Below are 128,119 nucleotides of genomic sequence, written 5' to 3' on the forward strand. Positions count from 1 at the left end.
ATTGGGTTACTTAGGTACGCTTTCTAAGTTTTGACAGTAGATAACAATTTATTTTATCCAAAAACTAATGAACAACTAGTTGCAAAGTAATAGCAAAATTAAAATAAAGATATTTTTCTAATTATTCTACATTCAAGTGGTTTATTGCCATATTCACAGTAAAAATACAGATGTTATCCCAACCCTACTTTGCCAACATCTGCTTTTTCTTTTTGCATATTATGAGAAGCAAGTAATGATTTATTAATTTTACACATTACTGTCTTTAGTATTGTGAAGCATCTTCACATCACGCCTTTGTCATCAGTCATGTTTTTACATTTTTATATTCACTGTGGTTAACTTATTTTTACACTTGTATGACAGTTGCGATTGTTAAAATGCTACTGAAAACACTGACTGAAGACTTTCATGACAGTTTGACCCCAGAACAGATTGTTTCTATTTAGATTATTTCTAATTGGGGGGGGGTAAAAAATTTGAAAGCTGAACAAGCCTGAGGTCGACTTGCGTGCTGGAACGCCTTGCGTTCAGCTTTAGAAGTTGCAGCGCTGCGCTTAATTAAGGGGTGTGCCTCAAGTAAGTCCATATATGTATGTGCCTCATGGTGGCAGCATGAACAGGCGCGTCCAACACAGCTGAAGGTCAAGGAGCACATCACACAGCCTACCCCAAAGCATGCCCCACCTGAACTCTTTCGTCTAAAATAACACAGACTGAAACCGGTTGGCAAGATATCAGCCACAGTTGCTCAAGCTTGGAAATTTTGTGTTTTACTCGTGCAGGAATTACAGTACGGCGGTTTGGAGAGGTGCCACATTGTACTGCTAATGTCTACTGCTTGGATTGCAGCCGCTGTTTTGGTGGGAGAAAACACAAACGCGGACACACAGATGAACTTTACCAGGAAATTCTTTTTTTATTGTCTGCTGACCACTTGATTATATATCTACACGCACACGAGGAGACAGCGCTGAAAAGCTGTGAGTATTTTAAGTTCAATCTGAATGCTGTGGAAATTGTGTCTTTTTCCCACCATTCTATCCTTTCGACCGTGTGGTTGAATTGAGTTTTTTGTGGTCCTTGAGTTATGCAGTTTGAATAGCTAAGTAGCCGTTTTAAGCTTGTTTGATGGTCTCCATACAATGATATACGATTCGTCCCTGCAATGGCTTCTCGACATGTTTCTTGTTAGAGCTCAGTTCATTGGAACAATTCGTTCCACTTTGAGGGATTTTTTTCAGTTTCAAAGTAACACTGATTGAAAATTTGTTGAAGATCTGGTGCATTTTGAATATCCGCCACAATCCGTGCCGGTGGCATGACCCAGCGAGAGAGTGTTCGTTTTCCAACCTAGAGGTTATGGCTTTGATGTTGAAATATACTGAACTCCCCGTTGGTCCTGATGGTGTGTCATCAGTAGGTAGATGACACATCAGTGCCAAGCACTTTGAGTGCCTTAATAGGTGGAAAAGCGCTATATAAGTACAAGGCAGTAAACGAAAATGGTGCAAATACGATATAAAGTAAAAAAAAATTTGTTATCAACTAGCATCCAAAAAAGATTGAATGACAGAGATGACTTCCGAGGAACATTGAATTTCAAACACTCTCCGATAGACATCACAATTCTGAGTATGCACAAAATAAAATTCTGAATTAAATAAAATTTAATTCAATTAAAAAGATAAATCTCAATTCAACGGTATACATTATCCATTTTTCAATCTGTTTATTTTGGTTGATTTTAGCCAACAAAGGTAGCACGGTGTAGAACAGGTTTCTGGCTTTCGGAACTACTTCTCACATCATTGTCCAAAACAAAACTGACGGATGAATGAATGAGGTGAATTGCAACTTGACTCATTTCCTCATGAGCAATAGGAAAAGCAGCGCAAAAGCATTTAGTCCTCGGATTGTCAGTTCCAAGCACTTTCTGAATTGACCCTCGACTTGCTCGCTGTTGGAGATTTATCTGCAGCTATGCTAAGTGTCGTACGGAATGCTAATGAGGTGCGAGCTGCTAAGTCAGAGCTCGAAGATGCAAGCTTGAAGTTCTGAGGATGTTTGGAGTTAAAAATAGACTACCCCGGCCTGAGGTTCATTAGTTCCATCATTTGGCTGGGATTAGCAGTTTCTAAGCACTCTGCTCCATTAAGGTTGCAACGTACGCACACACACAGAGGCACATTATTGTCACACATGCGGTCAGTGTCATGTGCAGAGTGGCAGGTTTACTTTGACGTATTGATCTCAAACGTCACGCAGTCTGAATAAAGATGAAGAAGGCATAAAGATGACAGGCCATGGGTAATATGATCGCACGCTGCTGCTGCTGCTGCTCATACTTTCTGAACCACAACTGCTATTAGGACTAACTGGGTAGGGGCAGGAGGAGAGCGCTCCGAGCTTCTGATATCTTTAAATGTATTCAAATTTAGCTGAGAAGCTTGAGGAACGTTTTGTCCTCTGTTTGATGACTGAAGGTAAACTTCAAAATGGACGTGTTTGGTGACACATTGGTCGTATTTCTTTGACTTAATGTAATTTTTTCCTACTTAGGTATAGTATATGCATAATCGTTACTTTTTATGTTCATTTTTTCGTTCTCTTGTCGCTGCGCCTTTATTTGGAATTGCATTAGTATTGCTGAAAATCCATTTTTTTATTCCTTTTTCAATCTGTCCTGAAATGATGGAAGCCAAGGAGGAGAGTCCTGTCAAATGTACTGCTTACAAACTTGACATGGCGATGTAAGATGGGAATGTGGTGAAATGGGACAAGGGCAATAAGGCCTTTATTGCGTCCGCTTGATTCAACAGCTTGTCTCCTCTGGCTAGCACAAACGCGGGCGCACACACGCCAAACGTCACTCTCCATTGTGACCGTCGCATATTTGCCATGTCACCCAGAAGAGTCAGTGCATTAGCAGAGGCCGGAGGAGGACCAGAGCAATAAGAGAACAACAAGAAAAAGCTATAGCAACAAAAACAACAAAACATGCAAGAGTTCAGGCTTTATTTCCTTTCCATCCCATTGGATATTGTTTTTTTTTTCTCCGTGTGTCAAAAGCTCCACAGCTAATGGGGGTACCAGATTATCAGTTCCATAGACTGTATGTTTTTATCGGTCTAATAAATCCAAATATCCAATTAACTGAACAACCACAAGCTTGCATTTAACTTGAAGCGGCAATCAACTCGAGAAAACATGACCACGATACTTTATGTCTCACATTCTTTTTACGCAGCGCCAAAGAGAAAAAGCCTGAAGAAATTGTTCTCTGAGCAGCTCAAACAATGATTGTCTTCAAAAAACGAACCTTTTCTGATGTTACGCATTTGGATTTTGGACGAAAGAAAGACTACGCAAAATATTTTTGTTGACGCAAACATTTCATTCATAGACCGTTCAGAATTGACCCATGCCTCTATCGGAACATATTTTATGATACTTTTAGATGAGCAACCTCTCTCATTCAAAAAGCAAATTACACAAGAACCGGCCCGACAAATCATTTTATGTGGTTGACAAAACAAAATCATCTGAGTCAGCTTCCATGATTCTTGCGATAAAATGTCTCGCAAAATTTCAAATTGTCATATGACCACCAATAACAATGTTGAGATATTAGAAGCACTTTTTTTTTCCAAAACCATTTTTACAATAATGTATTCATCATTTTGTTGCTTATAAATAATAATATGATTGAACATAGCCCTCTGAGGGAAACCTACGTGTTCATTGTGACCAGTTACAAAATAATATGTTGACACCTCTGGCCCTGGTAGGAGAGCCTGGTGTGAAAAACATCTTTGAGTATTTCGAAAAGTGCCATACAAATTATTATTATTATTACTACCCCAACAAATGGCTGTGCAAATATGAAAAAAAAAATTCCATTATGAAATGATATAATTAAACTTGAATGATTTATGTTGTACGTACTGCTTTTTAGTTGGAATGACTGGTCAAACATGTGCATTAACAAGCCTCTGTGTAGGTATGAGTGAAAAAAAAAAAAGTACCAGTGAGAAAAAAAAATATGTACCTACTTGGATTGGCTACAAGGTCTCTCCCGCCCTCTCTTTCCCTCCCTCTCTCGCTCTCACTCTCAGCTCTCCTCATGTTTGGCCACACTGTCACTTTCTGACCAGCTTAGCAGCCGCCATTCGACACACAGTCGCAGAAAGAGAGCTCGGGGAGGAAGATACATAAAGCATAGCGAGCCAGATCGTGTAAAAAAGAGAAATGAGTGACTGCATGAAGCTGAAGCTGAGGATTTGACGAAGGTTGTTGAAAGTTGTCACACGGCTCCCGGTCCCAGTTCTCAAGCTCGGACAGCTCAGAGCGCCTTGGTGCTATGAAGAGCGGGAATGGCAAAAGGAGGACAAAATGAGGGTAATGTGACAGTTTCTTCTTTGTTGTGCTCTTGATTGATTTTAGAATTACCTTCATGCTTCACTTTCGTGTTCTGAAATAGCGAGTTTAAAAAAAAAAATCATGTTTGATTCTTTGCAGCGATTCATCCTTTACTTCGATTTTTGGCAGCATTTGTGCAATATTGATGTTTTTTTTTTTTTTTCCAAATTCAGTCATTTATTAGTCCCGGAAGTAGGGCTGGGCTAATTCAATTACTCTTACGATTATCCCACTTAACAATTGCAAAATTGGCATAATCGTAAAAAATTATTATTATATACATTATAAATTATTATATTATATACTTAAAACATTGTTAAACTAGAAGTCATTTTAAAATGTCTATTACTATAGTTTACTTAAGTTCAAATTTTATCAATTGACACAGTTGTATCTCAATTATTTTTTTATACAATAAAACCATACTCAAATGTAAACATTTAAAGCTTTTTTTTTTTTTTTTTTTCTTTTTCAGATCAATTTGATTTGTCTTGAAATTATTTCAATCTACACATTGTTTTACCAAAGAAGTAATAATCGTTTGAATAATCATGATTTCAATTATTACTAAAATAACCATGATTAATATTTTTTTTCATAATCGAGCGGTCCTGCCCAGAAGGACACTCAACCTATCCACAATACAACAGTGCTATTTTAAAATTTACCATTTTCTGGAAAACCAGAAGAAAAAAATATGAATTAATATTTTACAGTGACATCTATGTTTTATGAATGTTTTAAAACAATAACAACCTCTTTAAAGCCTTTGTTCAGTAACAAAGCAAAGTGATTGCGGGATTATGAACATCAACACCATTCTCAATTTTAGCTATTCGCTCAACAGTAATACTATTATGTGTCTTGATAGTACTTTTTTTTCCCCTTGCAGTTTTCAGTTTGATGGCCACAGATGACAAAAGATAATTGAAATTGGATGCTGTCACTATTAAGCAATTAATTTCATGAATTGTACTTTATCTTTGTGTAACAGTTATCAGAATGTAACGATGAGCAAATGCCATCCTGCGCATCCAACAACACTGTGGCTCTGCTTACTGCAATCATTTATATGCATGCGGAATTTCACACTTGGCGTTGTGCTCAGTCACTCCAGAGACCCGACTATTTGCAATCCAAAAATTATTTTCCATAATGCGTTCACTTGAAGACAAATGCGCATTTTCCGACCACGGTATGTTTATCGCATCACTCAAATCTCTGTCTGTGCTCAGGCACGTATTGTAAACATCAGCCTGCACAATCAGATGCGGAAAATATCAACATCTGTCATATACATACACGCGCACATTGTAAATGTGAGGTTAGGCGAGGGTCAGTGGCATGGCCAACGTTGTGAAAATGCCCCTCATTTGGTGCGACAGCATTGTCTTCGTCCGTGTAGTTCAGCCAACTCTTTTATTTATAACGTCTTGACAAGCCGCCATTTGTGTTGCGACATGCATGAAGTTACCGCTAGACTGTTTTGACTCAAGGTGATGGTTTCACGTTGCTGAGCATTAGGCTGGATTTCACAAGCCTTCCCCGTTGCTGCTCAACCTCTTGGTATGTGAGTCACACTGACAAAATAATGATTGGCAGTCCCAAAACTGCGGTGCGAGTTTAATGACTAAACTAGCTTGTAACTCAATTAAATTATAAAGTAGAGTCAGTCAACTCACACTGTTTGCTGGTGACAGAGACTTGGCTGGCCCGTGAATAGCAAAAATCCCCGTATGTGATTTTGTTTCGACGCAAGTATGCGGGAGACCACTGCATATCAAATCCATATCCTTTGTCATAAAATTGAAATGTCATTAATTAGTGGTGTAATGAAAAAAAATGAATCGGAAAATTGGTTTTGATTTAAAAATGTGAGTGCGCCATCGGGACACAAACTAATGAATCCGTCTCAATATCGCTTGAACTGGCTGATGGCCTGATCAAAAACGTTATAAATCAGCATAAATCGGTTTTGTTGTCACTTTGAATTGAATTGAGCTGAATAATTTGGGCTTTGGAGCACTTTTACTTGGTGTTACATGTTAATAAACATGACAAACGCTACAAGTACACTTCTCCTCTTGTCTTTGCTGAATCTCTTTGAAGGAAATGCCACACGGGTCTTGGCTTCGTGAGGGTCTTCAGAAGCTTGGTCGTTTTCTCTTTGCATGAGCTTCTGGATGTGAGTTTTGTCTTATTGTTGCTCCCAGCAAGTGTTTTCATTTTGTATTTGTTTGACTGTCAACAGCTGACCTTCCATCCGCAACTGCGAAACTCGTTCTGAAATGTTGGCGCGTATTACAAATAAAAAAAGTCTAGTGATGGCTCCTCGGTACTACTGTACTTTTGTCCTTAAAGTGTACAACCAATTAAAAATGTGCGGGTGCTCCCTGACTGTGTGTTTTTCCTCCGTGTTGTCCCACCTTTTGGCTGCAGCGAGGGTGTGACCGGCTTGCACATAAGGCTGATTTGTTTGCCGCTGGCTCATTGGAATGATGTTATGCTGGAAAGTGAATTTTAAACTACCCGCCCAGCCTTTCTGTAGGTTTGACTTGGCGGGAACTTGTGTGTGAGTGTGTACATTTATGCACCAGCCTTGCCAACATCATCCACTATTGCGACTATTCCAGTTTTATGAGCGAGCGACCTCGGTGTTTGGGAATTAACTCCTGCGCTGATCAGGTCATACAAAGCATCTTTTTTTCTCTCTTCAGAAAGACTTTTTTTGTGTTTTATGCAACAGTCTGAGTTTTGTTTTGATCCCATGATGACGTCAAAGAGATTTTCTTTCACCCTGGTGTTTGACTGACAGGCATCATGCTTAGTCTTTGCCTCACTATGTTTCCCACCGCATTAGTGTTTCATATTTTGCCCAGGTACTCCGGTTTCCTCCCACATTCCAAAAACAAGCATGGTAGGTTTACTGAACACTCTAAATACAATTATTTGGTGGAATACAGAAATTCAGCCACTGTTGATTTCTGGCATCAAGGTAATTTTCCCTGTTCCCATGTTCGGTAATCAGATAGCCCTCAGTATGCGTGGAGTTTACGGAGTTTTTTTAGTGTCCTGGGAGAACCATTTGTGAATATGAAACATTTTAGTCTATTAAAAACAGTTTTGGGTCAAATATTGTCGTATTGTTTCTATTCAGTACGCCATTTCACTGTCCCTCTTCTTTAGAAATCTTAATGATGCTGTAAATGGCATGCAGTGTTCAATTATTAACACCAAAAAATTTTTGTTGCACAACAGAAAGAAATCATTAAAATTATATTTCTATTTTCAATTTCCAAAACAAACCGAACCACACAGAGAAGATTTAAGACTATAAAAAGGGTTGCTCACAAAAATGTTGAAAACTGAATATGATTTGGAGTAGAGATTCATCAAGTTTTTCCACCTTGAAATAATGTGCTTGTTGTTTGAGAGCTTCCTTGTCACTTGTAATCTGTTAACTGCGCAATTGAATTTTCCTCTGAAATAGTTGAGGTCCTCTGTCACTCTGGATTTTTTCCTGGTGAGGACAAGTGTTGTGAGTGCATGATGAATGAGAGAGATTCTTAAAAGCAGCTGAGTATCATCATGGTTTAGTCGTAACGTGAGTGAAGACTTGTTAGCATAGCATTAGCATAACTCTCCTCAGAGTGGACTGAAGAAAAAAAAAACCCTAACCCTTATTTTGATAACCTCTTTTTATTTTTCGATTTTTATCTATTTTTTTGCTGACTTTTTTTGATAACTTTTTTTGGGGTAACTTTATTATGCCTTTTTAAAAAAAAAATTGTTAACTTTTTTTTTTGGACAGTTTTTTTTTTTATCCTATCCCTAAACCCTAACGCGTCCCTAACCCTAACCCCCAACCCTTACCCTAAACCCTAATCCTAAACCCTAACCCCAACCCTATCTCTAACCCTAACCCTCACTAACCCTTACCCCAACCCTAGCCCTAACACCAACCCTAACCCTAACACTATCCCTAACTCTAACCCTAACCCTAGCCTTAACCCTACCCCTAACCCTACCCCGAAACCCTAACTCTAACCCTAACCCTAAACCTAACTTTTTGCAATCGAGGAGGGAATCTCCGTATATTGATTTGTTTGGTTTTACAAAGATAAAAAAAGACATACATAAACAGAGGAAACATTCATGTTTACATGTAGATGTCGTTGGTGTCTGAGTCTGAACTTTTAGCCGAATGCTTATTGTGATTTCTTTTTTGATTTCTCAGGGATTGCGTCACTTGAACTAAAGATTGTAGAGGATGTTTTATTACACTTAGCAGATTACTAAAAATCATATTCCATTCTCACAAGAACAAAAACGTACAGTAGCTTCACAGACTTTGAAAACTTTTTTCAAATGTTGTTATGGTACAGCCTTATTCTTGGAAGGAATTTTTTATTTTTTTTATGTAAAATTCTACACACAACACCCCATATTAGTAATGTGGGAAAATTTGGGGGGAAATTGAAACAAAAGCACTTGAATTCGTGTGGACGTTTTCTCTCCAAGCTGACCAGCTGTGCTTTACGGTCATTACATATGACTTTATTTTTGTGCTTTTTTTTAGTTTAAAGCAACCCCAAACCTTTGGCATCTTTTTTTCTTTTTGTGTAGTCCTCACTGGCGGCCACGTGTGTGTCTGTAACAAAAGTATGATTTTGAAATGATTCATTCTTTATAGTTTCAGGGCAGAACATTTTTTGTTAACCAATTTTTGTGTTCCACTTTGCCGATTTTTTTTTGCCAGCCCCAATTGTCACTCACTGACATTCCCAGAGTTGTCCCGAAGCCACTCCTTTAATGTTGTAGCTGTGTGCTTAGGTTGGTTTGTGCTGCTGCAAGATGAACCATCGCCCCAGTTTGTGTTAAAGAGCACTCTAGATTAGTTTTAAAACCCAAGATGTGTCTCTGTACATTGCTGCATTCTCCAATCCTGACTAGTGTTCCAGTTCCTGTCACTGAAAACCATCCCCGCAGTATGATCTTGCTTCGCTGTTGGCATGGTATGTTAGCCGGGTGATAAATGGTGTCTGGAATCTTTCAGACATGACATTTGGTATTCATGCCAAAGTATTCAGTCTTTGTCTGATCAGACCAGAGAATTTTCTTTTTGGGAAATACCGTGAACATTTGATTTCTTCACAGGAATTAATATTTTTTTCATAAATTACCATTATGGGGTATAGCGTGTGTGTAATTTTGAGGGGGAAGCAATTGAATCAATTTTTGAACAAGGCAGCGATGTAACAAAATGAAGCATTGTGAATACTTTTTGTTTCTGTATCAGACAAGAGCCAAAGCCATTCATAGGTAAACAAAACTAACAAATCTACGTCAGGAAAACCAATAATTACAGCTTGTGTAAATTGTGTAAAGTATGAAATATCCGATTTTTACATTCCTGTACAATTCTCCAAACTTCATACATCCTAGGATTAGAACGCAGCATCAGAAGTGTTCTGTTCCATTTCAGTAATGAACAAATCCAAAAAGTGATATTGATCAAATGTTCTGATCCAGATGGTCGCTTATTCCATTCATCTATAGGAGGTTATCAACAGATAATTGTTTTGCAGTTGTCGACAGGGACCACCATAAATTCCCAACTGTGCAAAGATTATTTTTGTCTCTTAGTGATAGCAGAAACAGATATTGAAACTGTCCTCATTTTCCACAGATGGTCATCTTATCCTCAGTAATGCAAGGGTGGCCATTTATTTCCGGGCGCTAGCTGTAAGCAAGCTACTCAGTATACTTGTTGAGCCATGTGAATTGGTAGAAATCGGAATGCTGTGACCTCCTTTCAGGCCGAAGCAAAAACATTTCAGTAGAAGTTGAAGGAGGGGGGTTTTCTGGGCACTCTCGACTAAAATCTCGCACCGGGTGCATTGGTGCGCCCAACTTTTCTTTCTCGGATGCAACGGCACAACTCTACCTGTGCAAAATCTAGCATAACAAATGAAAAGAAAACTCACAGTTAGACTGCGTTTCGTGTTAGTCTTGCGCTGGGAGGGAAATTAGGGCCCAATAACTTTTTTTTTTTCATTCCTCTGTCATACCTAACTCTTGAGCATGGTAGCCGTTGTTGTTGTCATTCCTTATTTCTGTTCCAAGTGCAATCCTCTTTCTCCCTGTCATCATGATGACCAGTGTTTTTTTGCCAGAGGGGTGTGGCAAGACTGAGTCACAGGGCTCTGTAAGACAGGCTGAGACTGTTTGTGGACAGTAGTCCCAGATGATAATACAAGGTAATGAGAAACATGCAATGGCAGATACAGAATAAACATCAACGTTAAAGAGACTCTACTGTATGGCTTATTACATAATCAAGTGATGATACGACTGCCTAGGAGGAGATGCCCGACAAAAAGCAATTGCTGAAGCAGATGTGAGTCAGCAACCGTCCCATTGTTGGATATATCAAAATGCATTATCCTGACTGATTATTCTGCGGAGTGGGCTGTGTTAAGATCATTTTTTCCCCTCCCCGACGTGCTCAGAAAACAGCCAGTCTGACAGTCATAAATGTTAGGTTAAACATGTTTTTTTTTTTAATATGTGCCATCGGAAAATTACAAACACCCGGTCTAACCTGGCTTCTCGCAGAGTCACGCAGAATTTCATGGCAAGACAGATTTGCTGTAGTCACCAAATTAGGGTCCTTAATCTCAAAACACCACGGTAACACATACTTCCTAAATTCAATCTTGTGAAAAAACATTAAAGTCATATCTAAGAAAAACAACTGACTCCGAAATTCACCCCATGTCTCAACATTTGCACATCACTCGTCCTGATGCCGTACACCTTCTCATCGAGCCCTGACATACATTCACCCTGACGTCGCGAGCAGGCTAAATTAAGTTGGGCCTAAATGTGTAAAAAAGTCAAACGGGTCAAAGGAAATGTGAAACCCGAAACCAGGACCTTGTTTACTGGGATTGTTTGGCGACATTTTTGACAGTGAGCACCAAATGTTTGAGCTTGCTGGGCTGTTTCCTCAACAGGTGGCCGACCTGCGCTATTTAACAACAGCATGAGGAATGTGACTGACTCCAGGCATCCTCACATTTGCTGCACTTGATAGTTTTTTTGTTCATACAAATGTGAGGTCTGAGATGACCAATCTCATTGTACTGACTGATTCTGTGAGCTTATTACAACGACCACCAGTCAGTAGTGCTTGACGCAAGTGTCATTTCTTGTCAATTAGTTTCCAATTAAAAATGCTGCCCCCCATATCCTAGCTGGGAAGTATGTTGGAAGGACCATCACGGTATGAGTATGTTTGGCTACTTCGGGGCCTGGACAGCTTGCCATCATCAATGAAAAAATTAATTCCCACGTTTCTCAAGACATTTTAGGTTAAAAGTGTGGGTTTTGGTTGCTTACAAATATTTTAAGGCTAACTAATTAATCATATTTTTGCCTCTGTCTCTCTCTCCTCGTTCATGTAGGACCTGTTGTCGGTGCTATAGTCATCCACGTTGACCTTGGATCACGTAACCCTAAAGTGACCCCTTGCTGTGAAGCAATCATCTGGCTTTGTGGTCTACAGCCTCCTGGAAGAGAAGGCTCTTTGAAAAAGAAGCGGTCAACTCGACCCAACTCGTCATATAATTGCATTTGCGTTATACTGCAAGGCAGGATGAGATCCGGGTACCATGTGAACCACAAGTTGTGTTTGACTTAGTGGGTTGGCCACAAAGTCTTTGCGGTAGCATGGCCTGTCCTCCCCATTCATATGCTCCATCACCTCCTCCCACGCCTCATGCTCATTTACCTGATAAGTCATCATCAAGCAGTTCCTTTGGTCCTTCTCTTTCAAAGCCAACGGCTACCAAACAGTATCGTGTAACGCAACAAACCTCATTTGTACCATCTTTTTCACATCCCCCTGCCTTCTCGCTTGAGACCAGAATATGTCCGGCCAAGCACGGCATTGCGGTGTCTCTCTGCCTTGTGGATACTAACACCGCTTCCTCATGCGGGCTTGCCAGAGACAAAGATACAGAGGCAGAGCCAAAGCCTGTTGGCTGGGTATCGCCTAATACATGGGACAGTCGCTTTAATGGGACGCAACCAAATAGAATGATAGACGTTTGCAACCCAACAACTTTGAGCAAAGTTGGAAATATGGCTGAAGTTGAAATGACAAAGCAAGTAAATCCGTTTTCAGAGCAGATAGCTACTGAGGCAGACTATATTGATATTCTGCAAGCAAATATGCTTTTTGGACGCACGGCATTAGCAACAAAGGAAGAGAAATCAGAGGTACAAATGCAACCAAGCGCACAAAATGAGTCATTTACGCAAACCCAAAACCAGCCAATGCCACGTAAAGAACAATTCCTCATGCATTTACCGAAGAAAACACAAGCAGACAGTTATAGTCGAAAAGACGCTGCGCCATCACAACATGCAAACGTGGCAGCTGAACTTTCATCGTCTCTCGACCATTCCCAATCCCGTCAGTCCTACCTTGTTTCTAGTGAACTTTTTCAGTGTGCGCGTACTGTCCAGTTCTCAGAGAAACCCTGCACTCCATGCATGGCCAGGAGGCAAGGGAAAATGGCTTCCCATACTCAGGAGTTGAAATGTCGCCATCGGGAATCCTATCGGGCCGCTCTCCGGAATCCTGTCACTGTTCAGCATGAGAAGACCAGAGAGAGGATGTTGGGTGTCGTGCAGGAGGACGGGGAAATCTCACATTGCGATGACAGAAGGAGACCAACAGAGACTGTGAGAGGTGCACCTCATTGTCATGACCAAAAAATGTGCTCCGAATCTGGGACGCAAAACCAACAACCTTCCATTGACAGCGGTACCATTTGTGAGGAGTCAGGAGAGAAAAACATTGCTTTATTTTGGAGACCAGGAGATACAAACCCAGTTCTCTGTATGCCTGACAATTACGGCGGACATGACGGAAGGCCAGAATTCCTAACTCGTAGGACCATTGTGCCTTTTCAGGAAAATTGCAACCAAGCTTTCATCGGTTTACAAAATGGGAGTGGAACGAAGGATGCAGGAGTGTTGGAGCTCACTAGTGACCTTCCAAAGGCATGTCTGATCTCCACCAAACACCACAGCTTACCATATCGGTGTTCCGAACATCCCAAATCTTGCGAAGGACCACTAAGTTCACCCTCTCCCACTGGACTGAGTCCAACTTTGTCTACGACTGTTTCACCACAGAAGAACAAACGGGAATCGGATGGAAGATGTTCCTCCCTCTCCACCGCCGTAGTAGACACCTCCGAGAAGTGCCAGTTGGTCCTCGTCGATGGTGCAAATGTCAGGAGGGACCGAAACGACGACACCTGTGAAGATGTGCCTCAGCTTCACGTGGTCAAGTGTAAAAAAAGCACCGCCTTTCGATTAGTTTCACACAAGATCAACAGAACGAAGATGGCCATTCCAGGTAAACACTCACCGACTTGTAATGAACCACCCATCCATAAATGTATCATGCGACTCGCTTCACGGGTATGCTGGATCCTAACCCAGCTGACTTCGGGCAGTAGGCGGGGTACACCGTGAATATAATAGAATTTAATTTAAAACACCACAATCTCTCCGTCCTTTTACAGATGAGGCAGAGAGCTCCTCATCCAACGCTTCAATTCCAGCAACAGAACTTCAGAGAAATCCTCAGCCAACATCTGCTCATCCCAATCGCAGACCGGACCACCTTCCTTTGGGGTCTCCAGACCCCAGAGCTCACCCTCTCTATCAAGGAGTAGCAGCGCTCACAGGCAGGTTCTAATATTCCTCCAATCATCTGTCCTGAAAGTTGCGATGTAGTCAGAGCATGTAAAGTAGGGTAACGTGGGCCGTACAATTTCACCTTAAGATGCTTGAAAATGGAGAGCATATCACCTCCTTCTTAATATCTGAAGGTAGGCTTATATTTTAGATGCACTTGTGACCTTTTGCAGGAGGCCGAGACAGGGCAGGTAGGGCGATCGCTGAGCTTTATGGAGACCACCGAGGATGGCGCTGTAAGGTGAGCAGCCAGGACCTCTTGGAGATGTTGCTCTACTTCCACTCTATCATCAGGTGAGGCCTAACAGAGCGCGTAGAGGAGAAAACTAAATTCATGACAATTATACGCATATTTGTGTACGGCATATGGCCCAATTAATAATAACCTGATAATTTGGTTCAAGCAGCTCTGCCCTTGCACCTCAATACAATTGAGCAACAGTTGAAAATAAGTAAATGAACGGGAATGTCCAATGTGATGTGTTTTTGGGTGTTTTCTTTCATAAGGAGAGAAATCAGAGAAGCAGGGATGACCATTATCTTTGATGCCAGGAAATCAAATCCGCTACCACAGCTGTACAAAGCCTTGATGACACTACAAGTAAGAAAAGTGCAAATTTGACCACTATAGTTCAATGAAAGAACAAATTACGCGCGTCTTGCTAGGGAGGAGTGAGTCTTTTTTCTGAAGCATGCACAAAAACCCAAATTAGACCCGTGGGTTACTCCTTTCCGAACCCGAATATTTGATCATATAAACGAGATGATACACAAGATTTTGCTCTTTGCCAACCATTTGCTTTTGGCTCATCTGAGAGACTTCCTCCTTGGGTGCCAACCACCGACATTTGACTTCATTTCAACCAATCAAATGAAATCAGGGTTTATTTATGTCGATTTGTGTGTGTTAAATGATATTTTACGGCTTCTTACAGATGAATATACAATTGCTCACAAAAATGTCAAGTGTTTGTCAAACATATTTTAATAAGCAATTAAATTTTGTATTTGTATTCAGGAGCAATCTCCCCAGGCAGTGAACAGTTTGGTGCTTCTAGTGGATAAAGGAAGCTGCGCCCGACCAGAGAGATGCCCCACCATCCAGGTTAGTCAATTTATGCATATATTAAGTTGTCATCACTGTTGTTTTGTTAATAATAAATTGCAAAAGTTACAAAGGCCTTTATTGGGGCAGGACACCAGCAAGACCGTTAACTATTGGGATGGATCTCAATAAATTTAGAAATACAGTTTTTCAGTTTGCTTTGCATTTTTTTTTTATTTTAAAACCCCTTCAGACTGTCCTCGTGCTAATTAACAATTTGATTACATCTTGGTGTTAATTTTTTTGGACCTCACAGACTGAAGTGGTGACATCGATGAAGGCCCTGATGAAGCTGGTGGAGGACAGCCAACGAACTTTCCGTCTTGATGGAACAATGTCCTACAACCATTGTGACTGGATGGAGCTTCATCAGGTGCGTAGGTGGGCACCCCCCACTGCCCCCCCGCCACCCAGTTGCTTGTGCTACCAGCCAGAAATGATTAGTAAGCGAGTTTTTCCTCTCAAAGAACCTGCAGAACATTGCACTGTTGCACTTGAGGACAAATGTTTGTGGGCCAATTGTATGAATCCTACCATACACTCATCATGCATTTTATGTGGCCCCCCCAAAAGACTAAGGTCTGGGGACGGGTCATTAGTCTGGTACCTGAAAAAACTTTGCGTCTGACTCTTGAATCATGTGGTGCAATGGCCACATTTGTCTTCTCTAGAAACTCTTTCCATTTGCGTTGGATCTTCATGACGCATCCAGTCTGCTGCTGAGGGCAATCACTCATTTAAAAGCTCCTCGGAGGACGAATTCTGTACAGGTACTGTATTGCCCATGTTTTGCTGCGCTCAAATGATGACTCTAATTTTAATCAACCAAAATTGCCACACTCCAAAATCACTCAAAAACATTGGTAACTATTTTAATTACTTTATTTTGTTGAAGTCGCTGTGTTTGCCAATACTTGTGCCCAAATATTGTATCATACGTAGTCAATGGTGAGCAGGTAAGTTATTAAATAAATTATTAAATCCTGGTCTCTCACGATGTGGTCTGAGAGTGTTACTGGACTTGGTTGTCCAGGCTGTGCAGCAGTGTATGAAGGACCAGAGGACTCTGATGCGGGATGTGCTGGAGGACAGGCGATTGGTCAGCCTACAGCGGGAGGGCGGGGCCATCCTGGTGAGGCTCAGGAAGGAAAGTGACCTCAGATATCCTCACTGTGAGGATCTCAGGTGGGTAACAAAATGTGTTTCATATTCTGCTTCTTTTCATTGCCGTTTTCAGCTTGTGACTAAACTGGACTTTTTCCCGCATGCAGTGATGCTGTGGATTCACTGACCAGCCTGTACAACCATGTGGAGGAGCAGGTCCATATCCTTGTACAGAGCTCCAACATGTCTCTGGAACATTTAGAGTACCTGCTGCAAGTCAGAGGAATGGAGGGACACTTCACACAAGTATGTCGCGCCACTTTTGAGATCTCGGACTTAACTGTAATTCACTTTTTAACGAGTTTTCTCTTTACACAGCTGCAACAGTGGTTTTATGTAGAGGGTGAGCGCCATCTGCAGGAGGCTGAATCGGTGGAGGACTCCGGAGACCAACTGGAGCAGATCCTCAACAGCTTCACTGCTTTTCTTATAGAGGCTAACGTGAGTCTTGTGATTGTCTGCTTGTGACATTTATGACGACCACAAGAGTCTGAACTTTAGGGGTGCTCAGCCTCCTAACAGCAAGTAATCGCAGGACTTTATGAAATCTAACTGCATGAGCTTTGTGAATGGTGTGTGAGTTGCCAGTCCTCCCTACAGTTTAGCACTGGCCGCTGTTTGAGTTAATACAAAACGTCTCTGCCTCCTCCCAGGATCGTAGACACCACGCCTTGTCGTTAGCACAAGAAGCCGAGCACCTCCAGCAGGCTGGGATGTCGTACCCAGAGACACAGGCCTTCAGTAGCCAGGTCTTCACATTCAAATCGGACTTGGATAGCTTCCTGTGTAGAGCGGAGGCGTGTGGCCGGGAACTGCAGATCATGGTCAATGTGTGTGATTTTTGCAAGCAGGTAAGTGTGCATTCAATACAGTATCATTGTGCAATTAGCATGTTTAAAGTGTTAAAACAAGAACCTGATTGGACACAGGCTTTTTTTTCAATCCGTCAATAAACTAACGTGGATTTATTCAGCATGGCAATGACCTGCTCGGAGCACCAGTTGATTACAGGAGTGACAACGACAACATTAAAAAAAATCATTCACAGCTTCTGATAATTCTCCGAAGGCATGTAAATGCGACAAGAGAGAATATAACTCGCAGGTCTAATCTTTTTTTCTCCTTTTCCTACAGGCTACATCTCTCGCTGTTGAATGTATCGACTATCTGAACCAGAATCAATCCAGAATCCTTCCAACCCAAGACTGTAGTCTAACTACAGCACTTGCCAATCAAACTCATCAAAACAAAGACCCTGGACCACGTGGCAGCCAGTGTGACGTCGATACAGCTCTCGTCTCTGTTCCTACCACCGACGCCGGGGCATTACCGTCCGGCGATGACAGCTCGGTCCTCCAGCTCTTCCAGGACAAGTTCCTTCAGTTCAGCCCAGAAAAATTTCAGGAGGTGAGGGCCCAGGCAAGTGCCCTGAGCGGCTCCAAGGGGATGAGGGTCTGGAACGCGGCATGGCTTCGGTGCCAGGAGGCCCGGCAGCTGCTCCAGGAGAGGATACAGGCTATCGCTGACAAGGTCGTCAGCAGTCAGCCACATTGTAGTCGGTGTTGCGGGCATCATTATGTGGATGTGGCCAGCACACAGACAGAACCACCTGGTAGTCTGGTGGTGCAGTCAATGCCAGGGCCACAACACCCAGAGTGGGAGAACATCGTGTCACGGACAGTGGATTTAGGGAAAAGAAGACCAATTCTGGCAACGAGCAACACAACCGGAGCTGAATGTAAAATGATCATCAAATCTGAAGACAAGAGTGATCATGGCAAGGTTAAACCAAAGTCATCTCACAGGTACAAATTCACTTGGTTAGAGGAAATAGATGAAAGAATAATGTAACGATGATGAAAGAAGCATACTTAAGCAGCATGGTGGTTAGCACGTCTGCTTATGAGTTTTATATGGTTCGCATTTCAGCACTGGTCTTCCCGTGTCGTGTTTAGTTGTTGTGAATGCACACCTATTGGCTATTTTAAATGAAATAATCTGTCAATTATTGATTCTAATGTTTTGAAATCAGTTAGAAATTGTATTAAAGTGTTGTGGGATATGTTTATGTTTTAAGCTATTAATCAAGGCATTTATCAACATTTATGGCGGTGCTGTAGGTCAGCAAGAAAAGTGGAACGTGAGACGAAGAGGAACAGGGCAAGAAGTGACCGTGACGCCGCCGCGCTCTCACAGTCTCACACCGTCGGCTGCCAGTGGTTCCCGTGGGGTCGAGGCCTACGAGCCAAGTCCCAAGATTCATCCTCGACGGTAGAAGTTGAGGGAGAGGCAACCGCGTCTCCCACGTCTCTAGTGGAGCCGGTTAGACCGCCGTCCTCCTGCTCCCACCACGGTCAACCATCTTGCCGAATCCTCCAAGAGGCTCAAAGGTTTCAGCTCTCCCGCCACGGAAGCTTCTGCTCCGAGGGCTCCTGCAATCGGGGGGCTGCAGAGGACAGCCGGGTTTATCTCTGCAAACACTCCAGCCTGCCCACTGGGAGGGGTGAAGGAACATTTTGTTTGGAAAGGCCACAAGGGGGCGCCAACGATGCTCTGTAAGTGGATGATGTTTTTGTTGGAGTGGAGTTTGTGAGGGATGAAAGAGCAATTCAGTTTGACTAAAATGAAATCTTTCTAATCTTCTTGGTCTCCTAGCTTACATTGACGTTCTACAGGTATTATTTCTTTGCTTTTCTTCTTCATCAATCATTTTTCTTGCCTTTGATATTCCCGATGAGATTCTAAAAGGACGATCTGCATCAAGGGCGCATTCTCAGAATAGTTTCGGCGCTCCTGACACTAAGCTAATGTGGGGCACTGTTGAATATTGATGGAACTCTTTGGAACTTGAAATCGAAAATAATTGATAATGGAAGTGGAAGTTTGGCAAAATGATTCCATTTAAACTGGTCTGTGAAAACAAGACATGAATGTGTTTCAATGAGCTGACTAAGGTTAAGGAATATTAATTCAAGACAAATCACAGAACAACATTTTTCTATTAGTGTAGCTGACCTACAAACTTAATAGACTGCATTTTTAAAGCACCGTTGTGCGGTTTGCCATGTTACTTTTGCACTTCCTGTATGTACATTTTCATTTCAAAAATACATCGGTTACTGTCTTGTCTCTTTAAATGCAGAGTTAAAATATTTTAAAACGCTCGTAAGATTTGAATGTTGCCACACTTTCAACTCTATATATTTTTTTATGAATACAGACCTAGTTCAACAGCTGCCTACAGTGTATAAGATGACATGAACTATTTCTTTTATCCATGTTCCCAGGCGGTTGCAGCGTGTCCTGGAGGAGCTGCTGTTCACCGAGCGAGAGTACGTCCGCTCGCTGAGCTACATCCTGACTCACTACATGCCCCTGCTGGACCGATTGGACATCCCCCAAGACCTCCGAGGCAAGCGTGCCATTATCTTCGGGAACCTGCAGAAGCTTCATGAGTTCCACAGCCACTACTTCCTGCCCGAGCTGGAGGCCTGCCATCGGGATCCTGCTATGGTGGCCCGTTGTTTTCTCACTAATGTACGACACTCTACATTATTATTATTATTGGATATATTGCAATTCTTGCTTTCAACCACTTCCCCCAAAAATACATGGAGATTCATTGAAGACTGCAAATTGCCCCTTTGGACTCAGTTGCTTCGCAACAGCATTTTTCACGAATCGATTCCACGCCTTTGATGATAGTGATATGTCTTCATCATTTTTCACTCTTTTATGATGATAATTATCCATCTGTATTGTTTTTAAAGCACATATAAAATCAGGATCTTGATGATAATGTAGCGACCGGTTCATTTGTTTCTCTCCACAGAGTAACAGTTTTGGCCTTTATGCTCTCTACAGCAAGAACAAACCTCAGTCAGACTCCCTGATACTGCATCGCCGGCATGACATCTTCAAGGTCATTTGATGTCTTCTCAAAACATGAGTTCTAGCCGTTTTGTTTTGTAAATGGTCAGGTTTCTTTAGTTCTGTGGTTGGAGCACATGAAGAGAAAGGCACAAAAAAAACATGAGAACCCAAATCATCTGATTAGTCAACCGTGGATGCGGAGCTCACCCGACCACAAAACTGGTGGCAATTTTTGGGAACTCACATCTCTTTTCTTTTTAGCTGACTTAAGGTTTTTGTAGAGAATTTGAGACTTTCAAAAAAAATATCACTCCTTCAAAGACAAATAGCCATTTTTGAAGCAATTCTGGTGACATTTAATTTCTGCCACAGTCCCTCCACATTTAAGTCTTCATCTATCTTCTCAGAGGAAGCAGCAGGAGCTTGGGGACAGGATGGATCTGTCCTCCTATCTGCTGAGGCCCATCCAGAGGATCAGCAAGTACAGCCTCCTGCTGCAGGACATGCTGGCTCTGACTGCCTCCGATTGGCCACAAGACCTAAATGATGACGCGGCGGCTGTCCACGATCCTGAGCTGAGCAGCAGAGCGAGGGACCGTGCTGACATCGGGGCTGCCGCTGACCTGGTTCGCTTTCAGATGCGTCACGGCAACGATTTGCTCACCATGGATGCTATCCAGGACTGTGATGTAAGACTCATGTCAAATGGAGAAACCATAAAGCCCCCATAATTGCAGGAGATACGTTACTGACTCACCCACTATAAATGGGCGCTATCGGGAGTGTGGATGAAAAAAAAAATCATTTTAAACATTGTTTTACCTCTCGGACATATTTTAGGAAGTCTTCTCCTCTTTGTGGACAGGTGAACTTAAAAGAACAAGGTCAGCTCATTCGGCAGGATGAGTTTACTGTTTTCTTTCGGAAGAAGAAATGCCTGCGCCGCATCTTCCTCTTTGAACATCTCATTCTCTTCAGCAAGACCAAGAAGACCGAAGTCGGAAATGAAGTTTATGTCTACAAACAGTCCTTTAAGGTTTGGACCACGTCTTAGTGCCTACTTGTTCTTCCAACTCGACTGTGAAGCTTTTGTTTCATTGGGTTGGACCAGAGATCATACCTGGCTGTGTCCCTTTGTATCGTTTCTCTCGCCCAGACCAGCGACATCGGGATGACACATGACGCTGGCGTGAGCGGCCTGTGCTTTGAAATCTGGTTTCGCAGGAGGAAGAGCGAGGACACCTACACGTTGAAGGCCAGCAGCATGGAGCTGAAGAAAGCCTGGACCGCCGACCTGGAGAAGATTCTCTGGGATCAGGCGACTCACAGTAGAGGTACCAACTCCATCAATCTTTGCGTACAGGTGTATTTCCTCTATCCTCGTTTGTCCGTCCCTCTGTCGATCGATCAGTGTGTTCGCTGTCTTTCCGGACTGTCACTCTATGACTTGACAACCTGATTTCAATTGCGTACTATGTTGTATGTTACAGAACTAAGGCTACAGGAGAGAGTGTTCATGGGACTGGGCCACAAAACATTTTTGGACATTCAACCCAGCGAGGCTGCCATCTGTGACCGGGACGTCAGCGGCATCCTGCCTGGCAGAGGTAAGAGCGGCGAACGTTCTGCATACACTACATTTATTGTGCTCACATCGGGCCAGTGTTGGCCATTCTCTGAACTGTCCATGACGTTGGTCCTAACGCAAATACTGCATCTGAAAATATCTATGGGAGGAATGGTTGAGGTATTTGGGACAAGAATTCAAGTAAGTCGCACGAAGCACTAATAGTACCTTAAAATAACTTGAAAAATGGAAAAGAAAAAAATACTCTTGTGAGCATATCCAAATCAAAAGTGCAACACACTGCCGTCGTTCATAGTTGTGGTCACTGAACTCCTTCATGAGTGATTGATGGCAACTCTGCCTGTGTGTTGTCAGTTCCTGTGGCGTGTTGTTCTCACAGGGCTCTAGAATACGCTCGCCCGCACTCCATCGGCTCCGCCTCCACTACCCTGAGCCAATCATCTTCGTCGTCGGGCCGCGGCTCGCTCTCGCCCGCTGGCTATCTTGGACACTCGACCGCCGGCCCCGCCCCCGACGGCGTCATGGACAATGAGGTCAACGCTCGTCACTATATCACTCATCAGGACTGTGAACGCTGGAAAACAAACCATCGTCCGCTGAGTATGTTTGACATGCACCACCTCAGAGCACGGCAGAGCCATTTAGGAAAATAAAACTGGTCAACAAATGTTTGACAAATTTTTAAATCAGAAATGCAAGTAAACTCTTGTTTAATTTTTTTTTTTTACGTTGATTCTGAATCTGCCCTTGTTTTTCTCTTAACACGTCAGGTTTTCATCATAATAATGGTCATAGCGTAGCAATATATTTAGTAATATTTATGAATTTAGAGTTACAGTTGGTTCAGCAACAGGTGGATTTTTTTATGAAACGTTATAGCTATAAATTACAACCTTCATATGGTACACAATAAAACCCCCCAAAAATCTTCAAAACCTCATGTGCTAGAAAAAAGTCCAAAAATGTTTTAAAATATATTACATATCGTCCCTGTCCTGTGATAAACACTCTATTTTTTCCGATTTTTTATTTTTAGATTACTAGGGTTTCTGCATCATAGACATCACGTTATCGTGAAAAAAAAAAATAATAATCCAAAATTGGACATACGTGTTTTTCACAGGACAGAAACGATATGTTATAATATTTGTATAATGAAAGAATCCTGAGAGAAAGAGACGGGGGCAAATTCAGAATCAGCTGAAAAAAATATCTCAAATTGTATACTTGCATCTCTGCTTAAAAATGTAGCACAACTATGTTGAGGAGTGTTATTTTTAAGTTGATTTTATGACTTGCTTTATCTTTCACACGTAGAAGACACGGCAGATTCATCCGAAGAGAGCGCCAACGTGTTCTTCAGCGACTCGGAGCGCGGTTGTCTGTCGGCCCTCGGTGGGGAAGTCGTCGACTCTTCCTCGTCACTGAGCTCCCACAGTCCCCGGGCCTGCACGTCGCTGCGTCACTTGAACAGCTCGCCGGCGGTCAACAGGACGAATGCGGCCGTTGACGCCAAGCCTCCACACCTGGATAATGCTCAGGTACAAGGAGACGGTGGACAGTGAACTGCCACGTATTTGTAGCTTTGTTTAGTCATTGAGTTTTTTCCGAATCCGTCGTTTGTGATTTGCTGCAAAAGTCTTACTTTGACAAACAATGAACAGATATTAATTTAAAGCAAGGTATACTATGAGTGACACAAAATTGTAGGGATGTTCCATTCTACTTTTCAGACCAGTACAAGTACTCAACTCTCGAGTCCTCATCAAAAGGCGGTGCAATACAGAAATAAAAGTCCATAAAATACACACGACGAACTCTGAATTTAGGGCTCATTTGTAAGACATTAATAAAAGTGCAAAACTCCCTGAGTTTTATTTCTTCAAAATAAAGTTTTTGCATTTGATTACAGGGTGCTATCCCAAAAGGAAAATCAACAGAGGTTTAACCCTGGTTCCTAGCACAAAGTAAGTCTGTTGTCTTCATTGTGGCTTGAAATTGCTATGTTAATATAAATGATATTTAGTGTCGGGAATACAATTGTACATTTTTTAAAAACATCAGTATTTCTTTGTTCAAAACACAGGCCCCAGTATTTGCACTGTTAATGCCCCTCCCTGTTCTTCTCCTCATACATTGGGACGACAAAAATAGAAACTCATTTATTTAATGAATAGTAAAGAAGATGTCCTGTCTAGAATGAAGTGCACTGACGTACAGTGCTGTGAAAAAGTATTTGCCTCTTTCCTGATTTCTGTGTTTTTTGCATATTTACCACTCACAAAGGTTTAATTTCATCAAACCAATTTTAGCATCACAACAGAAACCGTGCAGCCCACATCTGGCGTAAAGATGGCACAGCATCTGATAAAAGAAAAGAGCATGATGCCAACAGTAAAGCATGGCGGTGGCAGTGTGATGGTCTGGGGCTGCTTTGCTTCCTCAAGTCCAGGACAACTTGCTGTGATTGTCGGAAAAATTAATTCTGCTGTTTACCCGAAGGGGGGGCTACTTTTTCACAGCACTGTATGTTAAGTGTCTGTGCGGTTTTGAATGTGAGGATAGACATGAAAGTGCTAAAATACTCAGCCTCATTCCGAGCGGATGCCCCATGGGGATACATTGTGGTTTTGGCATTTGTAGTCATGTGGTGTGACCCGATATTTGATTTGTTTCTTCTCCTTTTTAGAGGCATCACTGGTGTCGTCTGGTCTTCATCGTTCGTCTGGTGTCTTTTGGTCCACCTCCTCATTCTCTTAGGATTATTTTCACTTTGTTGCCTTGTTTCCTTCCATGTAACCTATGAACTTAATATGGCCACGCACACGCGTGCACACACACGAGTCAGCATTTAGTGGCATGGTTGTTTATTTGAAGGTTCAATACAATAAAGCAGAAAATCGAGAAGCCGAAATATTTGAAATACTTGTTAACATTTGAAATGTGTGTTATGCTCTCTGTTTTATTATTACATTCAAGCTCAAATCAACTGACAAGTCACATCTGACACAATAACTTAATATTTTTTGTTGCAAGGGGGTCCTTGGTGCCAAGTGCCAATCGTACAGCGGCAACATAACTTGAATTTATACCTTTTGTAAGTTGACACCAAATGCTCGTCATGTCATAATTACAGTAAATATTTGCATGAACAACACTTCTAGGCCATGAATATGAAACAACAAAATGGAAAACAGCAATTAGTGTGGCAACTGGTTTTGTCTTTTCGTGGCATGTGATGTATGTATGAAAAAAAATATTTTTTAAACCGAGGTCCACCTGTACAAGCAGAATTTATGTTGTGCTGTGTCAAATTCTGACCATGGAGGAATCTTATTGAACTGGTGTTCAATAATGTCAACTTAAACACACAGGACCAGAGTCAAATGGATATGGACATGACTCCAAAGAAAGTCTATCAAGCAAAAAAACAAAAACAAAAACGGACAATTGCTGCCCTTATTGGGCAATTTGGGAACACGCAAATACAGTATATGTAGAGTTGATTCATTGATGTGCTTTTTTTCCCTCCAATATACCACTGTCGTCCTCCAAATATTTGATGTCATTGTGTGTGCGCGCTTGTGTATTTTTTACAAAAGGGAGAGCACTGGCTCCCAAACAAATCACGTGTTTTAAACGGCATGTGGATTTGATGGGCTGTGTCACTTGGTGAAAAAATGCAAGTATAAAAGATTCAGGACATTTTTTTTATTCAATTGTCAGTTATAACACATTGTTCGCCGTTGATACGGCCTGTGAAACTGGTAACTTTTTAAAAAAAAAAAAATTTTCTTTCTTAAGGTGTTTGCACATGTTGACTCAGTGTGTTTGCTTTTATTTAACTCTTATTTTTAAATTTATATTATGTCCAGTTAGGTTTCTTGTTAATGTTTTGGTACCAATAAAGTTGTCAGTGTGATGTTAGCGGGACATGTTGATTTCTTATGTCGTATAAATAGTGAAATACACTAATGTGTGACGAAATGAGATTTGGCATTTGAAACAATGCTTCACAAACCTATCGATGGAGATCAGATCGTTTTTAGATTATTTTTTAATATACAGTTTACGGTGGTGCCTGATGATACAAGTCACCTGACTTACACATTTTTCAAGATGTTTGCCTGCTTTGACTTGCAAGCAAGATGATAAGTAAATGCAACGGATTAATGACAATTCCTTCATTTCAACGGGGAAATCTCATTTAAAATATGAGTGTATTGAATTAGACGCATGGTGCTTAAGTCACCATTGTTTAATATTGTAAACATGCTTCTCCTCAATGACAGGCATCAAATGGAACTTTGTAGAAAGTAATGTCCCTCCAAAAGAGAAAGAGGAAGTGATCTGAGCCTATGTGGCCTTCCAACTAAAAACAGAATTACGAGCAGATGAGGTCAGATGTGAACATCCCACTCTGGTTTCACGTGGCTTCAAATATCCACCAGAGCCAGGAGCTGTCACATTGCTTCAGGCACATCACACACTCGGAGTGTCACTGCAATCATGAATCAAGGTAAGCCGAAAAAAAGTATGCTTTACTCTACAAGTTTGATATGATGATGTGATGTATTTTACAGTAGGGACGCGTCGCTCTACAAGATCCCTTTCTGCAGTTTATTTTGGGAAACAGTCGTAAATTAAAATTTGTGGGAATGCCGAGAGACGCTCATGATATCGGATATTAATGTTGCAAGGTAGATGGGTTTAGAAATGCGGAAAAAAATACGTCTTGTACAATGTCGTATTGAAATGCTCATGAAATGAAAGAATATGAATCACGAAATGCTGAGACGTGCATTTACACTTTGGACAGAGACACATTTCATACTACTTGCAGGAATGTGGAAAGACAACAGTGGACCAACATTTGAACATTTTGCTTCACACACACAAAAAAAATAGATTTTCCGCCAAAAAAAAAAAATCTGGAAATGCTCATCAACACTTTGCCCTGCACTGAAATACAACAACTACCTTAATAATGTGAGTATAATACTGTACTAGGTGTCCCCTCAAAAGGCAGTTAAAATGTTCACTGTCTGAAGAACTTTATTATAATAGCGGCATTATGTTAAGCATTTAAATGGCATTAACATTCGCATGTTCATATTTACTGCAAGTTTTAAGCATTTATCAAATAAAACTAGAAGTACGGTGCACAGTAATGACAAGTGATTGTGTTTACTGGTCTTATATAATTCTCTTATGTTGCTCATGTATTACTCAGTTTAAATGTGTTGAGTTCCGTAGCCTGTTTATGATCTGAACTCCGGAGTATTTAACAAGCAAATTTTGATTAGTAGTTGAGACTTTATTTGAACATTTTCCTTCTTTGAAGATAAAAACTAACACGCATTGAGTATGTTGTGTTAATTAAGGTTTTATGCCCTAGTAATGAGCATTTGTTCGGTGACAAATTCCAACAACTTTTAATATGCGTTGGATAAGATGGGCAACACTCTGTTGTTAGTCTGATGTTGACAGAAGCGTGACGCAGATAAAATTGATAGAGGATGTCAAGCAGTTTAAACTAAACTGCAGCAGTTTTGTTTCCATGGAGCAAATATGAACATATATCTGTAAATATAGTTGGATGTTCAATTTGTACCCGACATGTTTATTTTCAAATAAAGTTACTTGAATTATGCTCATTTCTGTTAGCCCATCTATGGCGTATCCCCATTCTAAGTTAACATTTAGCTTACTGACTTATGTTGGGTGAATAATTGCAATGCTGGCTACTTTGAGTGAACATTCCTGTGACAAATAGCTTGAAACAAGAACACTTTGCTTCTCGTTTGAAGAAGCGTTACCTATCGGCCCAACCGAACGGTACAAGGGCAGACTAGAGAGAAAGCAACACAAAATATCAAATGTCAACAAAAATACAGTCGGTACCAAGACGAAAATATGATATTTAAAGTATGAAAAGGGTGTTTGCCTGTGAGGTGTGTGTGGATTTGATTTCAAAAGTAAACTGAAAAATAAAATGAATGTAACTGTAAATATGTACATGATTGAGTCATGTTTGCGGCAGTTTGGGCAATCGAGCGCTGTGACCTGAACATCGGAGGCAACAAAAGCAGTCATCATACGGAGCGGTTTGCAGACGAGCGTCTGATCGTCCGACGGGGACAAGCCTTCACCATCTTTGTCCATTTGAGACCTGGCAGCAAAACTCTCAAAGCACACGACGCCAACCTCAAGTTCATTGTTCACACTGGTCAGAAAGCAACTGAAGGACATCTTGTGCATGTGCATGCATGCGTCTTGATTTAGCTTTTACATATTCACCCTGCAGGTCCGCTGCCCAAAACAGAATCAGACACCAAGGTTACCTTCCCGCTCAGCGACACCACAGTGAACACAGAGTGGAGCGCCTCGGCCACTCACGATACAGCTGGCAACAAAGTGTCCGTCACCATTGTGTCCTCTCCCAACGCCCCCATTGGGGTCTACTCTCTGACTGTGGACCACCACGGAGAGAAGACCACCTTGGGGCAATTCACTTTGCTCTTTAACGCTTGGTGTCCAAGTCAGTCCCTTTTTTTGTCTTCTTCACTTTGGAAAGTACCATCTTCACCAAAACCAACTAACTTGGGAGAAACTAGCGACTGTATGATGAAGTGGCAACGACCACCATGGCTCAGATGTTTCCTGGGTTCAGTCATGTGACATTCACAAGCTGAGGCTTTCGGCAAGGTGATGCCATTTTCAGTCCACAGCAAATAGCAAGATGGCCACCCCCTGAGATGGCTAAAAACGGGCGGATTTTGTACTTAATTCATATTTCACAAACGTAAAATTAATCAGAATGCTGTGTTTAGACTAGCCAAGGCGCATAGAGCTTATTATTGCAAATAATTTTGGGGGGCTGACTTCCCCTTTGAACAGGCTCACATTTCATCCGAAGTCAATTTGTGAGACAAAATTTGAGGTATTTACACTTTTTTGTGACTTTGGTATGCCACTAGAATTTTCTAATATCAAATCGGTGCCTCCGTTCAGTAAAGTTTGGGAAACGCAGCTCAGATCAGTAATTTTAACGAGATAATATTTGGAAAGTGTTAAATTATTAAAGGACATCTTTATCTTTATCTTTAAAAAAAATTATAATGTAACCGAATAATGTACTGTTTATGCGCTAACATAAATGTTCATTACAAGAATAAAGTAGTACTTATAGAGGAAAAAAGTGGTAGGTAAATATATTTTTCTTGAAACATTTTGTGAAAAAAAAGCTGTAATTTATTACATTTACGATTATATGTATTTGTTTTTACTTTTGAGAAAAAAGTCACAAGGTTATAAAAAAAAAAGGTGTATTTTTTTTAACAATTTATAAAATTACAGTGAAAAGTAATAACATTACAATTTGTGTATTTAACTGGTTTTAAAGGGTTAGATTATTTTTTTTTGGGGGGGGGGTGGTTTAGGCCACATCAGAGAAAGGTTTGGAGGAATAAAAACCTGATCTTGTGAGCCTAGAGTTAAATGAGAGATCCTGGTGAAAATAAAATCCACTTTCGCAAAAAGTAACATTCATGGTTCTTCTTGCCTGGTGCCCCCAGGGGGTGTAGATACGCCAATAGTTGCACTTCCAAACTTCTTCACGGTCGTAAACCGAGGACCACCGTACGTACGGCACAAGCGGCATTGGGGTGGAGTGGAGTGGGAGGTGGTTCACCACGCCACGGGGGAAGCCGTCACGGTGACGTGCCCGTGGGTAGAGAGGCGGACCCGGCTGTGCAGCAGCCACCGAGCAGCGTGTCTCCAGCAACATGAAACATGGATGAGGAGGTCGCGGAAAGTTGGGAGGAAGCGGCTGATAACGGGGTAAAGTAGCACTAGCCAACCCTGTCATTGATTTGTACTCCACCGCTGTGCCGGCAACTTCATTTTGGCGTCGGTGCGGGACATTCTTGGAACGCTTGTTGTGTGTCGCTCGTCTCGCGGGCCAACAATGTGGCTCATGCTAACGCGTTAGCATCGGGAAAGTTAGCGAGCTAATGCCAAGCGGCTGGTGAGTTAGCTCGGCCGTAGCCAAGCGAGTGTGTTACTTTGTTAGGACTAGTTAGTATATTCTCCCAAAATGGCCTGTGTATTATGTGGCTCTATTACGGTGGCAAAGTTTCTGTTTTTTATTAGCTAATGCTACTATGGCTGGCTTGGAACCGGCTCGTGTCGATGTTACGGTTCAACTGTCTTCCGGTTTACCGTTTGGTGCTCATTTCACAGCTACTGCATCTAATTCTACTTAACTTTTTAATGTAGACGCACAAAACGAAGGCTTCGAAATTGAAATTAAGACGACCGGCTCCCCCGCACACGGTCGGTTGTTCAGCTCCGATTAATTGAGCGCGGTTCCAACTTTTCACGACAGCTAATTCAATATGTTGGCATTAGCTGCTTGCCTTGTCGGAGTTCCTGTTAAAAAAAGCTTCATTTTAAAAGTTTGACAGCGGGCACGGTGTTCCACTGGCATGTTGTTTGGGAAGTAGCCAAGTAAGCAATTTTACGACAGTCTCAGGCGATCGAGTTTGCAGCCAAAGTTAGCTTAGCGCCAGCCGATGACGTCACCAACGCGGCCCGGCGAGAAGGCGCTACAAGCCGGAAGTCGCTAGTCAGCGGTGCTGTGCATCACGTCATTATTCCTCACATATCCCAATTGTCATCGAAAAATACAACAACTCCCTACCTAATGAGACCATATTGCGGTTAATGTTAGCGAGCTGAGCTCTTTCAAAATACCGTGACTTGACAGCTGCCCTGGTGTAACCAATGTATAAATAGCTTGTAACTCAACCCTGCTTTCCTCCTACCCCAAGACTTGCTCAATACCCTTCACACACTTACTTTATTTTTCCTCACTGCCATCAAAATCCCCATTGGACTCGTTTGTTAACATGAATTCATGTTTGCTTTTCATTTCCACAGGAAATGGAAAAACGGTTAGAGGAGAAACTAAGAATCAGCCAGAGAGAGAAGTAAGATGATTAAACTGCATTTGTTTGTTGAAGTGTTATGAATGTCATGTCCCACCGTTTTTTTTTCAAGTGTTTCTTGAGCCGGGAAATGTGCCCTTAAAATAAATCTCTAGTTTTGTTTATGGGGTGGCACGATGGGGGACTGGTTAGCACGTCCGCCTCACAGTGCAGAGGTCGTGGGTTTGATTCCAGCTCCCTGGAGTTTGCGCGTTCTCCCCGTGCCTATTTGGGTTTTCTCAGGGTACCCCGGCTTCCTCAACGTTCTAAAGACATTCAGGTTCGGTTGAGTGAACAATCTATATTGTCCCTAGGTATGATTTTAGAGTGTGGATGTTCGTACGGTATTCTGATTAATATTAACTTAAAAGAAGAACTGAGACTAATACATTTTCTGAGGAGCCTGACATTTTTTGGTGGAGTCACCGTCTGACAATTACCAGGTGAAACTCTGGCCGACTTGGATGCACATACCTTGGGTTAAAAGTTTCCACGATGTCGATAAATTATGGCTTTTGTGATGTATACATGGGCACAATGTTTTTGTAAATGTATGTGGTTGACACTGTGTGCCTTAGATCCTTATTGTTTAGTAGAAAATCATTCCACTCATGTGGTCTGTTTCTTGTTAGGAATTAAAGTTCCTCTAAAAAAACAAGTCACGGGAAAATAAACATTTGACCACACTGAGTGCTGTTGTAAACGTAGCTCCTCCTTACAGCCATGTTGCAAAAATCCTTACCAATAGTATAATTAAGTCAATAATGAGCCTGCTTTTATTGTAGCTCCTAATTGGGGAACCTGAGCAATTTTAGTTACGGACCAATCTCATTCTGAGAGTTTTTGACAATACTAGATCCCAACTTGGCCTCACAGCGACCCGTTTTTTTTTTTACCCCCATTGTACACATTTTGTCAGCGGAATTTTCAGTTGGACTTGCAGTGTAATTATGCTTTTGTTGAATATTTTAGTTCTTGATTGTCCACTGTGACAATCGTGAAATCTGAATTGTATATGTTTATAGCCTAGGTCCATCTCTTTTCACACTGAAAAATTGAAGTAATTTTCAGCGTGTACTGGTTATGGCTGCCAGGATGGCCGAGTGGTCTAAGGCGCCGCGTTCAGGACCCAGTCTCCCCAGGAGGCCTGGGTTCGAATCTCGAATTTCCCCATTGTGGGACTAATAAAGGGCCAATTATTATTATTATTATTATTATTATTATTATTATTATTATCATTTGTGTAAGTACTGAAAATTGTGGCAGCGCATATTTTATTCATCTGAAGGCCACTCCATCTTTTAAAAAAGGTGTTGTGGACAACAGTTTCTGTTGCTCTAACACAATTTATCATTTCCCTTATGGAGCTCATGAATGATCTTTTCTTAACATGCCTTATCAAGCTCAAACGTCTTATCATTTTTTTTGCCGATTCCAGAGACTCAAGCAACCATCACTGTTCTTCGCACTCACCACTGAAGACTGCAATGGTGATCCAGGACGACTCTCTACCAGCAGCGCCACCGCCGCAGATTCGCATCCTGAAGCGGCCCGCAAACAACGGGTCGCTGGGGTCGCCCCTGAACCAGAACAGGCCCACGCCGCAGGTCAAGTCCCTGGCACAGCGCGAGGCGGAGTACGCCGAGGCCCGCAAGAGAATTTTGGGGAGTGCCTGTCCGGAGGAGACGTCCCAGGATAAGAACAGCGCAGACCGGTAAGTCCAGTAGATCCCAATCTCTTGATGTCTTACTGTACTACAAAGATTTATGGAGACAACAACAAAAATATATTAGTTTGAAGTTGTTATCCAACAACTGCAATCTGCTGTCCCTGCGAGAAAATGAAGTCCAAATTTGAGATTTGCCGTCGAAACGGTTGTCTACCACTTTCTGATCTTCTAGTGCCATTTACTATTTATCCTCCCACAATGTGCTGAACTGTTCATGGAAACATTTACCTGCTGATGTGCGTGTTCCCTCCAGGGCCGGTCGCATCAACTCTACGTTGCCTTCAGAGGACACCAGATCCAACAGTCACGCGGTCCGACAGCCAAACAGCCCAGACGGCACCCAAGGGTTCCGACAGCACAGATAAATTGGACCTAGGGGCCACTGGAAGGAGAGTGAAGTTGTTGTTTTGTTTTGTTTATTTTTTGGCGTGGGGGAGCAGACAGACAACACTACTTCGCTCCAAACTTTCTTCCAACTGCGGTAGGATGTCTTCTCCTCTCCCGGCGGAGGATCCCCGCCAAGCCCTCCCTCCTTCCATCTTGACACTGTGACTATGAACGCCTGGACTCACTGTGACGATCCCTTTATAAGGAGCACCTCACTCCTCTCCAAGCAAAGACTAGCAAAGAGGTGCAGTGAGGTGAGGGCCATCCCCCAGCAATAATAGTCAAGACGTCACTTTATAGTTGTGCTTTTTAAATCTTTCACGTTGGCTCACCAACTTTTAAACTTTTGCTTTCCCCCCCCCCACTCAATTTTTGTATTATTACAAAGGTTTCTCTGCTTGGCCGGTTTTATATGAATTTGTTAATTAGAGGACTTGCCAGCACAGACCTCGGGATACATAAAGCATGTGAAATATAGCCAATGTTTTTGGGATGCAATATTGATCATTTCGTGGTGTTGCAATGTAGCTTTATCAACGCACCCCTTATGTTGCCATTTTTTTTAAACCATATTTGTTTCAGTTTTGTTTTAATTTTTTTTGCTGGCCTTTCTCCTCAGGCTATCACGTCTTTGTGTTTAAAAGCAAGCGCCTCGAGTAAAGTAAGTGGACTTGACATTCACTTTTTAAGTAGCTTTTCTGCCTTTTAAATATACAAAACGTCAGCAGTATTTTAACCCAAGAACAAAGATGGATATCAGGTTACTCAACTCATTTGGTTCATAAAGCATGAGTTTCCTTTGCTTTTAGCAAGCTTGGCCATGCCTTCTCCAGTGCAACACGCAGTCAACGCTTTCAAATGGTTCCAGAATGAATCCATTAAAAAGGATTGTATTTCCTTCTTTTTTTAGCATGAACTTTTGCCAACATGGTGGATGTTGTGTGTTTGAAATGTTTACGTGACTACCTGTGCAAAAGGTCACTGCTGGAATTCTGACACTGATATGAATGAAGAGGATGTATTATTCAAACATTATCCAGAGAGCAGAAAGCAAGTAACCAGTTAGCCGAGGAATGATGTTTCATGATGTTGAGGTTTCATGTTCTTCACCCCCATCCACGTTTCAGTTTTTGTTCACATAGACTTTGAGAAAGCCATATTTTGTGGTACAAGCCATCGACGGAAAGGTCCAATTCCGCCTGTATCGCTTCTTTACTTCCTGGGGGTGCAAGCAAGTGGCGAATGTGAGTGAAAAAGGCCTATGGAACGCCTAGCGAAAGTGCAGCAGGCAACTCTGCCAATTCAAACAGCCTGTAAATAAACAGATTTAATAAAATGATTTCCAAAAAAAAAAAAAAACATGCTTCATTAATGGCCTCAAAAAAAATAAATGCAGGCACCAGTGATGTTATCAAACTTTTAATTACTTTAGTATTCTATACTGGATGTTTGCAGTGTTTGTATGTCAGGGAGTGAGGTGCTAACTTATGCCGATGGCTGTGTACTCTGAGGAGTACAATGTTTGGTTCAGGGGCGGCCATGATTGGACGCAGGGGTCGCGAAGGAGTGAGTTGAGGTATTTGAACTTTTTCTTGGATGAACGCTTTGGGCACATGCAGCAAAGTAAATTCAGGATACCAACATCAATCAGCATCTGTAAAAACAACAACAACAAAAAAACGATCTTTAGTCAGCCACGTCCAAATATGAGTAAAACTGCAATAAAAGGAGCCAAAGAGACACTTGATTGTAGGTTAATGAGCAGCCACTAGATTACAGTGAGGTCCTGCATATTTTGTTAGTTTGCTACTCACAAATTAGTTTACTTTGTTCCCCTGTGTAACAGATCTGTAAAAACCTGCCGCAAAACTCAGCCATTCACATTTTTCTGCTCTTTCTATATTGCTGTAAAATGCCAGAAGATGACGCTATAGTCTAGGCCAATAGGAAAATAGTAATTGTATCAAGGAAGAATGTTGAAGTGACACATCTCAACTAAAAGACGTCATGGAGGTGTTAAGTTTAGAAGGCGTTGTTTGTAGAGAGTCTTAGTTACATGTCTGTTTTTGTTCTGCTGAATGGCTGTTAAAAAGCCAAAGTGAATAAATGGTAGATTTTTTTTAAAGATCAAGTAAAGCTCAGGGATGGCACAACGGAGTTATATAAAAAAAAAAATCAAGCTTCCTAGATTCATCTTTTTCAGATAAACATGTACTGAATGACTGAGATTCTACATAAACGCACTGTCTGTTTGTTGTAACACAGCAGATGAAATCTTACTTACACTGCAGAACTATAGTGGGAGTCATGGAGTAAAAAAAAATATATATCATTCCTTACTACACAGTCTGTAGACAGGGTCTCTTAATTAATCTGAAAAAATATTGAAGAATAGCGATGCTCCCATGTTCCTGGTGACACTCACCTCCACCACAAAACAAATAAGGAAATTGAGAGCAGCCAGAGCGGCAAGCAGCATCTTGAAATTCAAGTCGGTGAAATCATAGAGCTGCATTATCTTTATGAAGAAAGGTCCCGGATACAACACCAGACAAGTCATCACGGCAAACAGGACAACGAGTAAACACAGGAAAATCACTGCAAGGAAAACGGGGACAAAATCTTTTAAGAACTCTATGAGGGAATACTGGATTTTAAAACAAGCAATCATGTCCAAGGAGTCAATATTTCTTACCGTTGTGGTAGAGGACATTCTTGTGAGGGTGACCCTTAGTAACCACCACAGCCATGAAGATATATTGGAAACCAGACAAGCAGAACACACTGGTGTTCTCCATGTTGGGTAAATTGGCAGTCCCAAACACCGTGGAATTGAGGGGAATATACCTGATGGAGAAGCAATCATTATCAGGGACAGGCATGATCATCATTGATTGTGAAGAAAATTATAAGACTGTTGATTAATCTAACCATTACGCACAACACACACGTTGACTTTACACTGACCAGTCCTGTGAGGTGGTGATGAAGAGCGCAGCAAACTGACCCAAGATTATCACCGATATGTGGATGATGAGGCTGCCTAAAACGGGGAGGGCCAGCAGATTAGCTGGTGGCCGGTAGGGGCTCAGTTTGTCACTTGGGCCACCTTTGCCCATCATGATAGCCAGCAGGGTCACCAGCACCACATCAATGAACAGGAACTGCAGGTCAGCCAGATTGGTGCTCACCTGGACAAGTTTTCAGCGCGTCAAAATGACACAGGACTGACTATCCTCTCTGGTATTTGTGTTAGCTGGTGGACTCACTGTGTATAAGATGAGAACAGAGCAGAACTGAATCATGCTGTACACGGCCATGTATCTGAAGAGGCTGAACGCGGTGACCAGAGAACATCGACCTTCTCTGCAGAAAACAAGAATAAGCCAGACGTCATGCACATACGGAAGAAAAAGAAAAGATGGATTTTGTTGGAAACTTTTAGTGCATTTGCCTCCAATGTAAGTTTCACTAAATGAGATGAAATTGGGTGGATGTGCTAACAAGAGGACATGAAAGAGTTTCAAGAATTCCCGCCTAAAGCTGAACAAAAAGTCATCTGTTTTGGTTTAAAATAGCCATTTTGGGCAAATTCAGGGGCTTGCAATATGGCAAACCTATCTTTCCACCCATCCATTTTCTTTCGGGTCACAGGTGAGCTGGAGTCTATCTGAGGTGACTTTGGGCAAGAGGTGAGATAAACCCTGGAGTGGTCAGCAGACAAAAGCAAGGCACATCCAGACAAATGACCATTCAAAACACATTGACAAACTTCCAATTTCGTTTTGGTGTTCTCAACATGATACAACACCTCACATTTGTTGGCGGGCTAAAAGCATTACATGAGTCAGCAGTTGTTATTAATAAAGTTGAAGCTTGCCGCAAGTTAGGCTACAATACCTACACAGAACTTTCTAAAACATGTGGTGCATGGGTGTGGAGTTTTTGCAAACCCACTGTGAAAAAGTTCAGTGTAGAGTGATAAGTTTTTTTTTTTTTGGTACATAGAATAGATTCATCAATATGTCGAACACGAGACGTAGGTGGAGAATCTGGAGAAAACCCACGCAAGCACACACAGAGACGTCCCAACAGATTGGAACATTGACCTCCAGATGCGCTAATCACTGCCACACCTGTTTTGCATCTCCATGATTGCTCAGTGCTCACCTAATGAGCAGTGGCACACAGCTGATGTTTTCGGTCTTGGAGGTGAAAGGCGAAGCGATGGAGGCCTCTGCTTCAGACAAAGAGATTCCGGCGTCAGCGGCTCTCAGTGCACCGCAGTCGTTGGCGCCATCTCCACACATGCCCACCCGGTAGCTGTCGCAAAGGAATAGCGTGGTAAGACATTTGAGAAGAACATTCTTTGGGGGGTATATTCCAGTGAGCTGCGAGCTGAATATTTTTCTCAGATTTTCCTAACTTGTCGATGCTAATAACATGCAGCATAATTTTCCAGTCATCAACCATTTCAGTAAAATTAAAACGTTTCTGGGCAAAAAAAAAAAAAAAATTTTTCTAATAAAAACACTTGAATGTACTGATGTAAATTATTACCCACAATGGGCTTTCAAGACATTTTACAGGTTGTAAAGAACTGAAAATACTACTTTGCTGATATATATGCGTGTGAAAATGTAACAAGTCCTGTTAAGATATTTTTGATTGAAATGGCTCTGACTTTCTTAAAGACAACCTCCTAATACTGCAAATATTTATTATTATTTGCATTGACTATTTAGAAAAATCATTTGGAACGCGGTGAATAAGCATGTCGGGCCAAAGCAGTCAGTTCAGCAAAAGAAAATGAGATGCCAAAGTAGAAGTCACACAGGAACTTAAAAAAAAGACAACACTTTCTACTTGATTTACACGTTTGATCATACCCATTTACATTTCTTTAGTTCCTTCTTGTGCATGCACTCACTTCAATTTCTGAAACTCTTTCACCAGTTGCGTTTTCTGGTCAGGAGCCATACGTGCAAAGACTGTTGCTCGCATCAAAACCTGCCCAATGAAATTAAGACAAAATTAAACTACAGTAAAAGGGCAAAACTTACTTTTACCTGAGAAAAGTACTAGAAACACGTTTTCATTACCTTTGGCAGATGCTCAGGGAAGTGGTCGCAGAGGGCAGTAAATGAACTGCCACTAATAGCCAAGTGATGGCGAAAATCGGCCTGGTAGAGACCCTTAGAAGAGAGGAAACATTATCTGCATGGAACTACCATTTAGTATGTATTAAGTATGAAGGCTTGATTATGAATAATCTGGCCCCCAAGAGAACTGAGCTAAAATAGCTGAGTTAGAGGCGGTAATATTCTAAAGTGAGCTTTGAGTGAGACATACCTGGGCTGTGACTAATGTGCTGTCTCCATCTTCTAGGGTGAACCTGAGGGTGGGTGCGGTTTGATCCGTGCGAGCGGTGGCCTCAACAAAGATGAGCCCCTCATCAGCCCTCACCATTCCGCAGCTTTGAGCAACATTGACTGCGGTTTGAATGTTGTCACCTGTGAGAGGAACGATTTAACATTTGGGAATGTTTAATGGATAACGTATGGCCAATTTGGATTAGTCGATAAGATAATGGAGGAGGACCGCATTGCTAACGAGCGTCTCTCACCTGTGACCATGACAGTTCGGAGCTTCGCCTGCCTCAGTGTGCAGATGACCTCGGCACTCTCTGGCTTCACCTGATTCTTCATCATCAGCAGGCCCAAGAAATGCATGTCTTTCTCTACCTCCCCACTGTAGATAAACATGTACAACAGACAGTTTGCACGATCATATTCATTTCAATATTTATATACACAACAGAATTATGTGACTGACCTAGGCAGGAAACTCACCGTTCAATGGTGCTTAGATCAGCGCTTGTGTCCATTGGTTTATAACCAAGAGCAAGAACTCGGAGACCTTCACTGGAAAAGCTGCATAGTTTCTTTGAGAACTGCGGTGGCACTGAAATCAGAATGCATCTTATTCTGGACTCGTATATCACCCAGTGTGGAAATTGGACAGTGTTCCAAATCCAGAAAAAAAATGAAAGACAACAGCACTTTAAAATGCATTTTATGAAGGCAAGTAGAACAGAACATCTCTTATTTGGACAATACGCTGCGTTTGTTTTCTCCATTTTCCCTCCAACATGTGTAATGGTCAGATTTCAAAGCCCCTTTTACACTGCCTGTAAAAACTGCAAATTGTCTACCTCGTTTTTGTGTCACTGCTTACTGGTTTGCGGGTACAGATGGAAAATGGAGGGCTTAATTACTTTATGCTATATCAAAAATCACATATGTCACCAATGTCTGACCGGTTTCTTGTCGGCAGAGGCTTGCCACCATCTCTGGAGATCCTTTCATGAAAGCTATAGCAGAGCGACCCCCGCAGGCCACCGTCACCACACTCATCCTCTGCAGGGCCGACGAGAAGGGAAACCGCTGAACGATTGCCACAGGCTCACTTGTGGACTGAAAAAAACATGAAGCCGCAGGTTAAAGTTCTGAAACATATATCACGTCATTGCTTCTTCCGATGAATTCAACTATTTTTGTGACAGCTCAAAAAGATTGATTGATTTATTGATTATGAAGGGAATGTTGTACTGGAATAATACACAGGTTATTGGTTGATTGCACATTGTGGGTGCCGGCAGAGACACTTACAGTCGCATAAAAAGGAAGCAGCCTCGGAGGATGTCTCATTACCGCTAAGACTCTTTGCCCTCCAAACTCCGCATCCAGCACACCACTGTCTTCACCTGGTTCCTGAAGCAACTGGAAAAGGACACAGAATTGTGGTTCAAATGTGAATAAAATTAAGCAGACGAAATTCCTCTTTGGACATCTAACATTTGTCCCATAGCAATTATATGCATGAAGTCCAAATTAGTTAGATGAAATAAGCCTTTTTGGCTCATACCCAACCAGTGGATTTCAACATTTTTATCTCCAGGGGGTCTCCAGTGGGCTGCTCATGCATTAGGGCCAGAGTGTGACAGCAGGCCAGGCACGTGAGCATTGGCCCTGGCGGGAGAAGTTGAGGGTCAGGGACCACGTCTGAGAAACCAGCAGATCCCCCCTTCACTACTCCCCACACATCCAGCCCCTCTTCAGTCAGAGTTCCTGTCTAAAGAATAAAAAGTGAGAGTGCGCCAACTTTATTCATTTAAGTGGTTAATACATTGTGATTTCTTTGGGGGGTACAGCCACGAACTGAGGAACTATGGTGTGAAAGCAGCACGCTGGCCGGCATCATACATGCACACATGCACATCACATAGATGGTCTTCACCTTGTCAAAACAAAAGAGCGACACCTTGCCGCAGACATTAATGCGTGGCGGACTAATGCAGAAGATGCCTTGCTTCTTCAGTCTGTGCTGGGCATAGATGGTGCCAACGGTGATGGCAGCAGGTAGGGCTGGAGGCACCACAATGGTGACAATATCCAAAACCCGAATCACCACCTCAAACCAGCTCATCTAGACGCATAAGAGATAAAATTGGTTGGAATGTCAAGAGGTTTCTAGATTTATTTTCATGACTGTTTGCGTGCACACTTACATCATAATGTGAGAGGATAACAAAGCTGTAAATGGTCCCAATAAAAGCTGTACAAGAATGGAAAATAGGGATTAAAATCTTAATTTACTTCTGAAATAATACACAATATAGATAGAACTAATCAACCAGTGTTGGTAAAAGAGTAATAACCGCTTGGGGAAGGCCCTTATCTCTATGTTCAAATAATGAAGTACCAAGGACACAAATGGGAAAAATTTTTTTTTAATAAATTGTGGGGAAAAAAATCCAATAAACAATAGAAGCAGCCCAAAGTTGCTGTTTTAAGTTCTTACCAAAAACCCCCAAGATGACCAGGAACTTAGCAGCATCTTGGTAGAAGCGAAAGGTGGTGGGCTGAGGGTACAAAATGGAGCTGACCAAGTTACCTTTGGCAGTAAAAAACCCTGCGGATGACACACAACTATTAAGTGAACTGGTATTGCACACCCCTAGTTGCTATACCGCCAAACACAAATTAAATGAGGAAAGTTGAGGCACTGGCTCAACATACCCCATGGGTACGATACTGACTTTATGTACTGCAGTTAATATGGAGAATTTATAAGCTAGTTTTAGCACGCAATTTTGCATCTCAAAGATATCCTTACTTTTGTATAAAACAAACAAACTTTGGTATTTTCACAATCGTCATGAACCTTATGATGAAGTAAATTTATTTTCATGAGTAAAAACGTGGCTCCACAAAATCAAGTTTTCCCATAAACATTCAGTCACCTGCTCAATTATTTATTCACAAAAGTATCTTCGTAAAAACGGGGTGGCCCAACTTAGCCCAGAGTGACCAAATGTCACAACTTATGACGCCAATTGAACATGCTGAAATGCCCACCGGACGCTTCGGGATCCAATGTCACTACGGTTGTTTGCTACATCAATCCAACGCCCCGACACTTCCCAACGTTGGTCTATCTAGGCCTCTAAGTTTAGGGTTACTCCATTTTTACTTACCAGTGCCTGTGACCACAGCGACAGCACCAAGATCACCGGGCCCCCCTCCTTTGGCCCGGATGAGTTGTGTTCCACAGAACAGTGTGTGTTTACGCTCAGCGTCTGATATATATTTTCTCTCTGAATCCAACAGGGGTGTTTTCAGCACTGGGACACTCTCACCTGGACACAGGTAAAAGTAAAAAATGTCTCGCATTTTCATACAGACAAATACGACACATCAATAGACAGACATGCATCTATTGACGTCTAAAAAAAAAAAAAAAAAAAGATCCGCTGATTTTAAAAACATATTTTTGAGATCTGTTCTCTCATTTTATTTCACGTATCCATCTTGTACATATGCTGATTGTCAAAAATGCAATTTATCAAATTCATTTGAAAATGAGGTGAGTCCCATCATTTCAGCAAAATATGAATCAATACATTTTGTTTGCGTGAATGTAAGAAACTGTCATCTTGCCTGAATATTAGACAATTTTATCTCATTAAAACCAGAAATTGGTAAAGGCAAAATGTCAGGGATGAATTACAATGCATCCAATATATATTATTACAATCTGGACGTCAGCTTGAAGATATTTATTGAACTAGACCTCTTAAAATGTTAATTGAGAACCCTGTAGTAGACGCTACCAATTTCCACAAGTGGAAGAGGTCTGTGCACCCATCAGTTCTTGGGTTGAATCTCATTACCATAGCTTGTGGCATAAGTGTACCTAAAGTATATACAAGTTGTATACCATGAGGGGGGAAAACAGTTTCATGGACGTGTGGTATTGTTACGTCATCAACACTAGGAGGCATAAATGATTTGCTTGCCTACATTTGAAGCTGTCTGGTTGTGCTCACCTGTCAACATGCCCTCATTCATCAGACACTCCCCCGCCAGCAGGGCAGCATCACAAGGCAGCAGCAGGCCATCCTTAGGTAAATATATGCAGTCACCAGGCACCAGCTCCGCCAAACTTACATTTTCCTGCGCTGAATAAAAAAAAATTAATAAATAAATAAAATAAATCGATGGTACGCATGACATCAAATTGGGACAATATGTAAGAAAATCAAATACCTCCAGACTTTCTTTTCACTGTGACATTAGTGACTAAGCGGGCCATGTTATGAAGAATGACTCTTTGCTGTGGAGACGATAATGTGCTATTGTCGTTATACATTATTTTCATTCACGCAAAAAATCAAGACCAAAGTGTCACCTTGCGGATCTCATAAAGTGAGATACAGATGGAGACAAGAGAGATTAAAAATATACTCGTGGAGTAGTAGTAATATTCATCCACCGTCCACAGGATCATGCTAAATAACTGGAACACGTAGAAGGGGTTGAGGACCTAAGGGAGAAGACAAAATTTGGATCAGCATATTGTGACGACATAAACAAATACATAGCAGGGGTATCAAATATATACAAAAGAAAATACAAAAATAGCCATCTCACCTCCTGAATTAATAGTTTGAAGTAAGACTTCACAGGCACATCAATCACGTTGGGCCCATACACGTGTCTCCTTTAAGAAGGGAAACACAAAACGTGAAGCAGTAAAACAAACAGGTCAAAACTCTCAATGATGTTGCCATGCTCACCTCAGGTTCTGCTCAAGGTGACTCAAACCATTTTTGAAGCCGTGAAGATCCTTGCAAGTCCAGTCCTCATTGAGGACACTAGAATCGAAAACAAAAACATGATTGTGATGCTACTGCCGGACTTCATCTCAATATGTAGTGTTAAACCAAACATTTGGGTGATGTAAAACTGCCCAGAAGCTGCATTTCACCAAAAATATATATAAAAATATCTGCTCACTCTGCATTCGGTAAAATGACATGAACATTACCTCACGAGACAGAAAGCTGCCTTCCTGTCCAACCATATGTAGCGAAGGCCCTCAAACAGGTAGTAGCGCAGAAGTGTTTTCTGTAAAAGAACATTTGCAAGGTTGGATAGCACTCGACCAATTCAAAATTAAAAAAAAAAAACAAAAGGGAAAAAAAAAGAACTTCTTTACCTTCTCCTGGTAGAGCTGAACTGTGTCATTCCATTCTGTAGACTCTCTATCTCCCAATAATTCCAAACTATTACAGCGAGAAAAACAGCACAAGAATGATTACGTGTCTTTTCAGACATGCACAAAGTGTTGTGAGGACATCAAGGCAAAGCTCTCAAAGCTCACCTGCCCTCCTCCATCTCCTCTGTGAGCACCTCCACCACTTGGGACTGGCCACAATGATCCTTGAAGGCAAAAGGGCAACACAAAAATTTGAAAAGAAAAAATACAGAACAGTCAATACAAAGTTGTCCATGAAAACAAGCCAATCGAAAAGGCGTAGAGTGAAGCTACAGCTGAAAAAGCCTCTGCCTTTTTTTTTCCCACATGACGAGATATATTTCAGCCAAGGAAATCATCATCCAACATGGCAACATAAAATTCAAAATGAAAAAAAAAAAAATGTTACACAAGCATTATTTGTCTAGCCAACAAAATGTATAAATTTTAAACACTTTCTTTTACACTTGCTGTATATATTGTGTTAGTACTTTTAGTTACAAATATTTTTTGTAATGATTTACACATTTAAAAGTTTACAGAGCAAGAGAAAGTGAGAAAGAGAGAGAGCGTGTGTGTGTGTGTGTGTGTGTGTGTGTACTGTGCTGTAGGTCATCATAGAAAATCCAAAGTAAAGAGATTAAATCATTGTTCTCACACGAATTAGCACAAAATCTGCGATGCCCAGAGGACAGGGACGACAGCGCGCCAGAAGAGCAAGTCGGGGGCGCCAGTGAAACACAATCAGGAGAACACCCAGGGAAAGCGCAGCCACCAGGTGACACAGCCACACTCGCCATCGGACCCACTTGTACCCCTGGGCATCCTGAGGAGCGGTGGGGGAAAAAAACAACAACAACAACAACAAACCACTGAACAATGCAATACTTATTGTACAAGTACATTTTTACGATTCTTGTTGTGTTTTGGTCTCCCATAGTTTCCTTTGAAATATAATGTAAACTTTGCCTATTTGTTTTGTTGTTTGGAGCATGTCAGCAAGTCATTTGCCTCTCCTGACAGAACGAGTGGTTCTTACCATGCGTTTGTCAGGCACAAAAAGGGCGAGTCATGCAGGCCAACGGTGGGAGTGGGAAATCCACCCAGCAGCTTACTTCCTAAGAAGCGGGTCACATATCAATGTCACAAAAACAGGACTCTCGCTCAGTCAGTCACATTTGCATGAACTGAGTCACTAAACACAAAAGTCAATATAAACAAGACATTGCATTGCGACAAAGACAATTAAGTTACTGATTTTAAAACATGGCAGATTAGGCCAATGAAAACTAGGTCAAGTGAGGGAAGTGAGTACAGACGTGGATCTATTTTGATGACCACATCAGTGACTGAAATTACTATCTTTGGGGATGCTTTGAAGATGCCCGTCATGGGTTTCAAGTGATAATTGGTTACTCAAACCCACACCTTTTAAAAATAAGCAATGCTACTGCATTGACATCAGTTAATTAAAAATGTGTGAGTATAACTCATGAACAAATATTGAGTTGAGCATCAAAATGTAAACACCCCTGAGGTCATACAAAAGAGTCTAAGTCATCTACTCATCCAATTTGTCGAGCGCTTGCGCTCACTAGGCTTGTAGGTGAATCGGAGCCTCTCCCACTTGACTGTTGATGAAAGGCGGAGAGACAAAAGGTACAATGCAAATGTCTCAACAATAGTCTACTAGGAGAATGAAACAAGCAACTACAGAAGAAAGACAATTAATTGAAGATGGTCCGCCTCATAACAAGCACGTCAAAGGAACTGTTGTATAAAGTCCAAAGAATACTTAACCCAGAAAACATCCATTTCGACTTTCCAATCCCCTCTAATAACCCTTTTTAAAGCCATGAGGAAAAAAAAAAAAAATCGAGCAGCTCTTTTTTTCATACTCAGAGATTCCTCCTAGAGAATATGTCCACACCTCCGCAACCAGACGGGATATTTGTTTTCATTAATAGGCAAAGAACAATACATATACTAAGTTGTTCAATGTCACACTTGATGGTTGGGTAAACTGCATGTTTGTATGCACGTAATTAAAAAGTCCGCTTTCCATTATGTGTCCCCTTTAAGCAGTATAGTTAGTTTCAGTTCAGTATGCTGCTTTTTGTCAAGCGTATCAAATTAACACTTCCACTTCCTGTTTGAACAAAAGCCTTCCGAAGCTCTAACCCTTGCAATCTCCCCGGTGGAGTCCTTAGACACTGCATATCAGCACGTGAGCGGTCTTGACTCGGAGCAATGACAAAAAAATAAATACAAACAAAACACTCTTATCATGATAACAAAATGTTTGTTACAGCAATCAATCGGAACACATGACTGGCCTGAAATCATGTGAAAGACGGCCAAGCTTGACGCAATCCGATCACACGGTTGCTTTGTCCAGAATAGCACTAGTCTGCAACCCCACAAAGTTCATGAAGGAATGACACCAGCTGTTGCAATTATTGGTGCATCTGAATTGGTTTATGTTCATTTAATTTAAGAGGTACAACCTTTAATATTAAAGTAATGCCTATACAATACATTACAACTTTATTTATATGGTGCATTTCACAACAGCCAGAGCTGTAACAAAGCACTTTCCATATGGTGTAATATAAATTATCAGGAAATTAGAATACAAATTAAAACACAAATGCAGTAGATACCAGAAGAGCCGCAAAAGGTTGTAAAGACATTTTTTTACTTGACTTTGCCTTTAAATATCACTTCAAACTCATTTTACATTATCCCTAAAAAGGCTTACAGATTATTTGAGTTGGAAACAAATGCACTGGGAATGCATATGTTGTCTATACAACCTGTAAAAAAACCAATTGTAAAGACATAATGAAACCTTAGTCATTTCTCAGCTTGAGCATTTTGATAGCCACTCATCAGACCAAAACATACACATGCAGTAGAGACTTTCTCCACCTTCCACTAACAACTCAAAACTAATTTAGCTACTCCACAACATACTAAGTTCTTGAACATTCACGACGTATCACTTCACATAGCCTTTAGCAATATTGATTTATTAGTCCTGCAATGAACAATACCTTATCATATCTCATACAATGATTTAGTTCATCAAAATGAATTTTACCCAACTATGCGTAAATTAAAAAATGGTTACTCAATTTACTTTTTTCTGTAGTTTTACTGCTTAGTCTTTGGTACATTTACTTTAAGGGGATTCCACATTTTAAATAATGACAAGTTTATGCATATCGTGTAATGGTTTTCTACAATCAATAAGAAATTCATTGCATTATACGACTGGATCTAACCACATTGAATTATTCTAATTTAAAATGTACCGTCCTTGAATCGTACCGCTCCCCATTTATCGAGATATGTATGGAATTGTCTTTTATTTGAGAGCTGCACACCCCTAACTTTCACTAGCTGTAACATTTTCTTATGAAAGGCCATTTTAGTTTTTAAAAAAATATTCCAAGATCAACTTTTAGTGGCATTTGATGCAAGGGTTGTTTTTCAAATGTTTTTTTCCACAACAGTCCCTCTGGGTTGTTTTTTTTAGTTGTTGTTTGTTTGTTTTGTTTTTTTAGAATTGCATATTGGGCGCATTAACATACCCACTGTGGCCTACGAGCAATAGATTACCTAATCATGCCCTAAATTGTCATTAGTTTTTTGCGTTTGTTGTTATGAAATGCAAATATCCAGGCTGTCAGAAAATGACTGCTCAATCTATCAATACAGTCCTAAAGAATTATGAACACTTTGTAGAATACACAAATCCTCGATAGTCCTCATACACTACGTTCAACCCAGTTCAGGTAGCGCCTCGTGTTTATTTAACAAATAGAGGTAGAGCACTTGCTACTGAGGTGCTAGCAGTAGCCTCCGCGTCTTTTGGGCTGTGCTAATGTTGCCGTATGACTTAGTCTCTAAACCGTTTCAAATTGGGTGGATTAATGACTAAAGTATACTTACGTATGTTCCTGACGAGTCTCCGGTAGTCGAATGACTAGTTTCACTTTTATTTAAGCCATGTGCCCGCCCAAAACAAACCAGATATGAAACGTCATCAACAAACATGCGTCTACGGTAAGCGACGAGGTCCAAGTCGATTTTCATGCGGTACTCAAACGGAAAGTTGATGAAGCGTTGTGTTGCTTTCACGCACGGGTATTTTAAAAAAATGTTCAATTCATTCATTAATTTATTTATTCATTCATTCAATTAAATAGTACAATTTAAATGATATTTCATTATGAGTTCTACACATTTTCATGAGTCCAAGTTTCATTATTTACAGTGAGAATACATTCGAATCGAATTTGGTTTTGGTTTTGGTTTCATTTGTTTTTACAGCCGCAATATTCTTCCATTTACAATCAGACATAAATACAAATGCACAGATGGTTTCTACGACTGGAAATTACATTTTTAGTCCAATCAAAAAAAAAAATAATCACAGATATTTCAAAATAGAGAGGTGACCAGCAAGATGTGCGAACTTCTACTTTGACCTCAGCTAATTCAAGACATCTTCTTGCAAAACGAAATTGATTCTTTTACATCTTAGAGCTGTTAACTGTAATTGCCTCAAACATCTCCAGGTTCCAAATTTAAAAAAAAAAGGGTTTTACTTTGCAACAGGTAGCACAATGTAAAAATAAAGATGTCGACCATTTTGTAGCATGGTCACCAACTAAAGTGCCCACATCATTTCCAACACAAAACATTTTCAACATTCCAACCGGATTTTCTCTTCCACTCCACTCAAATTGTGGTAGTGAAGTATCGATGGGTGCTGAGCTGTCTTCACTCGCATCTGTTCATGATGCAGCAGCTTTCTTTTCTTGGTAAGTTGCCATCATTTTCTTGATCTCAGCAATGGCCTTTCCTGGGTTGAGTCCCTGTGAAGAGCAGAACCCGTGTGAAAGCTGAACTCTTTAAGTCTGGGAGAAAGACAATGTTCATGTTTCTTAAAGAACCTTGGGACAGGTCTTGGTGCAATTCATGATCGTGTGGCAGCGGTAGAGAGAGAAGGGGTCCTGAAGTTTAGACAGTCGCTCCTCAGTAAAGTCATCGCGAGAGTCGATCATCCACCGGTATGCCTGTGTGACAGACACAAAGTTCACCTTTTACTATTTCACGTGTATTAAGAATAACTCCTCGCCACACGGGTAGTTGGTCTGTCCTTTCTGTCTCATTGTGGTTTCATTTCCCATTGACCTTACAGACATCACTTGTAAAGCAATTGTTCTACGACTACTACTGCTAATAAAACTTCCATAATATGGGGCAGTCTCTAAAATGATGCTAATGTCAGTGACACACTGTTACAGACATGATATTAAAACACCTAGGAACAGTATTACATAAAAAAAAAGAAAAAAAGAAAAATGGAATTGGATTTACAATACCTGCATGAGAACAGCAGGTCCTAAGTATTTGTCCCCATTCCACCAGTAGCTGGGACAACTCGTGCTGCAGCATGCGCACAGGATGCACTCGTACAAGCCATCCTGTTGGTTGAACACATCATCATATTTAAATGTGCACTTTGATGGTGCGCTTAATTTGCATATTTGTTCATTGTCCCTGCGTTCACCAGTCCAGGACGGAGACTTTTGGACCACCGTGTGTTTCAGACAAAATAAGTTACATGGTTTATGGCATTTCATATCACTCGATTTACTCACAAACGCTGCGTGAGCATGAGATACAAAGAAGAAGAGGAAGTGGTACAAATGTAAACACCACAGTATATGCAGTAAACCATTTGTCACATGTACAATAATATACATACAATATGATCGTTCTCTGCGTTTAATATTTAAGACAACCTGGAGACAACCTGCAACCTGCAGTGTAGTGCGTGAGGACTGAATTCAAATCTCGTGTTCACATCTTTGTCAATGATGTGTGTGTTGACAAGTTGCTGGAAAAAAGTTGACATAATTACCAGTTTTTGCCTGTCTCCTACTGACTGGTAATATTGGTCCTTCCCTTCCTGAGATTCATCCTTCTTTTTTAGGTAGGGCTCAATGGATTTGTACTGAGCGTAGAAGTTGCTCATGTCCTGGAAGAATTTAAAAAACAAACAAAAAAAGGAATTTACTAAGTACACTGTATATTATTCTAAAATCCCAAACAGTATCCCAAAAGATGTTTTCTGGATTTTCTGATAGTAGGATGTTTTAGTTTAATGAGTTGTTTACAAAAATTTACTAAATGCCGTTTTTTTTTTTTGCTGACATGAAATCTCAAGTAATAGTACCGGTATACGTCAATAACATCATCAAAACTGCTTATCCTGTACAGAGTTGCGGGAGCCAAAAAACTTGCAGTACTTACTGGCACGAGATCTTTGACCACATACATGTGAGGGAGCGGGTAAATTTTGGTGGCTTTGTTTGTGTTGCTGTCAATTTTGTTGAGGCATGCAAGTGTATTGCCTCCATTGATGTTCATGGCACATGAGCCACAAATACCTGGAACGATTATTGCAGTCATTGGAGCAAAATACTTTTGTCTCAATCATTTGAAGGCAGTAATTTGTAGTGACAAAAACAACAAGAGGTAGTCCCTCACCTTCACGACAGGAACGTCTGAATGTAAGCGTCGGGTCCATCTCATTCTTGATCTTGATGAGAGCATCCAGAACCATCGGACCGCAGCTGTATATTCAGAGAAACTATTCAAAACACTCTCATTCAGTAACCTCTCACCCTTTTTAATTGTCCTGTGCATCCACAATTGCAGCAAATACGGGGTTCATTTGAAAGAAAGCATTTATTTGCATGCATACTTTCCAATGGGTTGTGGATATGTTGAAAAAAAAACGCTGCCAGGTGTAATGTATTTTGATTGGTCGAAGCACACCAGCCAATCGCAAGGCCTATCTTAAATTAATGACATTAATGCGAGCATTTCTTTTGTGTATAAAAACTTATAAAATCATAGTGTGCCAACTCAAATGCATTATGTAGCCACATGGTGGCAAGATGGCGAATCAGAATGTAAAGGTCATTCCTGCTCTCTGGTGGCACCACGTTATTTTTGTTTTCTGAAGTACCATGTGTCACGTGTCTTACGTGTTAAGGTCTATGTCATATGTCTGCATACGGGGCTTGTCCCCAGCAGTGTCCGGATCCCAGCGGTAAATCTGGAACTTCTTTATCCTGGGTTCAGGAGCAGGGGAAGCCAAGGTCTGGGCAAATCGCACCGTCTGCATCATAGACAACAAAGAACAGGCCCCATCAATAAGGTTAAACTGTCAGTGCAGGAGATGTTGAATTTACAAGTTGTTTTTCTGTCCACTGAAATAAAACGCCTTCCATAATTATCGGCACCCATGGTAAAGATGTGTTAGAAGAAGGAGCCAACCTCAACCCACTCAGACACTGGTCACTGGATAATTTACAGATATTGTGCAAAGAAAGATGGCTGAAGAGCCCTCTTTCTCTATTCTCCCATCTCGTGAAACATTATAGGATGAGATTTTGTAGGAGTGTTGTATTGGCAAAATTGAGGTGTACAAATTATTAACATCAGTGGTGCTAATTATTTTGGCACACATGATTTCATTATTTCTTAACGTGGCATTTCGTTTCCCACTGAATAAACGCACTTGAATTAAAAGATGGAGTTTTGTCTTTTTAAAAAATTGGTTCAGTTTTATATTTAATAAAAATAATTTTTAAAAGCCAACAAACAGCTTAAGAAAGCATGATAAAATTATGGAGGGCAGTGTAGACAATTATTTTTATTTTTATTAACGTACTCTGATTTTTTTTGTTGGAAAAGGAAGGCATCCAATGTTCAGGTATAGTACCTAATATAGTGACCGTTGAGCGACTCTTTTTGTGTAACACAGTCTCCCCTTAGTGGTCGCCAGGGTGAACTGCGTGCTCGTGTTACACAACTTTGCTGTCTGTTACCCAACTGTCTTTGTGACAAAGACGTAATGAATTTAAGAAGAGCAGCAACTTTTTTTTAATTTGCAAATTTATTGGATAAGAATTAATTACACAGAAACATTTCATTAAAAAAAAAAAAAATCAGACCCCACTATAAGCATTAGCTACCACTTGATGGCCAAGCGCAGAGATTATTGTACGGTGCTGTACTGTTATTTCCTGTGTTGTTCAAATACATTTTAACACAAAACTCATTATGATGATAAAGCATAGCATTGAATTGCATGATAAGCAGAGATATTGCATGTAAATTTCCATTATATAACATTACACGTTCATATTTCCAGTAAAGACACGTCGATACAGGATCTATAAGGCGACTTACCACCAAAATGCTAGAGTTCCTGATGGCCAAAGCATTCCGGGTTAAGGCGACACAACGTACCGACATTTTTGCTCTAAATGAGTGATATTATGAAGCAGGTAGCCTGTAGTCGGATTCAACTGAGCAGACGCGCGTTGAGTTGCAATGTTAAACCCCGCCCCAGTTACGGTGCATTTAAATGACGCAATGGAATGTCGAACGCGTCACCGCTGGAGGTGATCACACCCAGTTATTTCCAAATATTACTTTTGGGGTACGGTAATTAAGATTGGATAAACACTACACATTCTTATTAAATGTATTAATTTAAGTGTTTTTTCAAGTCGGTTAACTAAAGCTTCATATGTTAGTAATGGCATTATGTCCGATAGTAATTGAAGGTAGCATATATATTACAACACGTTGCTGTGGACGAGGGTCAGTTACGTGTACACCGTACGCGTACAGTATACGGTCACGTGACTTTAGTGGTTCTGAAAAGGGGTCTGCAAGCTGAAACTGTGGTGTCAACACAATCATTTAAAATTTGTTATATTATCATTTTAAGCACACCAACACTGATGAAACCCGTGTACGCGATCAGAATTTCTAGTTGTCTCGCACACTTTGCGTACGTGCAAATGGGTGTCAGAAATTTTGAATATTGACGGACCTTTCACGCAGCGGTTGAAACACTTGCTTATAATAGCGAACAAATTACTAAATTGACAATGCTGACTGTGCTTTTGTGAACTAGCTCCTGTCTGTTGTTCGTGGGCGCAGTGCACATCAGCTATTCACGATGGCTCGATATGAAAATAATTGGATTGAAATTGTGAAGAAAAAAAAAATCCCATAACATTTAGTGGTGGACATTGTTGTTTTGTTGAATTAAAATATGGATATGAGAAAACTTCTCCCTGTAATGGGGTTCCTAAAAGTGAAAAGTTTGAAAAGCGCTCATTTAGAGTTGTCAATGAAACTAATGTACATGTTTTCGGAACATGGGAGGAAACCCGAGAACTCAGAGAAAACCCACGCAACCACCGAGAGAACATACAAATGCTGCACAGGAAGGCCGAAGCCAAGATTTAAACACAAGCCTCATAAGTGTCACCTTTCAACTCAACTTTCACGATGGCCGAGTGGTCTAAGGCGCCGCGTTCAGGACCCAGTCTCCCCAGGAGGCCTGGGTTCGAATCTCGAATTTCCCCATTGTGGGACTAATAAAGGACAAATTATTATTATTAATTATTTCTGAGTGCATTCAAGACATATCCGGGTGCCCCTGTGCTCAACAAAAAAAAACATTCAGTCTCCTTTTTTTCTTCGTGTTGACTGTAAGATTGTTGTTGTTGCAGGTCTTGAAAAAGACACGACTGGAACTGAGTGACAGCCATTATATCTTTTCCTTCCTGTTGGTGTCACTTTAGAATTACAATTTGCCAAAAGCTGTCAAGATCTTAAGCTATGGCAGCACATAAGTGATTGAAAAAAAAAAGGTGGGTGTCGCACTAACATTAAGCTTTATGTCAAGTAGGGGGCTGTAAATTTGAGACCCCTCGTTGAACCACTAGGTCAGGAGTAGAAAGTAGTTTCTGAAATAATTAAATTATTTCAGAAACTACTTTCTACTCCTTTATGCTTCTCTGATTCAAATCCTATTTTCACACTGATGGCAACTTGATGGTGTCGAGGTTCCACTGAAATGTAAATGTTTCATGCCAGAAGCCTGACGTTTTGCACAAATTCAGGCTGAGCATAAATGGAAGCACGACAACCACAAAGACAATGTGAACTTTCATGGTAAGTTGAACTTGATTGAAATGGTGACAATGGCTGTCACTGCAGTGACAGGATGTCTCTTTGTTATCTTTTACATTTAGAAGGATAGTGGAAAGAGTGTTTTGTGGAGTGGAAATTCAGTCTTCCTTTCTAAATGGGGACAAATTTGCAGGCTGGGTAAATCTATGTCAAACCTGTCAAGCCGTGTTACAATTTCTCCACAGGAGGACTGCAAAAGACTTCGGGAAGCAGGGCTCCTTATCTTTGATAGACGATGTGTTGGAAACCAACACTTTCGCCGTTTTGAACGCTGGATGAACCTTGTTGGCGGGCAGAGGGGCATGTCACTAAGACACCGTGATATTTATCTTTTTGGTGATCTGTGTATTCTTGTCAAAAATATCGTTTTAAAAGAAATTGTAAGTAATCCAAATGCCTCTTCGGTCAAGTCATGATGAGTCCAAAACTTTCCAGAAAAAATACTCCATGATCAATATTCTCTGTAAGACATGTAGGCGATCGCGTGAGACGTCAAGAAATGAGAACAACACTTATTTCGAAGGAAGGAGCAGCCTTAATGTGTGGTGTGAAGAGAAGAGAGTAAGAAGAAAAGAAGGCACTGTTCACAGGTAGTTACATTAGTGAGGAACGCAGAAAGACTCCACCATCACTCAAAAATGTTCCTACTTAAATTTGTAAGATTGAAGAATGTTAAAATGTTGCTTAAAAATCCCTGTACAGTTCAGAAAGGTTCCTAAACTATGCGCGGATGTATGATCATTTTCTATTCATGCAAATAATGAAACCAGATTGTGGTGAAAGTTTGGCCCGGCAGGAGGTTACTATTATTTTTCATGGGGGCAACGGTTTATAAGCACAAAGAAATTGGAGGATCAAGCTGCGTTGAGGAATGGATTGGTGATTTTAAGGTATAATCGTAGAGCAGGGCTCCGGACTCCCCTCAAAAGGTGGAATTTTGCTCCAAAATTCAGAGACAGCGGAAGTACATTTTTCATTTACTCACGCCGCGAGACCAGTAAATTAGCTGTTTTTTTTTTTGTTTGTTTGTTTTTAATAACTATTCTTGAGTATTTTGTGTTGCTGGAAATTTGTGCTCGACACTCTAGAGTATTTATCAGCAATATAGTGAAAATGAATGGTATGACTATTGCTGCACAAGTCGAGTCCCAGTGGTCACCCCAAAATGTTTTACTTGCACCCCTAAAATTACTGGTTAGTGGCCACTGTGTTCCTATTAAAAAAAAAAAAGGTTATTCTGTCAGTCTTAGACGTGAGAAACGCAAAGCCCACTGGCCAGATCGGATCCTCCACTTTATGGGTTCTTTGAAAGCTTGCCACAGATTTTCTTGACTCCTTCACAAAACTTCTCATATGCCATTAAAAAAAAGTAGAAGAAAAAAGAAATCGGAATCAAATATCAGAGCTCTTCAGATGGAGCCCAAGCATTGTAATATCCCATAATTAGCCCATTTTTGTAGCAGAATAATTCAGACTGTTGAAACTTTTACTCTTCTGCGGCATGTATCATCCTTGAACTTCCTCACATATTTGAAATGTTATCAAAAATAAAATTGCTTATGATTATTTTGCATAATACACGGACCGTTGCAATTTGCAGATGATGCACTCCTGCAAAAGTAGGCCACGGAGAGTTCAGCAGCAGCATCATGCGCATGGTGACGAAGATGATGAAGATGGCCCTTCTTTTTAATCACATATTCTCGAGTCATGATTTTTGGAGTGTTGGAATGAATTAGTAAGGTCTTCAGGGCTAGCCGTCTGTTTTTATCAGCCCTCAGTATAGGATGCAGGTGAAGTGGATCAGTCTTTTCCTAGTGTTTGATAATATCACAAGTATTTAACGTGATCCAACACAATCAAAAAACAATAGATGCACTCTAACAAAACTGGAAACAGGAAACACTGATGCCAAGGGTCGAACTACGACTAATCATAAGAGTATGAATCTATTTTTTTTATGTTGTTGTGATATGGAAGTGACAAGTGACCACAAGAACCAGACTATAGATTTAACAATTTAAGGCAGAGGAAATGACTTGTTGGTTCTTGTCCAATTGGCAGACGGCACGTTCTGCTTGTACATAATTCAGTCCATTTACTTTCGCGGACTAAAGTGTTGATCCCTGGAGGTCACTTGTCAAGTTCGGATTGTATAATGGTGGGTATAGTGTAATGTGATCTCGCTCTAAAACCAAAGAGGCGTCTGAGTCTTCCAGCCATCACAACGGTTAAACCAACTACAAAGTACTGTACTCGATCATATGGTGAAAATGTTGTTTTTATAGATTAGAAACTTTGGATGTGTTTCTTAAAATGAGCCAATAAGAATTCTCATTTTTTTTTATTTTTGAAAATGAGTCTGGGTTCTTTAGCCTTACCCCGTCATTGATTTGCTTTAACGTATTCAGTTTAGCTGTGTTGTACAAATTTTACATAACAATTCTCTGTTAACGAATATCAGTGTGCAATTGATTGTCGTGATGTCCAATTCAATTTCATTCTTGCCCTACACATAATTGCGAGTGTGGTTGTACTGACACAATCAAACATCAGAGGTCACTGCTGTGCTTCAATGGCACTTTTAATAAAACAGACATTTCATCCTCACAACAGCAATGTCTGAACAGGAAGGGGGGGGGGGGGGCGAGCGGGGATCTGGTGAGGGTTCCCTGCACTTAATGGCTGATGGTGACAAGTGAGAGGGGATAACGTGAGTAAATGTGTGTGTTTGCATTTTTTCCTTAATCTCCATTATAAACGCCAGCTTTATAGATGCCGCACAGTATACTACTTACTGTAATGGTGTTGTGTGTTGTACTAATGAAGTCTACAGTGTCGCAGAAGTCATTATGACCCAAACCATTACCTTTTTACTCTGGAGTAGGCTGTAGACTATCGAATACTTATTTATATCGATTATTCAATCAATTAATTGGATACAATGTGTTTTTTTGCATTAACGTGTATGACGAAACCACTTTTTTCCGTATTACTGTTTATTAACCAATGTACGAATTGTAAGCAATGGTTTATCTGGTGTTATTTGGTCAATTAAAAATAAACAACAACTAAAAAAAACAATGAAGCAATATCACGCGAAAAGGATTGATGTTGTTCTCGCAAATCTTTAGGAAACTGATTAAGTTACTGGTTCGGTCATTGTTTTCCACAGTAAAAGAAAATGTTTGTGCAGAAAAGGTACTTGTTTTCATGAAGGACTACAGAAATCCGAGAATAATGACTGATGAGAGGCTGAAATCAGAGGATTCAGACAATTTTAAATTCAACAATGGCTCTAAATGGTAACTCAACCATTGAAATAACTGCTGATTAATCCGATAATCGATTATTAGTCAATTACTCAATTAATTTTGATACCTCGAGGGTGGACTATAAATTGGGGGATCTAAGAATATGTCAAAGAAAGCACTTGTGTTCTCCTCCTGTGTATTCTCACAAATGTAAATATGTAGCAAAGAGAACCCAAACCACAACCCTTTTCGTTCCCTCCCCCTCACATATTTACAGGAAAAAAATATTACATTCAGTTAATTCACTATAAAGCTAATTCATCTGTGTCTCTTTTTTTTGGCAGAATTTCACAGGGTTTAACATCCAGTTTTAAAACAGACTTCTCTTCCTGTTCCGTTGCTGAAATCTGGACCCACCAAGCCAATCATTAGTGATAAACAAGTCATTGAATCCTCCCTTTTTTTTTTTTTTTTTTTTATCCCGCACCCCGCCCATATTTTTACATATGTACACAAGCAGCAATCTAACATGACAAGAATCCACCCCTCCCTCCCCAAAGCAACAACTCTCCCACCCAAAATAAAAATGCAAACACTGCCCACATCGTACCCTGTTCTAAAAGAGCATGCCAAGTTAAACAATGAACACAGAAAATGTCTCTATACAGAAAAAAACACCCTTAAAAATGTTTTTTTCTTTTTTTTGTTCCTGCTCCCAAAATGCTGGACCCAACTTGCTTCATTTTGGACTTTCCTTTCCCTGGTGCTTATGGGGGGCCTGCTTCTGACCGAGGAAAGTTCTCTTGGGGCTCTTCAGAGGGCAACATTATGCAGGGTGCGTGGGGATTCCTGTGAGGCCACCTGCCATGAAATTTGGGGGCGGGTGATAGGAGGATTCCAGACCGACAGGCTCAGGTTGGTTGCTTGTGATTCTGTTGTTGAGTCACAGATGACGAGGGCTTGGGTGGCCATTGTGGTAGAGCTTCTGCTTGATGTGCACCATGTTGCCACTGGAGTCGTCCAACTGTCGGAGCTGGGCCCTGCGACGCAGCTCTCTAAGGTTGCAGAACTGCGGCAGCCACGACCAGGATGGCGTATCTGGAAAGAGAGACGATTTGATGCTCTGATTACACTGGTCAACAAATTTGTCATACTTTTTTTTTTTTTATTAGAGAAGATGATGATGACGGAGAGGAACAAGAATAGTTAATCGGATGTCTTGTATTCTTTTGAAACTATTGTTAGAGTTCCCAAACACAATAGGAGTTTTAAGTATCGGTATCACCATCTTGCATTTCACAGAATTTGGGGTTGGAAATCAAATTGTTTTCAAACATCACAAGTAGTCAGTGTTCTGCACATACTGTAGGTTTCATGAGGGACCAACCATCGGTCAATAGTTATGCTGCTATTTAAAATTTTAATCGCAGGTGAACGGCTTTGCAACGTCCAGACCAATCGAGCGTTCACAAGAAAAATGATGTTTCTGGGTACGCAGCGAGATTGCTGATTAACTCAATACACAGGTGACAAATTGGTGAAATGCGCAAATGGCACGATCAATGTTTCAACAGAGATCGTTTAAAAATGAAGTCACTCTTCCTTAGTAGTTTTTCGTGCGCTGGGAGGGGTTACTTGCACAAAATGTCCCAGAATAACTGGCATTAAAGTTTCAATCATTTGCGCAGCATAAGAATGACTTATTGCACTTGCACAGACTTTGGACTGCAGTCGCTGAGGTCGTTTAGCTTCCAGCTTCATCATCACTCTAATAACATTTAATTCTAGGAAGTACAAGGGAGCTTTCTCACACTGGCAGGGTGCACAGTCCTGGATTTATTTCTTATGATATTCTATCATAGATATGAAGGTTGAAATTCTATTTCAGCCTGGCAGTCAAGAGAACTTTTTTGTCTTCTTATGAAGGATATGAGCCTTGAATGCACAATTGCTGACCAAAAAGGAAGCACAGTGCAATACAAGAGAACCCTCCAACGCTGTGTTGAGAGCTACTTTATTTTTTTTATGCTTTTTCTATTTTTACGAACGAAAAAATTTAATTATTAAGTCTCTTTTTCATTGCAATGCAATGCTCACTGTACTCGGATTTAGGAGGGCAAACTTTGAGACTAGAATGTCAAATTGGATCATTTAAGTGAGGGAAAAAAAGATAAAATACAGACACTAAAATACGAACGACTGTGTAACATAATTTATCTTTAAAACAAAATAACATTGAGCCTCTTTCCAATAAATGATTCGAGCACGGTTCATTCGGTACGTTCCCATTTTTTCCAATTCAAAACGGTTTTCGTTACACCCCGTAATTACGGACAACTAGTGGCACTATCACAAGTGGAAAACTTTTCATTTGATGTGAGGCATTTACATTTATTTATTTATTCCACTGGATGACGCTCAGTGCCATTAGTAAAGCCAGTCTACTAAGACAGAGAACATTAAATTGACAAAAATGACAACTAAAAACAGGGACATAATCTCACCTACGAAGTAGCCAGAGTACCAGGGGAAAACCATGGACATAAATTACAATGCAGGCAACATAGATAAGATCATTTGAGGCCATAAAAGAAATGTAGACGCGTATCGGAGGTGAACGCTGATGAATATTGGGGGTGTGAGGTAAGGAGTGGGGCAGACATTTTTCGCCTGGCAAAGTGAAGGAGGTGAGGCGAGGCACTCGGAGACAAGAGGAGGGAAGAGCCTAGACCGCAAATGGCCCAGCTAAAGGATGAGTGGGAGGAGGACGAGGAGGAGTGGCGGCCACGACGGTGAAGTTGAGAGAGGATGGGGTGTGTGTGCGTGATGGAGGGGGGCGGGGGGGGGGGGGGTGAGTTATTTATAGCTGTGAATGGGCCATGCTGTCCACAAGGACTGATCTGAAGGGTATCCAAAGGAAAAGGGGGCAAACAAAGGCAGGTCTCTCATTTGAATAAAAGCATCAAGATGATCATGCATGGCTTGGAAAATGGAATTCCATTTGATTTGAATCATTTCAAGTTGCGGGGAAGTGCTTTAGGATTATTGTATTTTTTTTCCCTTTTCTTGCTGTTATGAGATATTTACAAAACATGAAGTGTCGTATCAGAAATGGGGCACAGAGGCAATCCGCATCCGAATGCGTGTGTGTGTGTGTGAGCACGCTGTGTCTTCCTCACTTGCCATTCCAGCTGTTCAGTCGCTCTTATTCTATTTTTAGAACAGGTGGAGGAGAGAGCGGTGTGTAAGTGGGGGTGGGGTTGTGACAGCACCTTCATCCTGAGCATCCCTCTACCTCCACCAACTACACGGGCACGCTCGCATACACACACACCGAAATCCTTCCTCTTGTTGTCGGCCTCACCTCCACTCTTCAAGGCTGGGAGGCTAAATGCGTGTGACCCAGCATCAGTGTCACACACACACATTTATATACACGAGGGGCATTCCCAACCTGCAGAAAAAAAACACTCTTCATACAAAAGATGCTACCACTTTCTGGGTGCTTTTCCATTTCCCTCCGTTAAACGCACCAACTGTTGTATCTGTATAGTGCCCTAACATTTTGGATTATAATAATTATTTAGTTTCAATATAATATGTATCCTGCGTGGAATGGGTAGTTTATTGATTATTAACTTTTTTGTCCTTAAATGTGGTTAAATTGAAGAATGATTAGAATTGCTACTTCACATACTGTGGTGCCATGAAGGTTATTTTAGTTCACAAAAATTAAGTGAAATTAAAAAAAAAACATTTAGAAAATTAAAAAAAACAACTTATGTTTATAAAACTAAATTAATTATAATTTTAATGAAAATGTCAGTTGTTTTCATCTTTGTCAATAATTATCATACAAGATATTCATTTTGAAAACTATGTATTACGGTACTGCTGTATGTCCATACAGAAGATTGTAAAACATTGTTTTAGGGATTTTAGTTTAACTGAATTACACAATACTGTGTGACCTTTTTTATTTTTTTTCATCTTGCACTTGACATATATAAAAAAAAATAGTTATTAATAAACACAACTTAACTAAAAGAACACTTTTGAAAAAAATAAAAAGTAAAAAAAATGAACCTGCTTTGAAAATATAATCCATCCATCCCTGATTTGAGCTGCTTATCGCGATCGAGGGCATGCCTGTCCCAGCTGTCAAAGCTGGACTGGTTGCCAGCCAGTCGCAGTGCACACAAAGACAAACAACCACTCAAACTCACAATCACACCTCAGGGCAATTTAGAGTGTTCAATCAACCCACCATGCATGTCTTGGGATGTGGGAGGAAACTGGAGTACCCTGAGGAAACCCATGCAGGCACAAGGAGAACATGCAAACTCAACACAGGAAGACCGCAGCCCAGGATTGAACCCACCATCTCTGTACTGTGAGGCTGACGTGCTTACCAGTCCACCACAGAGCCAAGCAAATTAATTGAATTTAAGAAAGAAAAGTCAAAACAAAATAAAAACAAAAAACAAACAATACTTACTCTGATTGAGATACAAGTTTAAATCTTTCTCCAATTAAATGAATGAAAATGCAATTAATCTATCCTAGCTTACTCCCAACCCCCCAAAATATTTACATTTTTGTGTTTGTCTTTCTAAAAAGGAAAAATAGCTCTCGATGTACTATTATACTTAAAAAATTAGAATAGTAACATAATTTACTGGATTTGTGTGCCTGACATGGGGTGGTTATTTAATAGCCTACTGTATGTACAGTCATGCAGACAAACAAAACAATAACAATATACAATACATCATTATTTAATCATAAAGCGCTTTAGACAACATTTAACATAAAATAACAATAATACAACAGAACAAAGAAGAATAGACTTATTTTCTTTACTTTAAGTGACTCAGTAAGTAATATTGGTAATGTTTTCGTAGAGGATAAAGAATATATGCCTGAGAGTATTCTTGAACTGTCTAAATGTGTTGTGTTCAAGCGCGTTGCTTCGAAAACCACGACTATCAAAGCTAACTGAAAGCATGTCAAGGTTGCTTTACATTGTTTGTTAGCTTCAGCTTACACGGCCTTTCCATGAGGCAAAACTATGTTGTTTTACAAATCCATTCAGTGTAATTATTTTTGTTTTGTTGAGTGTGACAGTTAACTCCTACTGAAAAATGGCGTTAAAAATCTTGAAGCTTCTTTTTGATGAATTGTTCATTATTTGCTAAATTGCTGCTTATTGTGAACTATACATTTTATGATGGGAAAAGTTCACCCTGGAATAGAATAGTTGTATTTTCATTATTTCCCATGGGAAAAAAATTGAAATCCCCAAAGGTTAGAGGGTAATCAGTACCATCAACTTTTCTACTAACTTTAAAATCGGAGGGAGTGAAGCCCCAGCTGGCACAGAATGTTCTGTTATCTTTTCTTTTTTATTTAGAAATTCCTGCCAATTTGTGCCAAACGACTGAATACATTCCATATTTAGATACAAAAGCAGATGGTGGTTCAAACATAAGAACATTGTGGATGTTTCATTATCCAGTTCACTGGCTATTGTGTAATCAGAGAACACATTGAACAGTAATAAGGGGAAAAAAGGAAATAAGGGCACAACTATCATGCTTAATTGGATTCAAGCATATGGCATGAGAAGATAGATGATGATGATAATGCAGATTATGGGACTGGGGTCACTTTTAGGCCATAGAAATACACAAACGCGGGTTACACAAAATCAGCAGTCAAGCCTCACTCTGGTCCAGCAATGACAAGAGTGCAGTATTTTGGTCTGACACAAACGAACTTTACTTTTCACCTTTGCTTTTTTCAGTGAGAGGTCAAGGCCAGCAAGGCCTTCTCTGCTGGCCCAAACAATACCAGAAGCAATGACTTATATTTACAACCTACATTTATCATCTGAAATGATATTAATTTTCAGTGAGGACTGAACCCTGAGCAAATCCAGGAGGAACTGACTCTCACCCAGAAAGACATGAAAAGCACTTTTTTTTCCTAACTAGGCAAGGCTAGGGCCTGACAAAAGGAAAGTGCTCCCCTCACTTCAACTTAGTTTCTTCTGACATTAAGACGCCACAAAATGATACCCAAATTCAATTTTAATATTTGGTCAGAGGATGAATGGATGAATGGGTGAGTTTGTGAGTGATTGAGTGAGTGAATTAATGAATGAAAAAATAACGGAGAATACATAGGTTTTTCCCCAAAAAATGGCAAATTTGCAAATGCCGAACTAAGACCATGCAGGAATTCACTTTATTGTAAAACAACCAATTATCTTCAATTCTTATTAGAGTGAAGGTGTTAGATATGTTTTTAGATTTTAGCCTCTATGTGCTGCATTGTCAACTGCCCAGGGCCTTCAGAATCACAAGTACTGGTCAATGTAACTTTAAATATATTCACAATGGGACAGTTCCTAAACCAATCAGATTTCAATTTTTTCCACAAAGGACCAGAGCACCGACCTTAATGACGTCAGAATTCAGTCCTGTGACTAGTTCGGCAGAGCAAAACTTGTGACAGGCGACTTTGATAAGAAAAAATATATTTCAAGTGATCTGTACACATGATCAGCATCTCTGAGAAGCACGTTGTATTTTATTTATTTTATTTTAAGTTGTTATGGTATTCAATAAATGAACTGTTTCAGACTGCATGGAGCACAGTTGTGCATTTTTCTGTTGCCTTTTTGTTAGGCTTGACAGGATCATAATTCTGGAGCTGATCATCAATCAGAGCATCAAAAAAAAAAGATTACAGATCACTCAACCAATAAGAAGATAAACATATCAGTCAAAATTAGGTTAATAACTTATTTACGGTACAGTTGACACCAACTATTCGCAGGGGCCTCCCAATTGCCAAAATTTTATAATTAATTGATACCTACTTAAATGCGGGGAAAAATAACACCAGTTAAACCCTAAAATTTTTTCAAGAATGCTGATTGGTCACCAAATAATGACATCACAACTGATAACCAATTTTTGCATAATACGCAAAATATCTGCTATTCGGATTTGTGTTGTTAAGCATTACAAGGAGGATCACAAACCAAGGTTCCACTGAAGTCCTCATTGTAAATCATTGTACTTTTTAGGGGTACAGTGATAGAAACAGACAGGCATTCACTCTCACTTTCACACCAACACTGAAAAAGGAGGTGAACTCACACTGCCCGCACCAAAGTCAGATGGATGTACCGCTACACCATCAGTGACTGATTCGGAACATCTCTGTACTTTTTGGAACTAAAAGTACAAGGAGTTACATTGGAGTCAGATAATTAGTCCTGTGGGGTACTGAACTGTCACTGATAGTAAAGGGCTTCACTCGCCTGACTTCAGTGTGCACTGTGGCTTCATTTCCCACTCAGTAATGGCCTGAATGTGAGTGGGGATGATTGTCTGTCTCTATTTGTGCCCTGTGTTTGACTGGCAGCCAGTCCAGAGTGTACTAGTCTGCCTTTTACCCAAATTCAGCTTGGACAGGCTCGTGGCTAAGCACTACAGTAAATTGATGGCTGGATGGGAAACTGAATCCTACTGTGCTCCTATTTGTACCCACTTGTCAGACATGCATTGTTTGTATTTTATGCTTAGATGTACAGTTCACTGACAACGTAGTGGTTAATACAGCACTGAAAGAAGCGTGAAAAAGTGCACCAAAGAGAATTTGGTTCCAGAGTGAGATGCAGCTCACAAAGTGCCACTTGAGCAATATTAGCTAAGACAAGGTTGTTCAGATGAATGATCAATTGTCTTGACAGCAGATAATTATCAGCAAGATAAAGCATCCATTCTCTCTGCATGCGTGCACCCTAGCTGTGTTTTGGTATCGACTTGACCCTTCAAGAAAAGGAAACATGAAGTCTTGAGAGGATCCGAGCAAACGTTACCTTGACATAAAAAATGTTTCGGACCGTACTGTATAAGCTCAAGACATGACATTTTTCCTAGGATTAACCCTTTCAGTTTAGAAAGCGCTATGACATATTTGCCAATTTTACCAACCCCAGGAGCGTCACCAAGTCACCAAAATTGTGGTTACAGTTTATGGTTTTTGATGAGCTCCATATTAAAGTGTTAACTGCTGACATTTTTAAATCAGATAGGTATTCAGACCGGCTCTGTCTAAGCGCACAGACCTATTATGTCAAAAACACAATATATTATTGTTGTGTATTTTCACTTCTCTTTTTGTGTAAAATTCTCAGCTTTACGATATACATGTTTGAGCCGCAAAAATATATTGGTTTAAATCCCCCCAGTGGCTGGAATATCCCACCGGGTCGTCGCATACGGTTTTATATAGTGATGGAGGTTTGACTCGTGCCAAACGCTAAAGTGCATCAGCGGGGCCAGTTTTGGCCGCCCTCAGAAAAATCTGGAAAAATGAATCGTGAAAAACTTTTTAATGCGTCCTGTATCTCCACAATTCTCGTCTGTCTACAATTCCCCTTTAGAGGTCCTTGAAGATTAATTGTCCTTTACGACTGAGAGTATTATTGTTTACATGTTTTACTTACAGTAGTTTAAATCATCTTTAAACTTGTCAAAATGCTTGTAAAATTAATGAAAGCTGGAGAAAATTATTTTTATTTTCATTATTTCCTAATGGAAGCCATTTGTTTGAAATTCAAACCAGCGTCAGCGGTCAACCTCCATATTCACTTTGTCAAAGTACCAAATGTCTCACTGTCTGCAGTGGGAGTCGAGCGGAACCAGAACCAAAGAGCATCTTACCGTAGTAGCGGCTCGACCTCCAGGCCCTGACGGCGCAGTGCAGGACGCCGTCCAGCCACAGCAAGAGCCAGCTGATGCAGAAGCCCAGCAGCAGGCCCAGCATCAAGTCCATCTCCTGCTTGGTCACACTGTCACTTACAAAGTAGTTCTCTGAGGAGTCCACCAGGGAATGGTCCCCATCGTACGGAATGACATAGTGGACATGATGTCTGTAGGGAAAGACGGATGCCTGTTAGATCTACTGTTTGCTACATACAGCACTGTTCAAAAGGCTAAAAAGGAAAGTCCAGTCAAAACTCAGGTTGGCACCCATTTTGTCCTGTACAGCCACTGCTGCAACTGTCACCTGTTTCCTGGGTTTGGTCATTTGGTCAACTGGGCGAGGACCCGCTCCACTGAAGTCATCTTTTTGCAGAGCTCCATTTGATTGACTTTCACATCATTTTGACTTTGACATTGTGTAGCATCATTCAATGTGTTAAATGTTGCCCACTGAGCATCCATTGCAGCCTGATCATCCTGGAAGGGGGATTCCCCCATCTGTGGTCCCTTCTCAAGGTTTCTCACTTTTGTGGGTATGTGAAGCCCTTTGAGATTTTCGGTGATTAGCCAATAAATTTGACTTGAATTGACTTTGACATGTGACATTCACGATCTGAGCTTTTTGGCATTGTTGACGTCATTTTCAGTTGACAGCAATTGGCAGTATAGGACAAAATGGGGGCCCCATTAGAAGGATAAAAAACAGGTGGCCTTTTCTGCTAAATTCAAAATCCAAAAACAACTGAAAACTGTTGCCCCTAAAATGTGATGATAATGTTAATGTCATATCCATCCATCCATTTGCTGGACTATCTGGATCTTATCCATCTTATTTAGGGCGAAAGGCAGACTACACCGCAGATTGGTCAATCACAGACCACATATAGACAGACAAACATTCACACTCACTTTCATGCCACCACTAAATCAGATGAACCACTTCACTACTAATGAGACAAAGAGGCCCCATTGCCCATGAAGTTAGAATAACTGCAGTTACCACTGTCTTAGCCATCCATTTTTGACAGTGCTTATTTTCATTCGGGTCACTGGTGAACTGGAGACAATCCCAGCCTGACCTAGAGTGAGTAAGATGTACTTTCTGTTTGATTCCAGCTGCTATATAGGCTGTTCGGTCCATTCCTCCCAAACGCCCATTAGTTTCTTACAGCCAACACACATTGGTTCTCTTTGGCCTGCAAATCCTTTTTGAAATCAAGAAGCAACCCACGAATCCATTTGAAAAACAATGTGTAGTCAACAATTAAAACTCACCATCACCATATTGTGCCAATGGATCACAAATTGTTTTATATATATCACATCCTGCTTGTACAAAATGGCAGATCGAAAAAAGATAACATGAGCACAAGAGTTATGTTCCTTTTAATTTCAGCAAAGCATGATGGGAAAGACCTGGATGATTCCGATTGCAATTATAAAGTTAGTGATATTGCACCGGAAGTGGTTTGAATAGGTTTCAAAATAAGAGTATGAGCATAAAGTACAGCGTTAACTGCCTTAAAATTATTGAAACATGTTGTATTAACCAATAAAATATGAAGGTTGCAATGAGGGGTTTCTCGAATTGATACACAGTAACCGAGTATTTAATACTTTTCAGCGTTACACGACGCTGACTGTGAAGAGGGAGATATGTAAATGCACCTGGTGGGAGCTGCATCAGACGAGGTTGTAACAACTAAAATCTGATAACACACACGAAACCGCCGTCCACTTATATCCACCATCCTCCAAAAGAGAAAGTATACAGTACATGTAGCAAATAACTGTAAAATTAATGTAGGCTACTGTATGAAAGTTAATGAAAACATACCAATTTACAATGTTGAAGCGCACCGAAATGTTTTCATTAAACTGTCAGTATTTCTGTACTGACGTTTTAACAGATTTGTGAAAAAATAATTAGGGCTTCTGTGCACTTAATTTTCAAATTTGTCACATGTCATTTGTCATGAACATTATTAAGAATTAAATTGCAGAAGGCACCTGGGCCTTCATTTTATTTTATTCAACATTAGCATTGATTTATTTTAATTATTTAATTACATGATTACATGTTATTTAAGTTACCATCATCAAACAGTATACTTTTCATGATAAATATTTTCCAAGTAATTATATTTTCAGGAGTGCCCGCAGAATCGGAGATTGAACATGCTGTGCTGACAGAGAGTGAGACTTGACGATACATGGCCTCAGCTGGACCGTCTGACTCCGGGGACTTTGCAACCGAGAAGTAGAGAGCACCGGAACAGAGCCATGAGAAAAGTCTAATCACAACATATAAATGAAAGTACTTCATGAGTACCAAACTGCACAGATGAATCAGACATCATTATTATTGTAACATTTTGTTGCCAATTGGTATTTTCATGTTTGTACATTAATTACATATATTATAATTTTTTAACATGCTGCAATATTTTGTTATGAGAATATATTTATTTATTTTTGTCCTGCTTAAATATTAGTTATTTTTTTTGTTTATTTTATATGGCGCATTTCACGGGCGCGGGAGAAAGAGAGAGAGGTAAAATTACAGTTAATGTTTATGTCCTGCCGTGTCGCTTCTTTTTAGCAAGGAAGACAGCAGCTGAAATACGTTTACTAAAACCTATAAGCTGCCATACCACAGCCCCCAAAGACAAGGTAGACCAAATTTTAAGGGTTACATCATTTGTAGGCATAACATTTATTCTGCATCATTGTCCAGGATAAACTACAAAAAAAAAAACCCTCTCACATTCACACCTATGGACCAGTGTCCTCAATGAACCTAACAAGCCAAGCATCTCTCAGCCACGTTTTAACCCAGTGACACAAAAATAAATATTATACGGGGATTAGAACAACTAAAAAAAAAATCAAGTTTTCATGACAAGGTACCCAAACTTACTGTATGTAGCACGAAGAACGCATGCAAACTTCCCAGACGAGGTCCCCGACTTAGATTTGAACACAAAACTTTTGCAACTGTGAGGAAGACACTATCTAATCTTAATTTAAAACTCTTCTTCTTTCTGTGGTCCCTCCACCTCCCTGTACTCCCTCGTGTTCCCACAGATGTGTCTTCCTTTTCTGTTACTTCAGGTTTCCTTCTTAAGCAGTCTCTAGAGTCTTGTGCAGTTTGGTCAAATTCCTTTAAGCCTTTGATAGTTTGTTCTCAATGATTGTTTCATGTGTAACTCTCAAGTTTGATCATGTCTTCAGCTACAACAAGGCCTGCTGCTGGTTCCCATTTTAATTGCTTAAATACAAATTTAAAATGGAAACCTGTAGCTCCGATCCTTCATTCTTTTAGTGGGAAGTGCCAACAAGGAAAATTAATATCTCCATACAGTTTGGAAAACAATAGACTTCATTGTCATTCAATTTAATTTTGTTCTGAAATTCCTTCCGACCCATCGAGGTGACCTACCCAAGCCTAGTGCGCATGTGCATGCATGCGCACAATATACACAATGCATCTTGGCATACATTATTGTAATATGAAGATAAATGTGAAAGTAGTAGCAAAGCACATAATTCCAACCAAAAAGGCTGAATAAGGTTCATTTGGTTCCCTATCAAATTGAACACATTTTCATAGTCAACTATTTAACAATTTCTATTTCATCACTGGCCCTAATCCTCTTCCGTAAATACGTTTAATGTATTATGATAGCTCCGATGACAAAATTACACATGACATCATAACTACTTGACTGATGATTCTTCCAAATGAGTCTATGGAAAATTGTTAAAGAATTCAACGAGTTGCGATTTATTTACCTCAATACAACTGAATGGAAGATCGCTAGCGACTCCGGGCTAAAGATGGCGTCTAGGTCTTCACGTCCTCAACCGGCCGCGACTTCCTCTCGTGCAGTGATCCCCAATCAGTGGTTGTAGTCCTGTACCGTGGGACTTTTTCCAATGTGAAATAAGTGCATTGTCTCAATAAGGGTTGAGAAAAACTCCGCTAGTAAAGTAAATATGTAACTATGGGAAGAGCGCCGCGCAACTTCTACACACAGTGCCAAAGGAGCACAGCACCGCCACCTGTCGGCAGCGGCCCTGTACTTGCTTGGCTCCACTGTGCACTTCATTCAACCATCCACCCATTACCCAAGCTGCTTCTCCACACGAGGGTCGTGGGCCTGCTGGAGCCTATCCCAGCTGTCTTCGGGCATAGGCGGGGTACACCCTGAACTGGTTGCGAGCTAATCGCAGAGCACACAAAGACAAACAAGCATTCGCGCTGACAATCACACCTAGGGACAATTTTGAGTGTTCGACCAACCTACAGTGGATGTTTTTAGAATGTGGGAAGAAACCAAAGTACCCAGAGAAAACTCACACAGGCACGGGGAGAACATGCAAACTCCACACAGACTCCAAGTCGGAGTCAAACCCTGCACCTCCACAATGTGAGGCGGACGTGCTAACCAGTCGACTTCCGTGCACTTCTATCACTTATATAATTTGACACACACATTCATTATATATATATATATATTAGGCAGGTTGTTAAACATCAGCATGTGCAATGCATGTGTGATGAAACATGTATATTGGCCATAAAGAGACAAACAGTCGTGTCTCCAACTGTCTGTGTCGGCAATTAGTGGAATCACTGCAAATGCGATACCTCTGTTCCCATCTCGCTCATGTATTTGAACAGGAAATACTTAATTAAGCAATTTCATTCATTTTAATGAACAGATCATTGACATTATTGGATTGAAAAATAAAACCAATGTAAAGCATAGGACTACAAAACGAAAATGGGAACAAATTTAATGTAATCATTATTTCTTTTGTTTTATTTTCTTACTCTTCACATGCAGGGGCTCGTGGCACAGTGATGCTCTGACTGCCTTGACTGCACGTCTCTGAGATGTGGCTGTGTTTACAATGAACCATGTCGTATGCAAACTCTTGTTAAATAGGAGTCAGCAGCACACAATTGCCACCATTGAAAGTGCCTCTGGTTATCCCCAAGTAAAGTTCATATGTTCTAGTAGCCTTTTCCTAACATTTTTGTAGTCCCTTACAGCATAAACCGCAGAAAGCTGTCACAGCACCAGAGGGATCTTGTTGCTCAAAGAGAAAGGCAATATATATATCCACTGCATAAATAAGGAATATTAATTGTAAAAAATCTATTACACGATGTGAGTTGTAGAGTTGTTTACATAATTAAATTTGGTTCACAAAATAAATTAATTCTTGTTCTAATATTTGGAAGTAAAACCTTTACTCTTTGTTTTATTTATTTCATTTTTTATTAAATTTAATACATTTTACTATGATATTTTTGGGTTGAAATCAAGCTAAATTAAGCTGCCTTAAAAAATGCAAAGAAAGTGATTTAAAACAAACAAACAGGCAGGTGATGTATGCCAGGCTTCATTTGATGACAGAGCAAATGAGGTTGCCAAATAAAATGACACTGACAATGTCCTCCATCCTGACAAGGTGAACAGTATGGGCACCGTGACACGTCCACACTCCTCAGGTGGACCTGCACACGTCTGCAAGAGTCATGCGCCAGACAAATTGACCGAATATTGATGGGGCGGGCGTTCGTGTGCATTCTTCAGTGATGTGAGTTACTGGAATTGCACATGCAATTACGTGTATCAGTATGTGTCGTATTTTGAAGCGGAAAGAATGATACAGAAATACAACTAGAACCTGAAATCTGTCTCTATGTTTCAATATTTACAAGCTTGAGAAAAAAAGCCAATGAACTACGATAGCAATACACTCACTGACCACAAAAATAGGTCAAATTGCACACCTGAATGAGATGCAATGAAAACAAAACAAACATTCTGCCTTTGCAGAAATAACACTCAGTTTTAATTGATAGCATTCATCCAACAATATGTTTATGATTGTGGTCTAACGTGCCTCGGTGCACAGTTACGTTGCATGCCGCATTGTTTTCACAGCATTCGTAAAAACTACTGCCGAGTGTTCTACTGCTTTGAAATGTTATTAACCAAAAGGGTTTAACTTATTTTACTGTCATGTTCTGTTTTGGTTTCGTATTTAGTTTCATGTGTTGGCCTGATGTTCCTCTGTCTTCTGTCTCGTCAAGTCTATTATGTCCACCTGTGTTCGTTTACCCAAGCCCTTGTGTCAACCAATCAGGTCCTTCCAACCCTCTGTGTCTTGTCCAGGTGCTCCTGGTTGTCTCGTTACTTTGTTTGTATTTAGTTCCCTGGTTGCATTCATTTCTTGTTGGTCCATTGTCACTAATCGTTGTCTGTGTCAGTTGTCCTGTTCGGTGTTTTCTGTCAGTGTCCAGGTCCGCGTCCTGCCTGCCGGTCTTGTCTAGTTTAGTTCAGTCCAGTTGTTTTGTACTATGATTTTCTTTTTTGATTACATTTCTATTAAGTTTCCCCTGCCTCGCTTCCCTGCATTTGGGTCCTCCTCTACCTCCACCTCAACGTGACATTTTGCACTTGTATGACCGCTAAGAATATTACAACATCAGCTGTTCCGCAACCCCAACAAGGATGAGGACCATAGACTTAGGACAGAGTTACTTGGACTCCTACCTCGAATTTTCTGAGTGAGGTCGTAAGTAATATTTTTGTTTGGCTAGAGTGTCAAAATATTAGTAACACCTCTTGTTATCATGCAGTATTGTTCTACACAAGATGTAACCTCAATAATAAGCCCATTGTTACATTAATACCTTAGGTTAATAGGTTCAACCACGTCACTACTGTTCTGTCATCCTTGCACCAGCTTTGCAAAATCATAATGACTAAAGAACACAAAATTGTATCAGTTTGAACTTTGATTTTTGTGCGTGACAAAAGAGTGACACTTCAAAAGTCATGCGTGATTCTGACTGATTGGTTATAGTTCCTCGGGTGCGGTGGTTTCTTATATATGAAATTACTGATGCGGCCAAGGAAGGCTGACTTTTTTTTTTCACAGATATTTATTATTTACTCCATTGCTTGATTGATTTGATCCCCTTCAGTTAAAAAAACAACAATAAATTAAGTTTTACAAGTCGACTGAAAAGGCGCAGGCAAAGGGCGAAGCTGCCGCTTATCAAGCATATGCCCTTTTTTTACAAGACAAATGTATTTCAACAAAGAACCTCATTGACACGCCAACACAAGCTTCATCATCTCAATGAATGATATGAAGTCATAAAAAGAAAACAACTCTTTTTTTAAAACAGAAACTACTGCTAATAATGCACATTAGTATATTTTACTTTGAAAAGACTATGTATATTTGGTCCCAGTGAACAGTAAAATTTGAGAGTAAAATATGCAGTGTAAAATTCTACTTAAAAATTTACACTGAATATTTTACTCGGTTTAGTAGGACCAAATAGTCTCATTAGAATAAAATGTAAATTTACTGTGCACAAACTAACCAAGTCATAATGGGAAAAAAACATGAGGTTTTTTTTTTTTTTTACTTTGATTTTTTTTTAACTCACCCTTTATCTGTAAAATCCAAAATTCCGTTGACAAAAATAAATAAAGCTTAAGTGAGGGTCTTCTTTTCAAACGTAACTAACGAAGTGCGGAGTGTTGTTGGACAGGCTGTGCCGGCTATTATTATTTATTTATTTTATTTTTTTAAGAGGAGCAAAGCAAGGTGTGAATCAAGGATGAGAGTTGTCGTTTGGCTTTTTGGCCATGTTGAACTTTTTTATTTTATGCATGTATGACTATTCTATAACTACACAAAAAAGTGCTAAATAAATACAATTGGCTTAACTGAGGTCAAAACATTACAAACGACTCTATGACACAATGCTGTTGAACCCCCAATCCCTATTGAAAACATGTTTGCTAAAGCTGATTTTTTTCATCCAGCACTTATGTGCAATCTAAGCAATTATTGTACTCAATAATGTGGCAAGTACTGTACTGTATATACAGCCTGATGTTTTAATGACAAATTCAGTGTGAATGGATGCAACAATCCAGAAAAGAGGACAATGTCTGCCCTGCAGTATCTGACACCCTTCCACTTAATAGAAATGCATTCTAGTGCACATTAATGAATACATGGATGAGTTGATTGCTGCTGCTGCTGCTAACCACCCCCAACACTCCACATTACACTCTCTTAGCACATCTTCAACCTCATCCGCCACCCTTTTATCGCAGCCAGCTTTAATTTTTGAGGCCCGTATAGAGTGCATGTGCACTTGAAGCTCACACTCCAACACCTATTTATGGCGCCTCCGACACACACCTTGGCAAGACTGCATGCAGCAAAGGCGTATGCAGTCGACGCATGCAAAACACGCCTCGACCACCAGTGCATGCCTTCTGTGTTGGAATAAACGGAGGCAGCAGACAGCTTTGCGGAGCTCCATCGCAAACCCACAACCCCCCCGCCCGCGGGCCTCCTCATAACAAATCGACGGGTAAAGCATGAAAACGAGCATCGCGCGCGCGCACACGCACACACACGACGGCGTTTATTACCTCCCACAGTTGCAGTGACAGACGCGGTCCTCCCCTCGTAGATGTGGCAGGATGTAGTTGTGAAAACGATCTAGTAGTGCGTTCATGTCCATTAAACAGGCGATCGCCTGAAAACATACATGCCAATCAGGTGGGACATGACGAGCAAAAAAAAGGGGGATCTAAATTCTCTCACAAAAAAAAAATACAAGACAAAAATAACCCGCACGAGGAGAGGTTAAAAAGAGAGAGAAAGACTCTCCAGATTCTAAGATGAGCAGGAAGAGGATGGGGAGAAGAAGGTGGAGGAGGGGGGCATGGATGAAAATGGATTATTTATTTATGAAGGAAGGTGATTATAAAGGCAAGCAAACTTAAATTGAGCGGCTGTAATGTTGCGTTTGATTCAACTCGAACGGAACTCCTCCGCCGTGCATGCGGGGCATGTGCAGGGTGAGTGTGTCTTACCATTACAACTGAAGCACCCAGAATCATAAAAATCATGGTGGTTGTGATCATATGCATCCAAACTTCCAAACTGGCCCACCACTGGTCCTCTCGCTCTCTCTACTCCGACTGGGCACTGCAGGGCTCTCCCTCTTCATGGGGCCGCCGCACAGCCCCTGGCTCCCGGTGTACCTGGTTTCGGCAACCCGGGGTACCCCTCCCTTCCTTCCCTCCTCCTCCGGTGTCCTCCTCCGTTCCACGGGAAGCAGCCGTGGGCCCCTCGCCGTCCAACGACACCCCCTCCCCGGTGTCTCGGATGCGGCTCAACGGCGGTCTCCTAATTAATCAATCAAAATCAAGCAAAAAGATCCGATCTTTTCTCAATCCATCTTGAAAAACAAATGGACAGACATGAAAAGATAGCCTCGCAAAAAGGGATTCCTCGCTATCCGTTCTTCCTCGGCCCAGGATATTCCGCCTCAGTACCGGCAAAGTCTGTCCTCCATGGGGCCAAAACGGTGACTTTCCCCAGGATGAATATGTCAAAGATGTGCACCGACGACTCCTCTTTCGGTAGACATGGAGGTGGCCAAAGTCTGCGAGCTGGTTACACTCACGCTGCGCTCCGAGTCCTGGTCCGAATCAAGCTGTATTGACGCCCGGAGCCACACGCACATGACGGGACTAACCCATCCTGGACCCAGCAGCAGTAGCAGCCCAAGACCAGCACCCACTCCCACGACGGTGCGCGCGCGCCACTGCATGGTGGGCGGTGTGGCGGGAAGGGAGGGGTTGAGGAGGGGTGCTTTAATGCTTCGCTTCACACACAGGACATTTTATTAGGTACACTTGCACAATCTAACGCCAGGCACGATTTCAACGTTTAGCGTTGTGTTTCTCAATCATTTTCTGTAACGCAAGTAAGAAGATAACATTTTGCGAGTTCACGACTCTCCTATATTTAGTATCTCTTGTCTATAAAATTGTTAGTTACTCCTTTTGAGTTCAATAAAGGCTCAATTTCGGTATTTGGTTTTAAGAGACATTTAATGTTGTCTACGTGTCTTTTCATGCTAAAACAACACCCCAACAATGCAGTCAAAAGAGCAATAAAAACTCAATTAACACCCCAAATAAGGATGCGTTACATAAAGAAATAAAATAGCACAAATTTACCTCATTAGCCACATTGTCTCAAAAGGAATAAAAGTTTGGACAAATCTTAACAAAGAGACGACTTGTCTTCCAGGCCAAACTCGAGCCTTCTCAACCTCTTGTGGCCATTATGTGCTTCTGTTGCCTGTTTCCCTTCAACAGCAGTGTATACGTGTGAAAAAAAAATAAGTTGCCACTCTTCACTATGGTTTTAAACCAAAATAAATGAACTGAAAATTATAACTTACTTTAAGTTTTAACATTAAATAATGTCTTTATTCAGTGTGCTTTTGAACCACATTAAAACTATGAAATAAAAGAAGGAAGAAAATTAGTTTCCTTTGACGGCAGCTACATTGTGATAAGTACACCTCTGCATAACATTGTATCCTTATTAACATTCTAAAAAACAAGACAAAAAAAATAAATACAGATTAACATTAAACAAAGAATACTGAAACTTTAGATGTTATTTTTAGTCTATAGTAGAAAAGATTTGAAGTGCACAAATTTGATTGAAACAAAAATTCAGTGCCACTGCCACCCACTGTCATGGATGTGAAATTATACTTTATTCTTGGAATGGCCCCCCTACAAAAATACAGGCAACTTCCTCTCCCTCTTTTCGATTATATTTTCAGAAGAAAAAAGACTGGCAAAATAAAAATCTGAAGTGTGATGAGAAAGACTGTGACTCATCTTTGAATTATGCCAGCTGGAATCCACCTCAGCTGACTTTGGCTGAGAGGCAGTGTACACCTTGATCGGGTTGCAAAAAACACGCCATTCACAATTGAGATCATGTAGAGAAGGGGTCACTAATGTAAAGCTTAACGTCGCTTACTATAAGAAAATTTACATAGACATCTCTACTTGTGTCCACTTCCACCTCAGAAAATATCAAAATGATAACCTCAATACTTTGGATTTAGTGGACATTAAGTGACATTAAGTTATGATGAGCGCAAATGGAGAGGAAGACACTAATAATATAAATAAAATCCCAAATATTGGTGCGGTCGTTATGAAATTTTCAGAGATTGGGCTGGGCATAGGTGGAGGTGTGCAAATCACTTATGGTGATGATTGGGCATAGTTTTCTTACACTGAGCGTCATAAAGCTTTTCTCTATAGTGAACGTTGATGGTGCCATAGACTTGTCCATAACATAAAATCCAAAATATTGTGGCAATTGTTTTGATAGGTTGAAGTGGGCATGAGTAGAAATATGTGTGTGAATTGCATTGACGATCGGTTATGTTTGCTGACACTGACCAACGTTAAGCTTTTTTACATAAAGAGTTTTAGGGTGTCCTGAAACTAATTCCACTTCACCACAACTGCAAGTTTCAATCCATTAATTGTCATTGGTTGTCATATAGCAGCAGTCAAATCTGTCTGCTGTTATTTTAGTCTACGCACGAGGTAGGCTTGTAAAATTTGATTTTATGTGCTATATAGTAACACGCAGTACACGGATATAACCCTCTCAAGCTTTCAAGTTGTTATTTTTAGGCTCACTCACACAACATGTGTACGGACAAATGTAACGATGGGTTACCTGTACTCGGTTGACTGCTCTTCTGTTCCACTCAGGTGGGTAACGCTGATGCTGCACATGCATGGGAAGGCCTTGAGGCTATGGCAACTGCTTCCAAGCACTGCTCCTTTAGAACACTCACAGCGTGTGTTGCTGTAGATTTATGTGCTGCATGCTTCTACTGATGCAGTTTTTATCCTCTTGCCTCACTCTGAATTTGATTTCGTAAACATTCCGTTTATTGCTTCTCAGCCCACGCCTCCTCCACATCACATTCTTCAACAGTGTGAAGTCGTCAGGGGGAGAAATTGACGAGTAGATTTGCTAAGAGCTGAGAACAGCACAAGGTGGGCTGCTCTTTCAGCCCCCCTTAAAATAATAACCTGACTGTCCTTTTTGAGTCAGTGTCTGGCGTATGAACATTAATATAACACTGAATACTACAAAGGTAACAATTAAAAATGTAATTACCGGATTGTATTGATGATAAAGAAGCAAAAATTGAGTTTGATTGAATTTGACTACAATATTCTTTTTTTACCTTGAAGCGAAAGCGGTTTTTGGGATTTGCGTTACTTCCGGGTGACGTATGAGGAAGCAAACACTCATTTGGGATGACGTAGGAGGACAATCATATTACTCTTCGAACTCAAACGCATTTTACAACTAAATCGAGTTAAAGTAAGTAACTGCTTCAAAATGTGCCCAACCCTCCATTTGTTCGTCTTTCGGAGAAAGTTTGCGTTACAATGAATTATTACGTAATTACGAGCCGTCATGTGCTAGCTGCTAGCATAGCCGTGAAAGTTGGTGCAATTGAACGCTTGACTTGAACCAACACTATCAGTTTTCTTTTACTATCAACCCTTAGGACTTTGATGGTTGTTGAACGAAATGTCCATGCTACTTAAATAATTGTTAAGTTTGTTGAAAGATTACCATTAAGGTTATTTTATTTATATTTAATCCTTTCAAGAAATATTGCTTCTTTTTATAGTAATATGTACTTAAGAAATAAATGGAAGCTCATTCTCTCATCACATATATTTACTTTTATAAATATAGTTGGATGTATTTATTCAGAATTTTAAATTACTTTTACTGTTGCTTTGTTTTCTTTTGATTGAGATGTTTTTTTCAAGTTCATATTGTATTTTTTAATTTAATTTTACAATATAAGTTGTTCTTTGCACATAAAACATTTTATTGTTAAGAATCAAGTACAAACTACAATTGATTCCTCGATAGATACAGATTCATCTCATTTGTTTTACATTATTTTTTTTTACATCTCAGCAATCAAATTCTTGCCCCACCTTGAGTGCTGTAATTCTATGACTGGTTTTGCAGGGCTGTCACGGAAGATGTCAACAAAACACATAGCCAAGCTTTCACGGAGCAACAAGAAGATTGAACTGGAACGAAAGAGAGACGAGCGGTCAGCACGGCGGGCGCTCGCCAAGGCCCGTAAGAATCGTCCTCTAGATGATGATGAAGGAGCAGAGTTTCTCAGTTTCTCTACTCAGCTGCAGGCGTTGGGGCTGAAGCTGAGAGAAGTCCCCGGTGATGGGTAAGTCGCTGAATATTTAGAAGTCCAACAATCATGTCTATTGTTATGAACTCATTCCTATTCATAAAATTTGTCTTGTGATGTGGTAAAGTCACATCGCCCGATTGAACAAACATACATCGATAGTGGAACACCCTGGTGCATGGGGCGACTAAGCACCCTGAGAGCAATTTAGGGCATCTGCCTTACTCAAGGTTTTGATTAATCGTCCAACCCAAATAGAAATTACATGAATCTGTTCCCGTTCCCTGTAAAACACCAACTTTTTTTTTTTTTAAATAAGGAAAAAAAGCACTTTACAATATTGTACTTCATGAAATATGCACCTTGCCCAATGAGGGGCATATAATCCATACAGATAGACATGAAGACAGTCATATCTGCTCAGTTAGCTGCAGTAATATTAGTTGTTTCTCACAGAGGATAAAGAATATACACCTGTGAGTATGGCTCCATTTTCTGTCTACGCGTTTGCGTTCGAATAGCCATTAGTTAAAGAGTTATAAGTAGTGATGGGAAAATGAAGCTTCTCGTTTGCTTCTTAAACCGGTTGTTGAATCATCATATCTATTGATACGTTGATACTAGTTTTGTTACCCCGTGCACAGTGGATTTTTTTGTGGATTGCGTGTTAGCATTAAACTTGTGGACTTTCGTCAGACAAAGTTATATGGTTTGAAAATCAACTGCTTGAATCGAGCACTTAAGCTCTTTTTTGAACATCTGAGTAGAGTTACAAGTCGATTGCAACTTTGCATGTGTACTTTTCTACTTCTTATGTTGTCAAAACGTTACTTGCAGGAACTGCTTATTCAGAGCCCTCGGAGACCAGTTAGAGGGTCACTCCCGATCTCACCTGGAGCTACGTCAAGAGACTGTCCAATATATGATGTCCCATCGACAAGACTTCGAACCCTTTGTAGAGGATGATATTCCCTTCACAGAGCACTGTAAGAAAATGACCCCATCGTTAACATTGTTGCATTTGATGTTCATGTTCAACTCAGGATGCTGAAGTTCTCCAGTGAATCGCAGAGCACATAAAAACAAAAACCATTTACACTCACGTTCACACCGATGGGCAATTGTCTTAATTGAGATAACGTCTGTTAATTGGAATGTGGGAGGAAGTTGGACTACTGAGAGAAAACCTACATAAGTGCAGGGAGAAAATGCAAACAAAACAGAAAGAGCTGACACTCAAACCCCGAAACTTTGACTGCAAGGCAGATGTAGTATAAGACCCAAAGTAGACGTTTTGTTCCTCTGAGACCCAGACTTACTAAAATAGATCACGTCACCATAACATCAACATGATAAAGGAGACACGATAAATCTTTGTCGCAGTGATGATCAGGAAAATGGCTTTTTTCAGTATGTTTCCTTTAATCGTGACCCAATAAAAACTAACCCGCAACCAATTTTGGGTCCCAATCCAAACTTGGAGAAACCTTGCATGATATCAAAAGACAAATTGTATGTACCTTTGTTCCTTTCACACGTAGTATCCAACTTGGCACAGCTTGGAACATTTGCAGGCAATGACGCTATCGTGGCTTTTGCTCGCAGTCAGCAGGTTAAAGTGGTCATCCATCAGCTGAACACACCACTTTGGGAGGTGAGGCCATGACCTTTTTTCTTTACAACCGTGTACAACCAAAGGTTAGATATATCGTAACTATTTTGGTTTACTACTTTTGTTTGGGCTGGCAGATAAATGGCGCGGAGAAGCAGATGTGTAGAGAACTTCACATTGCATACCGCTACGGGGATCATTACGATAGTGTGAGGCGCATCGACGACAACTCAGAGAGCCGTGATCACCTACGCATTCAGGTATATATTGGACTCCAGGAATTAACTGTACATTGAATGAGGAACTTTATATGTACACACACACACACACGCAATCACAAATTGGAACATTTTCTCTTCTTCGCGATCAAGGTCATCAAAGTTTACAGTGAACCTCCACTATGAGAATTGCAAATTTAAAAAATCTGCAAATAATTCATGCCCCACCCAAAATGCGTTTATAATTGCATATAGATGGCGACAAAGCACTTAAGAGAAGACCAGAATACTGCCCAACAGCAAATCTTAATCAGATGTGGCTTTATTTTACGAAATGTATTTTTGAAAAAAATAAGTAAATGAAAATTAAAAGTTTTTACTACCGGTATTTTTTTTTCTAGCATATCTGCTGTTATTTTTTTTTAAAATGGATATGTACATTTTGGTTCTGGGTTGGTACTTTCAATGGGACTTGTCTGAAGTGGGATTAGAATCCACGTCTCCTGGGGAGACTGCGACTTGTATGCAGCGGCTTATGAATTTTGAATTTTGACCATGCATTGTAAAACATAACAATGGTTCTTCAGAGAAAAGAGCACCCCTTGTTGAACCAAACTCTTCATTCATAAATATTAAAAAATGTATTGTTATTATTTAAACTGGATGTGTTACAGAATAAACAAGGTTATCTTTGGAATCAGCTCCAAAAATGCAACTGCAAAACTGTACTTGCATCTCTGAATAAAACATTTATCGACATTTGTAATGCACAAGACTTTATACAGTTTCGGCATAAATAAACCTAACGTGTTTTAACTAAAGACTTTTCAGAGAACCTAACATACAGGTAATTGTTTCTGTAAACACAAAATTGATGTAACCTTGCTTACAGGTTCTGGTAAATATTGAAGAAAACTTACTGTCTTAGATGCCAACAATCTAGATCCAAAGGGTCTGGGTCCAAGTCCATGGAACTAAGTTCATGATAAATGTGTTTAAAATGAGAAAAACACTCATGAAAAAGGGGTCCTCAAAACGTTATTGAACATATCTGTAAATGTAAGAGATGTTTTCTTATTTCGGAGAAGTTAAGTTTTTAAATTATTGTTTAAATTGGTGTATTGGAATGTTGAGTTAACGTTGGGATTTTCTAGCGCTTTGCTTGAGGTCTTGCTGTGTGCGTGCGCGCATGTGTAACAGTATTCCCAACTGCTGTCACTGTACTGCGAGATGAACAATGAATTAGCGACTTAAACGATTGAAGCGAGTGCCGTCTGTCATCCTCAGGTGTCCAACAAGCATAAAAAAGAGGACAAAAGACAAGAGAAGAAGAAGCGTCCAGGAGAACGAAATCGACTTAAAGTCCTCAACAACCGAGTGGACCAGAACCAGAATCTACCAGAGGCTGTCACTTTAATACCAGCTTTAAACACGCTCAGTATATGAGTCTGCCACATGGACAAGAAAAAAAACTGCTGGTGAATGATGTTTTTCCACGAGAATTTGCGCAGTCAAATTTGAGCTAGAGTCCTTCGACTTTCCTACAAATGTTAAGAGTGCCTTCAAACGTGGATGTTGGGAAAAGACACACCCGGCCAGACCTCATTTTTGAGAGTTCTTTTGTTTGCGTCAATTTTGATGCCTAGTTTTGTTACCGTGTGTGTGTGGTTACAGTTACCACATGATTATTTCATGAAGGATTTTTGGGGGGTTCATTTGACAAAGAACTGATTCTTGGGATTGTTTGTTCCATTTGTCCAAAGGAATAAAAGAGTCAGACCACAAACTGTTATGCACCTTGTCAAAAGAATTTAAGTACTCAAAATGCATTATATATTTCATTGTCATACATTATTTATTTATCCAATCGTATTTTGTTTATTATCTAAGTTCTTAGCAACACAACTGAGCATTACCAAAATGTTTGCTGAATATTTAAAGAAAAATAAAGGGGTTAAAATTCAAAAAGTGTTTGCCAATTCCTAAATAGACTACAATGGCGTTCTTGCAGAAAGAGTGAGACCTCTGCATGTAAGGGGCCTGGCTTTATTTTTTTGTGTGGTGGGCTTGGAGTCCAAGGTGGATGCAAGTGGAGAAATCAATTCAAAAAATTTCTTTGCAAGAATATGTTCAATGAGCCACCACTCGTCTAAACATGGCATAAAAAGATCCACTATCCTAAGTTAACAAACAACAAAATAGCTTAACAAAATAACCACATTTTGTGATTTTATTTTTTCCTTCAATGCTAAAGGGCCTCCTTGCATATAAAAAATGCCATTGAAGAGCACAAAACTGCTGAACAACAAACCTCATTTGTGCATACTTTTCACAAAAATCAACTCACTCAAAATTGACACCTGTGGATTTGTAGAGTTTCCCTCCCCCATTTTCCCCCAAATTGGAAAACATTGTTTTCAGCCTTTTTGAAGAATTTGGGGGGTTGAAAAAAAAACATCTAAATTATTAGTTTTTCTTAGTTGATGGGTGTGGTCAGGGGCCATAAGGCAATTTTCAGTCAACGGCAAGAAAGTGGCAGTACAAGATAAAATGGCTGCAAGGGATAAAGACAGTTGGATTTTGCTGCCTAATTCAAATTCATAGCGGGATACCGTTCTTCCAAGATCGAAACTTGCACCAAAAATTCTCCACCTCAAATTTTGTGCAAGAAGGTAATATACACTAGTCACAAAAAGTTTGGGATACTCTTATTAGGTTCAAATTTCAGGAGGAACATAAAATTCACGAATGTTACAGTTGAGCTTAATTTGACCTTTGTAAACTGGAAAATGGTTCTCTACTTTGTGCACATCTTAATGTTTTCAAAATCAAGCTGGATGGCAAAATTCACAGCGAGTGCCCCGCCCCCTTCCCCATTTCCAAGGACATCACTTCTATGCCTCTGCATAATGCATGGAAACCGTTAAGAATGTTTTCTTGACTGGGCCATGATTGCTGCATTGAATAATTTAACGTACGGTAACACGCGTGTTCACACAAATAATAAGTAGATGTGTGGTTGACCACGCAGTGCCTTTGGTACTGGAGAAAATTATTCACTCATGTTTTCATTTTTACAATGACTTTTTGCTCATCAGGACATTTTTAAATTCATGAAAAGAAACGGATGCAATGATGTCAGGTTCGCCAATTTGACATATCGTGTTCGAAAGCTAAAAGGAGAGACAGACAGCTCAAGTGGAGACAGAAAGGTTAACAAAGTTTATTTGGCAACTTCATCTTCCTTCTGTTCCTCGATGCTTTTCACACATTCCCTTTTATAACATCGGGGAATCAGATTACACTCAAGGGTAGTACAGTTCGTCTTCTCAAAAGCTGGTTTGGTCCGGTTCATCATTGGTGTGTCGTCGTGGGTCGCAGCTGACTTTGACGTCAGCATCTCTTATCAGGACCTAGCACGATGTTGCTTGCTTCAGACTCACTTCTGAAGAAGTGCCACCGCCCTTCTTTTCAACATGATATGTGCACCATGTATTGAAATAAAGTTGCGTCATGGCAAATGTATAATAACCTCCAAATATTATTCTAACATTCCCCCCTGTTTATTCTACATTTGCCCCAAATATTATCATCAATGGAATTTCCAAAGATTTAATTCCATCAAATCATTAGCTTGATAGCAAATGTAAACCCCTCTATTTTTCTTTGTTTAACTTTAATGTATTTGAGCGTTTTGGATTAACGAATAGGATCTCCCAGGTAAATTCAGTCGTCGTCATCAACTTGGTCATCACTGTCTCCTCCATCACCAGCACTTCTGTAATTAATCAAAGGATATATTTCCTGTCGTTTGGAATTTGTTGGAGCGAGAGCTGTTGAGATAAGTCGGAAAAGCAAAACGCGAATGCAGGGAATACAACAACATCCATACAGTACAAGGATTGAGGTGAACATTGTTATAGAAATCATTACAGAAAATACCATATTTTTATATTTACCAAACGTTTTGTTCCACCACTCATCCCATGCAGAGGTAGTCACACCTGAGTGTTCCTTCAGCTTATGCTTCAGGGTGCGCAAGCCTGCAATGGCTCTTGTGAGGGACCCTTCCGGAGAAGTGTTGTTAGGAATGAAAGTACAACACTGATCACCAATCATGGCGCAAACCCCTCCTCTCTCTGCCAACAGCATGTCCACCGCGATGCGGTTTTGAAATGCCATGAGTGATGTTGCTGCCAATTGTTCTTTTGGACCAATTTTACGTCACCCCAGATGGAAGGACGACGTAGGACCAATTGTTCTTTAATAGCTATAAATCCTTCTTCAATGAAGTTCCCCAATCTTTGCACGTTATAGTGTATGTAATTTATTCGATCCACATTCTTATTCGGTGTAATCCAAAGAAGAATGGACTCGAACCCCGCTGCGATTTGATTTACCAATTTATACTCATCTGGTACGCCCCTTGGTTGGCCAATTGCATCCAAATAGGTCATATCACCATCCCTCCAGGAAGCACTTCGTCTTTTCCTGGCGTAATAATAGGGGTATTCGTCGGCTTCAACTGCCCTTTGAATATCCCTTGCTGTGGATGGAAAAATAGACACTGGTAAGAGAAGTGACACCAATGCACAAGTTCCAACTGCGTCCTTTAATGAATCAAATAATTTAGTACCCCGCACCACCACCACACATCGCTGCGTGGCAGTAGTGTACCTGCTTGGAGTACAGTTGTCTTACACCACTTGTGTTCCTGTGAGATTAACACAAGTAAAGTTAGCCACTGCCACATCGGTAGAAAAGATAGGCTTATCTTTCGTTGCCTTAATCGCAGCGTACACATCATTCCAAGCAATGCAGTCCGCATTAGGTGTTAATTTCGTCATTACTTCTAAAAGGCATGTTGATGGAAGAGCTGTTGGAATTACTCATAGTAATGGTCTCGGACACATGCATGAAACACAGCTTTTAGTGCAACCAAAATTACACAACACAAAATCTCAATTTTTTATCCACGCGAAAATCATGTCAACCGAGAGACCCCTAATAGGGTAGGGTTGAGATGACTTTTTACAATGCACAAGGTGTATGTTGCTTGGGGAAACTGTCCTCGTTTTGGGCTTATGTTTCCCTGACAATTGTGTCGAGCACAGATCATACAGGCTCTTCAAAAAATCTTTTGAGAAAAAATTAAAACCCATATGTTGTATAAAATTGGTTTGGTTTGTCTTACCATACCATCCCTCCTGTTTGACATGTGTGTCAACATGTGTCAATATTGCGAAAAATATTTTTTGGAAGAATTGTTTTTTTTTTTTTTTTTTTATTTTTTTTTTCCTCTGAACTGACATATATGCCATTAGTCAAAGTAGCTCCTTTTTCTAGCCATAGATTTTCTCTTGCATAAGACTTTGTTGTTGTATGTCTGCAATGATGTTGCCTCGCAGAACGTTATCTATCAGCGCACACACAGCCACACCTATGAATGGCTTGGTAGCTGCTTCTCCACCTCTTTTTTTTTTTTTTTTTCTCTCTCTTCTCTTCGTTTTATTTTGTAAGTATTTTTGTGTACTAAGCTGACCAGTGAATTCATATTTTGTTATCCATGAGTTTAAATGTTTTACTTTTTCCGGACATTGGCTTTCTATAAATTTCTAGTCCTTACACGTCAATTGTTGTTTCGGATCCTTTTTGCTAGCTTTTTTACTGTTTGATTTCCCCATGTTTTCCTAAACTGTTCTCCAATCCCTGAACAGGCTGACAATTACTTTGTTTTAGGTAATTCCCAAGCTTCTGCTTCCCAGACAGTTGTCGGTTAAATTTCCTGTTCCAAAATGAGGTTGCAAGCCTCCATACACACTTATTCATTCACACTATTTTTCCCTTTTTATTTATTTTTTTTTTTTTCCCTCGTCTTTTTTTCCCCTTATTTCTCTTTTTTTCCCCTTTCAAACGCGCGTGGAGGATATACCCCTGTTATCCCCTATCAGTGTTATAGACTATCTCTGTCTCTTCACGTAACATTGACTAGTATTCTTACGGTTTTACACAGTTTTAAAGACTTACTCTGTCTAGTCCCCACAATATCCCCACGGAATTTAACTACTTACTTGCAGAGGAGTCCGCCCTCCTGTTAACGCAGAATTTAACTACGTACCCCTTCAAATGCCCACATTTATCACACTCATTCATCACATTCGGACTTCACACACTCACCCAAGATGAGCTGAACGTCTCTCTCCGCAGCCTCCCTTCAACTTTCAGCATCCAGTAGCAAAGTCGAGGACCAGGTCCAAAAAAAGAAAGAATCCTCATCTTGTCGTGGCCACGATTGTCCCCGGTCGTCGGCTTCGCCCCTGGACGCCTCCAGTATGTTGGGTTCACGGCTCTGAAGGACCAATTTTATGTCAGGTTCGCCAATTTGACATATCGTGTTCGAAAGCTAAAAGGAGAGACAGACAGCTCAAGTGGAGACAGAAAGGTTAACAAAGTTTATTTGGCAACTTCATCTTCCTTCTGTTCCTCGATGCTTTTCACACATTCCCTTTTATAACATCGGGGAATCAGATTACACTCAAGGGTAGTACAGTTCGTCTTCTCAAAAGCTGGTTTGGTCCGGTTCATCATTGGTGTGTCGTCGTGGGTCGCAGCTGACTTTGACGTCAGCATCTCTTATCAGGACCTAGCACGATGTTGCTTGCTTCAGACTCACTTCTGAAGAAGTGCCACCGCCCTTCTTTTCAACATGATATGTGCACCATGTATTGAAATAAAGTTGCGTCATGGCAAATGTATAATAACCTCCAAATATTATTCTAACAAATGATCAAACATTTATGGGTCTTTTTTTAAATAACATTCCCCTTTTGTAGATTTTTTGGAAGCTTTATTTCTTTAATTGCATAATGCCCATGAGCCCAAAATTGGGGTTGTGGAGACAGGGCTGTTGTGACTCCTCAGTTGTCACGTGTAATGGAACGGAGGACATAGAAGCCCCCTGAGATGAAGCAGCATAACTCACTTAGCCCATTATCCCGGAAACATAACCTAATTAGAAATTATTGACTCTTAGCGGAACCATGCCAGTTTCATGTCATTGGTGATAAGAGTCATTGGACTGGGAGGTGGTGTTGAACCTTGTCGCCACACTCAGCTAATCTAATTGGACACCAGCATGGAACATTGACCAAGAATAGCAAGTGGAGTCTGGTTAAGGTCAAATACATCTAGACAATTTGGATTGTCTGGAAATGGAAAACAAAACAACATTCAAATGTTCTAAAAAGTGCTCATCAGTGACGGCACATTGTGATTTCCTAGGTAAACATTTGCAGATTAATGAACCAACCTTGTTAAATCATTGATAATTGTAAAAATCATGATCAGTACCTTCACATACAGTAGATGAATATCTTTTACTAAGAACAAAAATAACCGGAGGAAATGTCATTTCTGAAGTGTACATCAAACTTAGAGCCCTTCACGTTATGAATACACAAGTGGCTCTCAATTTTGAAAGGTCTGAACCCTTTTTTTTATTTTTTAAACAGGCAGTTGTCATGTTCCTTCTCAAATGAAATTTTGCCATTTAATTGTTCCTACTCCTCAATTCCTTAATAATGAGCTGTGCAACACATTTTTTTCTTTAAGAGATGCCACGTTATTTCAAAGGATGGTTTGGAAAAATGAATTGGTTTTTTTTTAACTCTAAGAATGTGGTTTAATAAAGCATTGGTTGAACAGGGAGGGCAGCAGTTGAGGATAATCGAACACTTGCGTTTACATTATGACCAATTTTTGTCATTGTTTTTTTCATCTGCAAAAAAACAAAAATTAAAACGAAAATTGATTTTAATCCAAAACAAGATTAAATATATTTAAATGTATTTCATTGTACGGCTTTGACTTTCCTACGACTCGTTTTTGTTGTAAATGTGTCTTTTTCAAAATAACATTTCCAGGGCTTCCAATCTTCCAACTGGCATTGTAGTTGTTTTTAAAATATATGAAACAGGAATTTGCTGCTGTAACACTTCAAATTTCCCCATTGTGGGACTAATAAAGGACATCTTTATCTTTAATTTAAAATACATAAATAAAAGTCCACTTTAGGAAAGAAATGTTGACTTTATTAAAATACCATAAAAATGGAGCCGATGAAGAGAGCTGCTGGTATGATGCAAAGTGACAAGAAACAATTAATCAGGTCCAGCACCATCATTCAAATCTGCTCTTGGCTGGAAATATGAAGTCATCCAGCATCGTTAACGTCCCTTCTCGGCCTGTTCTCAAAGGATCACCTTTCCAGAAGTTGGCTTTCATCCAGTTTGACTTTCTTTTGTCATTGTAAAAAAAAAATTACAAAATTGGTGCACGTCTCACATAGATCGAATAAGTCACCGCGGGAGGAAGTCAAAAATCCTGCCTAATATTTTCCTTGTTCTCGTCTCCCTGTTGCTGTCTGAGCTGACCGATTTCGTTTTCTAGATGTACGATGGCCCGCTCGATCTCGTAGTTCTTGCTGACCAGCGACACCCAGCTGTTAGGGGACAAGATGCGGCAAATCTTAGCCAACCCGATACAAATTAAATTCAAAGAAATGTGTGCCTTGTGCTTACTTTGATTCCAGCTCTCGCAGTTTGGCTCCTCCGGCTAACTGGTCATTTTTACGCTTCCAATTTAAATCTTGAATTTGTTTCCTGCGTGTGACAGAAGTCAAATGAACTGATAAACATGTACGTGTTCATTCATCTTCACTAGAAAGAAGCTTTTCAGGTGACTCTTCACCTGAATTTCTGAAGTTCCTTTTGCGCCACCTCGATCATGAAGGCCAGGTTACTGCAGGAGGAAAAATTTGAATAGTCCCAGTTAATCACTTTTAAATAAAAGTTCAAATTGTTCGGCAGGAAGTGGTAACCGTTACGTACTCGTTGTAGACTTTCCACGCGTTGGTTCCATACTGCGACATAAGCTCTAGGTTCTCAATGCGAACTGCCTGGTGCTCCAGCTGGGCCATGGAGTTGTTAACGCACTCCTGCCAAGCTGTAATGTCATTCTTCTGGCCCGAAGAGGGTGCTGGCAGCTCATACCTTCACAGGAATGAAATATTACCGTTAGTTTATCCTCTTGGCAAAGAAATAAAATAATAATAATAATTTTAAAAAAACAGTGCAAATTACTTTGTCTTCAAAGATTTATCTGATTTTTTTTTCCACAACTGTGCAATACTGACCTCTTCATGCTGAGGAGTTCCATGGGCTGTCGTGCTGCTAGGCGATCAAATTCATTCTTCATAATTTCAGTCTGGAGGATGATGAGAGGCAAGGTTTTTAAATTTTGTCGCTGCAGGAGCTCTACAGATGATGAGTATTTCCGTGACCTAAAGTGTTTTGTCACCTCAAAAGCAGCAAAGTCAGGAGTAGGCAGGTAGCTCAGGTAATTCTTTGTTGGTCTGTATCTTCTCGTCTCTTCCTCTACTAATGCTGCAGCCTGAGAAGCAAATATGTAAATCACATTTTGGGTTAAATTAAGGCTGGGTGATGTTTTTAATGAATTAATTTAAGTGTATCAGTCAAGATGATTTTTTTTTGGTAACGTCTGTAGTTCGATGTGCACTGCTTACACAACAACGTGGCTGCGAACACATGGATTAAAATCAGAAGCCAAGAAGTGCAAGCCTTCACCAAACAGATAGACTCAGTAGACAAAAACACATGAAGTTCACACATGAGTGTCCAGGTCAATTAGGACTTGGGTTTGACTGATGTTGGGAGTTCACAGAAAAACCCAACTCACTGACCAGTAATTACATTTTGACTCACACCAGCCACTGGTCCACAAAAGGGCATTATCAGAACCTCACAACACAGCGTTGATAATGTTACGATCAGCCCATAGACCAAAGAGAACGAGTGAGGCCGTCAAAACCTGTTGTAAACTGAGCTGGGTGATTGTGAAAACTAAAAGGTGGATGAAGACATTACAGCCAATCACAAACCGTGCACGAAATGCAAAAATAACGGCCGATCGGATCTGACTGACCATATCAGTGTAGCCCAGTGGAAAGACTCTAAACAGAGGAGGTGCTTTAGGATGCCACGCACCTTCCCCATAGGCATCCGTTCGCCCTTTGCAGAGAGACTCAATGACTCAGCCTCTAACAATTAAACATACTCTGCCTCAATTGGCTGCCATTGAATGGAATATTATTGAGGGAGTTTCCACGCAGTGACTACAATGAATGGGCAAAGGCCTCCCATCAAAAGTGTGATACCGTTTATGATTATTGGACGCGGCATTGACTTTGGGGAAAAAAAAAAATTTGTTGGGTTTCTCACTGACACCCTGCCTAGTTGTTGTCCTAACCAGCCTGTTTCATGAACTGATGAAGCCTGCTCGGATGAGAGCGGAAATGCCTAAGACAACTGGAACAGTCCAGTTGCCATCGAGTCAATGCCCTGAGAAAGAAATTCCCTGGATGAATGAATTAAAAAGTAGTTTGTGTTGTCACTATGTTTAGCGACTTATGCAACACTTCTATTTTTCAAAATAGTTACTAGCGAGTTTAATGCACCATATGGTCAGTAACTCATTACGCATTTAAAGCGGAAAGGTCAGATGGCATAAGAGTTTCTGCAGTCAATATGTTACAAGCTACCGGGATGCCATCTGACTGAAAAGTGTGGTAGGCCAGGGCTTTGTATTAGGCACAGTATGTTCAGTAGTTTGAGGCTACAACTTTTTGAGAATGAAATCACGTAAAATGTCTTGAATTTTTAAAGACGATGGCACCTCCAGCCAACGGTGTAATTTGCCACTGTTAAAGATCAACTTGGTTTTGAATTTTCAACACGTCATTATGTATTTACATGCCACCTTACACTGAACGCATTAGTGCTGCATGCATAGAGTCCACACCTGCTATTATTTTGTGCAGTATATGAGAGGAAAGGAGCCCGGTGTAAGTCAATCAATCACAGAGTCAATAATGCTGATCATTTCCATTTTCAAGAAATGGTTCTCATTTTGGACCCCAGATATGTGTGCTTCCCAGCTGGAAATAATTTACAGAGGTTACCTTGCCTCACCTGGACTGCTCCATATAAGAAAATAATGTGAGACAGTTGGAGGCGGTTATGGGTACTCTTAAAAAATAAAATACTTATTTCTTCTTCTGTGAAAATTAATGCAAGAGAGACCTTTGGGGGTCAAAGCAATAAAGACTTTGAATTATGAGATTTGCTCTCTATGCTAAGAGTAAATACATGTAATGCCATTAAAATAACTGTTCAAGTTGAACATGTGACAATGGACCCAGTTTCACAATTATTTGTGACCCTATATTTCTGTGATCAAGTCTGTTTGAGCTCCTCTCAGAAAAAAACTGTGTGGTTAGTTAAAAAGGTTTTCGTCTCTATTTGTAGACATAAGGTACAGTAGAACCCCCTTTATCACCTCGTTTTGGATTTGATCATTTGCCTGGAGCACATTGATGTTTCTGCAGGCACCGACAGGATAACTTGGGAAAGATGGCTAGCTTTATATTGACATTCCTCATGTACATTTGAGGTAGTTGAGGTCATGCAAACAAAGTTGCATTGAACGTGAAAGAGGCCGAAGAGGATTATACGGTGCAGACCTTTGATAATAATTAAAAAATAATATTTAATTAATAGTGATCCATTCATTAACTGTAATTATGATTACACAGCAACATCCTTCCACGTTTAATCTGAGGCTTCTAAATCTCAGCTTCATTCCGTAACAGCTGGCCACAGGATATTCTATTAGTGTTGGAAACAAGAGGTCGTGTCTGTCCGCTTTTTGACGTCTTTAAAATGCACGAACTTCCTTTTCTGAACATACTGCCAAAATCTAAACACCACTCATTTCGTTTTCCCAAGCTCTTTTAAGTGCCATTCGTCTTGATGATTAAAGAATATTGTATATACCGATAGTATTGTACTGAACTGCTTGAAATGGTGGAAACATATGCAGTACACTAATGAAACAAACCGAATAATAGCTATCTTAGCACATGTTCAGCTTTAGCATAATTGATCTCCGTTTACAATACTCACAGCTTCTCTGACACCAGTGGCATCATAACCTTGGTCAAAATAAGGTAGTGCATCAACAAACACTTCACCCGCAACTGAGGCAGTCCCGGACATATTTATCGGGACAAAATTGCGCAGTTAGTAAAGCGTATTTTGTAAAACTGCGCCGCTTTCTTCGACGTGTTTATTTCCGTTTACTTCTTCTTCTTCGGCGCCTTCTTCTTCTTCTTCGTCATTTAATTTGCTGGCGGATGAAATGTGATTGGTACATACCGCCACCTATTGTACAGGAGACATGAAGAGCCTTGTCCTGTCATGTCATTTGAAGTTTCATGACAAAGGAGTATGGGCAGATATTTGTGCCACTAGAAACTGAATATTTGAATTGAAAACTGAATATTTGAATTGAAAACTGAATATTTGAATTTTAAACTGAATTATTGAATTGAAAACTGAATTATTGAATTACATGAATTGTAAATGGAAAATTATGATTAAAATTAAACAATAAATATACAATTGTTGTTATTCAATAATTCAGTTTGTGATTCAATAATTCAGTTTTCAATTCAAATATTCAGTTTTCAATTCAAATATTCAGTTTTTAATTCAAATATTCAGTTTTCAATTCAAATATTCAGTTTCTAGTGGCACAAATATCTGCCCATAGAGGAGAGCAGGAAAAATAAGAACACCCACAAACTCATATATATACCGTATATCTACAGCTTATATACTTATATAATATAAGTATACCCTTCTTAAACATCCACACCTTCACACGTGTATGGACAATTTAGTCTTAAACGAACCAAATGCGCTTGTTTTTGGAACGTGTGACGAAGCTTGAGTACCCAGAGGAAGCATGGGCAAGGATGGGGAGAACAGACACGAAAGCCCGACCTGAGCTTCAAAACCCCCAACCTCGGAACTGTGAGGTGGATGTGCCAGTTGATGTGTAATGTACACACAATGCCGTTAGTTCCACTTCATTCTTGCATTTATTCCAATTTAAAGAATGTTAAATAAATGGCACTTGATACCGTCCATGTTATTCTTGTATATATATATATATATATATATATATATATATATATATATAGGTGGTACTGGGTTGGTAGAGTACTAGCGCCCCTTGTGGTCTGAATGTGTAGCTATGCAGCCACACAAGTCTCCAGATACAATTTGGCAAATCGCTACACACAATTGTGACTCGCGCAAAAGTCACAATTAGGTACACACCCAATCAAGAGGCCCAGTGCACATTCAAATCAATATACACGTTTGTAGATTCTCGGTACACATTTGTGACTTCAATTACGCATTTGTAGATTCTCTGTACACATTTGTGACTTCAATTACGCATTTGTAGATTCTTGTTACACATTTGTGACTTCAATTACGCATTTGTGGATTCTCGTTACACATTTGTAACTTCAATTATGCATTTTTAAATTCTCAGTACACATTTGTGACTCTGGTTACAGGTATGGATGCTTAATACACATTTGCGGATTGAAATATGCATTTGTAAATAGTTTTGCTACAATAATGGCCCCATATGCTGGAGCCTATCCCAGCTGTCAACGCGCAGTAGGTGGCAAACAACCCTCCGCAATTACAATCACACCTTGGGACAATTTAGAGTGTCCCATTAACCCACTATGCATGTTTTTGCAATGCAGGAGGAAACAGGAGTACCTCGAAAAAAATACACGCAGGTACAAGGAGAACATGCAAACTCCACACAGGAAGGCCGCAAGAAGAGCAGGGATCGAACCCTACACCTCTGCCATGTAAGGCAACCATGCTAACAAGTCCTCCAGCGTGCCGCCCTATTTCCTTTCCTATTTTGAGGAAAATATTGCGTATGCGGCACAGTGAACGACTGGTTAGCACGTAACCCTGGCGGAGTGCAGAGGTCGTGGTTTGCTTCCGGGTTCCGACCGTCCAGTGTGGAGTTTGCATGTACCTATGTAGATTTTTTTTTTAGATACTCCGGTTTCCTCCTGCATAGCAAAATCGAAACTAACCAAGTTTGATTCGTTGTTCTTTTTGTGTGGCCTGCAATTGTCTGGCAACTAGCTCACGGTAGACCCGCGCCTATTGCCTGAAGACAACTGGGATGGGCACCAGCACACCGTGACCATTGATGTTGTATATACACGGTATACGCACATCTATAAATTTATGTATAATAAATGTAACAATAAAACATAAAAAGTAATGGAAACAAATCATAAAGGAAAAATAAAGAAGCGCAAGCAGCGATATCTTTAATTGGCCACTTTTAATAAAAGGCGCTGCGTTTCAGTGGAACTACAGCACTGTACTTATTTCATTTGCAGATTCGTCAGCGCGTGTCACTAATTTAATAGAAATAAAACTTTTTGAGATTTGGCGTCATTATTTTGCGAACATGATGTAGGTTACATGACGTTAAATATGATGCGATACGTAATGTCAACGTATATCTGTTTGAAATGTCACACTTGGATTACCGGCGTCAGAAAAACGGAAGCACACGAAGCTCCCACTGTGACGTCGTGACGCACGGACGTAGTCGTGGTTTGGCAAGTCACGTAGGACGTCCAGGCGGTTCAAAGAGGAAGGAAGATGGCGGATAACAAAGGCGTCGATGATATAGAACCGTCACCAAACCCGGAGCCTCCTCCTTCGGCGGAAGACAACGTGCAGGCTGAAACCCAAACCGAAACTGCTCTTATCGAAGGCCAAACAAAGGAAGCGGAAGAGAGCGAACCGCGTGTTCCCGCTCACGAGGCGACGACTGCCACCGGCGAAGGAGGCGGTGAGGTTAGCATCAGCAATGTTAGCGGCAGGAGCGCTGCTAGCCCTATGGATGCCAACCCAACCGACGCCGAGCCCAGTCCTGTTGAAGCCCCAGCCGCCGGCGATGCCGCAGTCAGCGCACTCGCCTCGGAAATGTCCCCACCTCCCACAGCCCCGGCAGCCACACCGGCACAGACTCCCATTAATTTATTGGATACGTGCGCAGTGTGTAAACAAAGTCTTCAGAGCCGAGAAAGCGAACCAAAACTTCTACCTTGCTTGCACTCGTTTTGCCTGAAATGTATCCCGCAACCAGAAAGGCAGATCAGCGTGCAGGTGACTGGACCACACGGGCAAACCAACACACATATTGGTGAGTTTTCCCCATTTATTCCGTCGTGCGTGAAGTGGAGCCGGCTGCTGTTTGGACGCGTAGTAATGTTCGATGAGTGAACATCACCGTGTTTATCCTTCAGACGATTGTTGTCATGCGTGTTGCGGTAGCTTTTTACCCTGATCACGGAAGTGTGGGAACGAATGTACAGTCCGACGTACACTCGGAAAAGCCAGGTCAAGCCAGCCTGCACTAAGATTGTCAGTGTGCAGAATATAGAGTTATAATTGATGCGGTATAAACAGTTTTAAGAATTAACAATCGTAATACAAGTTCGGATGCTGGCCGCTTTTATTCTAATTCATTACGGTAGTAGACGACAAAATAAAACCAACAAAATAAATACATGGACATGCTTTTGAATGAAATAATAGTTGTCATGCAACCATCCATGCATCCATCCATTATCCAAACCGCTTATCCTCACGCGGGTGGCGTGGATGCTGGCGCCAATGACAGCCGTCTTCGCCAATAGGCAGGGTACACCCTGAATTGGTTGCCAGCCGATCGCGGGGCACACACAGACAAACAAGTATTCATACACAATCACACTTGGGGTGCATGTAAAGCATGTTTTTGGAACGTGCAAGTCTGAAAGGAAACCTTGAGAAAACCCACGCTGGCACGCGGAGAACATGCACGTTCCACACAGGAAGGCCGGGCCGCATTCAAACCTATGAGTTCTACACTGTGAAGCGGACGTGCTAACCAGTCGACCATCGTGCCGCCAAGCATGCAACAATGCTTTAAAATAAATGTATTTTCAAATTAGTATTCTTTGACGAATTACAGGGTCCGACATTAATGAAATTCACTGATGCTAGCCCGACTCAGCCACCAGTAAAAAATTAAGTGCATTTTACTGGCCAACTGTTCTTACCATTATGTACTTTATCGTACTCTATACTAGAGAATGCAATTTCTGGAGAAATTGTGTGTGAAGGCTAAGGAGTTGAAGCCATCTGGGTGGAAGGATGTGGAATGATATTGAGTGATTTTGAATCATAGAGAATGAAATTGAATGAGTTTGAATTGTAGAGAATAGAACTGAATGAGAATTTGGAATGATGGAAGGTGGAAGGATGTTGAATGATAGTGAATGATGTTGAATGACACTAAATGGAAATGAATAAGAATAAATTGATTGTAATAATATTATAATTTTAAATGGTGAATAATGTGAAAGCATGGCACATTGTGTGAATTAAAAAAATAAAATAATAAATATTCCATGGTTGGAGCTTGAACCGACAGTCTCCAGGATGGAAAATGAGTGCTTAACCTCTGAACCACACAAGCATATACAAGTGCACGTATAGAATCAGCCTTTACACAATAATAGAACTGGGAAAGCCTGGAATGAATGGGGAAAGATATCTTTGAAACATGAATACAGTATATGAATTGAGGAATGTGAGTGAGGAAAAAGTCATGTGAAATGACTGAAATAAATGTTTTGAATTTCTAACTGAATTGTAGAGATCCATTTGGAATGGATGAATTTCTGACACTCAAATAGAGTGAATCTGTTCTAACCATGGAGAATATAATTGAATGAAAATGTGCATAGTGAATGATGGAGGGTGAAGGGATGTTGAATGAGAGTGAATGATGTTGCATAACACTAAATGGAAATGAATCTGAATAAATTGATTTGAGATAATATTAAAATGTACAATCGCAAATAAGGTGAAAGCATGTTAACATTATGTCAATTAAAAAAATGGAAGCCTGCATGGTGGGAATTATTGGAATTGATTGAAGTCGGAACGGTGACAATCGGATGAGAAATGGGGAAGCTGTAGCTTGTCGAAGAAGGGGACGCGGGTTGAAATGGTGAATCATGGGAAATAAGTGAAGACTTCAAAAATGCCTTCACACAATTATCGTCAAAGTTGCTTTCACGATGCGCAATTGTACCTTTATCAAGAATTAATACTATCTCCAAAAAGGACCCGCGCAAAATGAACAAGTTCATTCATTTGCTGCAAATAAGCAGAAGGTGATAAAATCCTCATTCGACGAATCAGCATGCATAGACAGAAGAGGAAGTAATAAGTCTTCATTCGGCGGCTCAGTGGGCAGGATTCAGTCATGTGACTTTGTTACAGCACCCGAGGGAACACAACCTTTTTTCAAATATGGACGGGTGCACGTCCTGAGCCTGGCAATGATTCAGGGTTTGACAAGACTGATCATCGGTCAAAAGAACATTGCGAGATGTGCCGAAAAATGGTCACCGTGAAGAGCCATTCGCTGACGTTTGGGTTACACATCGAACCATATGAAGGATTACGAGACTACGTGACTCCACGACTGCTAAAGATAAGTGTAAGTGAGCAACACACTCATGAAACATTACTTTATAAAAATTAATTAATTATATTTACTTGATCAAACAAGTAACAGTGATTGAATTACTTAATAATAAAAGTTACTGGTTACCAGGCAAAATAACTATTTTTACTACTCTAAAAAATGCTTTATATCAAATAATTTGGATTTTTTTTTTTTCAGCAGTTTTCAAGATACTTTCGCAAATGAGTTGAATGGCCCAGTAATTGTCCATGCACTTCAGTATTTTTTGCACTTAAATTGACAAGGAGAGATTTATTCTGCACTTCAAACTGTATCATTTTTTTAACAATGGTAAACATTAAAAAAACACAATTTATTCATTTACAATAAATAAATCAAACTCTCAATATTAGATAACATGTTAGGTCAACAACCTGTACCTTGACGCACTGTGCTTTAGTCTACAAGTGAACATCTACACAACATAATGTTTTAACTGTAGTCTACAGCCGTGTAAAGTAAACTTCCAATCTCAGACAAATGGTCTTGTAGAAATTCTGTGTTCTAAGTGTCATTTTCAAATGTTTAGCGTAAACAATTTAGACAAAGTATGTTTACAATAATAAGCGAATTGCATGAACTCAATAGTCTGTAGAACATGGATGTAAAGGATTTTAAACAAAACATTTTCTTCATTTAAAAATGTAAACCGTTAAGTAACCTATAGTGCTTTCAAACACTCGGTTCCGAACTATTAATTTGTTCATCATTCTATTTCTTCTATAACACTGGAGAAGATTGACAAAGTTGCAAGGCGGGAGGAGGGTTGAATGAGACGATTGCTCCTGTCGTCATTTTATGGATACGTCTTCTGATGATGATGTCACATTATTTATGTGTATCTCAAATGCACCGTCTGCGTATTCTATCACCACAAATGTCCACTTTATGCTCTAATTCAAGTGGAATTAAAATCAAGTCAAATATCTCTACCGTAACGCTTCACAACTTTGCACATGCAAAGAAGAGCGCGCTTGGTCTGTCCCAAGCATGTCTCCCCGCCCCTTCCATCCCAATGCTCACGTGTACATTTGGAATGACTTGTAAATATGTAAAAACAAAATGTAGATACTCTATGTTCCTTATGCAGCAAAATACATGCATTCAAAATAAACAATCAAGAAATGACACAATAATGGATAATAACCATTTAATTTGAAGTCCTGCATCATTGACAGTAGCATTGCACCAAGTACCGGTACCAGTTTTGTGGTGTGTGAATTTTTGCCGGCAAAATTGACACGATGATTTCCACGAGGCCTGTGATATATGGCCAACATTCCTTTTCTCGATATTTTCAACAATGTCTCAATAATGATTCGATAACTATATTAATGTGGGTTCACTGAAAACTAATCATTGAAAAAAAATCAAAAACGATGTGGAAGGGGAATTATTATTTTTAAGTAGAATTTACTGGCTGATATTGGCTGTATTTGAGTTTTAAAAGCTGGATATTTGCAGTATTTGGGTTTTAAAAGGCCCTTATTGTTTTTTTTGTTTGTTTTTTTTTATTCTGAGTATCATGCCTGGGTTGCTCCTTTTCTAAACCGAATATGTGCGCATGTATACGGCATCGAAATCCACAGATAGAACGGGACACTCTTGTGTGTGCTCAACCGCAAGGAATCTTGGTCTTTGTTGGACAGAAAATGCTTGTATTTGCGGTGTTTGGTGTGCAACCTAGCGGAAATACACGGGTAGTGATAAACAAACCAAGGCAAATGCTCGAATAAGTACGACACCAGACTTTTGGAGCGAAGAGGAAGGGAACAGAACATGCGTAGAAGATGTATAATTGCATCAGGATGTCCGTACGTCACCGTTTCACTCAGGTTATTTCGTTATGTGGGGGATAACTCTGTCCACTTAAGCCATGTAATCGGATTGTTATTTCGAATGACTCAAAAATCAGAATTTATGCAATACAACTTTGTGTATAGCGCATCTCACAACAGCTCCAGCTGTAACAAAGTGTTTAAAAGAGTGTAATGGAAAATGGAAATTTCTACCTTAACCCAAATATTGACCGCATGTAATCGTAGTCACTGTCAGCCGACATTAAAAAAGTCAGCAATGAATTATAATGAATGAAATTCACATTCACAACTCTGCTTTAATGACAATTTTATGCTACAACAGAACTGTTTGTTGCGTTTGCATGCATGCATTAACTGCATCAACCATACATACACTTGCCTAGTGAGGATAAGCAGTTGAGAAAATTGATGAATGCTATTGTGGATTGAAAAAAAAAAAAAAAAAAAAAAGTTAACCTGTACAAGACGATGCTTGTGTATGCATTGATGCATTACATGGCGATGTGATGTGTGGACTCGCAGCAATATGAGCTCTGCCAGCCTGGAAGGCTTTATGAGGCTCTTCATGTAATATGTTGTATTGTCTGGACTCGTTTTAATGCCCGAAAAGATAGCGGCAGTCAAGGAAGACGCGCGTTGCTATGGAAATAGGACATGGGGAATAATCATGAGTAAAGTGTGGATAAATTGAAAGACGAAGCTCACTCCCATTCAATTGAATGGACCGGCGAGGCGCAGGCTGCTCGTACATTTTTACAACTAGGTGCACTATTTTGTCCACTGGTTATTGTGAAATTATAAATATATTCGCATAATGTTCTAAACCACAATATGTACAGACATCACATGGCTGTCTCACGACTGCTGCTAACACAGAAGTGGAGTTCTCGAGTGTGTCCCGTCCCGCAGCAGTTACTTATGTCTTCCTCCATTTCTTTCGCTCCCTGACTCCCTCCACAAGATGATTGTCATTGACTGGCTTTAGCTGTCGATCAACGACAAAGTTGAAAGCAGGAATGTGGTTGTTGGACTTAGCTTTACATGCAACATCAGCGTAGCAAAGTCACGTGACTGATACAATAGCGATAGATCGCCCAACCCTAATTTCCAGATCGATAAAACTGAAGCCAAAAAACGCGAAAGTGCTCCGATCCTGTGTCATACAATGCGTCTGCACAAATTGCGGAAGCCTACCTGTGACGCATCACCTGTTAGGGCTGCCACAAACGATTATTTTGCTCGTTGACTAATCACCAATATTAGTCGCGATTAGTCAATCAATCTGATCATATATAAATTGCGGCATGTGGCACTAGCAAGTAGCTGCTCTTATATAACCATCGGTATCTTACAACTTTAATTCTTTAAGATATGTACACATTTATAAGAGGATTATTTTTTTTGTTATAGGTTTTGTAAAGCGCTTTGTATCTGCTGCAGCTGTTGTGAAAGCGCTATTTAAATAAGGATGTATTGTATTGGATTGAATGTTTTTCCTCCACCATTTGTAGCAAAATGTAACCTCTGTGACTTAAAGTATTTCGGAGCAGTAAGTTGCAAGGCAAAATCATATTGGCCTCACAACTGAGTGATGGACCGATTTTCTACTCTTAAAAATCGACTGCGTTCTTTTACGCTACTCTCCCATTTAATAGATGGCGGCTGTTAATTCGATTTTTATTACATCAACTTCTCAAAGGGAAACTTTTCTCTGTATTTTTTGTAAATTTAGTGAGGATTCTGAAAATGGATAGATTAAAATGATGGGCTTGGCTCACGTTTTCACAACACACTTTGTTTGCATACGGTTTTGCGTTCACTGTAACAACTTTTTTGTGTGGTTAATACTGTACACATACAGTTTTTGTGTATTGTAAATTAAAAAGAAAAGCCCAAATAACACGACAAATCAAATGTTAGTCGGCGTGTCCCGACCCGATTTTTGTATTGGCTATTGGTCTGATATCAGCCCAAAAAATAGTATTTGATTTTATCGTTCTACTTTCATAATCTCGGATATTTGCACTCATTCACAAGCAGTCCATTCCATAATTTGTTGGATCTAGCATGCACAGCCCTTGCGATCCAAACAATCACTCCTGGTAAGGCGCTAAACTAGATGATCTCGGTGGTATGGGAGTCACCATATTATTTATTTTATTTTATCTTATATATTGACACTTAAAAAGAACACATACACTGCTGTCATTCAATTGAATGAGATGCGTAGCTGAGGTTCGCTTGGTGGTCGTCCTGCATGACGGATGTGGATCCTCCTCAGCCGTGGAGGCTTCAGGCGGCCAGTCGCCAGAGGCGTCCAATGCAAGAGAATGAGGACAAACAATCCGTGCCTTTTCCAATTCAATTATATTTATACCGTCGCTGCTGGGTATTATAATTGCGTGCACTTAATCGACATTCGATTTCAGTATATATAGACAAGTTGACGAGCAATTTCAACATCGCCGAGGAGAAAGTCCGACCAGCCGGATCTTGGTGGATTGCTGTCGGATCTCGCAGAATCTTTAAGGTCATGTAAATAAAATCAAAGTGGGACTTGGGAGCCGAGGTAATTGGCTAAGCTAGCTAGTAGCTGCGGGTGATTTGGAATAAGAACTAGTGAGAAATCGCTATGTTCAGGTTCACTATGGTGCATTTTCTTAATCACTTCAACCTGGCTGCCTGCTCAGATTCTCCGCGCTTCAATTCAACTTTACTTGAGGCTGACCGCAGCACAAAGCGAACTTGTCCAGTATTTAGCCGTACAGAACAAACGGCAACTTTATTGCACGTTTACGACCCTGGCAAGGTTAAGTGATTCAGAAAATGGATGGGTGGATAGCAAAGACTGTGTCGTAATAGTCCTAGTTGTCAGAAATACAGTACTTGTTGGAATGACGGCCATAGTTGGAAGTGATTTGGTGAGTGATTTATTTATTTTTATTTATTTTAAAATCATTTATTTTGGTCCTTAAGAATATCTTCTCTTGAAAAAAATCTTCCTCTCTCTTTGAGATATTTGCACTGTGGAATGATCACCGTTAAATAAATAATTCTGTGAGTGATTTATTCATTGAAGCGTTAATATTAAAATACATTCAAACACTCCCATGTGCAGTGCCACAATAGTGTTCCCTACTGAATTTTAAAAATGGTGAAATTCACATAAATTGTTCAGGAGGTTTTCTAACTTTTACGCTGGTGGAACCAAGTAAAGTTTGGTGCGCCAGTTTAACCAGTACAAAAAGAGTCAAGAGCCCTGCTGGAATTTTTTTCATTTAATGTATTCAAGTGCAGTACATCAAGCCCCTATCATTTCTGTTGATTATCGTATCGGACAATACCGTTATCGGACTGTAGTCTAGGCCGCGGTATCGGACAGGAAGTGAAGTTGAATCGGGACAAATCTATATGTATATGTATATATATGTATGTATGTATGTGTGTGTGTGTGTGTGTGTGTAAAAAATTCTTGCGCTCTTTTCTGCTGCTGTAGCATGTTAATTTGTCTCAAATTCCTTTTAAAATTGAACAAATCCTCTTTAAAATGGTGCAGGAGAGATTTCAGTGGGCAGCAGAGGTTGTATGGTGCTGTTCAATTGAGTGTGGCTGTGTGCATGTGCCTGCATGCTTTTGTATTAATTCTGTTTTAAGATAAGTTTTCAATGAAGTGTAGGTGTGATTTCAGTGTCTAGCAGAGATTTGATGGTCCTGTTCAATTTAGAGTGGCTGCGTGCGTGTGCCTGCATGCGTGCGCTCCACACTTAATCATTCAGGGACAGGAGCAGATGGCACTTCCACAAACTGGCTGTGGGCTGCTCAAACCGGTTCTGGCTGGCTCAAACTACCTCACTCGAGTTGTTGGCTAAGATGGCGTCTCAAGGACTTGTTTATTGGCATCTGCTTCCAAAACATCACGTGATAATTTGCAATTTGATGAATGTGATTAAAGATCCTAACTGAACAACTGAATTAAATTAACACGATAAGCCCATCTAACCACAGTTTACTTGAGTCTCATTCTTTTATTCTCTCTTCTGTCCTCAGTAAATGTTATGCGATGCACAGTGTGCCACCAGGACTACAAACAGAACGATATTGTCGACAACTACTTCGTTAAAGATACCTCAGAGGCGACCAGCACGTCCGATGAAAAGTCTGCACAGGTAAGTTGAGGCCTGTCTTTGTCATCGCCATTTTTTTAATATTAAAAGCGACATACGGAACACTGACTATTGTATACGAATGGTTGTGCATGTACTAAATGTGAAATTCAGAAAAATTCTGTTACGAAATTGGAGTAATTAATAGCCACTCCCACACCAAGCGTCTCAACCAATGGCAGATGCCAGCAAGCTCCCACTCGTCTCTCCACCAGGCTGGAAAAATAATGTTGCCAACATTAGGACCAGAGGTGGAGCAATTAAATTATTAATCAACTCTTTATCATTTCTCAAATTAATCTCAATTATTTTTGGGGCAATTGTTTAGCGACCTTGTTTCAGTTAAAATTGTAGGGTTACGACTCCTCACTCATGTGTCACGGGAGAATCACACCAAATGTGGTGGAGTGACCATCGCCATGACAAGTAGGAAATTCATAGACAATAGACACGGATACCAAGTGGCAAGAGTCTGGCCAGGAGTGATGAAACCCCAGTGATCAGGTCGGATCCCTGAAGCTTCCTACACTCCCCGGACCTTTTATTGAGAATCACAGGTTATATCACAATATTACGATCAATACAGAAATCGATACAGGTTTACAAGTAAAAGGTCATATCACAACAATATCAAAGGTATGTTTATTATCAAAGGTATGTGTATTCTGGTCACAGCTGTTTATCCTGCCCACATCCTTTCATGTTTATTTAGTGTGGAGTTTGTTCGGTTGGCTTGATCTGGGTGCAGGTGGCTATGTTCTGTTCCCAGAATTGTTAGTGAATGTGTGAACCAAGATTAGCAACAAAACCTATACCATTTAGTTAATGTTGTGCAGTGTGCTATTAAACTTATCTCTACATTACATTTGATAACATAATTGTTCCTATAATATTCTTCACATCATGCACACAAGGTCAGAAGTAGTTGGCGTCTCCGTCGGCATTTGCAGTGTGTTCTTTGGTCATTTTCCGTTACGACATGCCAACTTCTAGGCCGACGCGACAGTTGGCCATGACACTCGACGTCAGATTGGTGTGTAGAGGCCTTTGGAGAGACGAGGAGATTTTTGAGGACAGGTATCGGCTATATCGGCCGAGATATTGTCCGATAATTGATGCACGCCAATATATGAAATAAGAGTGTTGCTATAGACTGGACATGAATGCAAATTCTTCACACCCAAGACAAAGAAGCAGATTACTACAAAACTAAAATAAAAAAACTTAAATTTGCAAATCTGTCAACATAAGGACTGTAATCCTTTTAAGTCTTAGCGGGTGACCCAAAATGATTGTGACCCATATAAGTGCCTGCCATTTCTACAAAAGATGATGGAATTGCTTTATTTGATTTACAAGTTAATTTAATGTGATTACAATTCAGTCCGGAATGTTTGAGCTCTGAACTCCATGTGGTATAGATTTCAATGCCTTCCCAAAATGTGCTCCGAATATTCTCTTGGAGCCTGAGCCATTTCTTGATGCAGCATGTTTTTTTTTTTCATTTTTATCTTTTTATATCTATCTTTCCCCATCATTCTGGGTGACAGGCTGAGCTTCTGTTTAATCGTAATTTCTTTTAAGTGTACATTGGACTCTCGCTATTCACAACTGAAAGCAACCAGGCTGGCCCTTGAATGGTGAAAATCCACGTATAATTGATGCCTATTCAAATACTTTGAGGAGGGAAAATATTGAGAATGAACAGCTGGTTCCACATATGAGACTTATTTTATTTTTTTCCACCATTGAGTTATTGGTCACACTCGAGAGTCCTGATGATCGAAATCAGCCTCAGTAATTCCCTGTGTATCTGATGGAGTTGAAATTTTTGGTGCAAGTGTGCACCAGAGCGACCAGTGCAAAACGTCAGTCTAGAGCCCTGCTGGGTGCGCATCCAAATCGACTTCTTAAGACTGCGAGCGACTGGAGTCCCTGACAGCATTAATATTCCCAGCCAGCGTAGTACTCAAACGTCATCTAGTTTGGAACCCTTCAACTGTAGAGATCAAGATCTGAACAGTTCCCTTGGCCCTGAACTCATTGACCCATCTGAATACCAGAGTTTTGTCCGGGTAACTATTGAAATTGAACTTCCTTTGAAATTTTGACTGCAGAGATTTGAATGACCTGGTTTGAAAAATAGGTCGTGGCAAGAAGTCCTCGGCTCAGTTGTGTAAGGAATTTTCAGAAAAGGCTATTTAAAGTTATTTGTGTTATTCTGTCAGATTGATCTGGAAAATTAGATAACTAGCATTAAAATTACAATGTTATCTTAATTTTTCACGTAATGTCTTTTGTTGAGCACTCTGTTAAAGTTGCAGATGTTGTGAAAGTGGTTTATAAATAAACATGAGTTGAGCTGTAGTATGGGTTGCAATCCTTTTTGGTCACTTAATGTAATTTGGTCACGTGAATTAACAGTTGCGTATATCTTTGTTTATTTCACAAAAATGCAATTCACACGAGATTGAAATACTAACGTACTTGGGTGAAAAAAAAAATAACCAAACAAGCAATATCATATTTTAATGTAACACACATTGGGTGGGGGGGCAAATATTCCACTCAGCAACCTTTTTGACCTAATCCAGTCTGCTTATCTGAAGGGAATTATTATGGAGAGGCTGAAGTCAGAGGATTTTGACAATTTGAACTTATGCAGTGCCGCTAAACGATCACTCCATTCTCCAAAAAGTTTTTGATTAATTTGATGATCAATTAATGTCATAAGCTTTGTAAAACCTGTGTTTAAAGAAAAAAAATAGAATGCTCTTCGATATTTCTAATTTGCTAATTTTGTGGGGCACTAAGTGTAGTGTTATCAGGGCTTTCACTCACAAATATTTTTAAAATAGGTCATTCCATCAATTACTCAAGTAATGGTTCCAGCCCACCCTTTCTCGATGTCTGACAGCAACTATTACGTTTTCTAAATTTAATATACTATACATTATACAACATTAGAAGTAAACATAAAAAAGCTTACCTTTTTTGTCAGCTCTTTAATTTGTTGGCTTGAACCATCTGTTGAAAGCCACTGATTCTGCATGCATACTGCAGCATTTTGAGGTGCTTGGAGGTCTCTGTGAACAGGAATAGGATTGGTCTTTTGTCTAATGATGTAATGAAGCATTCATTTGCTGTATGAATGCCGCTGTTTTACCGTATGTTTGACCTGAATTTTATCTTTTCAAGGTATGCACAAGTTGTGAGGACAATGCCGGAACCATTGGCTTTTGTGTGGAGTGTGGAGAATGGCTATGTAAGACCTGTGTGGAAGCCCACCAGAGGGTCAAAATAACCAAAGACCACAAGATTCGCACAAAAGAGGATCCTGACACCGCTTCTGGTAAGGACTGGTTACAAAAGTTGAGTGAACCTGAAATGGTAATGCCCAAAAGGCTGAAATGTAATTGGGCCATTTGTTAGGGATGTAACCATTTTGTCACTTCTGTCGACTGAAAAGTGTACATCACAGTTGCTCAAGGCTCAGGTAACGCCCAATAACGGCTCACCTGTTTTCTGAAGTTTAGTCACAATTGCCATGATAAGTCTGCTGCACTTTATACACTTACATTTACAGTCCTTTTCACCTCATTCCTACAAATGTTTGACAGGTTGATGATTCCAACTACCGTATGTAATGTTTGGCCGCGAGCAAGTTAGGAGCGGTCTCGCGACTTCTCCCCGTTTTTCCCACCTCTATACACCGGGTGTAAGCTGTAGACACATCAGCACTGGCAAAACATGTTTAATATATCAGAATAATGGCATGAATGTGACTAAAGAATGAGGTGTTATGATGGCAAGCAGTTAATAACTTAGCTTCGCTACTGTCCGGGAGGAGACTCCATTCATCATTTTTTGGATCATGGCGCGGCTGGTTTGACTCCCCTCTTTTGAACCGCAGCTCTTCCACGGCAGCCATCTTTGCTCTTTCTCTGTAATTGCCTTCTTTATCTGTTTAGCTCCGGATGTACTCTGCTTGAGCGTCAGCCAGCTGTTTTTCTCCGTTCCACAGTATGGCTCCCCCATCTTGGGCCCCCCATCCCTATCAGCTTTTTCCTCTCCATCTTTTTCACCTTGGCTAATGACTCATCCTCCGCGTCTCTGCCACCAAATGGTGGGAAAACATTGCCTCCAACCTTGAAAACTTCAGAGAACTTGGATTTTGTACGTCAATGTTTTTTTACATGATTGCAAATACAATTACTGTAAGCAAATTCAATCAAACATATTGGTAATGGAAAAATTCTAAAGAACACCCCCCTAAAATATCATATATTTCATTATGTATTTTTAATGCAATCTGGTTGTAAAAAAGCAACAACAGAAAAAATAAATGAATAAATAAATATGGGAATGGATGAATCAGTGGAACTTCACCGTTTTCCAATGTGAAATGCTCCCACTCCAAACATTCAGGCTGTTCCTCTCCCCCTCCTTCAACATCAATTTCAGATGCCAAGTAGTGGAAGGTAGAAGAAGATGGGTTGTGTGGAAACATATTTTCAATATTTCAATCACTGCTTCATTCATTGGTGTCTTTTCCAATGTGTTCCCAGAGTCTGCGGGTGCATCCGGACAGAGGCCTGTTTTTTGTCCCATCCACAAGCAAGAGCCACTCAAGCTTTTCTGTGAAACCTGTGACACTTTGACTTGCCGGGACTGCCAGTTGCTCGAGCACAAGGAACATAGGTAGTCATTTAAGATATATAAGATATGAGAATTAGAGGGCATGCTTGATTAAGTGTGCTCATCTTCCAGCAGCATTGCATTCTTCAAACAGTAAACACATCTCCATTGAGGGTCACAGGTTTGTGGTCCCGCACTTTTATTTATTGAATTAGTTTTTGTTTTGGTTTTTTTTTGGTGACGTTTGACTCTATTTTGTTCAGGGTTTTGTTTGGGTGTCATTCCACTGTTGATCAGTATTGATTGTGTTTGATTTGACAGTGTAAATTTAAAAGAAGAAAAAAACTAGGAAGTAATACACAGCACTGATGGAAAATTGCCTATCCCAGCCGTAGAATATTGTTGTTTTGCAGAAAATGCACGAAGTACTTAAAAAAAAAAAAAAACAGCAGCAGTTTTTCTGAACTGCTGTGCTTGACAGCAATTTCTTGTAGCCATCGTCAACTTTGAAAAGATAATGGTGATGTAATTATTTGTCCATATCGTCCTCCCCTATTTTCAGGTATCAGTTCCTGGAGGAAGCTTTTCTTAACCACAAAAGTATCATCGAGTCAACCATGACAAAACTACAGGAGAAGAAAAATTATGTCCACTACTCAGTGTCCCAAGTGCAAAACCGGTGAGTAAATATCAACCCCTTGTTGCTGCCTATTGGCTTGGATTTGTCAATTCTTATGATAGTGACCTGACTCGAGAACAAGGATTACATGGTTTCACCAAGTTATTTTAATGTGTTTTTTTTTTTATTTTCTTTTTTTAATCCAGGTTAAAAGAGCTGACTGAATCCCACAAGAAGGTTGAACATGAGATTAAGATTGCAGTGTTTACTTTGATAAATGAGATTAACAAAAAGGGAAAATCTTTACTTCAGCAGCTGGAGGTAAGACGTATTTTTATGAATAACTCGTCTTTATTCACCTAACTGGTATGTTTGTGGATTCGATGTTGTCAGACTTTGTTTTTAAATTGTATTTGTTAACCGGTATTTAAACAAGAACTATGTTTATTTTTCTTTTTTTCTTGTTGTTTTCTTTTTTTTTTTTAAAAATGGGGGTCTCCAGGATTTTGTCTGTACTGCCGCGCTAACCCTTCTCTGTGTGACTATTTTACAATTTTCAACTATAATTCTATTCTAAAATATTCACCCTTGTATCTAGAATGTGACCAAAGAGCGGAGTGCGAGGTTGATGGCCCAGCATAAGGACACCACCCAGCTCGCCCAGCAGATCCACCATGTGCTGAATTTCTGCCAATGGGCCATCTCGACTGGCAGCAGCACAGCACTGCTTTATAGCAAAAGGCCGGTAGGTTGTTGAGCAGGATATTAATATTTATAATGTAATATTTTATTAACTGGAAATGTGCTTAATAGTGAAAGTAAGATATTTTAAAATAATTGCGTTTAAATAACAATTAATAAAAAAAAAAATACTGTCTGTTCCTGCTGCTCATGCCTTGGCCTCATTGTGGCAGTGTGGTGACGTGCTTGCATTGAGTACACATTTGCAATTTACAATACAATACAACTTTATACAGCACATTTACAATACAAAGTCATCATTTTGATGAAAGCATAGTTGCAGCATATTAGGAAGAATATATGCTTTTGTTTATAATTATATAACCTTTGTTATTACAGCGTGTCTTGTCATATTTGTTTATAATCATGTAGTATCAAACATTGCTATCGCAACTTAAAACTGATCAGCTGCTGTAGTTTTTTTTTTAATATATGTAATTTTCAAAAATTAATCAAGGACAGTCCAAGTTTGGGCAACAGGCCTGCCAGTTCCCTATCCCTGGAATGGCGTATTGGCCAAGAAAGGAACTTGTTAGTTTTTGATGGGATTGTGGAGTGCGGTCAACAAATGCGTCCTATTTGTGTGTGTGTGAATTTACAGATTCTCTTTCAGCTCCGCCAGCTCTTCAAGGCAAGACTAGAGCCAGTTCCTGTGTCCAATGGAGAAGTGCGATTTTTCTGTGACCCAACCTTCTGGGCCAAAAATGTGGTAAATCTAGGTATGGAGAATATTTCACACATGTTGGCGAAAAGTCTGTCTATGTGCTTCCCACTTTTTAAGCAAATGGGACAATTGGCTGTACAGCTGTTCTCTGGCCAAGTGTTTATTATCCCCTCATTATTCCATTTTCAGGGAGCATATAAAAGGTCTTGACTTATTTTCAAGTTTGGTGTTTGCATTTGGAATTGGTCGCTGTCAACTTTCAATGACCTCTAAAAGCGCTGTCACTATCAATAAGACAAACCATCATTAGGGTCGGACAAATCAACTGTTTGGAACATTATTAAAAAGAACAAATACAACAGTGAGCTCAGCAACACTAAAAGAACTGAAAGACAATGGGGAAACAACTGTGGTGGATGACCAAAGAATTCTTTCCCTGGTGAATAAAAACCCCTTAAAACAGACTCTCCACGGGGTAGGTATGTGTGTGCCAAGCACAAGTGAGGGATATAAACCACTGATGAGTTTCAAAAGCAGGAAAGCCAGGTTAAAGTTTTCCAGTGTAATTATTGATGATGTGACAGCTGACAAAAGTAGCAGACTGTATTATGGAGTGTTTAGAATTACTGTATTTTTCTGTCACATTTTTTTTTTCAATAGTTTGGCTGGTCCTGCAACTTATACTCAGGCGCGTCTTGTGTATATTAAATTTCGGGTTCGGATTGGCACCCAAAAACCCTGTTCCCTATTCGTCTTGACTTTCTGTGCATTAACAGCACCTTATTTCCACCGGCAATATTGCAGCAAAAGTATTTGAATACCCGCAAGATAGTAAAAGTATTTGTAGTCATGCATTACAGCCGTCGGCCACAAAAAATCCAAGCACTCCAATAATTTTAAGTCCGTTAAGGCGGAGTTATAGTGTCAATGTCAAAATATTTATGGTCCTGACTGCTGACCGTGGCTAAAAAAATAATGCTTGTAAGAAATAGATTTCCATGCATGCACCCCACTGTTTTTTGTGAGTACTATTTTTTTCCAATTCTAGGTAATCTGGTAATCGAGAAGCCACCGCCGCCTGCACATCCACCCAGTATGATGGGTAGTGGGGCTCCTGTTTCACCAGGCCAAGGTCCACATGGCAAAAATCAAGGACAAATCAATTTGGCCCAGCTTCGTCTGCAACACATGCAGCAGGCAGCCTTCGCACAGAAGCAGCAACACCTCCAGCAACAACACCAGCAACAGCAACAACAGCAGATGCAGCAACAGATGCGCCTCGCTTCTCAGCAACATACCAGACCGACTGTCCCACCCATGGTTCAGCAGCAGGTAATTTAAAGTGTCATTTTTATGAGCAGCAATCATAATGCAGTACTTTTGGAGAAAGCTACATGCCTTCTGCATCACACTCTGGCAGTAGAGGTTTTTACATTCAAAAGGTCAACAAAATAGAAAAATGCTCCTCTTAACCCTTTTGACTGTAATTACTGGTTTGTACTTTACATTTTTGGATGAAAAATGTGACTTTATTTTGAAATGCCGAAGTTGAGATGAACAAGACTTGCTTAGGCGGCATGGATTGCGAAAATGTAGTCTTGATAAATTTTGGTAATCTATGAATTCTTACCAAAATTCAATGTCAATATCCATGTCTTAACTAGTAGCTGTAGAAGTCCTAACTAACTAAATCCAGGTTGACATATCATATTGATGGGAGTTTCACTCACAAAAGTTCTCAAACAAACAAACCAACACTGAAAAAAAGTACATGATCCTTGGCAGTGGTAATATAAGAGATTTGCTCTGAATTTAAGTTCCTTTTTTTTTTTTTTGCTTTATAGAAAAATATGCTGCTGTGATCTGCGTGTATTCACCAACTTCAATTGCTAACCTTATGTTTGTGCATTACTTCCTGATAAGCCTCCTAGGCTCATCAGTATGCAGCAGCACCCAAGAGGGCAAATGGTCCTAAATGGTGGGCCTGTTCCCCCCATGTACTCCTCCTCCCACCATATGCGTCTACCAGGCCCACCACAGGGCAGAATACCAACAGCACAGCCGAGACACAACGGGCAACAATATCCCTCCATGATGCAGCCTCACCTGCAGCGACAGGTCAGTGTGCACACACACAAAAATCTTTCTTTTCTATCTGCTCTTTTTTTTGTGACACGACTAATTTTTATTAATCTCCTCCTTTAATCTCACGTGAGCCTTTGTTTTTTAGCGTCCCCCGATTGTATTGCAATTTGTTAAAGCCTTGCTTTATTATGTCATGATTTCTGTGGGTTTGACTGACTATGGTGCAGGAAGTTTCTTCAGCGCCGCGGGTGTGGTTGGCTCGCTTGCGCGGCTAACATGTTGTGCATGCCCACTACCATAAAAGTCACTAATCACGCGAATAAGACACAATTTTGCGTGTGTGCGATCTGGCCACCCGCCTGAGCGCCGACACAAGTGCACTCATGACCCATTGGCTATGTTTACATGGACATCTATTCTCAAAAGGATGATCAGAATAAAAATGTTTCATTTACGCACCCCAGTCTGAATATTCTGACCCGATCAAGACACTTCCATTGGAGATATTTTTTTCGAACGAGAGGCGTGGTTATTGTTGATTGATAATCAACCGGTGAGCATAAAGACGCTTATTCCAAAATTTTGCAACAAACCGTCTTTACCAATGTCGGTATATATACCGATATTCTGTATCTATTCTGATCCTGGTCATGAACGGTAACATCTCAGTGAGAGACCATTTATTAACAACCCCAATTCCCAGCCATTACAGATCTAAAATTAGGATAAAAAGCAAAGCATCAGGTTGAGCATCCGATGACAAAATTGTGCCAAACATAACATCGCTGTTTCAACCCCCTGACAATCAAAAGCAATATAGACTGCGAAAAGGTCATGAGGCGTTAGGATAGAGTAAATGGATACAGTGGAAATGTTTGCGTGGAAGGCGTACATTGTGCCTGCGAAGCCTCAGGGTAAGTGACGTCAACCTCCTGTGGTTGACGACTTAGCCGATTTCCCTGCGCTAGTGGAACAGCAAATTACTAAGTGACAAGAGAGAAAATCTAACACGAAGCCACACAAAACCTGAAATGAATTCATGCTTAATTGCCAAGAAGCGGAAGGCCTTTGAGATAAGAGCACCTTTAGATAATTAATACTGAATTCGAGCTGCACAACAAATGAATTAATTTAGCTTCCTGCTGTGTCGTGCCTTTATTATGTCAGTCGCACTCTACTTTATACGTCATGGACCGCACAAGTTGAGCTGGTGTTGCACACAGTTAATACAGAAGCCACCACAGAATCCTACTTTGTTCTGTTTTCAATTGAGGCAAGGTAATGTTAGTCTCTTCGAGCTGGTGTGCTGTACAGGAATTATCCAGTTTAACAAGCATAAAAGTGCACCATACGTTAGCTTGCGAATGACATGTGGGAACAATACTGGTATAAATAGGTTAGCTTGACAAAGCACACATTTATTTATTTTTTAATCCATTTGTGTTTCTTTTTAACCATTAACTGTTCAATATCTGGTATTTCTGTGCTTAGTCCTATATTGGTTATATTTGCTGGTGGAATATATTTGTGTGGTAGAATATATTTGTTGCTGCACCATACCGTATTGAGTTTGAGATCGTTGTCGCTGTATGTCTGCGCTCCATTTATACCAGTCATTGCAGAATCAGTTTTCTAGTGTGAATGCGATGTAAGAAGCAACTTGTTAGATGTTTGAAACGAGTCTGAGCTCTGCTTATCTTGGTTCCGGTAAATTTCCCACAAAATTTGATTTACACTCCGAGAGGTTTTTTTTTCCCTCCCTCTTCTTCATGATACATTTTTGACAGGTAAAACAACAAGTTTCTCATTCATTCCAAACTTGCGCTCTGCTTGATTACGTTTTTCAGCTGCAAAATTCATTACTTGCAGCTTTGTAGTCTGCAAAATAAATTCTCTTGAGAAGTTTGTGTTCAGTTGTTCTCAATTGTCTTTGTAAGGATTAGGAGTGCATAATTGTAGAGTGCCCGCTCATGACTGTCTGCAAAATATAATTTTTATTTCATATATAAGTCGCAGGACCAGCCAACCTCTGAAAAAAAGTGTGACTTGTATACTTGACCAGAATATTGATTCTTATCTCATTTATTTATTTTTAAATGAAGTAACTAAATATCTTACAGCATCACGAAAAAGTGTTTGCCCTCATCTATTATATTTTCTGCGCATTTTTCCTCACTTTCTTTTAGCTCAACAAACAAATGTAGACCAGTCATGTTTTGGGGGGCAAGTACTGTTTCATAGGGCGAGATAGCTTTGAATTGTTTTTTCCCTACTAACTAAAATCACAATTTAAATGCTCCATTTTATGTTTACTTGGGTTATCTTTTTCTGATGTCTATATTTGTTTCCTGATCTTAAACATTAAGGTGGGGAGACGATGCAAAAAAGTAGGAGTCTGAGAAGAGGGCTCATACATCTTCAGGGCACTGTATATAATGTCTAAATTAATCCCATTTATTGTTTCTTTAGATTCAGTGGGAGTCCATCTTTTTGACAGTACTCGAACACATCACTCAAATATTAGTGCCATGGTGTTATTTAAGTTCTTGTGTTGATGCTCACCAATTACTACACGAGGGAACAATTTAGAAACAATTATATTGCGTTAGATTTTTAATGCTATTATGCTAATTAAAATAAAATTGACATGCTGATTCCAAAATTGTAGTCAGTTTTTGTCACTACTCGCTTACCAAAGAAGCAAAATTCCATAGATCAGCTGTAGTAAGACTGTAGTACGAAGAACTGATTACGATTGAACTCATCTACAGTTAAGCGGCAACATGTTTGTGCAGTCACAATTGAGACAGTGTTGTGAGAGGTGTGTACATCCCCCAATTGATCAGTACTATCAATATCTGCCAACAGAAACCTATCTTAGTAGGAATTAAGAACCTTGTAACCATGGGCATACCGTTGTAAGTTCGATTTTGTTATGCGATCAAACCCTGTCACTTCCATTATAGTGTTTTATTTGCATACATGCACATTTACTTTATTTCTTAAGAAAACAAGGATCTAGTATCTCCATTACTTGACATAATAGTGGAAAACCCAGACAAAACTCAACAAAAATTGTGTTCCCAGTGTTATTGCAATTTATACTATCAAATGAAATATACTCAAAATAAATCATGTATTATAATGACAAGTACTGAATCCCAAATTGCATGTTATAGTTGCTAGCATAAATAATTAATAATAAGTATTCATTTGTAGAACAATCACTCTGTTTTACTAATGGGAGTCAGGGTGTTTGCGTATTAGCATTTCTTATGCATGCAGTACTTTGTTCTGGTATATGAGCCAATCATAATGTGATGGGGTTTATTTTTAATGCAATGCATATTGATTTGCCTTAGGTTTCTCATTATCAATCAATTTCCAAGGTAGCCAATGAGAATGCAGTGTAACAATGTACACTTACTTCCTGCATGCAAGACTAGGTCAGAGAAACCTCCACTATACCCCGCCATGTTTGTTTCTGTGTCCAGATGTCGTTAGAATCTGAGATGAGCCACCAAAGGTTTCGTTTCTTACTGCAGTCTGGGGTTTGGTACCTTTTTCCTACTACGTCATTTGTGCATTTTGTGTAGCATGTTTGTCACCCAAATGCATGATTGGCAACCATCTTCACACAGTACACATTTAATTTATTTTTATTTTTTAACAGCACTCAATGAGTGTCCTGATTTCTTCTTTTCCCAACATTTCTCTTCTCCTCTGTCTCCCATTTTTTTCCCCTGATTCCTTCCTGGTTTTCATTCAGCATTCCAACCCAGGCCATGCCGGCCCATTCCCAGTGGCGTCGGGCCACAATGCAAACCCCACAAGTCCCACCAGCGCCAGCATGGCAGGAGCTCACGCTCATCGAGGCCTTGCCAATCCTGTGATCGGTCCCATTGAGCTCATCCCCTCAGTCACCAACCCAGAGAACTTGCCCTGTCTACCGGAGATCCCACCCATTCAGGTGTGCCTATTAGAATGTTTTTTTTTTTTTTTTTTTACAATTAAGGTGCTAACCAGGGCTGAAGAATTTGGGGGGGAAATAACAAATATGATTAACTATTAGCATTTTTTTATTTGTATTGCGATTTAATATGCAATCATTTTTTCCAGTGTATTTTTCAACAAAACAAGCAATTATTAACAACAGCTCTATTATACATTGCGGTGTGACATCTTTTCTTCTGTCTTGAGTTTCATTCATGAAATTGGACATTGCAGCAACTAGCCACACACAGAAACAGCACACCAGGTTTCTTGAGCTGAGGTTTCACCACAGCATGTTTAAAATGTTGTGGGTCTACACCAGAATATACAATGCTGTTGATAATAGCCAAACACGATTAACCACTCTGGAGGACCTCATGAAAGAAACAATGAGAAACAGTCATAAGGAGAGCTGGATGGCTTAATCTAGCGAAGCCTGACATCCTCTAACAGCTTCCGAAGAATTTTACACAGATGAACAAGGGACATGGGCAGAGGGGTCAATCAAATTGTGTGTGTGAAAAGAGAGCCCCTAGCTGTAGCAACACCACATCCCGAAGTCCTAAGGCAGTCAAAATAGGCACAGTCGGAGAATAACAATTTGAATTAAGCGCTGCACTCAACAGCGCCAGTCCAACTCTCCGTCACCGGAACGAAAGAACACCCGCAGGATAAAATTTTTGTTTGTCAATTTAGCGGACATTTAACAACGCTATATGGGAGTATGTGGCTTGAAAAAGCTGCATCACAAGCTGGAGATACACCCTGTATTGAAGAACGCAAGAGAAAAAGCCAAAGCTCAACAAGAAAGTTGGCAAGTTTCAAGAAGTGCCACAATGGAGTAAATCCATGCATTCAGGAATGAATGGAGTGACAAAGAGTGTTTCAGCTTCTCTTTTAGCTTTAACAGCTGACCAACACGGCAACGCTTTTGTCCTGATTGAAGAGTGTGACTGCATGAGAGGTCAGCGGCAATGTCTGCCAAGAGTGGGGACAACGTCTTCTCCCCACCATGCTCAGACGCACCCATATCTCAATAAAGATTGGCAGTCATAAAAGCACAAAGTATAGCGCCAAGCATTAAAAACAGAAAATAAAGCCTAAGCGAGAGGAGGTTCGCCCACACACCGGCGCACTGTCTGCCATCATTCTTCTTTCTCCAATTCATTCATGTCTGGGCTATGAGGTAGGGTGGTAAAATACACACACACTTGAACTCTTCCACACAAATGTGTCATGGTCCAATGTAATTAAGGTTGAGTTTATTGGATTTAATTCCAAAAGATATGTTTGCCAGGATAACAACAGGCAAGAATGGTGATGGCAGCATCATGCGTTGAGGCTTTTTTTTTTCCTCCTTTAGCTGTAACTGAGGCCTTAGTGAAGGTGAATGGACGCCCTCACAAACTATATATTTGGGAAAATTTTTTACAATGTCACAAAATCATTCCATCATATTTCTGAGCCTTTTAGCCAGTGGTGCGCCACCACACATTGCCAGGTCACTATTATCGGTTCTACTGGTCACTTTGCGCGATTGGCTGATGCCTGACGTTTGCTGGTGATGACTGAATTTAGTAAATCTGCTTTCAAAGGGGAAGGCAACTCAGAAAATTTTATTCACAATAATATATTCTATGCGACCCTCCAGTCAAAACACTGTATTCTGTTTAATTCATATCACAATAGTAATAACACAATATTAATCAGAATACAGTGTTTCGACTTATGGTGGCGCATAACTTTATTGTAATATTTAATTGTCTACATTTATGTGGGGCACCAACAAAATTTAACACAACTGTCCATTTGTTTCCATAGCTAGAGGATGCAGGTTCGAGCAGCCTTGGCCACCTCCTCACTCGCTACATCACAGCCAGCACACAAATGCAGTCGGGTTCAGTGGACATGAACCCCTCACCTGGACTTTCGATAAACTCGCCTGGTTCCTCAGGTACCCAAATCCTTCCATATTAATGCTTTAATATAGGTCATCATCAACTCGTATTATACCACTCGTGTGCCTCATATACCGTTTAACCACCAGTTCTATATTACACCATTTGTGTCTGCAGGTCTTTCCAATGCACACACGCCCGCACGACCGTCCAGCACATCCAGCACCGGCAGCAGAGGCAGGTGAGGTGTCACTGCGCTGTCACTTCATTTTGCATCTCTAGGAAAAGTAAGGCTTGCAGGCAATTACTGACCCATACTCCGTCTTAGAACTTTTTTCCGACCCCCCTTCTCTTTTTTTTTTTTTTTTTTTTTTTTAATAAATAAAAGCGACTCGCTATGCATACAGTTGTCTTCATGTTGGCAACACATTACCTGTACAGTGGTGGGATGAGGGCCTGGGGAATTGCCCTGATAATGATTTGTGTATCCCAACTTGGAACGGCTAATATGAGTTAGTGACTGGTGCTCAGAATGTCAGCATATTTAGAAAATGTGTGTGCAGTGTAGATGTGTTTTGTGTATGTTGAATAGTGAGTTAATGTTTGTATTGTGTGTAATATTATTTTGACAACTATCTTTATATGAAGGTAGTTAATCTGTTCAAGTGTAAACATTATTCATTGAAAAATAATATGGTACTTCAGTGCTCAGAGTTTGGTATCCATGTAAACAACCACGACATTCAACAATATTCGGCGAACAGGCTGAGTGAACCATCTTAATTTATTGATTGCACACTGCAGGGAGGTGTGATATGAAAAGTATCATTTTTAACTGGTTTTGCACGAGTGAAATTTCGGCCTCACGTGTCATACTCTTGGAACATGATTTCTGAGTACAACCCCTTTATATAAAGACATTAAATGAACAAAATAGCACGGCGTGGCCCTCTGCAATTGTCCCAGCTTCTGATATGGCCACTTTGGAAAATTACTTGCCCACGCCACAAGTCAGTTTTGATTATCTTTTCATTTGGCATTTCTTAATTTCAGGTGTTTGTTCTCTCCTGCTCTCTTCTCAAGTTGTAGCTCTGCCGGGAGAACAGCAGCAGGTGGAGGTACTGTGGAACCTGTTCGGGTCAAACAGGAGCCTGGTTCAGAGGACAGTTACGGGTGTCCAGGTTCTTCCACAAAGACGGAACGAGGTCAAGACTCTGGGAGGAGTGCTTGCATGGTACGGAAAATTGCAACTAGTGTCGTCGTTGGAGAGATTCTAGTTTGCTTTCTGTGTACTGTTGAGGCGCCTTTGAGCGAAGCACTTACCTCACCACTCTAGCTGCAGGTTCAGCAATGTCTTTACATTTAATTAGCTTTTACTCATTAATGATAGTAGAATGTGTTGTAAACAGGTTACGCTAGGTCTTTACTTTGTTTATCATATTGTCAGATTACATTGGAGCTGGAATTGATTCGTTCACGTTGGACCTTTGATTTAATCGATTAGTCAGTCGGCTGTATTCATTCCATTGTCTTGATTTACAAAGCCATGAAAATAATTTAGATGTCAACATTTAAGTGATATCTTATATTTGTGTTGTGATGTTAACGAACGAATCGTTCTTTTGGAATGGACGATGAGAATTGATTTGCAGCTGTGAGAGAGCTGTTGTTTTTATGTTTCTTGAAATTCACTTTAAGGGCTTAGAATTAGATTTTGAGTGTGACTTTACGCACCATGAGTTCTATAGGTAGTGGAGACACGACTCACTGCCATATAAGTGAAGTTTAGATCATGACTGTCAATTTGATTACGTACACCGAGAGCCAAAAGACGCTTTTGCTGGTTACGTACTTTCAATTGAAATAATGTTTTCCATCTGACACTAAAATTAGATGCTGTGCAATTTAGAATCATTTGGGTTCTCAACCATTTGTTTGAATGTGTTTAACAGTGAGACCAATACCTACCTGCCTTCTCCTTACAGATGAGCAAACCTGTTAACAACACAAGGGAGAATGTTAAATCGGAGCTCCAGTCTGAGACCTCTTGCTCTGGGCTAAATGGCTCAGGTACGCAGCTAACCAACGGATGTACAGCCAAAGGGCAAGCGTCATCAACCACGACGGGCAATTCTGACGGGAAGGAGGATGACCCCAATGAAGACTGGTGCGCTGTTTGTATCAATGGCGGCGACTTGCTGTGCTGCGACCGCTGCCCCAAAGTGTTCCACATGAAATGCCATGTACCTACTATTGAAATCTTCCCCAAGTGAGTGTTCTGTAAACAAGACTGACATAGATGCAGTCTGCACTGTCAAACTTTCCTTTTGAGTTATGTTTTTTTCTTCTTTTTTTTTTTTTTTTTTTTGGTGAATATTTCTCAGAGGGGATTTTCTGTGCACATTTTGCCGGAGTATATCAAGTCCCGAGATAGAGTACTGTGACGACAGCAAGAAAGTCAGTGGAGATAATATCCTTAACCCTGAGGACCAGAGGGTGAGTATAGCCCCAGCACATCTGCACTGAGCTTGGTCATCATGACTGCCAAAGTTAATTCTCTACTCTCTACAGAAATGTGAGCGCCTCCTACTGTATATCTTCTGTCATGAGCTGAGTGTGGGCTTCCGGGAACCTGTCCCCAGCTCTGTGAGTTGCCATGCACACCCACATAGATTAGAATGGACCCCCTTGCACCCACCATTTCCGCATTTGGGGTTCTGACTTGCGGTCGCTAGTCTTAACGTACAACGATAGCATCAAACTCTTTAAAATGTTCGGCTGCTGGGGCAATCTTCGTGTTTAAAAAGTCACAACTTTGATCCAGCTTGAAAAGCACCAGCTATTGGCTAATAATGGCTTTTATCGTCATTATGTATTTTATTTTTATCCAAAGCCGCAGCCCACACAGCTTTCAATAAGGAATGCTGCTGTTTTACTTTTTTTTTTTCCTTTCTTCAATTTAGGTGCCAAACTACTACAGAATCATCAAGCACCCTATGGACCTGAAGAAAGTGAAGAAAAAGCTGCAGCAACGAAACTCCCTGTACTACACGTCCATCCCGGAATTTGTGTGTGACATGCGCATGATCTTCCGAAACTGTGCAAAGTACAATGAGGTGCGCAGCATGACTGTTTCGCCTGCTTTGGGAATAACACTTGGTGTGTGTGTGCATGCATATCTTGGTTTGAATTACCATATCAGGTTCAAAGAATAGCTTCTAAGAAAGTGCAGTTTATATGCTGTTGAAATTCTTAGAGTCGCTTGTGTTTGGAAACGATAATATTTTGAAGGATTTCCTTTCCTGGGGCCACAGACAAACATAATTATCCTAAACATTGCATGTTAACAATAATTACAGTAGCAGAGGGAGAGAATACTCCACACAAAACAGACAACAGTTAAAATATTGAGGATCAAAAGCATGTAATATGACATTGATTCTGGTGAGAAGGGTTGTTTGATAATACGTTGCACACAAACCGGAAAGTGTGTTCCATGACACTAGTTTACCTCCTTTTCCTTTTTCCATCAGAAAAAATTGGGGTTCAGATAATTTCTTTCTGTGACCTCGTTTTGAACCTGAAACAAGTTTTTAAAAACTTGGGAAAAAAACTGGCCCCCTCACAAAACCTCTTTCGTGTCCTTATATTATTATATTAACAGCTTTTTATTATTTTTAATGCTATAATGGCATTTTCTGTCATGTTTGTAAATGTCACTGTACATTGAAGTGAAGAATCACAATAGCTGTCAGAAAAATTGCAATACGTTATTCCTAAAATCGTTCAGCTCTAGTGTGAATGTTAAAATATAAAACCTATTTGCACAGTCACCCTTACTGATTTTGGGAATATTGTAACAAATTTATGCACATCATCACATTTGCCGTTCCTTCTGTGGTGGTATGGCGAAAAGCCAAAGAAAAAGCAAAGCTCACTTGGTGCTTTTATCCTTTCGAAGCTCGCTGAGCTGAAGGCTTACCATATGTATTCTTAAGTCTCGCAAGATTTTCGTTTGACATTTTTGTGGTTCTTTCTACTGCAGCTTATACCAATACTGCAGGAATGCAGCGTGAATGCATTCTCTGCACTTCCAATTGTCAAAATAGAAGTGCACTTCAAAGCATGTTTTTCTTTTTCTTCTTTTTTTTTTTTTATTTGAAGAAATCACTTCTCAAATGAAAGTTTGTACGCTTTAGATGTTAACAACACTCACCGGGTTTTTTTTTTTTCCCTGCCTGGATGATACGAGGATAGCCTGGACACAGTCACTTATACGCAGCCTTCCAATCTGTTCTTACCTCGATTGCCTATGCTGTGAACTCTTTTCTCCCCCTGCTACTTGACTGTCTGTGTTGTAATGTTATTGCCCCTTTTTAGATGTCTCGAATAATCCAGGTTTATGCTGAGGAGAAAGCGATTAATACGCAGGTAAGACGTTTGAAATGGAACACAGATGTCCTGTCCCCTCCCGCTGAGGCTTTAAGAAATATTTTGGCCATTTGGCATCAGGTTTTCTTCAGTTTAGTTTAGATTATTTCAAACAACCGTAATTCTTCAGTGTAACTATTGCTAATAATGTTGGATCGCTTCTGTCTGGGATTAATTAACGAGTCCAGAGGTCTCAAGCTTATTTCAGTTCAAGGGACACGTTCTCACAAATTTTATGTCAAGTTAGGTATAAATGTTATAAATGGCAATAGTTCCACTTTTTGGGGTGCAAATAATTACGAGTACATTTGGAAACTCTTGACATTTATTGAGTATTATCTTGTTGTAAATCCAATTTAAAATCATTTGAGCAAGCTGAAATTTCTGAACGAAATGAGTGCATTCAATCGGCTTTCTTGTACACATGCACTTAAATCTTGCTTGTTATGAAAAGCAGGAACATTTTATCCAAAACACAAGCACTCGAGATCTAGAATGCTGGCGTCAAAATAAAAACGTGAGTTTCAAAATAAGAATTTTTATGTAAACCTCATTTAGAACCTGCCAGACATGCAGAAGAATCCCCACAGGCCGAATTGGTCCCCTTGACGGCTAGTCCTGTCCCGTGGGCCATACATGACGTCCCTGGATGTGTTGACATGTTGACTTTCCAACTTTAGTTAAGGTGCAATCATGTGTTTTGGCAAGAAGATGGGTGCCTCGCTGATATCAACATGCCTGTAGCAATATTTGATTAAAAATGTGTCTACGGGAAAGGGCACTTAAAAATAAATATTTGTAAAATGTAATAAGTCTTTGCTCCAACAAAAGCATAAATGCCGTGCATGCCTGTCTGAAAAGGCATCAGCAAACCGTAGCAGACAAAGATCTTTAAAGCCTCACATCAGCTATCAGCAAATGGACCAAACGACCGCCGTGGCTGACCAGTAGGTTTTTTTTTTTTTTTTTTGTAAAAATGAAAGGTTAATAACACCAAAAAACATACCATGGGTGTTTCTGCCAACCGTCATCTTTCGCCCCACAGACAGTAGATGCGCCCGAAACCAACTCACTCATCCAGTCACAATTCCCAGATGCTTTCAGTCAGTCAGATCTTGTGTACAAAACGTTTGCAACAATCCATGTAACACAACTGTTTCCTGTCATACATAATTATTGCAGCGCAGTTTTTTTTTTTTCATAATTATGTACTGCAAACCCCTGGGGAGATTCCATCCCAAACCTCCAGAATTCAGGAGTAAACAAAACAAATTTAACAGTCAGTATACCCGTATATTCCCCTGAAAATATAAACCCAGTCTGTTTTATTCCTTATTTTTTAGGACAGGGTAGCACCCAATTCAGGACTTTACTATGATCTTTGTGGATTATTAAATTGTTGTGATTATTTTTATTGTGCAAGTTAGAATTCTGAATAATAAATGGCAGCACGAGTAATTTCATTGATGCCCTGGTTGGTCAACCGGAAGAACCAATTTCAGCGTGAGCGCATTCCAAAAGGGGCATACCGTCACCGATGGTAGCCGAGGCCGTGGATGCACGTACGCGGCACATGTAGTCCAAGACAACTGAATCTGCAGTGCGACTAAGCGTGCATGCAACTACATTTGCTGAATTGCAGCAATGTTTCCTGGAGCCACAGTGGGTTGGGATGTGGTGACATGTAGTGGCAAGATATCAGTGCTCTGTATAGCAAGGTTCAGCCGGGGCTGCCCTGTCAGTACAGATCTTAACCACATCTAATTTGTCTCCTCCTCTTCAACCCACCCTATCCCCATCTCCTCGTCTTCTTTTTCCTCCTTCCCGGCAGGACGGATCAGAGATGGCCGTCTCCGGTAAGGCAGTGAGTGTGTACTTTGAGCAAAAGCTGCAGGAGATCTTCCCAGGACAGAGCTTCCCCGAACCGCCTGATGAGGAAGCTGTGGACACAACTGAGAAGGAGAAGGAAAAGGAGAGGGAGGGGGAGGAAACGGAAGACTCTGACGACGACTTCATTCAGCCCCGACGTAAACGGTTAAAATCAGATGAGAAAATTTTACACATCAAGTGAGAAGATGGTCTTTCCAGTTTCATGGACATTTCACAACTTGCCTCTTCAGAACAGTTGTTAAGGACATTTTTAATTTTTTTTTTTTATTTTTTTTAGATCAAACATTTTCATTTGTATATATGTTGTGCAATTTCTTTATAAAACAACCCTTCCCTGAACTGAGTGTAATAAATATACAGTATCTTGTTTTTGTTTTTTTTACTTGGAATCTTTCAAGTGTTTATTTTATGAATTTGTGTGTATAAGAAAATCTAGCCCATTGAATGAAGGTGTTCTCGCGGTATTCAAGATTGGGTGCATCGTCAACTGAAATATATTAAAGGAAATATATGTTGTGAAATTGGGCTTTTGAATATGTACTTCAGTTCTATCCTTTTTTAATGTTGTCTTTCAGATGTGTTTGGCATTATCCTAATACATTTAGTTTGAAGAATTGGTAGGTTAATTTTTGGGTTAAGGTTAAACCTTACCCTGGTAGAGCTGGAAGTGGTAGGGAGATGAAAGTCTGGGCTTCCCTGTTACGCACGTGCAGTGTTCAACTGCAAATCAAATTCTGGTTGATGGTTGTGTCCCAGTCGGATTCGGACACATCGCCCAGTTTGCTGCAGCCGTAAATTCTACAGCATGTGGGCTTCATGGCTGGTGAAGCCAAAACAGTAAAGAGTTCTATTTAGTCTTAATCAAAGAGCAGTGTGTCTGCCTGACATGAAATATATGGGCATCCTTTTTGCACACATTTGGCCATAATAAGCATTGAAAGGCAGTTTTGAGAGAACGTTAAATCATTGAAATGTCTTACCATATTCAATAGGCTACCAAATAAATTAAGTTATGTTCAAAGAAAAACGAATTTTGATAACCCGGTCCTGGTGTACAACAGATTTATTTTCTGACTGTATGAGTGAAGCAGATGTTGAAACTGCTGTCACAGTTAGACATAGTTAAAAAAAAAAAAAAATTTAAAGATTCGATTTTCATTTTGGAGCGAAATTGTAAAATGCAGCTGCACACAAGATTTTGCTGATGACAAGTCGTGCCTCAACCCTATTGCGGTAAAATTGAGCTTCAGTTACTTCAATACATTAGTGGATTACAGGTGGCTCTATTCATCCTGTAGTGGGTATCACAAATGAATCATGGTGAAAGGCAGATCTTTGAATATTTCGAGGTGCATTCAAAGATTTGTAAGGGATCAAAATTAATTGTTAAAAAAGTAAACTATCAACCTGATGTGAATAAATGTGTTTATTTCTAACTGAGGTACATCTAATAATTGATTTATCATTCATCATCGGCTTAATGAATTAATACAATTGCAAATGTCTTAAATTTAGTGATCGATTTTGTAATCCACGAAGTAATGACCAAAATGTCCATATATTCCTGTACTGTATACTTCATGTACAATATTAACACTGCAGTTCAACTATTGCGCAACGCCTTTCTGGAATACGGAAGTAATTAAAGCACGTGACCTGCGGCGTGATTTGTGCTAGCGTTGCGCTGGCGCACGCGTTGCGCTGGCTCACGCGTGTTGGTGAATTCTGGTCGATAGTCTGCAGTCTGGTCTTTCACTTGTACAGCGCTTTTACAGTCATCTGACATTTCGGGGAATTAGCGTTTCCTTTTGACCTAACCTCCGCCACGTTTTTTTCAGCAGTACTACAACTGCGGGGGCCACGTTGGACATATTTTACTTCATCTACTAATGAGCTGACCCATCCATCTGTTAAGTTTTGACTCCGGACTGCACACAAAAGTTTCCTCTCTCCTCTAAACACACCTCAAAGGTGTTTCTCAACCGTTTTGAGGGGTGCTCAAGCAGCTGCTTAGTTATCTAATGTTTCGGAGAGGCTCTACTTTAACTCTACATTGAATTTGAGCAAATTAGCACCGACCATTTTATTGATTTATTGGGTTTTTTTTTTTTGCAAAGGATTGCACATTGTTACTGCTATTTATTTCTCAACCCCGTCCTAAAAATGTAACGTTTGTGGCAGTGTTAACTAATGACCAAATCGCCACGTGGAGAGACACGATGCAATTTTTGTCAAGGTTTGTGGATATGTGACAAGGTCGTGTGAAATATTTGTGTGCTGGTACACGACACGCGCCGCAGCCGCATAGCTACGACACTTCTCTGCAAAGTGCCCTTTACTTAGAAAGCATAACACAAGCTTGTTCTGCAACCAACACAAAATCTAGCTTTTTCTAAACCTAACACATCACTCAAAGGGGTGTCAAGTTAGAAGTTTCTTTACAGTGATATGTTCTACGCAGCCCCACTCGTCAAAACAGGGTATTCTGATTAATATTGGGTTTGTGGAATATGAATTAAGCAGCAAAATCCAGAGTGGCCACTTGCTGTCGACAGAAAATGACATCACAGTGCCGATGGCTCATCTTCCAAATGTCACATGACCAACCCCAGAAAACAGGTGATTGGTCATTACCTGAACCCTGAGGAACAGTGATGTCATTTTCATTCTGCAGCAAGTGGCAAAATGGCCACCCCTGAAATGGATTTTTTAAAAAGGTGGCTTTTGCTGTGTAATTCATATGGCACAAACTCAATATGACTAGTGGGGACACATAGAGCACATAATTGTAAAGAACAATTTAGACTTGACTTCCCCTTTAATAGACATCAAAAAGGCTTCATTGCATTGAAATAATGCGAGATTAAGAACAGAAGCCAGCAAC

General features: G+C 40.3%; 8 protein-coding genes and 1 long non-coding RNA gene across 20 annotated transcripts; 5 read left to right on the plus strand and 4 right to left on the minus strand.

The window, feature by feature from the left end:
* The first annotated feature begins 4,178 nt into the window (after nucleotides 1-4,178).
* Nucleotides 4,179-24,818, plus strand: LOC148340025 (uncharacterized). The gene is made up of 24 exons (XM_088292124.1): nucleotides 4,179-4,401; nucleotides 11,892-13,858; nucleotides 14,028-14,192; nucleotides 14,376-14,496; nucleotides 14,710-14,803; nucleotides 15,221-15,307; nucleotides 15,564-15,680; nucleotides 15,979-16,077; nucleotides 16,341-16,492; nucleotides 16,579-16,717; nucleotides 16,790-16,912; nucleotides 17,125-17,322; nucleotides 17,606-18,276; nucleotides 18,592-19,026; nucleotides 19,759-20,008; nucleotides 20,304-20,393; nucleotides 20,752-21,033; nucleotides 21,210-21,380; nucleotides 21,501-21,678; nucleotides 21,835-21,951; nucleotides 22,287-22,532; nucleotides 23,250-23,473; nucleotides 23,845-23,899; nucleotides 24,622-24,818. The coding sequence occupies exons 2-23, from the start codon at nucleotides 12,157-12,159 to the stop codon at nucleotides 23,878-23,880; spliced, it is 5,697 nt and encodes a 1,898-aa protein (XP_088148250.1). The 5' UTR covers nucleotides 4,179-4,401; nucleotides 11,892-12,156; the 3' UTR covers nucleotides 23,881-23,899; nucleotides 24,622-24,818.
* Nucleotides 24,819-29,539: 4,721 nt separating this feature from the next.
* On the plus strand, nucleotides 29,540-33,713 carry LOC148340026 (SUZ RNA-binding domain-containing-like). 2 transcript variants are annotated; one of them, XM_088290087.1, is made up of 4 exons: nucleotides 29,540-29,774; nucleotides 30,876-30,925; nucleotides 32,361-32,636; nucleotides 32,905-33,713. In XM_088290087.1, the coding sequence occupies exons 1-4, from the start codon at nucleotides 29,727-29,729 to the stop codon at nucleotides 33,014-33,016; spliced, it is 486 nt and encodes a 161-aa protein (XP_088146213.1). In that variant the 5' UTR covers nucleotides 29,540-29,726; the 3' UTR covers nucleotides 33,017-33,713. The 2 variants fall into 2 exon arrangements, with proteins under 2 accessions (XP_088146213.1, XP_088146214.1); XM_088290088.1 differs by lacking the exon at nucleotides 29,540-29,774 and adding an exon at nucleotides 29,810-29,961.
* Nucleotides 33,714-34,441: 728 nt separating this feature from the next.
* atp13a2 (ATPase cation transporting 13A2) lies at nucleotides 34,442-43,901 on the minus strand. The gene is made up of 26 exons (XM_088290086.1): nucleotides 43,767-43,901; nucleotides 43,602-43,668; nucleotides 43,431-43,510; nucleotides 43,180-43,257; nucleotides 43,034-43,103; nucleotides 42,792-42,926; nucleotides 42,650-42,716; nucleotides 42,430-42,561; nucleotides 41,578-41,739; nucleotides 40,902-41,012; nucleotides 40,609-40,655; nucleotides 40,338-40,526; nucleotides 39,966-40,172; nucleotides 39,710-39,820; nucleotides 39,358-39,514; nucleotides 38,891-39,002; nucleotides 38,665-38,789; nucleotides 38,391-38,551; nucleotides 38,141-38,233; nucleotides 37,969-38,048; nucleotides 37,209-37,361; nucleotides 36,308-36,404; nucleotides 36,006-36,229; nucleotides 35,734-35,885; nucleotides 35,464-35,636; nucleotides 34,442-34,692 (listed from the first exon to the last, which is right to left on the minus strand). Exons 1-26 carry the CDS (start codon nucleotides 43,778-43,780, stop codon nucleotides 34,519-34,521), a joined length of 3,171 nt encoding a protein of 1,056 aa, XP_088146212.1. The 5' UTR covers nucleotides 43,781-43,901; the 3' UTR covers nucleotides 34,442-34,518.
* LOC148340028 (uncharacterized) lies at nucleotides 36,644-38,813 on the plus strand. Its single transcript, XR_015842502.1, has 2 exons — nucleotides 36,644-37,382; nucleotides 38,427-38,813. It is a non-coding gene; the product is annotated as an uncharacterized LOC148340028 (long non-coding RNA).
* A 3,912-nt stretch (nucleotides 43,902-47,813) lies between the features above and the next one.
* Nucleotides 47,814-52,077, minus strand: LOC148340029 (succinate dehydrogenase [ubiquinone] iron-sulfur subunit, mitochondrial-like). 2 transcript variants are annotated; one of them, XM_088291864.1, is made up of 8 exons: nucleotides 51,921-52,077; nucleotides 50,711-50,844; nucleotides 50,208-50,293; nucleotides 49,971-50,107; nucleotides 49,579-49,695; nucleotides 49,037-49,138; nucleotides 48,605-48,727; nucleotides 47,814-48,526 (listed from the first exon to the last, which is right to left on the minus strand). In XM_088291864.1, the coding sequence occupies exons 1-8, from the start codon at nucleotides 51,984-51,986 to the stop codon at nucleotides 48,446-48,448; spliced, it is 846 nt and encodes a 281-aa protein (XP_088147990.1). In that variant the 5' UTR covers nucleotides 51,987-52,077; the 3' UTR covers nucleotides 47,814-48,445. The 2 variants fall into 2 exon arrangements, with proteins under 2 accessions (XP_088147990.1, XP_088147991.1); XM_088291865.1 differs by lacking the exon at nucleotides 49,037-49,138.
* Nucleotides 52,078-56,282: 4,205 nt separating this feature from the next.
* On the minus strand, nucleotides 56,283-77,968 carry tmem240a (transmembrane protein 240a). Of its 3 annotated transcripts, XM_088290594.1 has the most exons (5): nucleotides 77,389-77,964; nucleotides 74,694-75,009; nucleotides 74,247-74,353; nucleotides 65,719-65,927; nucleotides 56,283-58,075 (listed from the first exon to the last, which is right to left on the minus strand). In XM_088290594.1, exons 2-5 carry the CDS (start codon nucleotides 74,748-74,750, stop codon nucleotides 57,921-57,923), a joined length of 528 nt encoding a protein of 175 aa, XP_088146720.1. In that variant the 5' UTR covers nucleotides 74,751-75,009; nucleotides 77,389-77,964; the 3' UTR covers nucleotides 56,283-57,920. The 3 variants fall into 3 exon arrangements, with proteins under 3 accessions (XP_088146720.1, XP_088146718.1, XP_088146719.1); XM_088290592.1 differs by lacking the exon at nucleotides 74,694-75,009 and having other exon boundaries at nucleotides 77,389-77,968; XM_088290593.1 differs by lacking the exon at nucleotides 77,389-77,964 and having other exon boundaries at nucleotides 74,694-76,914.
* Nucleotides 72,015-82,699, plus strand: otud3 (OTU deubiquitinase 3). Of its 3 annotated transcripts, XM_088290589.1 has the most exons (7): nucleotides 72,015-72,357; nucleotides 77,916-78,048; nucleotides 78,718-78,937; nucleotides 79,739-79,887; nucleotides 80,443-80,555; nucleotides 80,651-80,773; nucleotides 82,019-82,699. In XM_088290589.1, exons 3-7 carry the CDS (start codon nucleotides 78,732-78,734, stop codon nucleotides 82,175-82,177), a joined length of 750 nt encoding a protein of 249 aa, XP_088146715.1. In that variant the 5' UTR covers nucleotides 72,015-72,357; nucleotides 77,916-78,048; nucleotides 78,718-78,731; the 3' UTR covers nucleotides 82,178-82,699. The 3 variants fall into 3 exon arrangements, with proteins under 3 accessions (XP_088146715.1, XP_088146717.1, XP_088146716.1); XM_088290591.1 differs by lacking the exon at nucleotides 77,916-78,048; XM_088290590.1 differs by lacking the exon at nucleotides 72,015-72,357 and having other exon boundaries at nucleotides 77,897-78,048.
* Nucleotides 82,700-89,084: 6,385 nt separating this feature from the next.
* bcas2 (BCAS2 pre-mRNA processing factor) lies at nucleotides 89,085-92,995 on the minus strand. Its single transcript, XM_088290258.1, has 7 exons — nucleotides 92,773-92,995; nucleotides 90,089-90,181; nucleotides 89,925-89,995; nucleotides 89,620-89,781; nucleotides 89,480-89,530; nucleotides 89,311-89,391; nucleotides 89,085-89,231 (listed from the first exon to the last, which is right to left on the minus strand). Exons 1-7 carry the CDS (start codon nucleotides 92,863-92,865, stop codon nucleotides 89,105-89,107), a joined length of 678 nt encoding a protein of 225 aa, XP_088146384.1. The 5' UTR covers nucleotides 92,866-92,995; the 3' UTR covers nucleotides 89,085-89,104.
* Nucleotides 92,996-95,313: 2,318 nt separating this feature from the next.
* trim33 (tripartite motif containing 33) lies at nucleotides 95,314-125,756 on the plus strand. 6 transcript variants are annotated; one of them, XM_088290251.1, is made up of 21 exons: nucleotides 95,314-95,914; nucleotides 104,161-104,279; nucleotides 107,475-107,628; nucleotides 108,845-108,977; nucleotides 109,477-109,593; nucleotides 109,740-109,854; nucleotides 110,132-110,278; nucleotides 110,876-110,993; nucleotides 111,987-112,270; nucleotides 112,862-113,056; nucleotides 116,518-116,574; nucleotides 116,793-116,993; nucleotides 118,838-118,970; nucleotides 119,092-119,155; nucleotides 119,998-120,148; nucleotides 120,900-121,183; nucleotides 121,299-121,410; nucleotides 121,486-121,560; nucleotides 121,878-122,030; nucleotides 123,295-123,345; nucleotides 125,177-125,756. In XM_088290251.1, exons 1-21 carry the CDS (start codon nucleotides 95,368-95,370, stop codon nucleotides 125,414-125,416), a joined length of 3,450 nt encoding a protein of 1,149 aa, XP_088146377.1. In that variant the 5' UTR covers nucleotides 95,314-95,367; the 3' UTR covers nucleotides 125,417-125,756. The 6 variants fall into 6 exon arrangements, with proteins under 6 accessions (XP_088146377.1, XP_088146378.1, XP_088146380.1 ...); XM_088290252.1 differs by having other exon boundaries at nucleotides 120,004-120,148; XM_088290256.1 differs by lacking the exon at nucleotides 95,314-95,914 and adding an exon at nucleotides 98,102-98,266.
* The last annotated feature ends 2,363 nt before the right edge of the window (nucleotides 125,757-128,119 follow it).

Source organism: Idiotropiscis lumnitzeri, chromosome 3 (genome assembly GCF_059441095.1).
Source record: "Idiotropiscis lumnitzeri isolate Australia: NSW breed Sydney's pygmy pipehorse chromosome 3, RoL_Ilum_1.0, whole genome shotgun sequence".
NCBI lineage: Eukaryota > Metazoa > Chordata > Actinopteri > Syngnathiformes > Syngnathidae > Idiotropiscis > Idiotropiscis lumnitzeri.

Coding starts and splice junctions, on each gene's coding strand:
- LOC148340026 (XM_088290087.1), top strand. CDS start 29,727: ATGGATGAGGAGGTCGCGGAAAGTTGGGAGGAAGCGGCTGATAACGGG. Junction 29,775..30,875: donor AGGAAGCGGCTGATAACGGG/GTAAAGTAGCAC, acceptor TCATTTCCACAG/GAAATGGAAAAACGGTTAGA. Junction 30,926..32,360: donor AGAATCAGCCAGAGAGAGAA/GTAAGATGATTA, acceptor TGCCGATTCCAG/AGACTCAAGCAACCATCACT.
- trim33 (XM_088290251.1), top strand. CDS start 95,368: ATGGCGGATAACAAAGGCGTCGATGATATAGAACCGTCACCAAACCCG. Junction 95,915..104,160: donor GCAAACCAACACACATATTG/GTGAGTTTTCCC, acceptor TTCTGTCCTCAG/TAAATGTTATGCGATGCACA. Junction 112,271..112,861: donor CACCCATGGTTCAGCAGCAG/GTAATTTAAAGT, acceptor CTTCCTGATAAG/CCTCCTAGGCTCATCAGTAT.
- otud3 (XM_088290589.1), top strand. CDS start 78,732: ATGTCAACAAAACACATAGCCAAGCTTTCACGGAGCAACAAGAAGATT. Junction 79,888..80,442: donor TATTCCCTTCACAGAGCACT/GTAAGAAAATGA, acceptor TTTCACACGTAG/TATCCAACTTGGCACAGCTT. Junction 80,556..80,650: donor TGAACACACCACTTTGGGAG/GTGAGGCCATGA, acceptor TTGGGCTGGCAG/ATAAATGGCGCGGAGAAGCA.
- atp13a2 (XM_088290086.1), bottom strand. Junction 42,717..42,791: donor CACTTTATGAGATCCGCAAG/GTGACACTTTGG, acceptor TCGTCTCCACAG/CAAAGAGTCATTCTTCATAA. Junction 35,637..35,733: donor GAATGTCCTCTACCACAACG/GTAAGAAATATT, acceptor TTTTCCTTGCAG/TGATTTTCCTGTGTTTACTC.
- tmem240a (XM_088290592.1), bottom strand. CDS start 77,451: ATGCATGTGCAGCATCAGCGTTACCCACCTGAGTGGAACAGAAGAGCA. Junction 74,354..77,388: donor GAGCAGTCAACCGAGTACAG/GTAACCCATCGT, acceptor GTATGTTTTCAG/GCGATCGCCTGTTTAATGGA. Junction 65,928..74,246: donor TGTCACTGCAACTGTGGGAG/GTAATAAACGCC, acceptor CTTTCCCTACAG/ACATCATGTCCACTATGTCA.
- bcas2 (XM_088290258.1), bottom strand. CDS start 92,865: ATGTCCGGGACTGCCTCAGTTGCGGGTGAAGTGTTTGTTGATGCACTA. Junction 89,996..90,088: donor CTGACTTTGCTGCTTTTGAG/GTGACAAAACAC, acceptor ATCATCCTCCAG/ACTGAAATTATGAAGAATGA. Junction 89,531..89,619: donor GCGTGGAAAGTCTACAACGA/GTACGTAACGGT, acceptor TTCCTCCTGCAG/TAACCTGGCCTTCATGATCG.
- LOC148340025 (XM_088292124.1), top strand. CDS start 12,157: ATGGCCTGTCCTCCCCATTCATATGCTCCATCACCTCCTCCCACGCCT. Junction 15,308..15,563: donor AGAGATGCCCCACCATCCAG/GTTAGTCAATTT, acceptor TGGACCTCACAG/ACTGAAGTGGTGACATCGAT. Junction 19,027..19,758: donor GGGGGCGCCAACGATGCTCT/GTAAGTGGATGA, acceptor CCATGTTCCCAG/GCGGTTGCAGCGTGTCCTGG.
- LOC148340029 (XM_088291864.1), bottom strand. CDS start 51,986: ATGTCGGTACGTTGTGTCGCCTTAACCCGGAATGCTTTGGCCATCAGG. Junction 50,108..50,207: donor CAGACGTTCCTGTCGTGAAG/GTGAGGGACTAC, acceptor TAATCGTTCCAG/GTATTTGTGGCTCATGTGCC. Junction 49,139..49,578: donor TAGGAGACAGGCAAAAACTG/GTAATTATGTCA, acceptor TTCAACCAACAG/GATGGCTTGTACGAGTGCAT.